Source organism: Engystomops pustulosus, chromosome 1 (genome assembly GCF_040894005.1).
Source record: "Engystomops pustulosus chromosome 1, aEngPut4.maternal, whole genome shotgun sequence".
NCBI classification, from domain to species: Eukaryota; Metazoa; Chordata; class Amphibia; order Anura; family Leptodactylidae; genus Engystomops; species Engystomops pustulosus.
In genome coordinates this window covers 296,487,595-296,631,773 of record NC_092411.1, presented here as the reverse complement: position 1 = coordinate 296,631,773, position 144,179 = coordinate 296,487,595, and the positions used below count along the sequence as shown (strand labels likewise).

At 49.4% G+C, this 144,179-nt stretch overlaps 1 protein-coding gene across 2 annotated transcripts; it reads left to right on the top strand.

Annotated features, from left to right (window-relative positions):
• Window positions 1–65,559: 65,559 nt before the first annotated feature.
• Window positions 65,560–115,370, top strand: LOC140083873 (uncharacterized). 2 transcript variants are annotated; one of them, XM_072126410.1, is made up of 10 exons: window positions 65,560–65,824; window positions 75,851–76,168; window positions 76,421–76,474; window positions 77,143–77,229; window positions 77,311–77,415; window positions 98,483–98,551; window positions 99,623–99,697; window positions 102,544–102,657; window positions 103,013–103,087; window positions 114,046–115,370. In XM_072126410.1, the coding sequence occupies exons 1-10, from the start codon at window positions 65,797–65,799 to the stop codon at window positions 114,141–114,143; spliced, it is 1,023 nt and encodes a 340-aa protein (XP_071982511.1). In that variant the 5' UTR covers window positions 65,560–65,796; the 3' UTR covers window positions 114,144–115,370. The 2 variants fall into 2 exon arrangements, with proteins under 2 accessions (XP_071982511.1, XP_071982510.1); XM_072126409.1 differs by having other exon boundaries at window positions 77,131–77,229; window positions 114,046–115,364.
• The last annotated feature ends 28,809 nt before the right edge of the window (window positions 115,371–144,179 follow it).

Sequence of the window (144,179 nt, the reverse complement as noted above, 5' to 3'; positions counted from 1 at the left end):
ATCGGGGCCTAGCCTTTTCTTGGGGCCTGGAGGTAGCTGGGTACGCTGATGTTGGTACGGGGACTGGATGGCTGTCCTACAGCCTGGGAGGTCTCCAGCAGGTGGTTTGTGCAAGAAATATAGAGGAAGAGGCTGATGTACTGGTTCTCCCTGGGGCAACCCCTGAGACTGTAAGATAGGTCCCTTGGAAATGCATGGGGAGCCCGTGGTGGTAGAGGGTCGTATCCAGGGATCAGACGGAGGCAACGTTGTGCAAATCAACTCACGGTTCTTTATTGAACAACAGGTAGCAGGCAACTTTCTTTATATTAATCTTGGATGACAACGGACATAAATGGCATATATATGTACATCACCAATTCCCGGCTTAATATGCTTAAGTCCACATTCAAAAGTCCACACTATGGAATCCTGGCTCCACTGAGACACCGAACACGACATCAAAATATATTATCCAGACATTTCAAAAATTATGAAAATGTACAGTAGACATATGGGAAATGTTATTCAGCAACTTATTTAGGTGGTAAATCTATCTGCCCGAAAATGTGATGATTTCGAATTTCAAAAAAGTGAAATCTTTTTTTTTGTAAATAAGCGCAAAACTAATCAGCCAACATTTACCACTAAAATGAAGTACAACATGTGGGGAAAAAACACTCTCAGAATCACTTTGATAAGTAACAGAGTTCAAAAGTTCTAACCATATAAAGCGACGCAGGTCAGAATCCAAAAAATGGGGCTGAGCCTTAACCTGCAAACAGGCTGCGTCCTTAAGGGGTTAAAAGGAGGCTGGTGCTTGGCATTATTGTTTCTCTTCTGTTAACCATGGTTATCTCTAAAGAAACACGTGCAGTCATCATTGCACTGCACAAAACAGGGAAGAGCATCGCAGCTAGAAAGATTGCACCTCCATCGCATCATCAAGGAATCCAAGGAGAGAGGCTCCAGTGTTACCAAAAAGGCTCCAGGAGCTCAAGAAGGACCAGCAAGCGCCAGGAGCGTCTCTTAAAAGTGTTTCAGCTTGGGGATGGGGCTCCCAGCATCGCAGAGCTCAGGAATGGCAGCAGCATGTGTGAGGCATCTGCACGCACTGTGACACTGCGGAGACTCCTGGAGCAAGGCCTGGTGTCCAGGAGGGCAGCACAGAAGCCGCTTCTCTCCAGAAACCATCAGGGACAGACGGATATTCTGCAGGAGGTGCAGGGAGTGGACGCTGAGGACTGGGGGATGACATTGTCTCTGATGAATCCCCTTTCCGATTGTTGGGAGAAGACAAGGTGAGCGATGCCCCAGTCCTGTCTCCTGCACCTGTAAAGCTCCTGCAGCCATTCATGTGTGGGGGGCGGATTCTCAGCCAAGGGAATCGCCCTAAAAACACCTCCATGGATAAAGAATGGGACCAGAATGGAGAATTGCAGAGGTCCTGAAGAAGAAGGAGAGGTCCTGCAGATACTGACTGGCTGCAGTAACTCCTCCCACCTGACAATAAAAGCTTCTGCTCCCCATAATATGATTGCACTTGTATTTCTGTATGTGATAAACATCTGACAGACCAGAGGGACACATCATGTGACAAGAGAAGATTTGTGTCATTCTCAGGACTTATGGCCAGGACTGTAGACCCGTCTTATTTTCGGACAAACAGGGATCTCACCCATTTATCCTCATCTCCAGGAAACAACTTGTCAGCAGCTCCAGAGTGACTTGATCCCTGACCTGGGAGCAGTGATGTCTGGAGCCCCCATCTCTCCAGGAGGAATGTGAAGGACCCTTGTATAAACACCAGAAGAGGATGAAAGAGGAGGAGTGTGAGGAGGGGCCGCTCTCCTCTCTGATTTAACCCCTTCACTGCCAGCAGTGGACCCGTATGTCCCTTTGATCATATATGATCATACCTTAGTGTTTGGTGTTAGTAGTAGCAGGGTGTGTGTTCTCACACTGCTGTGCTCTCTGCAGCCAGTGCTATGTATTGTCCCTGGAGAGATGTGTAATCAGACCTCACACTGCTGTGCTCTGTGCTCTCTGCAGCCAGTGTTATGTATTGTCCCTGGAGAGATGTGTAATCAGACCTCACACTGCTGTGCTCTGTGCGCTCTGCAGCCAGTGTTATGTATTGTCCCTGGAGAGATGTGTAATCAGACCTCACACTGCTGTGCTCTCTGCAGCCAGTGTTATGGATTGTCCCTGGAGAGATGTGTAATCAGACCTCACACTGCTGTGCTCTGTGCTCTCTGCAGCCAGTGTTATGTATTGTCCCTGGAGAGATGTGTAATCAGACCTCACACTGCTGTGCTCTGTGCGCTCTGCAGCCAGTGCTATGTATTTTCCCTCTAGAGACGTGTAATCAGACCTCACATTGCTGTGCTCTGTGCTCTCTGCAGCCAGTGTTATGTATTGTCTCTGGAGAGATGTGTAATCAGACCTCACACTGCTGTGCTCTGGGCTCTCTGCAGCCAGTGTTATGTATTGTCCCTGTAGAGATGTGTAATCAGACCTCACACTGCTGTGATCTGTGCTCTCTGCAGCCAGTGTTATGTATTGTCCCTGGAGAGATGTGTAATCAGACCTCACACTGCTGTGCTCTGTGCTCTCTGCAGCCAGTGTTATGTATTGTCCCTGGAGAGATGTGTAATCAGACCTCACACTGCTGTGCTCTGTGCTCTCTGCAGCCAGTGTTATGTATTGTCCCTGGAGAGATGTGTAATCAGACCTCACACTGCTGTGCTCTGTGCTCTCTGCAGCCAATGTTCTGTATTGTCCCTGGAGAGATGTGTAATCAGACCTCACACTGCTGTGCTCTGTGCTCTCTGCAGCCAGTGTTATGTATTATCCCTGGAGAGATATGTAATCAGACCTCACACTGCTGTGCTCTGTGTTCTCTGCAGCCAGTGTTATCTATTATCTCTGTAGAAATGTGTAATCAGACCTCACACTGCTGTGCTCTGTGCTCTCTGCAGCCAGTGTTATGTATTGTCCCTGGAGAGATGTGTAATCAGACCTCACACTGCTGTGCTCTGTGCTCTCTGCAGCCAGTGTTATGTATTGTCCCTGGAGAGATGTGCAATCAGACCTCACACTGCTGTGCTCCGTGCGCTCTGCAGCCAGTGCTATGTATTGTCCCTGGAGAGATGTGTAATCAGACCTCACACTGCTGTGTTCTGTGCTCTCTGCAGCCAGTGTTATGTATTGTCCCTGGAGAGATGTGTAATCAGACCTCACACTGCTGTGCTCTGTGCGCTCTGCAGCCAGTGCTATGTATTGTCCCTCTAGAGACGTGTAATCAGACCTCACACTGCTGTGCTCTGTGCTCTCTGCAGCCAGTGTTATGTATTGTCTCTGGAGAGATGTGTAATCAGACCTCACACTGCTGTGATCTGTGCTCTCTGCAGCCAGTGTTATGTATTGTCCCTGGAGAGATGTGTAATCAGACCTCACACTGCTGTGCTCTGTGCTCTCTGCAGCCAGTGTTATGTATTGTCCCTGGAGAGATGTGTAATCAGACCTCACACTGCTGTGCTCTATGCTCTCTGCAGCCAATGTTCTGTATTGTCCCTGGAGAGATGTGTAATCAGACCTCACACTGCTGTGCTCTGTGCTCTCTGCAGCCAGTGTTATGTATTATCCCTGGAGAGATATGTAATCAGACCTCACACTGCTGTGCTCTGTGTTCTCTGCAGCCAGTGTTATGTATTATCTCTGTAGAAATGTGTAATCAGACCTCACACTGCTGTGCTCTGTGCTCTCTGCAGCCAGTTTTATGTATTGTCCCTGGAGAGATGTGTAATCAGACCTCACACTGCTGTGCTCTGTGCTCTCTGAAGCCAGTGTTATGTATTGTCCCTGGAGAGATGTGTAATCAGACCTCACACTGCTGTGCTCTGTGCTCAAGAGCTTACAGTCTATGAGGATGAGGGGAGGACACAAGAGCTTACAGTCTATGAGGATGAGGGGTGACACAAGAGCTTACAGTCTATGAGGATGAGGGGAGGACACAAGAGCTTACAGTCTATGAGGATGATGGGAGGACACAAGAGCTTACAGTCTATGAGGATGAGGGGGTGACACAAGAGCTTACAGTCTATGAGGATGAGGGGGTGACACAAGAGCTTACAGTCTATGAGGATGAGGGGTGACACAAGAGCTTACAGTCTATGAGGATGAGGGGGGGCACAAGAGCTTACAGTCTATGAGGATGAGGGGGTGACACAAGAGCTTACAGTCTATGAGGATGAGGGAGTGACACAAGAGCTTACAGTCTATGAGGATGAGGGAGTGACACAAGAGCTTACAGTCTATGAGGATGAGGAGGTGACACAAGAGCTTACAGTCTATGAGGATGAGGGGTGACACAAGAGCTTACAGTCTATGAGGATGAGGGAGTGACACAAGAGCTTACAGTCTATGAGGATGAGGGAGTGACACAAGAGCTTACAGTCTATGAGGATGAGGAGGTGACACAAGAGCTTACAGTCTATGAGGATGAGGGGATGACACAAGAGCTTACAGTCTATGAGGATGAGGGAGTGACACAAGAGCTTACAGTCTATGAGGATGAGGAGGTGACACAAGAGCTTAGAGTCTATGAGGATGAGGGGGTGACACAAGAGCTTACAGTCTATGAGGATGAGGGGAGGACACAAGAGCTTACAGTCTATGAGGATGAGAGGGTGACACAAGAGCTTACAGTCTATGAGGATGAGGGGGTGACACAAGAGCTTACAGTCTATGAGGATGAGGGGGGACACAAGAGCTTACAGTCTATGAGGATGAGGGGGTGACACAAGAGCTTACAGTCTATGAGGATGAGGGGGTGACACAAGAGCTTACAGTCTATGAGGATGAGGAGGTGACACAAGAGCTTACAGTCTATGGGGATGGGGGGTGACACAAGAGCTTACAGTCTATGAGGATGGAGGTGACACAAGAGCTTACAGTCTATGAGGATGAGGGGGTGACACAAGAGCTTACAGTCTATGAGGATGAGGGGGTGACACAAGAGCTTACAGTCTATGAGGAGGGGGGGGGGTGACACAAGAGCTTACAGTCTATGAGGATGGAGGTGACACAAGAGCTTACAGTCTATGAGGATGAGAGGGACACAAGAGCTTACAGTCTATGAGGATGAGGGGGACACAAGAGCTTACAGTCTATGAGGATGAGGGGGTGACACAAGAGCTTACAGTCTATGAGGATGAGGGGATGACACAAGAGCTTACAGTCTATGAGGATGAGGGGTGACACAAGAGCTTACAGTCTATGAGGATGAGGGGGTGACACAAGAGCTTACAGTCTATGAGGATGAGGGGGTGACACAAGAGCTTACAGTCTATGAGGATGAGGAGGTAACACAAGAGCTTACAGTCTATGAGGATGAGGGGTGACACAAGAGCTTACAGTCTATGAGGATGAGGGAGTGACACAAGAGCTTACAGTCTATGAGGATGAGGGAGTGACACAAGAGCTTACAGTCTATGAGGATGAGGGAGGACCCAAGAGCTTACAGTCTATGAGGATGAGGGGGTGACACAAGAGCTTACAGTCTATGAGGATGAGGGGGGTGACACAAGAGCTTACAGTCTATGAGGATAAGGGGGTGACACAAGAGCTTACAGTCTTTTAGCAGAGAGCACAGCAGTGTGAGGACTATGAGGTGGATTCCTAGCAGGGGTCAGTCACTGCTAGATCTGTGTTATGGAGGTGACATCAGTCTGTGCCTCGTACAGTCAGGAAGTGCCGCTCCTCGCCCGGTGCAGCACATTATTCCCGCAGCGGGGCTGTGTACTGCTTCCTGTCAGGAAGTCCCGGCCCGGTGCCAGTTGTCCTGTTCTGGTCCTTGCTGCCCGTTCCCATCCAGTACGACCATTACACTTCTCTGGAACAATATAATTACCAGTCTCTCATCCAGAAAGGCTAAATTTATACACAGCGAGAAGAGACGGCCGGCCAGGGGCGCTGTGCCTCATGCTGTATATTATCCACATAATCTCATGTGTACACCGCCTGGAGTGACATTGTGGACTACTACTCCCAGCATATCCTATGAGATGATTGTGTAATTCCAGTGATGCCCCCTGACCCGCTGCACCAGCACCTCAGCTGTGTGTCAGTCCTGGAGGAGCCAGGACCCCTGCCATCCTAGCCCCCCACCCCCTGCCCATCACCCTTCTCTGTGTAACACAACCTCCTGTTTTATTGCCCAGCCTTATCTTAATTGAGTCTCACCAGATCTACTAATTATCTTATTGTGACATCCCTCAAATTTTGTGTTTTTCTCTCATTGCTTCATTTGTATCCTTGCCTGAAGAAGAGGCCTGTGTGCCCTGAAAGCTTGCGCCAAATATAATTTTTCTGGTCAGCCAATAAAGGTCTCATCCCTTAAGCACTTTTGTAGTTTTTACACAAAAGTATTTACATCAGATTTTTGATTTTTCCTGGCTAACACGGTACGTCAACAATTTTCTCAACATACTAGTCCTGGAGGAGTGCAGCTTCCCTCTGATGTCACTTGTGCGGTGACCTCAGGATAATTAGTGATAACAATCCCTACACGGACATTACACCAGGTCATCACTTTGTGCTTCACTCCCTCAACATCTCCAAGGGGTCGACAGGAGACCAGATCCAAAAGTTTAATGAACTTTAAAGGGGCTTCACATCTCAGGATATACCATCAATGTCTAATGGAAGGGGGTGTCCTATTCTCCCCATCCCACCACATAAGAGGGGCGGGAAATACTGCACTCCAGGCAGTGACCCCTGTAGCACAAAATAGCATCTAAATGTCCAAATTAAAACTTTTTCACCACTTTGTTTCCAATAAAAATCCCCCCGCAGATGCTACCCCCGGACATGCCGCTCCCTGGACATGCCGCCCCCCCCCCCCGCCATTCCTACCCCCCCAGACATGCTACCCCCCCCCCCAGACATGACACCCCCCGACATGGTGCCCCCTTGACATGCCGCCCCCCGCCATTCCTACCCCCCCAGACATGCTACCCCCCCCCCCCTCCCAGACATGGCACCCCCCGACATGGTGCCCCCTGGACATGCCACACCCTGGACATTCCCCACCCCGGACAAGCAGCCCCTCCTACATCCCCCCCTCCTCCCCAGATAAGGCACCCCATGGACATGCTACCCCCTGGACATGCCGCCGCCTGGACATGCCAAACAAAGGTTTTGACCTTTTTAAAGGTAACCACATAACTAAACGATATAAATGTGGTATCTCCGGAGTCCATCAGAATATGGCGCCACTGTGGGGTTTTACCAGCTCCCCCCATTAGGAATTCTTTTCCAGCTTCCCAGTACATGGAACAGAATATTACAAGCTGCCATTAACTGCCTCACACGTCGGTGTAAACTGAAAACTCAAAGAGATACGACTGGCTGAAGGGACAGAGTGAAAAACTGAAAAGCAAAACCTGGTTCTGAATGGGTTAATGTGGCGCCAGCTCAAAGTTTGCTACAAAGTATCAGTGAAGTTTGCTGTATGACTCCATGTATCCTCCTGTGACCCCGGCTCCTGTAGTCAGTGGTGATGAGGATGGGGCACCCTGGCACCCTGGAGCACCGGAGAGCGTGGGTGCTGGAGCCTGGGATTCCTGGCATCTCCTCTGAATATTTTTAAAACAAAATCAAGTTTTTGTGAGATTCTGAGACGCAGAGACGCAGAGATCATGTAATACTGACTACAGCAGTGCTGCCCCCTAGTGCTGGTGGGATGGAGTACAGCGATATCACATTCTGTGTGCAGTGCTGACATCTACTGGTCACTGGGAGGTATCACATCATGTGCAGTGCTGACATCTACTGGTCACTGGGAGGTATCACATCATGTGCAGTGCTGACATCTACTGGCCACTGGCAGGTATCACATCAAGTGCAGTGCTGCCATCTACTGGTCACTGGGAGGTATCACATCCTGTGTGCAGTGCTGACATCTACTGGTCACTATGAGGTATCACATCATGTGTGCAGTGCTGACATCTACTGGTCACTATGAGGTATCACATTCTGTGTGCAGTGCTGACATCTACTGGTCACTGGGAGGTATCACATCATGTGTGCAGTGCTGACATCTACTGGTCACTGGGAGGTATCACATCATGTGCAGTGCTGACATCTACTGGTCACTGGCAGGTATCACATCATGTGCAGTGCTGACATCTACTGGTCACTGGCAGGTATCACATCATGTGCAGTGCTGCCATCTACTGGTCACTGGGAGGTATCACATCCTGTGTGCAGTGCTGACATCTACTGGTCACTGGGAGGTATCACATCCTGTGTGCAGTGCTGACATCTACTGGTCACTGGGAGGTATCACATCATGTGCAGTGCTGCTATCTACTGGTCACTATGAGGTATCACATTCTGTGTGCAGTGCTGACATCTACTGGTCACTGGGAGGTATCACATCATGTGCAGTGCTGACATCTACTGGTCACTGGGAGGTATCACATCATGTGCAGTGCTGACATCTACTGGCCACTGGCAGGTATCACATCAAGTGCAGTGCTGCCATCTACTGGTCACTGGGAGGTATCACATCCTGTGTGCAGTGCTGACATCTACTGGTCACTATGAGGTATCACATTCTGTGTGCAGTGCTGACATCTACTGGTCACTGGGAGGTATCACATCATGTGTGCAGTGCTGACATCTACTGGTCACTGGGAGGTATCACATCATGTGCAGTGCTGACATCTACTGGTCACTGGCAGGTATCACATCATGTGCAGTGCTGACATCTACTGGTCACTGGCAGGTATCACATCATGTGCAGTGCTGCCATCTACTGGTCACTGGGAGGTATCACATCCTGTGTGCAGTGCTGACATCTACTGGTCACTGGGAGGTATCACATCCTGTGTGCAGTGCTGACATCTACTGGTCACTGGGAGGTATCACATCATGTGCAGTGCTGCTATCTACTGGTCACTATGAGGTATCACATTCTGTGTGCAGTGCTGACATCTACTGGTCACTGGGAGGTATCACATCATGTGTGCAGTGCTGACATCTACTGGTCACTGGGAGGTATCACATCATGTGCAGTGCTGACATCTACTGGTCACTGGCAGGTATCACATCATGTGCAGTGCTGACATCTGCTGGTCACTGGTAGGTATCACATCATGTGCAGTGCTGACATCTACTGGTCACTGGGAGGTATCACATCATGTGCAGTGCTGACATCTACTGGCCACTGGCAGGTATCACATCAAGTGCAGTGCTGCCATCTACTGGTCACTGGGAGGTATCACATCCTGTGTGCAGTGCTGACATCTACTGGTCACTATGAGGTATCACATTCTGTGTGCAGTGCTGACATCTACTGGTCACTGGGAGGTATCACATCATGTGTGCAGTGCTGACATCTACTGGTCACTGGGAGGTATCACATCATGTGCAGTGCTGACATCTACTGGTCACTGGCAGGTATCACATCATGTGCAGTGCTGACATCTACTGGTCACTGGCAGGTATCACATCATGTGCAGTGCTGCCATCTACTGGTCACTGGGAGGTATCACATCCTGTGTGCAGTGCGGACATCTACTGGTCACTGGGAGGTATCACATCCTGTGTGCAGTGCTGACATCTACTGGTCACTGGGAGGTATCACATCATGTGCAGTGCTGCCATCTACTGGTCACTATGAGGTATCACATTCTGTGTGCAGTGCTGACATCTACTGGTCACTGGGAGGTATCACATCATGTGTGCAGTGCTGACATCTACTGGTCACTGGGAGGTATCACATCATGTGCAGTGCTGACATCTACTGGTCACTGGCAGGTATCACATCATGTGCAGTGCTGACATCTACTGGCCACTGGCAGGTATCACATCAAGTGCAGTGCTGCCATCTACTGGTCACTGGGAGGTATCACATCCTGTGTGCAGTGCTGACATCTACTGGTCACTATGAGGTATCACATTCTGTGTGCAGTGCTGACATCTACTGGTCACTGGGAGGTATCACATCATGTGTGCAGTGCTGACATCTACTGGTCACTGGCAGGTATCACATCATGTGCAGTGCTGACATCTACTGGTCACTGGCAGGTATCACATCATGTGCAGTGCTGACATCTACTGGTCACTGGCAGGTATCACATCATGTGCAGTGCTGCCATCTACTGGTCACTGGGAGGTATCACATCCTGTGTGCAGTGCTGACATCTACTGGTCACTGGGAGGTATCACATCCTGTGTGCAGTGCTGACATCTACTGGTCACTGGGAGGTATCACATCATGTGCAGTGCTGCTATCTACTGGTCACTATGAGGTATCACATTCTGTGTGCAGTGCTGACATCTACTGGTCACTGGGAGGTATCACATCATGTGTGCAGTGCTGACATCTACTGGTCACTGGGAGGTATCACATCATGTGCAGTGCTGACATCTACTGGTCACTGGCAGGTATCACATCATGTGCAGTGCTGACATCTACTGGTCACTGGTAGGTATCACATCATGTGCAGTGCTGACATCTACTGGTCACTGGGAGGTATCACATCATGTGCAGTGCTGACATCTACTGGCCACTGGCAGGTATCACATCAAGTGCAGTGCTGCCATCTACTGGTCACTGGGAGGTATCACATCCTGTGTGCAGTGCTGACATCTACTGGTCACTATGAGGTATCACATTCTGTGTGCAGTGCTGACATCTACTGGTCACTGGGAGGTATCACATCATGTGTGCAGTGCTGACATCTACTGGTCACTGGGAGGTATCACATCATGTGCAGTGCTGACATCTACTGGTCACTGGCAGGTATCACATCATGTGCAGTGCTGACATCTACTGGTCACTGGCAGGTATCACATCATGTGCAGTGCTGCCATCTACTGGTCACTGGGAGGTATCACATCCTGTGTGCAGTGCGGACATCTACTGGTCACTGGGAGGTATCACATCCTGTGTGCAGTGCTGACATCTACTGGTCACTGGGAGGTATCACATCATGTGCAGTGCTGCCATCTACTGGTCACTATGAGGTATCACATTCTGTGTGCAGTGCTGACATCTACTGGTCACTGGGAGGTATCACATCATGTGTGCAGTGCTGACATCTACTGGTCACTGGGAGGTATCACATCATGTGCAGTGCTGACATCTACTGGTCACTGGCAGGTATCACATCATGTGCAGTGCTGACATCTACTGGTCACTATGAGGTATCACATCCTGTGTGCAGTGCTGACATCTACTGGTCACTGGGAGGTATCACATCATGTGCAGTGCTGCCATCTACTGGTCACTATGAGGTATCACATTCTGTGTGCAGTGCTGACATCTACTGGTCACTGGCAGGTATCACATCATGTGCAGTGCTGACATCTACTGGTCACTGGCAGGTATCACATCATGTGCAGTGCTGCCATCTACTGGTCACTGGGAGGTATCACATCCTGTGTGCAGTGCGGACATCTACTGGTCACTGGGAGGTATCACATCCTGTGTGCAGTGCTGACATCTACTGGTCACTGGGAGGTATCACATCATGTGCAGTGCTGCCATCTACTGGTCACTATGAGGTATCACATTCTGTGTGCAGTGCTGACATCTACTGGTCACTGGGAGGTATCACATCATGTGTGCAGTGCTGACATCTACTGGTCACTGGGAGGTATCACATCATGTGCAGTGCTGACATCTACTGGTCACTGGCAGGTATCACATCATGTGCAGTGCTGACATCTACTGGTCACTATGAGGTATCACATCCTGTGTGCAGTGCTGACATCTACTGGTCACTGGGAGGTATCACATCATGTGCAGTGCTGCCATCTACTGGTCACTATGAGGTATCACATTCTGTGTGCAGTGCTGACATCTACTGGTCACTGGGAGGTATCACATCATGTGTGCAGTGCTGCCATCTACTGGTCACTGGGAGGTATCACATCATGTGCAGTGCTGCCATCTACTGGTCACTATGAGGTATCACATTCTGTGTGCAGTGCTGACATCTACTGGTCACTGGGAGGTATCACATCCTGTGTGCAGTGCTGACATCTACTGGTCACTGGGAGGTATCACATCATGTGCAGTGCTGCCATCTACTGGTCACTATGAGGTATCACATTCTGTGTGCAGTGCTGACATCTACTGGTCACTGGGAGGTATCACATCATGTGTGCAGTGCTGCCATCTACTGGTCACTGGGAGGTATCACATCCTGTGTGCAGTGCTGACATCTACTGGTCACTGGGAGGTATCACATCCTGTGTACAGTGCTGACATCTACTGGTCACTGGCAGGTATCACATCATGTGTGCAGTGCTGACATCTACTGGTCACTGGGAGGTATCACATCATGTGCAGTGCTGACATCTACTGGTCACTGGCAGGTATCACATCATGTGCAGTGCTGACATCTACTGGTCACTGGGAGGTATCACATCATGTGCACTGCTGACATCTACTGGTCACTGGGAGGTATCACATCATGTGCAGTGCTGACATCTACTGGTCACTGGGAGGTATCACATCCTGTGTGCAGTGCTGACATCTACTGGTCACTGGGAGGTATCACATCATGTGCAGTGCTGCCATCTACTGGTCACTGGGAGGTATCACATCCTGTGTACAGTGCTGACATCTACTGGTCACTTGGAGGTATCACATCATGTGCAGTGCTGACATCTAATGGTCACTGGCAGGTATCACATCATGTGTGCAGTGCTGACATCTACTGGTCACTGGGAGGTATCACATCATGTGCAGTGCTGACATCTACTGGTCACTGGCAGGTATCACATCATGTGCAGTGCCGACATCTACTGGTCACTGGGAGGTATCACATCATGTGCAGTGCTGACATCTACTGGTCACTGGGAGGTATCACATCATGTGTGCAGTGCTGACATCTACTGGTCACTGGGAGGTATCACATCATGTGTGCAGTGCTGACATCTACTGGTCACTGGGAGGTATCACATCATGTGTGCAGTGCTGACATCTACTGGTCACTGGGAGGTATCACATCATGTGCAGTGCTGACATCTACTGGTCACTATGAGGTATCACATCCTGTGTGCAGTGGTGACATCTACTGGTCACTGGGAGGTATCACATCATGTGTGCAGTGGTGACATCTACTGGTCACTGGGAGGTATCACATCATGTGTGCAGTGGTGACATATACTGGTCACTGGGAGGTATCACATCATGTGTGCAGTGCTGACATCTACTGGACACTGGGAGGTATCACATCATGTGCAGTGCTGACATCTACTGGTCACTGGCAGGTATCACATCCTGTGTGCAGTGCTGACATCTACTGGTCACTGGGAGGTATCACATCATGTGCAGTGCTGACATCTACTGGTCACTGGGAGGTATCACATCATGTGTGCAGTGCTGACATCTACTGGTCACTGGGAGGTATCACATCATGTGCAGTGCTGACATCTACTGGTCACTGGCAGGTATCACATCATGTGCAGTGCTGACATCTACTGGTCACTGGCAGGTATCACATCATGTGCAGTGCTGCCATCTACTGGTCACTGGGAGGTATCACATCATGTGCAGTGCTGACATCTACTGGTCACTGGGAGGTATCACATCATGTGCAGCGCTGGGAGTAAGATATACAGGGGCAGACTGGGGTATCTTGGGCTGCACTGGAGGAAATTATAATTATAACTAATACTCTGGGTGCAGGTCTGTTATTCTGATAAAATGTTACTTGTCCATCATTCTGGATGTGCTTGATATCTAATACACTTATTTCAGGTCATGATTCTCATCTGCCAGCAGTTGTTCTGTGCTATAGTATCATTTTTTCTTATGTTCTGCCCTCTGTGTTTTCTTACTGTATGTTCTACCCTGATGGTTTTATTATTTATTCTATAAATGATATGTTATTTTCCATATAGTTGCATTCTGGTCTTATCCTCTCATTTCTTTGTAAGTCCTTTTACTATCTAAAAACTGTTCAAAACTGTAGATAAATGTGTTGGAACCAAGCTGAGTACATAAGTACAGTACTAGAGCCAAGCTGAGTACATAAGTACGGTACTAGAGCCAAGCTGAGTACATAAGTACGGTACTAGAGCCAAGCTGAGTACATAAGTACAGTACTAGAGCCAAGCTGAGTACATAAGTACAGTACTAGAGCCAAGCTGAGTACATAAGTACAGTACTAGAGCCAAGCTGAGTACATAAGTACAGTACTAGAGCTAAGCTGAGTACATAAGTACAGTACTAGAGCCAAGCTGAGTACATAAGTACAGTACTAGAGCCAAGCTGAGTACATATGTACAGTACTAGAGCTAAGCTGAGTACATAAGTACAGTACTAGAGCCAAGCTGAGTACATAAGTACAGTACTAGAGCCAAGCTGAGTACATAAGTACAGTACTAGAGCCAAGCTGAGTACATAAGTACAGTACTAGAGCCAAGCTGAGTACATAAGTACAGTACTAGAGCTAAGCTGAGTACATAAGTACAGTACTAGAGCCAAGCTGAGTACATAAGTACAGTACTAGAGCCAAGCTGAGTACATATGTACAGTACTAGAGCTAAGCTGAGTACATAAGTACAGTACTAGAGCCAAGCTGAGTACATAAGTACAGTACTAGAGCCAAGCTGAGTACATAAGTACAGTACTAGAGCCAAGCTGAGTACATAAGTACAGTACTAGAGCCAAGCTGAGTACATAAGTACAGTACTAGAGCCAAGCTGAGTACATAAGTACAGTACTAGAGCCAAGCTGAGTACATAAGTACAGTACTAGAGCCAAGCTGAGTACATAAGTACAGTACTAGAGCCAAGCTGAGTACATAAGTACAGTACTAGAGCCAAGCTGAGTACATAAGTACAGTACTAGAGCCAAGCTGAGTACATAAGTACAGTACTAGAGCCAAGCTGAGTACATAAGTACAGTACTAGAACCAAGCTGAGTACATAAAAACAGCACCAGAGTCAAGCTCAGTACAAGATACTGCACCATAACCAAGCTGAGTACATATATACAGCACTAGGACCAAAATCCATACATAAAGTCAGCTTCAAAACTGACCTCTTATATACATACAGCACTAGAACCAAGCTTCATATGTAGAGTATAGCACATAGTGTACATTAGCTGGGACTGGATGGCATGATGCATCAGTATACCTTCTAAAACCGGTGGGAGACCCTGTAATAATAATTATAATAATTCTTTAATAATAGAATAAATGTAACTTTTTGTATGATATAACCATGAAAATACACAAACCCCTTTTTTGCTCGGTGAAAAGTGGTCACAGCTTTATTTCTCGTACAACAATTGAGAACTCTTAAGGCAATGAATTGATCTCCGCCTCATCCGTCTCGGCTGCTGCACTCCCATCTGGCAAGTCGGCCAACCGAGCGATCTCCTCCTCATTTCCACTTTCCGCCAGCTGTGACTTAACAAACAAAAGAAACATAAATGAACAATTTAAACAAAGTCATTCACACAAGGGAGGGAGGGTGATCCCCTATGGAGTCGCAAACAGCAAAAGAGGGAGGGAAGGATTGAACGAGCGGCCTCATAACCACCCTGCGTGCAGAAAGCAGAGATAACATAGTGATGTAACAGAGAAGGAGGGGTAAGCGACCTCAACACCTAACCCCCCCTTCATTAAAGTGCTAGTAACCCCACTGCCTTATTTACTTTAAAACCCCAAAAAATCCCTTCCTTAAAGCAGTCAGGCGTACCCCCCCAAATCTTCTCTTTAGGAGAGGGAGACTGATTAGGGCGCAGCCGCAGCGTATCTTTAGGATGAGGGCTGCATAGCTACTCTGCCTATGACCTAGGTCGTATTTTGGGATGTTGCAGTGAGGCTCCTCCTCCTCTGTAGATGGTGAAGGTAGGTGAGGACACTTTATGATTTGCAATTTCAAACCTGCACTCGCTACATAGTAACATCAGCAGGAAACAGGCCGAGCGCTGGGTACAGGATCCTGGGGCAACTCAGTAAACGATAGGAACTGGAATTGTGCTCTAAGAACGTCTTGGGTATCAAAAAACTAGAAAGAATTATATAGAAGAAAGGTCTAAAGCGCATTATACACGGACAATGCACTTACATGCATCAGGAAGAAGAAGGGGAACTCCGGGGACCTGAGCGGGGAAGCGACACATGCAGGATATCAGGTGCACGATCTTAGTGACTCCCCGCACAGCGCATTATACACGGACAATGCACTTACATGCACCAGGAAGAAGAAGGTGAACTCCAGGGACCTGAGCGGGGAAGTGACACATGCAGGATATCGGGGGCAGGATCTTAGTGACTCCCCACACAGCGCATTATACACGGACAATGCACTTACATGCACCAGGAAGAAGAAGGTGAACTCCAGGGACCTGAGCGGGGAAGCGACCAATGCAGGATATCGGGCGCAGGATCTTAGTGACTCCCTGCACAGCACATTATACACGGACAATGCACTTACATGCATCAGGAAGATGAAGGTGAACTCCGGGGACCTGAGCGGGGAAGCGACACATGCAGGATATCAGGTGCAGGATCTTAGTGACTCCCCGCACAGCGCATTATACACGGACAATGCACTTACATGCATCAGGAAGATGAAGGTGAACTCCAGGGACCTGAGCGGGGAAGCGACACATGCAGGATATCGGGCGCAGGATCTTAGTGACTCCCCGCACAGCGCATTATACACGGACAATGCACTTACATGCACCAGGAAGAAGAAGGTGAACTCCAGGGACCTGAGCGGGGAAGCGACACATGCAGGATATCGGGTGCACGATCTTAGTGACTCCCCGCACAGCGCATTATACACGGACAATGCACTTACATGCACCAGGAAGAAGAAGGTGAACTCCAAGGACCTGAACGGGGAAGCGACACATGCAGGATATCGGGCGCACAATCTTAGTGACTCCCCGCAGAGCGCATTATACACGGACAATGCACTTACATGCACCAGGAAGAAGAAGGTGAACTCCTGGGACCTGAGCGAGGAAGCGACACATGCAGGATATCGGGCGCACAATCTTAGTGACTCCCCGCAGAGCGCATTATACACGGACAATGCACTTACATGCACCAGGAAGAAGAAGGTGAACTCCGGGGACCTGAGCGGGGAAGCGACACATGCAGGATATCGGGTGCAGGATCTTAGTGACTCCCCACACAGCGCATTATACACGGACAATGCACTTACATGCACCAGGAAGAAGAAGGTGAACTCCGGGGACCTGAGCGGGGAAGTGACACATGCAGGATATCAGGCGCAGGATCTTAGTGACTCCCCACACAGCGCATTATACACGGACAATGCACTTACATGCACCAGGAAGATGACGGTGAACTCCGGGGACCTGAGCGGGGAAGCGACACATGCAGGATATCGGGGGCAGGATCTTAGTGACTCCCCGCACAGCGCATTATACACGGACAATGCACTTACATGCACCAGGAAGAAGAAGATGAACTCCGGGGACCTGAGTGGGGAAGCGACACATGCAGGATATCGGGGGCAGGATCTTAGTGACTCCCCGCACAGCGCATTATACACGGACAATGCACTTACATGCATCAGGAAGATGAAGGTGAACTCCGGGGACCTGAGCGGGGAAGCGACACATGCAGGATATCGGGCGCAGGATCTTAGTGACTCCCCGCACAGCGCATTATACACGGACAATGCACTTACATGCACCGGGAAGAAGAAGGTGAACTCCGGGGACCTGAGCGGGGAAGCGACACATGCAGGATATCGGGCGCAGGATCTTAGTGACTCCCCGCACAGCGCATTATACACGGACAATACACTTACATGCATCAGGAAGATGAAGGTGAACTCCGGGGACCTGAGCGGGGAAGCGACACATGCAGGATATCGGGTGCAGGATCTTAGTGACTCCCCACACAGCGCATTATACACGGACAATGCACTTACATGCACCGGGAAGAAGAAGGTGAACTCCGGGGACCTGAGCGGGGAAGCGACACATGCAGGATATCGGGCGCAGGATCTTAGTGACTCCCTGCACAGTGCATTATACACAGACAATGCACTTACATGCACCAGGAAGAAGAAGGTGAACTCCGGGGACCTGAGCGGGGAAGCGACACATGCAGGATATCGGGAGCAGGATCTTAGTGACTCCCCGCACAGCACATTATACACGGACAATGCACTTACATGCACCAGGAAGAAGGTGAACTCCGGGGACCTGAGCGGGGAAGTGACACATGCAGGATATCGGGTGCAGGATCTTAGTGACTCCCCGCACAGCGCATTATACACAGACAATGCACTTACATGCACCAGGAAGAAGAAGGTGAACTCCAGGGACCTGAGTTGGGAAGCGACACATGCAGGATATCGGGTGCAGGATCTTAGTGACCCCCCGCACAGCTCATTATACACGGACAATGCACTTACATGCACCAGGAAGAAGAAGGTGAACTCCTGGGACCTGAGCGGGTAAGCGACACATGCAGGATATCGGGCGCAGGATCTTAGTGACTCCCTGCACAGCACATTATACACAGACAATGCACTTACATGCACCAGGAAGAAGAAGGTGAACTCCGGGGACCTGAGTGGGGAAGCGACACATGCAGAATATCGGGCGCACGATCTTAGTGACTCCCCGCACAGCGCATTATGCACGGACAATGCACTTACATGCACCAGGAAGAAGAAGGTGAACTCCGGGGACCTGAGCGGGGAAGCGACACATGCAGGATATCAGGAGCAGGATCTTAGTGACTCCTCGCACAGCGAATTATACACGGACAATGCACTTACATCCACCAGGAAGAAGAAGGTGAACTCCAGGGACCTGAGCGGGGAAGCGACACATGCAGGATATCAGGTGCAGGATCTTAGTGACTCCTCGCACAGCGAATTATACACGGACAATGCACTTACATCCACCAGGAAGAAGAAGGTGAACTCCGGGGACCTGAGCGGGGAAGCGACACATGCAGGATATCAGGTGCAGGATCTTAGTGACTCCTCGCACAGCGAATTATACACGGACAATGCACTTACATCCACCAGGAAGAAGAAGGTGAACTCCAGGGACCTGAGCGGGGAAGCGACACATGCAGGATATCAGGAGCAGGATCTTAGTGACTCCTCGCACAGCGCATTATACACGGACTGTTCTGTGAATTCCGGGGGACAGGTGTCACATAATGTTTCTCAAAAAAGTATTTATTTAATAAGCTGAAAGAAACATATAAAATACCCTGTAAAAACATACAGAAATATCTAAAAATGTATAATCCTAACGTCAATAAAAATATTCATTCATCGAGCAGTTCAAGCTTTTGCTTCCAATCATACAAAACAGAATAATATCCCAGTTGTAGAGGTAAGAAACGTTCCACTGTATCATGTCAGACGCTTCCTCTGTAATGTCACACATTGGGGATTGTTACATTTCCTGAGGGCGTCACCATTGTCTGGTTATTATAATACGGATGAAACACATTACAGAGAATCATCTGAGACTCTGATACATTTGTATCTTATAGTGACAGTGACATCTAGTGGCTATCACTGGTATCTCTGCTGCATCTCATCTATGATGGGAAAGGAGAGAAGCCTCGTGTTATAATAGTTACATGCAGAGTGTGAGCTGCTTCCTGTATGAGATCAGAGGTTTAATATATTGTAGTAAAATCCTGCCCTCTATGTCCTATAGTCACCAGTAACTATATCCTACATTATATAATAACCCACAGGTTGTAGATGATCCACTAGAAGACAAACTCATATTCTCACAAAAGGTTCATTTTAATTATTATGGATAAAAGTCGAGTTTTATAAAAGTCTGACAAAGGTTTCAGTGGGAACTTCCAGGGGGCTTTCTTGTAAGTAAATGGTCATTACTGACACATTATTGAATCCTTGTGTGAACAGCGGCCGGTCTGACCTCCCGTTACCTGTCTGCTCCACCATCCAGCAGAATACGGCTTCCATCTCACCCAGCAGCGTCTCTCAGGGTCTCTCAGTCATTGCCTTTATTGGGGCCATTTATCTGTGATTTATCACAAACAGGTCATGTCTGAGCAAAACCTATGACACTGAGACGTGCAGTGTCCTGCAGCCACCACTAGAGGGCGACATCTGCCTTCACTGCACATACAGAGTGTGCGAGAGCCGCATGAGCCAAAAAGATATTCAATGATGTTAAATACTTGTGTATATAAAATACATATAAATAAGTGTTTGCAATGATCCCCTTATTGAAATTAATACTTGGTCATTAAAAAAAATACTACTTACCTGTAGCCAATGTTCTCCCACACCACGCCGCTCACTTCTCCCGGCTCTTCTGTAAGAGGCGGCTCCGTGCAGAGACTCATGCAGCGTGACGTCATTACATGTCCCTGGATAGTACGGTGCGGCACAGACAGCCGGATAGGCACTCGCACCTGTCTTAAAGAAAAAGGTGTGATCGATTTACCTGGTGGCCGATTTGAAATAGGAAAATTTGCCGCCCCCCCAAGGGCTCTGCATTCTGCCGCCTGAAGCAAGATTTTCACCTTTCCTCCTGGCAGATGCTGCCCTGTCCCTTGGTATAAAGCACAGAGGAGTCCAGTGCTACCATACAGTGTATACTGGGGGTTTGCAGGTCTTGATCAGAAAGTAAATTTCCAGTCATTATAAAGTTGTGGCTGTGGAGCGGAGTCACCGAGCCGCCATCATTGCAGTGAGTTAGGAAACTTACCATAAGCTCTAGTTATATGCAGGACCTTATAAAGCAGCACTGAAGCACATGGGCGTAGAGGCCGCAGCACCGGAGACGGATTCCGGCCTCCTGAGAGGTTTCTTATTTTTCCATTTCTTTATTGTAACTATCTCTGTCCTCTCAAAGACTTGGATGCACTTCACAAGTTCCCCGCGACCGGCTCCATATTGATCCCTACAATAAGTCTCCCTGAGGTTCTGGGCTGAGAGCAATGCATCCTGGGACTGTGAGATGCTCCGCCTCCTTCAGGGGATTCCCAGCGTCACGGTCCTTGAGTGTCTGGTACAGGTGTCACTCAGCTCCAGTTTAATAACACCACAGAAATTCATTCTGTTCCCGTATCCGGACACTAAAACTTAAATTTTATTTTAGATTTCATCAACTTATATTTACGTAGTGAATTCACAAAAAACTAATTTTAAAAACACAAGGAATCCCCATGTGGTTGCCTCCATGTGGTTTTATGTAGAGAAATATCCGGGGAGAAGCCCTTCCAAATATTAGCTCCATACCTGTAATAACACAGAGGAGACAGCAGAGAGCAGCACTGGCTGTGCACAGGGTGACAGCTCACACACTGACAGCAAGCAGAGATAGGCCAAATACTGGAGAACTGAAACAAAAACTTTCCTTTATTCACAGAAATTATTTTTTGTTAACATAAAAAAATAGTAAAATGACACCTTTATGTTCTAATGAACAGAATTAGGAGCGTATTCACATTCTGCAGTCATCCAGAATATCCTGGCGCTTTACAGTGAGAAAAGTACCAAACATTTCCCAGTGCACTTCCAGTAAGGGTTAATAGCTTTACTTCTAGTGGTCTCGGGTAAAGCAGGGGTTAATGATACTTCCCTAGTATTTCCTGCTGACCCGCGTCGCTCCTGCTCTGGCTCTGGCACATAGCGACTATCAGATTATAGGGAGCTCATGGCGGGTATTATTTCTAAAGATGGTCACATACGGAGTATTACTTGTATATGGCGCAACACATAGGGTTAATGTTACTATATCAGGACACACAGAGGAGTATTGTTACTATATCAGGGCACACAGGGGAGTATTGTTACTATAACAAGGCACACGGGAGTATTGTTACTATATGGAGGCACACAGGGGAGTATTGTTACTATATGGAGGCACAGAGAGAAGTATTGTTACTATATGGAGGCACACAGAGGAGTATTGTTACTATATCGGGGCACACAGGGGAGTATTGTTACTATATGGGGGCACACAGGGGAGTATTGTTACTATATTGGGGCACACAGAGGAGTATTGTTACTATATGGAGGCACATAGAGGAGTATTGTTACTATAACAAGGCACACGGGACTATTGTTACTATATGGAGGCACACAGAGAAGTATTGTTACTATATGGAGGCACATAGAGGAGTATTGTTACTATAACAAGGCACACGGGACTATTGTTACTATATGGAGGCACACAGAGGAGTATTGTTACTATAACAAGGCACACGGGAGTATTGTTACTATATGGAGGCACACAGAGGAGTATTGTTACTATAACGAGTCACACAGGGGAGTATTGTTACTATAACAAGGCACACGGGAGTATTGTTACTATATGGGGGCACACATAGGAGTATTGTTACTATATCAGGGCACACAGAGGAGTATTGTTACTATATCGGGGCACACAGGGAAGTATTGTTACTATATGGAGGAACACAGGGGAGTATTGTTACTATATGGAGGCACAGAGAGAAGTATTGTTACTATATTGGGGCACACAGGGGAGTATTGTTACTATATGGAGGAACACAGGGGAGTATTGTTACTATATGGAGGCACAGAGAGAAGTATTGTTACTATATCGGGGCACACAGGGGAGTATTGTTACTATAACGAGTCACACAGGGGAGTATTGTTACTATATGAAGGGACATAGGGGAGTATTGTTACTATATGGAGGCACAGAGAGAAGTATTGTTACTATATTAGGGCAGACAGGGGAGTATTGTTACTATATCAGGACACACAGAGGAGTATTGTTCTATATCGGGGCACACAGAGGAGTGCTGTTACTATATCAGGACACACAGGGGAGTATTGTTACTATATTGGGGCACACAGAGGAGTAATGTTACTATATTGGGGCACACAGGGGAGTATTGTTACTATAACGAGTCACACAGGGGAGTATTGTTACTATATGGAGGGACATAGGGGAGTATTGTTACTATATCAGGACACACAGGGGAGTATTGTTATTATATCAGGACACACAGGGGAGTATTGTTACTATATCAGGGCACACAGAGGAGTATTGTTACTATATCGGGGCACACAGGGAAGTATTGTTACTATATGGAGGAACACAGGGGAGTATTGTTACTATATGGAGGCACAAAGAGAAGTATTGTTACTATATCGGGGCACACATAGGAGTATTGTTACTATATCAGGGCACACAGAGGAGTATTGTTACTATATCGGGGCACACAGGGAAGTATTGTTACTATATGGAGGAACACAGGGGAGTATTGTTACTATATGGAGGCACAGAGAGAAGTATTGTTACTATATCGGGGCACACATGGGAGTATTGTTACTATATGGAGGAACACAGGGGAGTATTGTTACTATATGGAGGCACAGAGAGAAGTATTGTTACTATATCGGGGCACACAGGGGAGTATTGTTACTATAACGAGTCACACAGGGGAGTATTGTTACTATATGGAGGGACACAGGGGAGTATTGTTACTATATGGAGGCACAGAGAGAAGTATTGTTACTATATTGGGGCAGACAGGGGAGTATTGTTACTATATCAGGACACACAGAGGAGTATTGTTCTATATCGGGGCACACAGAGGAGTACTGTTACTATATCAGGACACACAGGGGAGTATTGTTACTATATTGGGGCACACAGAGGAGTAATGTTACTATATTGGGGCACACAGAGGAGTGTTGTTCTATATCAGGACACACAGAGGAGTATTGTTACTATAACGAGTCACACAGGGGAGTATTGTTACTATATCAGGACACACAGGGGAGTATTGTTATTATATCAGGACACACAGAGGAGTATTGTTACTATATCAGGGCACACAGAGGAGTATTGTTACTATATCGGGGCACACAGGGAAGTATTGTTACTATATGGAGGAACACAGGGGAGTATTGTTACTATATGGAGGCACAGAGAGAAGTATTGTTACTATATCGGGGCACACAGGGGAGTATTGTTACTATAACGAGTCACACAGGGGAGTATTGTTACTATATGGAGGGACACAGGGGAGTATTGTTACTATATGGAGGCACAGAGAGAAGTATTGTTACTATATTGGGGCAGACAGGGGAGTATTGTTACTATATCAGGACACACAGAGGAGTATTGTTCTATATCGGGGCACACAGAGGAGTACTGTTACTATATCAGGACACACAGGGGAGTATTGTTACTATATTGGGGCACACAGAGGAGTAATGTTACTATATTGGGGCACACAGAGGAGTATTGTTCTATATCAGGACACACAGAGGAGTATTGTTACTATAACGAGTCACACAGGGGAGTATTGTTACTATATCGGGGCACATAGGGGAGCATTGTTATTACATTGGGGCACAAACGGGAGTATTGTTACTATATTGGGGCACACAGGGGAGTATTGTTTCTGTTTCAGGGCACAAAGATGAGTATTGTTACTATTTAGGGACACACAAGACCTCCTACAACATTGTACTATATCAGGGACAATAAAGGGAGTATTATTACTATGTGGGGTTACACGGGGTCAGTTCCACTGTTTGCTGCATTTCGGGGAGCACTGTTACTATGTGGGTCATGGAGGGGTTAGATATGAGTGGAGGGCATATCTCCCATCTATACATTGTGACTTCGTATAGTGGTTGGTATTAAATGTGATGGAAAAGTGAGGAGAAAATACATGTGATACTAGAAGAAGTCGCCACGTCATCCTGGGCTGGAAAGAGAAGAAAAGGGAAAGGAATGACTCCAATCAGTGATGGATCTGTATTCCCTGGATAGACACGCAGGGTATTCTATTATTATGAGGGACAGTGGGATGTGGACTACTATCCCAGGATACTCAGGGGCGAGGCAATAGAAGTGTCTGGGAAAAGGTACAGGTCAGAGGTCAGGGCAGACGTCTATCACTATCCGGTCAGGCTGGGTATATACATCATATAGAGCCCCCTGAGACCCTGGTTATAATAAACAGAGGAGCCCAGTGATTAAATACAACATGTACCCCCTTGTCTGTGCAGGGGATTTGGAGCTGCGTACAGAGGGATGTGGTAGACGGTTACTGGAAGCATCAGAAACATGTACGACCTTCTGCCTGTACTGAGAAGTGTGGCAGCAGCAGCATAGAGGATGCTATACAGCAGCACTGAGCAGTGTAGCTGTATAATACAAGGGCTTGTTCATACAGGTGTATCCATTACATGTCTCCGCACCTGTTTTCCACGTCATTTCACAAGCCATGTATCTGTTTTTTTCATAAATCCCTTCAGCAAACTGCATGCAGTAGGTTTTTGGGGGGTGAAATGTAGTTTTTAATAGCACAATTTTGGATTTCATATGCCCTATTAGTGATTGTTATTAACTGTGTTTGTGCAGTACATTTTGAAAAGAAAGCAAATCTGACATTGTTATCATGTGATTCCTGGTGCTGGCTCCTCACTATGGCGACCCCTGCAGCCGGTGTGTGACAGAGATGCAACTGCTCCAGGATGCAGCCATGTTATATCAGAAGATGTCAGGTACTTGTGTAGCTGATGTCTGTGTCTCTCACATGTGTATAGCAGAACATGTCAGGTACATGTGTAGCTGATGTCTGTGTCTCACACATGTGTATAGCATGACATGTCAGGTACTTGTGTAGCTGATGTCTGTGTCTCAAATGTGTATAGGAGAACATGTCAGGTACTTGTGTAGCTGATGTCTGTGTCTCTCACATGTGTATAGCAGAACATGTCAGGTACATGTGTAGCTGATGTCTGTGTCTCACACATGTGTATAGCATGACATGTCAGGTACTTGTGTAGCTGATGTCTGTGTCTCAAATGTGTATAGGAGAACATGTCAGGTACTTGTGTAGCTGATGTCTGTGTGTCACACATGTGTATAGCAGAACATGTCAGGTACTTGTGTAGCTGATGTCTTTGTCTCACACATGTGTATAGCATGACATGTCAGGTACTTGTGTAGCTGATGTCTGTGTCTCTCACATGTGTATAGCAGAATATGTCAGGTACTTGTGTAGCTGATGTCTGTCTCTCTCACATGTGTATAGGAGAACATGTCAGGTACTTGTGTAGCTGATGTCTGTGTCTATCACATGTGTACAGCAGAACATGTCAGGTACTTGTGTAGCTGATGTCTGTGTCTATCACATGTGTACAGCAGAACATGTCAGGTACTTGTGCAGCTGATGTCTGTGTCTCACACATGTGTATAGAAGAATATGTCAGGTACTTGTGTAGCTGATGTATATGTCTCACATGTGTACAGCAGAACATGTCAGGTACTTGTGTAGCTGATGTCTGTCTCTCTCACATGTGTATAGCAGAACATGTCAGGTACTTGTGTAGCTGATGTCTGTGTCTATCACATGTGTACAGCAGAACATGTCAGGTACTTGTGTAGCTGATGTCTGTGTCTATCACATGTGTACAGCAGAACATGTCAGGTACTTGTGTAGCTGATGTCTGTGTCTCTCACATGTGTATAGCAGAACATGTCAGGTACTTGTGTAGCTGATGTCTGTGTCTCACACATGTGTATAGCAGAACATGTCAGGTACTTGTGTAGCTGATGTCTCTGTCTCACACATGTGTATAGCAGAACATGTCAGATTCTTGTGTTGCTGATGTCTGTGTCTTTCACATGTGTATAGCAGAACATGTCAGGTACATGTGTAGCTGATGTCTGTGTCTTTTACATGTGTATAGCAGAACATGTCAGGTACTTGTGTAGCTGATGTCTGTGTCTCACACATGTGTATAGCAGAACATGTCAGGTACTTGTGTAGCTGATGTCTGTGTCTCACACATGTGTATAACAGAAGATGTCAGGTACTTGTGTAGCTGATGTCTGTGTCTCTCACATGTGTATAGCAGAACATGTCAGGTACTTGTTTAGCTAATGTCTATGTCTCTCACATGTGTATAGCAGAACATGTCAGGTACTTGTGTAGCTGATGTCTGGGTCTCTCACATGTATATAGCAGAACATGTCAGGTACTTGTGTAGCTGATGGCTGTGTCTCACACATGTGTATAGCAGAACATGTCAGGTGCTTGTGTAGCTGATGTCTGTGTCTCTCACATGTGTATAGCAGAACATGTCAGGTACTTGTGTAGCTGATGGCTGTGTCTCACACATGTGTATAGCAGAACATGTCAGGTGCTTGTGTAGCTGATGTCTGTGTCTCTCACATGTGTATAGCAGAACATGTCAGGTACTTGTGTAGAAGACGTCTGTGTCTCACACATGTGTATAGCAGAACATGTCAGGTACTTGTGTAGCTGATGCCTGTGTCTGTCACATGTGTATAGCAGAGCATGTCAGGTACTTGTGTAGCTGATGTCTGTGTCTCACTTGTGTATAGCAGAACATCCCAGGTACTTGTGTAGCTGATGTCTGTGTCTCACACATGTGTATATCAGAACATGTCAGGTATTTGTGTAGCTGATGTCTGTGTCTCTCACATGTGTATAGCAGAACATGTCAGGTACTTGTGTAGCTGATGTCTGTGTTTCTCACATGTGTATAGCAGAACATGTCAGATTCTTGTGTAGCTGATGTCTGTGTCTCACACATGTGTATAGCAGAACATGTCAGGTATTTGTATAGCTGATGTCTGTGTCTCTCACATGTGTATAGCAGAACATGTCAGGTACTTGTGTAGCTGATGTCTGTGTCTCTCACATGTGTATAGCAGAACATGTCAGATTCTTGTGTAGCTGATGTCTGTGTCTTTCACAAGTGTATAGGAAAACATGTCAGGTACTTGTGTAGCTGATGTCTGTGTCTGTCACATGTGTATAGCAGAACATGTCAGATATTTGTGTAGCTGATGTCTGTGTCTCTCACAATTGTATAGGAGAACATGTCAGCAGATAAAGCACAGACACCAGCAATGCTTTACTATACATTACACAGACATGAGCAGGGAATGGGGAGGGGTAACAGGGGTGACAGCACTGTCTCTCACATGTGTCCTGCCTATTTTGCCTAGTAAAGAAAAAATAAATTTACAACGCTTAATGTATGATTTGACTAGATAAAGGCTGGGATAGAATCCTTTAGGGCTACTCCTGAAAGTGTTTGTGACAGAGTTAGTTACAGAGACCTGATGACAGGTTTCCTTTAACTTTTAAAATGTTTTGTCAATGTAACTGTGTGAGGGCTTATTTTTTGCTAAGGGACCTGTTATTTACACATACGGGGTTCATAAAGCTTTTTTAAAGCAATTAACCTAATTTTTGTGTGATGGGTGATTAAAAATGGTACATTTTTGCATTTTTTTTCCTTTATTTTTATTTAAGTTTTTTTCTCATTTTCACAAAATTTGGTCACACGAAAATAAAGGAAGACAGGTTTACTTTTTATTCCATCCCTGAACATGTGACCTTCCACCTGAAGGTATGTGCTCACACCCAGTCTCCATAACAGCAGTCTCCTTAGGACCCAAGATTCTTGGCACAGACTTGCATCCTGTGACGTGTGCTGAGAGAAGGGAATTTCCAGGCTGCTTCCCGCACACATGGGAACTTCTGCAATGTTACATCTGTTTCTGAATAGGTAGGGGGGGGGGTAAGATTCACTTTCCATACCTGTGCACACCTTGTACTGCTCCCTGCCTTGTCTGGTAGAAAAAAAGTGAATGACATCAAGTTTGTGATAATGTATGAAGTTCATTATGACCCCTGATCCCTGCTGGTTATGATAGAAAGATGAAAGGTATGAAATTCATTATGACCCCTGACCACTGCTGGTTATGATAGGTGTCAGGTCACACAGGACATGGCAGCTCGTTATGTATGGGCGGTGTAGTCACAGAGAGGAAAGAGCGCCCATGCTGACCCCTGACCACTGCTGGCTATGATAGAAAGGTGTCAGGACACACAGGACATGGCAGCTCGCAGTGTATGGGGGGTGTAGTCACAGAGGGGTCAGAGCGCCCATGCTGACCCCTGACCACTGCTGGCTATGATAGAAAGGTGTCAGGACACAGGACATGGCAGCTCGCTGTGTATGGGGGTGTAGTCACAGAGGGATCAGAGCGCCCATGCTGACCCTTGACCACTACTGGCTATGATTGCAAGGTGTCAGGACCCAGGTCATGGCAGTTTGCTGTGTATGGGGGGTGTAGTCACAGAGATTTCAGAGCGCCCATGCTGACCCCTGACCACCGCTGGCTATGATAGAAAGGTGTCAGGACACACAGGACATGGCAGCTTGCTGTGTAAGGGGGTGCAGTCACAGAGAGGTCAGAACGCCCATGCTGACCCATGACCACTGCTGGTTATGATAGAAAGGTGTCAGGACACACAGGACATGGCAGCTCGCAATGTATGGGGGGTGTAGTCACAGAGGGGTCAGAGCGCCCATGCTGACCCCTGACCACTGCTGGCTATGATAGAAAGGTGTCAGGACACAGGACATGGCAGTTCGCTGTGTATGGGGGTGTAGTCACAGAGAGGTCAGAGCGCCCATGCTGACCCATGACCACTGCTGGCTATGATAGAAAGGTGTCAGGACACACAGGACATGGCAGCTCGCTGTGTATGGGGGTGTAGTCACAGAGGGGTCAGAGCGCCCATGCTGACCCCTGACCACTGCTGGCTATGATAGAAAGGTGTCAGGACACACAGGACATGGCAGCTCGCTGTGTATGGGCAGTGTAGTCACAGAGGGGTCAGAGCACCCATGTTGACCCCTGACCACTGCTGGCTAAGATAGAAAGGTGTCAGGACACTGGACATGGCAGCTCACTGTGTATGGGGGGTGTAGTCACAGAGGGGTCAGAGCGCCCATGCTGACCCCTGACCACTGCTGGCTATGATAGAAAGGTGTCAGGACACACAGGACATGGCAGCTCACTGTGTATGGGGGATGTAGTCACAGAGGGGTCAGAGCGCCCATGCTGACCCATGACCACTGCTGGTTATGATAGAAAGGTGTCAGGACACACAGGACATGGCAGCTCGCAGTGTATGGGGGGTGTAGTCACAGAGGGGTCAGAGCGCCCATGCTGACCCCTGACCACTGCTGGCTATGATAGAAAGGTGTCAGGACACAGGACATGGCAGCTCGCTGTGTATGGGGGATGTAGTCACAGAGGGGTCAGTGCGCCCATGCTGACCCCTGACCACTGCTGGCTATGATAGAAAGGTGTCAGGACACAGGAGATGGCAGCTCGCTGTGTATGGGGTTGTAGTCACAGAGAGGTCAGAGCGCCCATGCTGACCCCTGACCACTGCTGGCTATGATAGAAAGGTGTCAGGACACACAGGACATGGCAGCTCGCTGTGTATGGGCGGTGTAGTCACAGAGGGGCAGAGCACCCATGCTGATCCCTGACCACTGCTGGCTATGATAGAATGGTGTCAGGACACACAGGACATGGCAGCTCGCTGTGTATGGGGGGTGTAGTCACAGAGAGGTCAGAGCGCCCATGCTGACCCATGACCACTGCTGGCTATGATAGAAAGGTGTCAGGACACACAGGACATGGCAGCTCGCTGTGTAAGGGGTTGTAGTCACAGAGAGGTCAGAGCGCCCATGCTGACCCATGACCACTGCTGGCTATGATAGAAAGGTGTCAGGACACACAGGACATGGCAGCTCGCTGTGTATGGGCGGTGTAGTCACAGAGGGGTCAGGGGACCCATGCTGATCCCTGACCACTGCTGGCTATGATAGAAAGGTGTCAGGACACTGGACATGGCAGCTCGCTGTGTATGGGGGGGTGTAGTCACAGAGTGGTCAGACCGCCCATGCTGACCCCTGACCACTGCTGGCTATGATAGAAAGGTGTCAGGACACACAGGACATGGCAGCTCACTGTGTATGGGGGATGTAGTCACAGAGGGGTCAAAGCACCCATGCTGGCCCCTGACCACTGCTGGCTATGATAGATAGTTGTCAGGACACAGGACATGGCAGCTCCCTATGCATGGGGGGTGTAGTCATTGAGCGGTCAGAGCACCCATGCTGACCCCTGACAACTGATGGTTGTGATAGAAGGGTGTCAGGACACACAGGACATGGCAGCTCACTGTGTATGGGGGTGTTGTCACAGAAGGGTCAGAGCGCCCATGCTGACCCCTGACCACTGCTGGCTATGATAGAAAGGTGTCAGGACACACAGGACATGACAGCTTGCTGTGTATTGGAGTGTAGTCACAGAGAGGTCAGAGCGCCCATGTTGACCCCTGACCACTGCTGGCTAGGATAGATAGGTGTCAGGACACAGGACATGGCAGCTCGTTATGTATGGGCGGTGTAGTCACAGAGCGGTCAGAGCGCCCATGCTGACCCCTGACCACTGCTGGCTATGATAGAAAGGTGTCAGGACACACAGGACATGGCAGCTCGCTGTGTATGGGCGGTGTAGTCACAGAGGGGTCAGAGCACCCATGCTGACCCATGACCACTGCTGGTTATGATAGAAAGGTGTCAGGACACACAGGACATGGCAGCTCGCAGTCTATGGGGGGTGTAGTCACAGAGGGGTCAGAGCGCCCATGCTGACCCCTGACCACTGCTGGCTATGATAGAAAGGTGTCAGGACACAGGAGATGGCAGCTCGCTGTGTATGGGGTTGTAGTCACAGAGAGGTCAGAGCGCCCAAGCTGACCCATGACCACTGCTGGCTATGATAGAAAGGTGTCAGGACACACAGGACATGGCAGCTCGTTGTGTATGGGCAGTGTAGTCACAGAGGGGCAGAGCACCCATGCTGATCCCTGACCACTGCTGGCTATGATAGAAAGGTGTCAGGACACACAGGACATGGCAGCTCGCTGTGTATGGGGGGTGTAGTCACAGAGGGGTCAGAGCGCCCATGCTGACCCCTGACCACTGCTGGCTATGATAGAAAGGTGTCAGGACACACAGGACATGGCAGCTCGCTGTGTATGGGGGGTGTAGTCACAGAGAGGTCAGAGCGCCCATGCTGACCCATGACCACTGCTGGCTATGATAGAAAGGTGTCAGGACACACAGGACATGGCAGCTCGCTGTGTAAGGGGTTGTAGTCACAGAGAGGTCAGAGCGCCCATGCTGACCCATGACCACTGCTGGCTATGATAGAAAGGTGTCAGGACACACAGGACATGGCAGCTCGTTGTGTATGGGCGGTGTAGTCACAGAGGGGCAGAGCACCCATGCTGATCCCTGACCACTGCTGGCTATGATAGAAAGGTGTCAGGACACACAGGACATGGCAGCTCGCTGTGTATGGGGGGTGTAGTCACAGAGGGGTCAGAGCGCCCATGCTGACCCCTGACCACTGCTGGCTATGATAGAAAGGTGTCAGGACACACAGGACATGGCAGCTCGCTGTGTATGGGGGGTGTAGTCACAGAGAGGTCAGAGCGCCCATGCTGACCCATGACCACTGCTGGCTATGATAGAAAGGTGTCAGGACACACAGTACATGGCAGCTCGCTGTGTAAGGGGTTGTAGTCACAGAGAGGTCAGAGCGCCCATGCTGACCCATGACCACTGCTGGCTATGATAGAAAGGTGTCAGGACACACAGGACATGGCAGCTCGCTGTGTATGGGCGGTGTAGTCACAGAGGGGTCAGGGGACCCATGCTGATCCCTGACCACTGCTGGCTATGATAGAAAGGTGTCAGGACACTGGACATGGCAGCTCGCTGTGTATGGGGGGGGGTGTAGTCACAGAGTGGTCAGACCGCCCATGCTGACCCCTGACCACTGCTGGCTATGATAGATAGGTGTCAGGACACAGGACATGGCAGCTCCCTATGCATGGGGGGTGTAGTCATTGAGCGGTCAGAGCACCCATGCTGACCCCTGACAACTGATGGTTGTGATAGAAAGGTGTCAGGACACACAGGACATGGCAGCTCACTGTGTATGGGGGATGTAGTCATAGAGGGGTCAAAGCACCCATGCTGGCCCCTGACCACTGCTGGCTTTGATAGATAGGTGTCAGGACACAGGACATGGCAGCTCCCTATGCATGGGGGGTGTAGTCATTGAGCGGTCAGAGCACCCATGCTGACCCCTGACAACTGATGGTTGTGATAGAAAGGTGTCAGGACACACAGGACATGGCAGATCACTGTGTATGGGGGTGTTGTCACAGAAGGGTCAGAGCGCCCATGCTGACCCCTGACCACTGCTGGCTATGATAGAAAGGTGTCAGGACACACAGGACATGACAGCTTGCTGTGTATTGGAGTGTAGTCACAGAGAGGTCAGAGCGCCCATGTTGATCCCTGACCACTGCTGGCTATGATAGATAGGTGTCAGGACACAGGACATGGCAGCTCGTTATGTATGGGCGGTGTAGTCACAGAGAGGTCAGAGCGCCCATGCTGACCCATGACCACTGCTGGTTATGATAGAAAGGTGTCAGGACACACAGGACATGGCAGCTCGCAGTGTATGGGGGGTGTACTCACAAAGGGGTCAGAGCGCCCATGCTGACCCCTGACCACTGCTGGCTAAGATAGAAAGGTGTCAGGACACAGGACATGGCAGCTCGCTGTGTATGGGGGGTGTAGTCACAGAGGGGTCAGTGCGCCCATGCTGACCCCTGACCACTGCTGGCTATGATAGAAAGGTGTCAGGACACAGGACATGGCAGCTCGCTGTGTATGGGGTTGTAGTCACAGAGAGGTCAGAGCGCCCATGCTGACCCCTTACCACTGCTGGCTATGATAGAAAGGTGTCAGGACACACAGGACATGGCAGCTCACTGTGTATGGGGGATGTAGTCACAGAGGGGTCAGAGCACCCATGCTGGCCCCTGACCACTGCTGGCTATGATAGATAGGTGTCAGGACACTGGACATGGCAGCTCCCTATGTAGGGGGGTGTAGTCATCGAGCGGTCAGAGCTGACCCCTGACCACTGCTGGCTATGATAGAAAGGTGTCAGGACACACAGGACATGGCAGCTCGCAATGTATGGGGGGTGTAGTCACAGAGGGGTCAGAGCGCCCATGCTGACCCCTGACCACTGCTGGCTATGATAGAAAGGTGTCAGGACACAGGACATGGCAGCTTGGTGTGTATGGGGGGTGTAGTCACAGAGGGGTCAGTGCGCCCATGCTGACCCCTGACCACTGCTGGCTATGATAGAAAGGTGTCAGGACACACAGGACATGGCAGCTCACTGTGTATGGGGGGGTGTAGTCACAGAGGGGTCAGAGCACCCATGCTGACCCCTGACCACTGCTGGCTATGATAGAAAGGTGTCAGGACACAGGACATGGCAGCTCGCTGTGTATGGGGGGGTGCAGTCACAGAGAGGTCAGAACGCCCATGCTGACCCCTGACCACTGCTGGCTATGATAGAAAGGTGTCAGGACACACAGGACATGGCAGCTCGCTGTGTATGGGCGGTGTAGTCACAGAGGGGTCAGAGCACCCATGCTGGCCCCTGACCACTGCTGGCTATGATAGATAGGTGTCAGGACACTGGACATGGCAGCTCCCTATGTATGGGGGGTGTAGTCATCGAGCGGTCAGAGCACCCATGCTGACCCCTGACAACTGATGGTTGTGATAGAAAGGCGTCAGGACACAAAGGACATGGCAGCTTACTGTGTATGGGGGTGTAGTCACAGAGGGGTCAGAGCGCCCATGCTGACCCCTGACCACTGCTGGCTATGATAGAAAGGTGTCAGGACACACAGGACATGACAGCTTGCTGTGTATTGGAGTGTAGTCACAGAGAGGTCAAAGCGCCCATGTTGACCCCTGACCACTGCTGGCTATGATAGATAGGTGTCAGGACACAGGACATGGCAGCTCGTTATGTATGGGCGGTGTAGTCACAGAGAGGTCAGAGCGCCCATGCTGACCCATGACCACTGCTGGTTTTGATAGAAAGGTGTCAGGACACACAGGACATGGCAGCTCGCAGTGTATGGGGGGTGTACTCACAGAGGGGTCAGAGCGCCCATGCTGACCCCTGACCACTGCTGGCTATGATAGAAAGGTGTCAGGACACAGGACATGGCAGCTCGCTGTGTATGGGGGGTGTAGTCACAGAGGGGTCAGTGCGCCCATGCTGACCCCTGACCACTGCTGGCTATGATAGAAAGGTGTCAGGACACAGGACATGGCAGCTCGCTGTGTATGGGGTTGTAGTCACAGAGAGGTCAGAGCGCCCATGCGGACCCATGACCACTGCTGGCTATGATAGAAATGTGTCATGACACACAGGACATGGCAGCTCGCTGTGTATGGGCGGTGTAGTCACAGAGTGGTCAGAGCGCCCATGCTGACCCCTGACCACTGCTGGCTATGATAGAAAGGTGTCAGGACACACAGGACATGACAGCTCACTGTGTATGGGGGATGTAGTCACAGAGGGGTCAGAGCACCCATGCTGGCCCCTGACCACTGCTGGCTATGATAGATAGGTGTCAGGACACAGGACATGGCAGCTCCCTATGCATGGGGGGGTGTAGTCATTGAGCGGTCAGAGCACCCATGCTGACCCCTGACAACTGATGGTTGTGATAGAAAGGTGTCAGGACACAAAGGACATGGCAGCTCACTGTGTAAGGGGGTGTAGTCACAGAGGGGTCAGAGCGCCCATGCTGACCCCTGACCACTGCTGGCTAAGAAAGAAAGGTGTCAGGACACACAGGACATGACAGCTTGCTGTGTATTGGAGTGTAGTCACAGAGAGGTCAGAGCGCCCATGTTGACCCCTGACCACTGCTGGCTATGATAGATAGGTGTCAGGACACAGGACATGGCAGCTCGTTATGTATGGGCGGTGTAGTCACAGAGCGCTCAGAGCGCCCATGCTGACCCCTGACCACTGCTGGCTATAATAGAAAGGTATCAGGACACACAGGACATGGCAGCTCGCTGTGTATGGGCGGTGTAGTCACAGAGGGGTCAGAGCACGCATGCTGACCCCTGACCACTGCTGGCTATGATAGAAAGGTGTCAGGACAATGGACATGGCAGCTCGCTGTGTATGGGGGAGTGTAGTCACAGAGTGGTCAGAGCGCCCATGCTGACCCCTGACCACTGCTGGCTATGATAGAAAGGTGTCAGGACACACAGGACATGGCAGCTCACTGTGTATGGGGGATGTAGTCACAGAGGGGTCAGAGCACCCATGCTGGCCCCTGGCCACTGCTGGCTATGATAAATAGGTGTCAGGACACTGGACATGGCGGCTCCCTATGTATGAAGGGTGTAGTCATCGAGTGGTCAGAGCGCCCATGCAGACCCCTGACAACTGATGGTTGTGATAGAAAGGTGTCAGGACACACAGGACATGGCAGCTCGCTGTGTATGGGCGGTGTAGTCACAGAGGGGTCAGAGCACCCATGCTGACCCCTGACCACTGCTGGTTATGATAGAAAGGTGTCAGGACACACAGGACATGGCAGCTCGCAGTCTATGGGGGGTGTAGTCACAGAGGGGTCAGAGCGCCCATGCTGACCCCTGACCACTGCTGGCTATGATAGAAAGGTGTCAGGACACAGGACATGGCAGCTCGCTGTGTATGGGGGGTGTAGTCACAGAGGGGTCAGTGCGCCCATGCTGACCCCTGACCACTGCTGGCTATGATAGAAAGGTGTCAGGACACAGGACATGGCAGCTCGCTGTGTAAGGGGTTGTAGTCACAGAGAGGTCAGAGCACCCATGCTGACCCATGACCACTGCTGGCTATGATAGAAAGGTGTCAGGACACACAGGACATGGCAGCTCGCTGTGTATGGGCGGTGTAGTCACAGAGGGGTCAGAGCACCCATGCTGATCCCTGACCACTGCTGGCTATGATAGAAAGGTGTCAGGACACTGGACATGGCAGCTCGCTGTGTATGGGGGGTGTAGTCACAGAGTGGTCAGAGCACCCATGCTGACCCCTGACCACTGCTGGCTATGATAGAAAGGTGTCAGGACACACAGGACATGGCAGCTCACTGTGTATGTGGGATGTAGTCACAGAGGGGTCAAAGCACCCATGCTGACCCCTGACCACTGCTGGCTATGATAGAAAGGTGTCAGGACACAGGACATGGCAGCTCCCTATGTATGGGGGGTGTAGTCATCGAGCGGTCAGAGCACCCATGCTGACCCCTGATAACTGATGGTTGTGATAGAAAGGTGTCAGGACACAAAGGACATGGCAGCTCACTGTGTATGGGGGTGTAGTCACAGAGGGGTGAGAGCGCCCATGCTGACCCCTGACCACTGCTGGCTGTGATAGGTTTCAGGACACACAGGACATGACAGCTTGCTGTGTATTGGAGTGTAGTCACAGAGAGGCCAGAGCGCCCATGTTGACCCCTGACCACTGCTGGCTATGATAGATAGGTGTCAGGACACAGGATATGGCAGCTCGTTATGTATGGGCGGTGTAGTCACAGAGCGGTCAGAGCGCCCATGCTGACCTCTGATCACTGCTGGCTGTGATAGAAAGGTGTCAGGAAACACAGGACATGGCAGCTCGCTGTGTATGGGGGTGTAGTCACAGAGGGGTCAGAGCGCCCATGCTGACCCCTGACCACTGCTGGCTATGATAGAAAGGTGTCAGGACACAGGACATGGCAGCTCGCTGTGTATGGGGGGTGTAGTCACAGAGGGGTCAGAGCGCCCATGCTGACCCCTGACCACTGCTGGCTATGATAGAAAGGTGTCAGGACATACAGGACATGGCAGCTCGCTGTGTATGGGGGGTGTAGTCACAGAGGGGTCAGAGCGTCCATGCTGACCCCTGACCACTGCTGGCTATGATAGAAAGGTGTCAGGACATACAGGACATGGCAGCTCGCTGTGTATGGGGGGTGTAGTCACAGAGGGGTCAGAGCGCCCATGCTGACTCCTGACCACTGCTGGCTATGATAGAAAGGTGTCAGGACACACAGGACATGGCAGCTTGCTGTGTATGGGGGTGTAGTCACAGAGGGGTCAGAGCGTCCATGCTGACCCCTGACCACTGCTGGCTATGATAGAAAGGTGTCAGGACATACAGGACATGGCAGCTCGCTGTGTATGGGGGGTGTAGTCACAGAGGGGTCAGAGCGCCCATGCTGACCCCTGACCACTGCTGGCTATGATAGAAAGGTGTCAGGACACACAGGACATGGCAGCTCGCTGTGTATGGGGGTGTAGTCACAGAGGGGTCAGAGCGCCCATGCTGACCCCTGACCACTGCTGGCTATGATAGAAAGGTGTCAGGACACAGGACATGGCAGCTCGCTGTGTATGGGGGGTGTAGTCACAGAGGGGTCAGAGCGTCCATGCTGACCACTGACCACTGCTGGCTATGATAGAAAGGTGTCAGGACATACAGGACATGGCAGCTCGCTGTGTATGGGGGGTGTAGTCACAGAGGGGTCAGAGCGCCCATGCTGACCCCTGACCACTGCTGGCTATGATAGAAAGGTGTCAGGACATACAGGACATGGCAGCTCGCTGTGTATGGGGGATGTAGTCACAGAGGGGTCAGAGCGCCCATGCTGACCCCTGACCACTGCTGGCTATGATAGAAAGGTGTCAGGACACACAGGACATGACAGCTCGCTGTGTATGGGGGTGTAGTCACAGAGGGGTCAGAGCGCCCATGCTGACCCCTGACCGTTGCTGGTTATGACAGAAAGGTGTCAGGACACACAGGACATGGCAGCTTGCTGTGTATGGGGGATGTATTCACAGAGGGGTCAGAGCACCCATGCTGACCCCTGACCACTGCTGGCTATGATAGATAGGTGTCAGGACACAGGACATGGCAGCTCGCTGTGTATGGGGGGTGTAGTCACAGAGGGGTCAGAGCGCCCATGCTGACCCCTGACCACTGCTGGCTATGATAGAAAGGTGTCAGGACATACAGGACATGGCAGCTCGCTGTGTATGGGGGATGTAGTCACAGAGGGGTCAGAGCGCCCATGCTGACCCCTGACCACTGCTGGCTATGATAGAAAGGTGTCAGGACACACAGGACATGACAGCTCGCTGTGTATGGGGGTGTAGTCACAGAGGGGTCAGAGCGCCCATGCTGACCCCTGACCGTTGCTGGTTATGACAGAAAGGTGTCAGGACACACAGGACATGGCAGCTTGCTGTGTATGGGGGATGTATTCACAGAGGGGTCAGAGCACCCATGCTGACCCCTGACCACTGCTGGCTATGATAGATAGGTGTCAGGACACAGGACATGGCAGCTCGCTGTGTATGGGGGTTGTAGTCACAGAGGGGTCAGAGCACCCATGCTGACCCCTGACCACTGCTGGCTATGATAGAAAGGTGTCAGGACACACAGGACATGGCAGCTCGCAATGTATGGGGGGTGTAGTCACAGAGGGGTCAGAGCGCCCATGCTGACCCCTGACCACTGCTGGCTATGATAGAAAGGTGTCAGGACACAGGACATGGCAGCTCGCTGTGTATGGGGAGTGTAGTCACAGAGGGGTCAGTGCGCCCATGCTGACCCCTGACCACTGCTGGCTATGATAGAAAGGTGTCAGGACACAGGACATGGCAGCTCGCTGTGTATGGGGGTGTAGTCACAGAGAGGTCAGAGCGCCCATGCTGACCCCTGACCATTGCTGGCTATTATAGAAAGTTGTCAGGACACACAGGACATGGCAGCTCGCTGTGTATGGGCGGTGTAGTCACAGAGGGGTCAGAGCACCCATGCTGACCCCTGACCACTGCTGGCTATGATAGAAAGGTGTCAGGACACAGGACATGGCAGCTCGCTGTGTATGGGGGGTGTAGTCACAGAGGGGTCAGTGCGCCCATGCTGACCCCTGACCACTGCTGGCTATGATAGAAAGGTGTCAGGACACAGGACATGGCAGATCGCTGTGTATGGGGGTGTAGTCACAGAGAGGTCAGAGCGCCCATGCTGACCCCTGACCACTGCTGGCTATGATAGAAAGGTGTCAGGACACACAGGACATGACAGCTCGCTGTGTATGGGCGGTGTAGTCACAGAGGGGTCAGAGTACCCATGCTGACCCCTGACCACTGCTGGCTATGATAGAAAGGTGTCAGGACACTGGACATGGCAGCTCGCTGTGTATGGGGGGTGTAGTCACAGAGCGGTCAGAGCGCCCATGCTGACCCCTTACCACTGCTGGCTATGATAGAAAGGTGTCAGGACACACAGGACATGGCAGCTCACTGTGTATGGGGGATGTAGTCACAGAGGGGTCAGAGCACCCATGCTGGCCCCTGACCACTGCTGGCTATGATAGATAGGTGTCAGGACACTGGACATGGCAGCTCCCTATGTAGTGGGGTGTAGTCATCGAGCGGTCAGAGCTGACCCCTGACTACTGCTGGCTATGATAGAAAGGTGTCAGGACACACAGGACATGGCAGCTCGCAATGTATGGGGGGTGTAGTCACGGAGGGGTCAGAGCGCCCATGCTGATCCCTGACCACTGCTGGCTATGATAGAAAGGTGTCAGGACACAGGACATGGCAGCTTGGTGTGTATGGGGGGTGTAGTCACAGAGGGGTCAGTGCGCCCATGCTGACCCCTGACCACTGCTGGCTATGATAGAAAGGTGTCAGGACACACAGGACATGGCAGCTCGCTGTGTATGGGCGGTGTAGTCACAGAGGGGTCAGAGCACCCATGCTGACCCCTGACCACTGCTGGCTATGATAGATAGGTGTCAGGACACAGGACATGGCAGCTCGTTATGTATGGGCGGTGTAGTCACAGAGAGGTCAGAGCGCCCATGCTGACCCATGACCACTGCTGGTTATGATAGAAAGGTGTCAGGACACACAGGACATGGCAGCTCGCAGTGTATGGGGGGTGTACTCACAGAGGGGTCAGAGCGCCCATGCTGACCCCTGACCACTGCTGGCTATGATAGAAAGGTGTCAGGACACAGGACATGGCAGCTCGCTGTGTATGGGGGGTGTAGTCACAGAGGGGTCAGTGCGCCCATGCTGACCCCTGACCACTGCTGGCTATGATAGAAAGATGTCAGGACACAGGACATGGCAGCTCGCTGTGTATGGGGTTGTAGTCACAGAGAGGTCAGAGCGCCCATGCTGACCCATGACCACTGCTGGCTATGATAGAAATGTGTCAGGACACACAGGACATGACAGCTCGCTGTGTATGGGCGGTGTAGTCACAGAGGGGTCAGTGCGCCCATGCTGACCCCTGACCACTGCTGGCTATGATAGAAAGGTGTCAGGTCACAGGACATGGCAGCTCGCTGTGTATGGGGTTGTAGTCACAGAGAGGTCAGAGCGCCCATGCTGACCCATGGCCACTGCTGGCTATGATAGAAAGGTGTCAGGACACACAGGACATGGCAGCTCGCTGTGTATGGGCGGTGTAGTCACAGAGGGGTCAGAGCACCCATGCTGATCCCTGACCACTGCTGGCTATGATAGAAAGGTGTCAGGACACAGGACATGGCAGCTCGCTGTGTATGGGGGGTGTAGTCACAGAGGGGTCAGTGCGCCCATGCTGACCCCTGACCACTGCTGGCTATGATAGAAAGATGTCAGGACACAGGACATGGCAGCTCGCTGTGTATGGGGTTGTAGTCACAGAGAGGTCAGAGCGCCCATGCTGACCCATGACCACTGCTGGCTATGATAGAAATGTGTCAGGACACACAGGACATGACAGCTCGCTGTGTATGGGCGGTGTAGTCACAGAGTGGTCAGAGCGCCCATGCTGACCCCTGACCACTGCTGGCTATGATAGAAAGGTGTCAGGACACACAGGACATGACAGCTCACTGTGTATGGGGGATGTAGTCACAGAGGGGTCAGAGCGCCCATGCTGACCCCTGACCACTGCTGGCTATGATAGAAAGGTATCAGGACACACAGGACATGGCAGCTCACTGTGTATGGGCGGTGTAGTCACAGAGGGGTCAGAGCACGCATGCTGACCCCTGACCACTGCTGGCTATGATAGAAAGGTGTCAGGACAATGGACATGGCAGCTCGCTGTGTATGGGGGAGTGTAGTCACAGAGTGGTCAGAGCGCCCATGCTGACCCCTGACCACTGCTGGCTATGATAGAAAGGTGTCAGGACACACAGGACATGGCAGCTCACTGTGTATGGGGGATGTAGTCACAGAGGGGTCAGAGCACCCATGCTGGCCCCTGGCCACTGCTGGCTATGATAGATAGGTGTCAGGACACTGGACATGGCGGCTCCCTATGTATGGGGGGTGTAGTCATCGAGTGGTCAGAGCGCCCATGCAGACCCCTGACAACTGATGGTTGTGATAGAAAGGTGTCAGGACACACAGGACATGGCAGCTCACTGTGTATGGGGGGTGTAGTCACAGAGGGGTCAGAGGGCCCATGCTGACCGCTGACCACTGCTGGCTATGATAGAAAGGTGTCAGGACACAGGACATGGCAGCTCCGTGTGTATGGGGGGTGTAGTCACAGAGGGGTCAGTGCGCCCATGCTGACCCCTGACCACTGCTGGCTATGATAGAAAGGTGTCAGGTCACAGGACATGGCAGCTCGCTGTGTATGGGGTTGTAGTCACAGAGAGGTCAGAGCGCCCATGCTGACCCATGGCCACTGCTGGCTATGATAGAAAGGTGTCAGGACACACAGGACATGGCAGCTCGCTGTGTATGGGCGGTGTAGTCACAGAGGGGTCAGAGCACCCATGCTGATCCCTGACCACTGCTGGCTATGATAGAAATGTGTCAGGACACTGGACATAGCAGCTCGCTGTGTATGGGGTGGGTGTAGTCACAGAGTGGTCAGAGCGCCCATGCTGACCCCTTACCACTGCTGGCTATGATAGAAAGGTGTCAGGACACACAGGACATGGCAGCTCCCTATGCATGGGGGGGTGTAGTCATTGAGCGGTCAGAGCAACCATGCTGACCCCTGAAAAATGATGGTTGTGATAGAAAGGTGTCAGGACACAAAGGACATGGCAGCTCACTGTGTAAGGGGGTGTAGTCACAGAGGGGTCAGAGCGCCCATGCTGACCCCTGACCACTGCTGGCTAAGATAGAAAGGTGTCAGGACACACAGGACATGATAGCTTGCTGTGTATTGGAGTGTAGTCACAGAGAGGTCAGAGCGCCCATGTTGACCCCTGACCACTGCTGGCTATGATAGATAGGTGTCAGGACACAGGACATGGCAGCTCGTTATGTATGGGCGGTGTAGTCACAGAGCGGTCAGAGCGCCCATGCTGACCCCTGACCACTGCTGGCTATGATAGAAAGGTGTCAGGACACACAGGACATGGCAGCTCGCTTTGTATGGGCGGTGTAGTCACAGAGGGGTCAGAGCACCCATGCTGACCCCTGACCACTGCTGGCTATGATAGAAAGGTGTCAGGACAATGGACATGGCAGCTCGCTGTGTATGGGGGAGTGTAGTCACAGAGTGGTCAGAGCACCCATGCTGGCCCCTGACCACTGCTGGCTATGATAGATAGGTGTCAGGACACTGGACATGGCGGCTCCCTATGTATGGGGGGTGTAGTCATCGAGTGGTCAGAGCGCCCATGCGGACCCCTGACAACTGATGGTTGTGATAGAAAGGTGTCAGGACACACAGGACATGGCAGCTCACTGTGTATGGGGGGTGTAGTCACAGAGGGGTCAGAGCGCCCATGCTGACCCCTGACCACTGCTGGCTATGATAGAAAGGTGTCAGGACACAGGACATGGCAGCTCCGTGTGTATGGGGGGTGTAGTCACAGAGGGGTCAGTGCGCCCATGCTGACCCCTGACCACTGCTGGCTATGATAGAAAGGTGTCAGGACACACAGGACATGGCAGCTCGCTGTGTATGGGCGGTGTAGTTACAGAGGGGTCAGAGCACCCATGCTGATCCCTGACCACTGCTGGCTATGATAGAAAGGTGTCAGGACACTGGACATAGCAGCTCGCTGTGTATGGGGGGGGTGTAGTCACAGAGTGGTCAGAGCGCCCATGCTGACCCTTGACCACTGCTGGCTATGATAGAAAGGTGTCAGGACACACAGGACATGGCAGCTCACTGTGTATGGGGGATGTAGTCACAGAGGGGTCAGAGCACCCATGCTGGCCCTTGACCACTGCTGGCTATGATAGATAGGTGTCAGGACACAGGACAAAGCAGCTCCCTATGCATGGGGGGTGTAGTCATTGAGCGGTCAGAGCACCCATGCTGACCCCTGACAACTGATGGTTGTGATAGAAAGGTGTCAGGACACAAAGGACATGGCAGCTCACTGTGTATGGGGGTGTAGTCACAGAGGGGTCAGAGCGCCCATGCTGACCCCTGACCACTGCTGGCTATGATAGAAAGGTGTTAGGACACACAGGACATGGCAGCTTGCTGTGTATGGGGGGTGTAGTCACAGAGGGGTCAGAGCACCCATGCTGACCCCTGACCACTGCTGGCTATGATAGAAAGGTGTGAGGACACACAGGACATGGAAGCTCGCTGTGCATGGGGGGTGTAGTCACAGAGGGGTCAGAGCACCCATGCTGACCCCTGACCACTGCTGGCTATGATAGAAAGGTGTCAGGACACACAGGACATGACAGCTTGCTGTGTATTGGAGTGTAGTCACAGAGAGGTCAGAGCGCCCATGTTGACCCCTGACCACTGCTGGCTATGATAGATAGGTGTCAGGACACAGGACATGGCAGCTCGTTATGAATGGGCGGTGTAGTCACAGAGAGGTCAGAGCGCCCATGCTGACCCATGACCACTGCTGGTTATGATAGAAAGGTGTCAGGACACACAGGACATGGCAGCTTGCAGTCTATGGGGGGTGTAGTCACAGAGGGGTCAGAGCGCCCATGCTGACCCCTGACCACTGCTGGCTATGATAGAAAGGTGTCAGGACACAGGACATGGCAGCTCGCTGTGTATGGGGGGTGTAGTCAGAGAGGGGTCAGTGCGCCCATGCTGACCCCTGATCACTGCTGGCTATGATAGAAAGGTGTCAGGACACAGGACATGGCAGCTCGCTGTGTATGGGGTTGTAGTCACAGAGAGGTCAGAGCGCCCATGCTGACCCATGAACACTGCTGGCTATGATAGAAAGGTGTCAGGACACACAGGACATGGCAGCTCGCTGTGTATGGGCGGTGTAGTCACAGAGGGGTCAGAGCACCCATGCTGATCCCTGACCACTGCTGGCTATGATAGAAAGGTGTCAGGACACACAGGACATGGCAGCTCGCTGTGTATGGGGGGGTGTAGTCACAGAGTTGTCAGAGCGCCCATGCTGACCCCTGACCACTGCTGGCTATGATAGAAAGGTGTCAGGACACACAGGACATGGCAGCTCACTGTGTATGGGGGATGTAGTCACAGAGGGGTCAAAGTACCCATGCTAGCCCATGACCACTGCTGGCTATGATAGAAAGGTGTCAGGACACAGGACATGGCAGCTCCCTATGCATGGGGGGTGTAGTCTTTGAGCGGTCAGAGCACCCATGCTGACCCCTGACAACTGATGGTTGTGATAGAAAGGTGTCAGGACACAAAGGACATGGCAGCTCACTGTGTATGGGGGTGTAGTCACAGAGGGGTCAGAGCGCCCATGCTGACCCCTGACCACTGCTGGCTATGATAGAAAGGTGTCAGGACACACAGGACATGACAGCTTGCTGTGTATTGGAGTGTAGTCACAGAGAGGTCAGAGCGCCCATGTTGACCCCTGACCACTGCTGGCTATGATAGATAGGTGTCAGGACACAGGACATGGCAGCTCGTTATGTATGGGCGGTGTAGTCACAGAGCGGTCAGAGCGCCCATGCTGACCCATGACCACTGCTGGCTATGATAGAAAGGTGTCAGGTTACACAGGACATGGCAGCTCGCTGTGTATGGGCGGTGTAGTCACAGAGAGGTCAGAGCACCCATGCTGACCCCTGACCACTGCTGGCTATGATAGAAAGGTGTCAGGACACTGGATATGGCAGCTCGCTGTGTATGGGGGGGTGTAGTCACAGAGTGGTCAGAGCGCCCATGCTGACCCCTGACCACTGCTGGCTATGATAGATAGGTGTCAGGACACACAGGACATGGCAGCTCACTGTGTATGGGGGATGTAGTCACAGAGGGGTCAGAGCACCCATGCTGGCCCCTGACCACTGCTGGCTATGATAGATAGGTGTCAGGACACAGGACATTGCAGCTCCCTATGTATGGGGAGTGTAGTCATCGAGCGGTCAGAGCACCCATGCTGACCCCTGACAACTGATGGTTGTGATAGAAAGGTGTCAGGACACAAAGGACATGGCAGCTCACTGTGTATGGGGGTGTAGTCACAGAGGGGTCAGAGCGCCCATGCTGACCCCTGACCACTGCTGGCTATGATAGAAAGGTGTCAGGACACACAGGACATCACAGCCTGCTGTGTATTGGAGTGTAGTCATAGAGAGGTCAGAGCGCCCATGTTGACCCCTGACCACTGCTGGCTATGATAGATAGGTGTCAGGACACAGGACATGGCAGCTCGTTATGTATGGGCGGTGTAGTCACAGAGCGGTCAGAGCGCCCATGCTGACCTCTGACCACTGCTGGCTATGATAGAAAGGTGTCAGGACATACAGGACATGGCAGCTCGCTGTGTATGGGGGGTGTAGTCACAGAGGGGTCAGAGCGCCCATGCTGACCCCTGACCACTGCTGGCTATGATAGAAAGGTGTCAGGACACACAGGACATGGCAGCTCGCTGTGTATGGGGGTGTAGTCACAGAGGGGTCAGAGCGCCCATGCTGACCCCTGACCACTGCTGGCTATGATAGAAAGGTGTCAGGACACAGGACATGGCAGCTCGCTGTGTATGGGGGGTGTAGTCACAGAGGGGTGAGAGCGCCCATGCTGACCCCTGACCATTGCTGGTTATGATAGAAAGGTGTCAGGACACACAGGACATGACAGCTCGCTGTGTATGGGGGTGTAGTCACAGAGAGGTCAGAGCGCCCATGCTGACCCCTGACCACTGCTGGCTATGATAGAAAGGTGTCAGGACACACAGGACATGGCAGCTTGCTGTGTATGGGGGATGTATTCACAGAGGGGTCAGAGCACCCATGCTGACCCCTGACCACTGCTGGCTATGATAGATAGGTGTCAGGACACAGGACATGGCAGCTCGCTGTGTATGGGCGGTGTAGTCACAGAGGGGTCAGAGCACCCATGCTGATCCCTGACCACTGCTGGCTATGATAGAAAGGTGTCAGGACACACAGGACATGGCAGCTCGCTGTGTATGGGGGGGTGTAGTCACAGAGTTGTCAGAGCGCCCATGCTGACCCCTGACCACTGCTGGCTATGATAGAAAGGTGTCAGGACACACAGGACATGGCAGCTCACTGTGTATGGGGGATGTAGTCAAAGAGGGGTCAAAGTACCCATGCTAGCCCATGACCACTGCTGGCTATGATAGAAAGGTGTCAGGACACAGGACATGGCAGCTCCCTATGCATGGGGGGTGTAGTCTTTGAGCGGTCAGAGCACCCATGCTGACCCCTGACAACTGATGGTTGTGATAGAAAGGTGTCAGGACACAAAGGACATGGCAGCTCACTGTGTATGGGGGTGTAGTCACAGAGGGGTCAGAGCGCCCATGCTGACCCCTGACCACTGCTGGCTATGATAGAAAGGTGTCAGGACACACAGGACATGACAGCTTGCTGTGTATTGGAGTGTAGTCACAGAGAGGTCAGAGCGCCCATGTTGACCCCTGACCACTGCTGGCTATGATAGATAGGTGTCAGGACACAGGACATGGCAGCTCGTTATGTATGGGCGGTGTAGTCACAGAGCGGTCAGAGCGCCCATGCTGACCCATGACCACTGCTGGCTATGATAGAAAGGTGTCAGGACACACAGGACATGGCAGCTCGCTGTGTATGGGCGGTGTAGTCACAGAGAGGTCAGAGCACCCATGCTGACCCCTGACCACTGCTGGCTATGATAGAAAGGTGTCAGGACACTGGATATGGCAGCTCGCTGTGTATGGGGGGGTGTAGTCACAGAGTGGTCAGAGCGCCCATGCTGACCCCTGACCACTGCTGGCTATGATAGATAGGTGTCAGGACACACAGGACATGGCAGCTCACTGTGTATGGGGGATGTAGTCACAGAGGGGTCAGAGCACCCATGCTGGCCCCTGACCACTGCTGGCTATGATAGATAGGTGTCAGGACACAGGACATTGCAGCTCCCTATGTATGGGGAGTGTAGTCATCGAGCGGTCAGAGCACCCATGCTGACCCCTGACAACTGATGGTTGTGATAGAAAGGTGTCAGGACACAAAGGACATGGCAGCTCACTGTGTATGGGGGTGTAGTCACAGAGGGGTCAGAGCGCCCATGCTGACCCCTGACCACTGCTGGCTATGATAGAAAGGTGTCAGGACACACAGGACATCACAGCTTGCTGTGTATTGGAGTGTAGTCATAGAGAGGTCAGAGCGCCCATGTTGACCCCTGACCACTGCTGGCTATGATAGATAGGTGTCAGGACACAGGACATGGCAGCTCGTTATGTATGGGCGGTGTAGTCACAGAGCGGTCAGAGCGCCCATGCTGACCTCTGACCACTGCTGGCTATGATAGAAAGGTGTCAGGACATACAGGACATGGCAGCTCGCTGTGTATGGGGGGTGTAGTCACAGAGGGGTCAGAGCGCCCATGCTGACCCCTGACCACTGCTGGCTATGATAGAAAGGTGTCAGGACACACAGGACATGGCAGCTCGCTGTGTATGGGGGTGTAGTCACAGAGGGGTCAGAGCGCCCATGCTGACCCCTGACCACTGCTGGCTATGATAGAAAGGTGTCAGGACACAGGACATGGCAGCTCGCTGTGTATGGGGGGTGTAGTCACAGAGGGGTGAGAGCGCCCATGCTGACCCCTGACCATTGCTGGTTATGATAGAAAGGTGTCAGGACACACAGGACATGACAGCTCGCTGTGTATGGGGGTGTAGTCACAGAGAGGTCAGAGCGCCCATGCTGACCCCTGACCACTGCTGGCTATGATAGAAAGGTGTCAGGACACACAGGACATGGCAGCTTGCTGTGTATGGGGGATGTATTCACAGAGGGGTCAGAGCACCCATGCTGACCCCTGACCACTGCTGGCTATGATAGATAGGTGTCAGGACACAGGACATGGCAGCTCGCTGTGTATGGGGGGTGTAGTCACAGAGGGGTCAGAGCGCCCATGCTGACCCCTGACCACTGCTGGCTATGATAGAAAGGTGTCAGGACACACAGGACATGGCAGCTCGCAATGTATGGGGGGTGTAGTCACAGAGGGGTCAGAGCGCCCATGCTGACCCCTGACCACTGCTGGCTATGATAGAAAGTTGTCAGGACACACAGGACATGGCAGCTCACTGTGTATGGGGGATGTAGTCACAGAGGGGTCAGAGCACCCATGCTGGCCCCTGACCACTGCTGGCTATGATAGATAGGTGTCAGGACACTGGACATGGCAGCTCCCTATATATGGGGGGTGTAGTCATCGAGCGGTCAGAGCACCCATGCTGACCCCTGACAACTGATGGTTGTGATAGAAAGGTGTCAGGACACAAAGGACATGGAAGCTCACTATGTATGGGGGTGTAGTCACAGAGGGGTCAGAGCGCCCATGCTGACCCCTGACCACTGCTGGCTATGATAGAAAGGTGTCAGGACAAAAAGGACATGGCAGCTCACTGTGTATAGGGGTGTAGTCACAGAGGGGTCAGAGCACCCATGCTGACCCCTGACCACTGCTGGCTATGATAGATAGGGTTCAGGACACAGGACATGGCAGCTCGCTTTATATGGGGTTGTAGTCACAGAGAGGTCAGAGCGCCCATGCTGACCCATGACCACTGCTGGTTATGATAGAAAGGTGTCAGGACACACAGGACATGGCAGCTCGCAGTCTATGGGGGGTGTAGTCACAGAGGGGTCAGAGCGCCCATACTGACCCCTGACCACTGCTGGCTATGATAGAAAGGTGTCAGGACACAGGACATGGCAGCTCGCTGTGTATGGGGGGTGTAGTCAGAGAGGGGTCAGTGCGCCCATGCTGACCCCTGACCACTGCTGGCTATGATAGAAAGGTGTCAGGACACAGGACATGGCAGCTCGCTGTATATGGGGTTGTAGTCACAGAGAAGTCAGAGCGCCCATGCTGACCCATGACCACTGCTGGCTATGATAGAAAGGTGTCAGGACACACAGGACATGGCAGCTCGCTGTGTATGGGCGGTGTAGTCACAGAGGGGTCAGAGCACCCATGCTGATCCCTAACCACTGCTGGCTATGATAGAAAGGTGTCTGGACACTGGACATGGCAGCTCGCTGTGTATGGGGGGGTGTAGTCACAGAGTGGTCAGAGCGCACATGCTGACCCCTGACCACTGCTGGCTATGATAGAAAGGTGTCAGGACACACAGGACATGGCAGCTCACTGTGTATGGGGGATGTAGTCACAGAGGGGTCAAAGCACCCATGCTAGCCCATGACCACTGCTGGCTATGATAGAAAGGTGTCAGGACACAGGACATGGCAGCTCCCTATGCATGGGGGGTTTAGTCTTTGAGCGGTCAGAGCACCCATGCTGACCCCTGCAACTGATGGTTGTGATAGAAAGGTGTCAGGACACAAAGGACATGGCAGCTCACTGTGTATGGGGGGTGTAGTCACAGAGGGGTCAGAGCGCCCATGCTGACCCCTGACCACTGCTGGCTATGATAGAAAGGTGTCAGGACACACAGGACATGGCAGCTCCCTATGCATGGGGGGTTTAGTCTTTGAGCGGTCAGAGCACCCATGCTGACCCCTGACAACTGATGGTTGTGATAGAAAGGTGTCAGGACACAAAGGACATGGCAGCTCGCTGTGTATAGGGGGTTTAGTCACAGAGGGGTCAGAGCGCCCATGCTGACCCCTGACCACTGTTGGCTATGATAGAAAGGTGTCAGGACACACAGGACATGGCAGCTCGCAATGTATGGGGGGTGTAGTCACAGAGGGGTCAGAGCGCCCATGCTGACCCCTGACCACTGCTGGCTATGATAGAAAGTTGTCAGGACACACAGGACATGGCAGCTCACTGTGTATGGGGGATGTAGTCACAGAGGGGTCAGAGCACCCATGCTGGCCCCTGACCACTGCTGGCTATGATAGATAGGTGTCAGGACACTGGACATGGCAGCTCCCTATGTATGGGGGGTGTAGTCATCGAGCGGTCAGAGCACCCATGCTGACCCCTGACAACTGATGGTTGTGATAGAAAGGTGTCAGGACACAAAGGACATGGCAGCTCACTGTGTATGGGGGTGTAGTCACAGAGGGGTCAGAGCACCCATGCTGACCCCTGACCACTGCTGGCTATGATAGATAGGGTTCAGGACACAGGACATGGCAGCTCGCTGTGTATAGGGGGGTGTAGTCATAGAGGGGTCAGAGCGCCCATGCTGACCCCTGACCACTGCTGGCTATGATAGAAAGGTGTCAGGACACACAGGACATGGCAGCTCGCAATGTATGGGGGGTGTAGTCACAGAGGGGTCAGAGCGCCCATGCTGACCCCTGACCACTGCTGGCTATGATAGAAAGTTGTCAGGACACAAAGGACATGGCAGCTCACTGTGTATGGGGGATGTAGTCACAGAGGGGTCAGAGCACCCATGCTGACCCCTGACAACTGATGGTTGTGATAGAAAGGTGTCAGGACACAAAGGACATGGCAGCTCACTGTGTATGGGGGTGTAGTCACAGAGGGGTCAGAGCGCCCATGCTGACCCCTGACCACTGCTGCCTATGATAGAAAGGTGTCAGGACACACAGGACATGACAGCTTGCTGTGTATTGGAGTGTAGTCACAGAGAGGTCAGAGCGCCCATGTTGACCCCTGACCACTGCTGGCTATGATAGATAGGTGTCAGGACACAGGACATGGCAGCTCGTTATGTATGGGCGGTGTAGTCACAGAGAGGTCAGAGCGCCCATGCTGACCCATGACCACTGCTGGTTATGATAGAAAGGTGTAAGGACACACAGGACATGGCAGCTCGCAGTGTATGGGGGGTGTAGTCACAGAGGGGTCAGAGCGCCCATGCTGACCCCTGACCACTGCTGGCTAAGGTGTCAGGACACAGGACATGGCAGCTCGCTGTGTATGGGGGGTGTAGTAAGAGAGGGGTCAGTGCGCCCATGCTGACCCCTGACCACTGCTGGCTATGATAGAAAGGTGTCAGGACACAGGACATGGCAGCTCGCTGTGTATGGGGTTGTAGTCACAGAGAGGTCAGAGCGCCCATGCTGACCCATGACCACTGCTGGATATGATAGAAAGGTGTCAGGACACACAGGACATGGCAGCTCGCTGTGTATGGGCAGTGTAGTCACAGAGGGGTCAGAGCACCCATGCTGACCCCTGACCACTGCTGGCTATGATAGAAAGGTGTCAGGACACTGGACATGGCAGCTCGCTGTGTATGGGGGGGTGTAAACACAGAGGGGTCAGAGCACCCATGCTGACCCCTGACCACTGCTGGCTATGATAGAAAGGTGTCAGGACACACAGGACATGGCAGCTCACTGTGTATGGGGGTGTAGTCACAGAGGGGTCAGAGCGCCCATGCTGGCCCCTGACCACTGCTGGCTATGATAGATAGGTGTCAGGACACAGGACATGGCAGCTCCCTATGCATGGGGGGTGTAGTCATTGAGCGGTCAGAGCACCCATGCTGACCCCTGACAACTGATGGTTGTGATAGAAAGGTGTCAGGACACAAAGGACATGGCAGCTCACTGTGCATGGGGGTGTAGTCACAGAGGGGTCAGAGCGCCCATGCTGACCCTTGACCACTGCTGGCTATGATAGAAAGGTGTCAGGACACACAGGACATGACAGCTTGCTGTGTATTGGAGTGTAGTCACAGAGAGGTCAGAGCCCCCATGTTGACCCCTGACCACTGCTGGCTATGATAGATAGGTGTCAGGACACACAGGACATGGCAGCTCGTTATGTATGGGCGGTGTAGTCACAGAGCGGTCAGAGCGCCCATGCTGACCCCTGACCACTGCTGGCTATGATAGAAAGGTGTCAGGACACACAGGACATGGCAGCTCGCTGTTTATGGGCGGTGTAGTCACAGAGGGGTCAGGGCACCCATGCTGACCCCTGACCACTGCTGGCTATGATAGAAAGGTGTCAGGACACTGGACATGGCAGCTCGCTGTGTATGGGGGGGTGTAGTCACAGAGTGGTCAGAGCGCCCATGCTGACCCCTGACCACTGCTGGCTATGATAGAAAGGTGTCAGGACACACAGGACATGGCAGCTTACTGTGTATGGGGGATGTAGTCACAGAGGGGTCAGAGCACCCATGCTGGCCCCTGACCACTGCTGGCTATGATAGATAGGTGTCAGGACACAGGACATGGCAGCTCCCTATGCATGGGGGGTGTAGTCATTGAGCGGTCAGAGCACCCATGCTGACCCCTGACAACTGATGGTTGTGATAGAAAGGTGTCAGGACACAAAGGACATGGCAGCTCACTGTGTATGGGGGTGTAGTCACAGAGGGGTCAGAGCGCCCATGCTGACCCCTGACCACTGCTGGCTATGATAGAAAGGTGTCAGGACACACAGGACATGACAGCTTGCTGTGTATTGGAGTGTAGTCACAGAGAGGTCAGAGCGCCCATGTTGACCCCTGACCACTGCTGGCTATGATAGATAGGTGTCAGGACATAGAACATGGCAGCTCGTTATGTATGGGCGGTGTAGTCACAGAGGGGTCAGAGCACCCATGCTGACCCCTGACCGCTGCTGGCTATAATAGAAAGGTGTCAGGACACACAGGACATGGCAGCTCGCTGTGCATGGGGGTGTAGTCACAGAGGGGTCAGAGCGCCCATGCTGACCCCTGACCACTGCTGGCTATGATAGAAAGGTGTCAGGACACAGGACATGGCAGCTCGCTGTGTATGGGGGGTGTAGTCACAGAGGGGTCAGAGCACCTATGCTGACCCCTGACCACTGCTGGCTATGATAGAAAGGTGTCAGGACACACAGGACATGGCAGCTCGCTGTGTATGGGGGTGTAGTCACAGAGGGGTCAGAGCGCCCATGCTGATCCCTGACCACTGCTGGCTATGATAGAAAGGTGTCAGGACAAACAGGACATGGCAGCTCGCTGTATATTGGGGGTGTAGTCACAGAGGGGTCAGAGCGCCCATGCTGACCCCTGACCACTGCTGGCTATGATAGAAAGGTGTCAGGACACAGGACATGGCAGCTCGCTGTGTATGGGGGTGTAGTCACAGAGGGGTCAGAGCGCCCATGCTGACCCCTGACCACTGCTGGCTATGATAGAAAGGTGTCAGGACACAGGACATGGCAGCTCGCTGTGTATGGGGGGTGTAGTCACAGAGGGGTCAGAGCACCCATGCTGACCCCTGACCACTGCTGGCTATGATAGAAAGGTGTCAGGACACGCAGGACATGGCAGCTCGCTGTGTATGGGGGGTGTAGTCACAGAGGGGTCAGAGCACCCATGCCGACCCCTGACCACTGCTGGCTATGATAGAAAGGTGTCAGGACACAGGACATGGCAGCTCGCTGTGTATGGGAGATGTAGTCACAGAGGGGTCAGAGCGCCCATGCTGACCCCTAACCACTCCTGTCTATGATAGAAAGGTGTCAGGACACACAGGACATGGCAGCTCGCTGTGTATGGGGGGTGTAGTCACATAAGGGTCAAAGCACCCATGCTGACCCCTGACCACTGCTGGCTATGATAGAAAGGTGTCAGGACACACAGGACATGGCAGCTTGCTGAGTATGGGGGTGTAGTCACAGAGGGGTCAGAGCGCCCATGTTGACCCCTGACCACTGCTGGCTATGATAGAAAGGTGTCAGGACACACAGGACATGGCAGCTCGCTGTGTATGGGGGTGTAGTCACAGAGGGGTCAGAGCACCCATGCTGACCCCTGACCACTGCTGGCTATGATAGAAAGGTGTCAGGACACAGGACATGGCAGCTCGCTGTGTATGGGGGTGTAGTCACCGAGAGGTCAGTGCGCCCATGCTGACCCCTGACCACTGCTGGTTATGATAGAAAGGTGTCAGGACACAGGACATGGCAGCTCGCTGTATATGGGGGTGTAGTCACAGAGGGGTCAGAGCACCCATGCTGGCTATGATAGAGCCACTGCTGGCTATGATAGAAAGGTTTCAGGACACACAGGACATGGCAGCTCGCTGTGTATGGGGGGTGTAGTCACAGAGGGGTCAGAGCACCCATGCTGACCCCTGACCACTGCTGGCTATAATAGAAAGGTGTCAGGACACACAGGACATGGCAGCTCGCTGTGTATGGGTGTTAGTCACAGAGGGGTCAGAGCACCCATGCTGACCCCTGACCACTGCTGGCTATGATAGAAAGGTATCAGTACATACAGGACATGGCGGCTCGCTGTGTATGTGGGGTGTAGTCACAGAGGGGTCAGAGCACCCATGCTGACCACTGCTGGCTATGATAGAAAGGTGTCAGGACACAGGACATGGCAGCTCACTGTGTATGGGGGTGTAGTCATAGAGGGGTCAGAGCACCCATGCTGACCCCTGACCACTGCTGGCTATGATATAAAGGTGTCAGGACACACAGGACATGGCAGCTCGCTGTGTATGGGGGGTGTAGTCACAGAGGGGTCAGAGCGTCCATGCTGACCCCTGACCACTGCTGGCTATGATAGAAAGGTGTCAGGACACACAGGACATGGCAGCTCGCTGTGTATGGGGGGTGTAGTCACAGAGGGGTCAGAGCACCCATGCTGACCCCTGACCACTGCTGGCTATGATAGAAAGGTGTCAGGACACAGGACATGGCCGCTCGCTGTGTATGGGGGGTGTAGTCACAGAGGGGTCAGAGCACCCATGCTGACCCCTGACCACTGCTGGCTATGATAGAAAGGTGTCAGGACACAGGACATGGCAGCTCGCTGTGTATGGGGGGTGTAGTCACAAAGGGGTCAGAGTGCCCATGCTGACCCCTGACCACTGCTGGCTATGATAGAAAGGTGTCAGGACACACCGGACATGGCAGCTTGCTGTGTATGGGGGTTGTAGTCACAGAGGGGTCAGAGCGCCCATGCTGACCCCTGACCACTGCTGGCTATGATAGAAAGGTGTCAGGACACAGGACATGGCAGCTCACTGTGTATGGGGGTGTAGTCATAGAGGGGTCAGAGCACCCATGCTGACCCCTTACCACTGCTGGCTATGATATAAAGGTGTCAGGACACACAGGACATGGCAGCTCGCTGTGTATGGGGGGTGTAGTCACAGAGGGGTCAGAGCGTCCATGCTGACCCCTGACCACTGCTGGCTATGATAGAAAGGTGTCAGGACACATGGGACATGGCAGCTCCCTGTGTATGGGGGGTGTAGTCACAGAGGGGTCAGAGTGCCCATGCTGACCCCTGACCACTGCTGGCTATGATAGAAAGGTGTCAGGACACACCGGACATGGCAGCTTGCTGTGTTCGGGGGGTGTAGTCACAGAGGGGTCAGAGCGCCCATGCTGACCCCTGACCACTGCTGGCTATGATAGAAAGGTGTCACGACACAGGACATGGCAGCTCGCTGTGTAAGGGGGGTGTAGTCACAGAGGGGTCAGAGCACCCATGCTGACCCCTGACCACTGCTGGCTATGATAGAAAGGTGTCAGGACACGCAGGACATGGCAGCTCGCTGTGTATGGGGGGTGTAGTCACAGAGGGGTCAGAGCACCCATGCTGACCCCTGACCACTGCTAGCTATGATAGAAAGGTGTCAGGACACAGGACATGGCAGCTCGCTGTGTATGGGGGGTGTAGTCACAGAGGGGTCAGAGCGCCCATGCTGACCCCTAAGCACTCCTGTCTATGATAGAAAGGTGTCAGGACACACAGGACATGGCAGCTCGCTGTGTATGGGGGGTGTAGTCACAGAAGGGTCAGAGCACCCATGCTGACCCCTGACCACTGCTGGCTATGATAGAAAGGTGTCAGGACACACAGGGCATGGCAGCTCGCTGTGAATGGGGGTGTAGTCACAGAGAGGTCAGAGCACCCATGCTGACCCCTGACCACTGCTGGCTATGATAGAAAGGTGTCAGGACACACAGGGCATGGCAGCTCGCTGTGTATGGGGGTGTAGTCACAGAGAGGTCAGAGCACCCATGCTGACCCCTGACCACTGCTGGCTATGATAGAAAGGTGTCAGGACACAGGACATGGCAGCTCGCTGTGTATGGGGGTGTAGTCACAGAGAGGTCAGTGCGCCCATGCTGGCCCCTGACCACTGCTGGCTATGATAGAAAGGTGTCAGGACACAGGACATGGCAGCTCGCTGTGTATGGGGGGTGTAGTCACAGAGGGGTCAGAGCACCCATGCTTACCCCTGACCACTGCTGGCTATGATAGAAAGGTGTCAGGACACACAGGACATGGCAGCTCGCTCTGTATGGGGGTGTAGTCACAGAGAGGTCAGAGCGCCCATGCTGACCCCTGACCACTGCTGGCTATGATAGAAAGGTGTCAGGACACAGGACATGGCAGCTCACTGTGTACGGGGGTGTAGTCATAGAGGGGTCAGAGCACCCATGCTGACCCCTGACCACTGCTGGCTATGATAGAAAGGTGTCAGGACACACAGGACATGGCAGCTCGCTGTGTATGGGGGTGTAGTCACAGAGAGGTCAGAGCGCCCATGCTGACCCCTGACCACTGCTGGCTATGATAGAAAGGTGTCAGGACACAGGACATGGCAGCTCACTGTGTACGGGGGTGTAGTCACAGAGGGGTCAGAGCATCCATGCTGACCCCTGACCACTGCTGGCTATGATAGAAAGGTGTCAGGACACACAGGACATGGCAGCTCCCTGTGTATGGGGGGTGTAGTCACAGAGGGGTCAGAGTGCCCATGCTGACCCCTGACCACTGCTGGCTATGATAGAAAGGTGTCAGGACACACAGGACATGGCAGCTCGCTGTGTATGGGGGGTGTAGTCACAGAGGGGTCAGAGCGCCCATGCTGACCCCTGACCACTGCTGGCTATGATAGAAAGGTGTCAGGACACAGGAGATTATTTTTCTGCTTTAGGTTTCCTGTGCTACTTATTGCTTTTTTTTTTTTTTTGCAGTCAGATTGTATTTGTGTCAGCAGTCACTTTATCACATGACTCTGTGGATGGGGTTTTCCTGCATCATGGTTGGAGCCAAGCCGCTGTGTTCAGTCAACCCTCTGCTGTCTGGCCTCATTCAGTTATGTTTCTCATGCCGCTGCCCATCTTCCTTCTTTTGTGGTCCATCCAAGCAGGGTTATTTTTTTTAATTATTATTTATTATTTTTTTATTAATTTCTTTTATTATTTTTGAATACATTTTTTATTATTTATTATTTTTTAAATTTTTTTCTATCAATTCATCTCCATTATGTCTATTTTATATGTGTAGTTTTATAATTGTTAACACTGTGACCTTTTTTATTGCCATTATGTGCTGTTATTGATTTTATACCTGAGATCGGAAACTATCAGATACAGAATTCCTGTCATTAGAAATAGCAGCCAGTTTATCTTGAGCTTATGAACCGGATGACGCGCTCGGCACGAGAACAAAACACGTAGTTCTAATACTCGTTAGATTTTTTTATTTATTCCATTTATTTAAATTTACTTACAAGGGCTATCCTCACGTCCTATAGATGCACCTACCACCCGATCTACCTTTATAGGTAGATCCCTGGTGCTAGGTTTCCTTTAAACTAAAAATTAGAGAAAACACTACACAAGAGACGGATTACAACCACTAAAAACACCCCCAAAATGTACATATTTCATGAAGCAGACGACCCGATTTGTTGTTTTGATGAAGTTTGGACATAAACTTCTTCAACTTTTGCAACTTTGTTAATGTGCATTATGTATATGATGAGGTCTCTTCTTAAAGGGATATTCCTCCCACGAAGACAAGACTCTTACATGTACTCAGGATAACAACATATCACATTCTCTAATTCACTGTTATTAACACAATAGCAGCATCTCACAGATATAATTCCCACCTGTGTCTATCAGTCCAGCTGAACACAATTTCCGTTTCTCCTAGACACGACCCTGTAACTTCTCTTCGGGTCGGGTGGCGGCCATCTTGGATGAGATTGTGGAGCTGAGATTTCTGCCTCTCTCTGCCGTGTGGCTGTAGCCACGCCCCTTGCCCGGAGCTCAGAGACTCATCACATCCTGTCAGCACATGGTGAGCAGAGAGAGAGGCTGCAAACTACAGCTACGAGGAGATAAGTGATCCAGGGGAAGGGGGAGGCAGGCACAGATCTGTGAGATGTAGCAAAGCTCACAGTGTAACAGTGTAATGGTCTATCAGCCTCTGTGTAATCATCTCATGAATCTCTGATCTGTCTCATCTCTTTCTATGTGTCAATGTGTTAGTACAATGTCAGACGCCAGATGAAAGTGTATATACACCTGTACCCTGATAATGTAACCGCATTGTCACCCCACAGAACTAGATGGATAATACAGTAATGTATCTGCTGAGAGAGGCCCCACCCACACCCTGGGATTCTGCACTGAGCAGTCTAGGGAGTGATAGGAACGAAAACAGCAATAACAATGAGTAACATTGGGGTTAAAATGATCTTTATTGTGTTAACATCACTAGGGGATGGAGATGTGAGAATTTTCTTACATGGGAAAACTCCATTAATGTTCCATGATGATTTTGATAAGGTTTTTTTTTCTTTAATCTCACTTTATTAAAAGTAAAAGAGCCCCAGTAATAACATTACGTTACAGACATTCCATGTCCACAGCGCTACAAAACTCCGTTTTGCGGCGAATTGCCCTGGGTTTTTGGCGCATCAGATTGTGTCGCATCGGTGCCGGCTTGCACACAACAGAAATCGTGGACGTGGCTGTTTGACACTTACAAGCACCGGGAAAAAGAAAGTGAACTCGGGGCAGAAGCGACACATGCAGGAACTCGGGTGCACGACCTTATTGAATCGCAGCGGGCCCGTATCCTCATCGGACAACGCACCGCGGGATCGCGACAGGACCGGGTAAGTAAATCTGCCCCATAGTCCCCAAAAGAACATGCCCACAGTATTTACCCTGCACAACACCAGATAACAATTAATCCGTTTTTTTTTATTGGTCCCTTCAAGGCCCAGTTCTATATAAAGCCTGGTTCTGGTGCTGTATTTCTCTACTGAGCCTAATTCTGCTTGTACAGAGCCTGTTCTGTGTGGCGCATGCTTGGTTCTGATTCTAGATTTATGTTTTGCCCTCAGTTTTATGCTGTAGTTATATACTGATCTCTGTGCTGGTGCTGTATTGATATACTGAGCTTTGTTCTGGTGATGTATTTATAAACCAAGCCTACTTCTACTGTGGTATATATGTATATACTGCCCCACATTGATTAAAGTGTTTGCACCATATGTATTTATGAAGTGTCTGCGCCAGTTTTGTGTTGCGGCGGCACTGGGTCTGCTGGGCGACAAAATACTGCACATAAAGGGGCGTCTGGTGCTCAGTCGGACCGTGCGACACATTGATCACTGGGACTCAACAGAATTGTGTTGCATGCTCAATGTTAAAGGCACACCAAAAAAAAAAAAAAAAAAGGTCACTTAGCAGGCAGTGCAGGGGGCACCAGATTCATAAAGAATGTGCGCCAGAAATCCTGAATCTGGGGCCCCCTGCACACTACACAGGACACAGCACATAGTACACACTGCACATAGTACACACTACACAGGACACAGCACATAGTACACACACTGCACATAGTACACACTGCACATAGTACACACCGCACATAGTACACACCGCACATAGTACACACGGCACATAGTACACACGGCACATAGTACACACCGCACATAGTACACACTGCACATAGTACACAGGACACTGCACATTGTACACACTGCACATAGTACAAACTGCACATAGTACACACCGCACATAGTACACACTGCACATAGTACACAGGACACTGCACATAGTACACACTGCACATAGTACACACCGCACATAGTACACACTGCACATAGTACACACTGCACATAGTACACACCGCACATAGTACACGCTGCACATAGTACTCACCCTGCACATAGTACACACACTGCACATAGTACACACTGCACATAGTACACACTGCACATAGTACACCCTGCACATAGTACTCACCCTGCACATAGTACACACACTGCACATAGTACACACCGCACATAGTACACCCCTGCACATAGTACTCACCCTGCACATAGTACACCCCCTGCACATAGTACACAGGACACAGCACATAGTACACAGGACACTGCACATAGTACACACTGCACATAGTACACACCGCACATAGTACACACTGCACATAGTACACACTACACATAGTACACACGGCACATAGTACACACCGCACATAGTACACACCCTCCACATAGTAGACACCCTCCACATAGTACACACCGCACATAGTACATACCCTCCACATAGTACACACTGCACATAGTACACACCACACATAGTACACGCTACACCTAGTACACACTGCACATTGTACACACCACACATAGTACACGCTACACCTAGTACACACTGCACATAGTACACACTGCACATAGTACACACTACACATAGTACACACTACACATAGTACACACGGCACATAGTACACACCGCACATAGTACACACCCTCCACATAGTAGACACCCTCCACATAGTACACACCGCACATAGTACATACCCTCCACATAGTACACACTGCACATAGTACACACCACACATAGTACACGCTACACCTAGTACACACTGCACATTGTACACACCACACATAGTACACGCTACACCTAGTACACACTGCACATAGTACACACTCCACATAGTACACACTGCACATAGTACACACCCTGCACATAGTACACACTGCAAATAGTAAACACTGCACATAGTACACACCGCACATAGTACACACCCTCCACATAGTACACACTGCACATAGTACACACTGCACATAGTACACACTGCACCTAGTACACACTGCACATAGTACACACTGCACATACTACACACCACACATACTACTCACCACACATTGTACACACCACACCTAGTACACACTGCACATAGTACACACTGCACATAGTACACACTGCACATAGTACATAGTACACCCGCCACATAGTACACACTCTACATAGTATGCCCGCCACATAGTACACACCCTGCACATAGTACACACCCTGCACATAGTACACACTGCACATAGTACACACTGCACATAGTACACACCACACATAATACACACCACACATAATACACGCTACACCTAGTACACACTGCAACTAGTACACACCACACATAGTACACACTGCACATAGTACACCCGCCACATAGTACACACTCTACATAGTACGCCGGCCACATAGTACACACCCTGCACATAGTACACACTGCACATAGTACACACCCTGCACATAGTACACACTGCACATAGTACACACCCTGCACATAGTACATACTGCACATAGTACACACCCTGCACATAGTATACACTGCACATAGTACACACTACACATAGTACACACTGCACATAGTACATGCTGCACGTAGTACACCCTGCACATAGTAAACACTGCACATAGTACACAGGACACTGCACATAGTACACACTGCACATAGTACACAGGACACTACACATAGTACACAGGACACTGCACACTACGCATAATACACACTGCACATAGTGCACACTCCCTGCACATAGTACACACTGCACATAGTACACACTGCACATAGTACACAATGCACATAGTACACAATGCACATAGCACACACTGCACATAGTAAACACTGCACATAGTACACACTGCACGTAGTACACACTGCACATAGTACACCCCCTGCACATAGTACACACTGCACATAGTACACAATGCACATAGTACACACCCTGCACATAGTACACACCCTGCACATAGTACACACTGCACATAGTATACACTGCACATAGTACACACCCTGCACATAGTACACACTGCACATAGTACACACTGCACATAGTACACACTGCACATAGTACACACTGCACATAGTACACACCACACATAATACACGCTACACCTAGTACACACTGCACATAGTACACACTGCACATAATACACACTGCACATAGTATACACCCTGCACATAGTACACACTACACAGGGCACAACACATAGTACACACTGCACATAGTACACCCTGCACATAGTACACACTACACAGGACACAGCACATAGTACACACTGCACATAGTACACACTGCACATAGTACACACTGCACATAGTACATCCCCTGCACATAGTACACAGGACACATAGTACACAGGACACATAGTACACACCGCACATAGTACACACCGCACATAGTACACACACTGCACATAGTACACACTGCACATAGTACACACCCTGCACATAGTACATACTGCACATAGTACACACACTACAAATAGTACACACTGCACATAGTACACACTGCATATAATACACGCTGCACGTAGTACAGCCTGCACATAGTAAACACTGCACATAGTACACACACTGCACATAGTACACAGGACACTGCACATAGAACACACTGCACATAGTACACAGGACACTACACATAGTACACAGGACACTGCACACTACGCATAATACACACTGCACATAGTACACACTCCCTGCACATAGTACATCCTGCACATAGTACACACTGCACATAGTACACACTGCACATAGTACACAATGCACATAGTACACAATGCACATAGTACACACCCTGCACATAGTACACACCGCACATAGTACACACTACACATAGTACACACCCTGCACATAGTACACACCCTGCACATAGTACACACTGCACATAGTACACACCACACATAGTACACACCACACATAATACACGCTACACCTAGTACACACTGCACATAGTACACACCACACATAGTACACGCTACACCTAGTACACACTGCACATAGTACACACTGCACATAATACACACTGCACATAGTATACACCCAGCACATAGTACACACTACACAGGACACAGCACATAGTACACACTGCACATAGTACACCCTCCACATAGTACACACTACACAGGACACAGCACATAGTACACACTGCACATAGTACACCCCCTGCACATAGTACACACTGCACATAGTACACACTGCACATAGTACACACTACACATAGTACACACCCCTGCACATAGTACACACTGCACATAGTACACACTGCACATAGTACACCCCCTGCACATAGTACACACTGCACATAGTACACACTGCACATAGTATACACTACACATAGTACACCCCCTGCACATAGTACACCCCCTGCACATAGTACACAGGACACTGCACATAGTACACACTGCACATATTACACAGGACCCCTGCACATAGTACACCCCCTGCACATAGTACACCCCCTGCACATAGTACACCCTGCACATTGTACACACTGCACATAGTACACACTGCACACAGTACACCCCCTGCACATAGTACACAGGACACTGCACATAGTACACAGGACACTGCACATAGTACATCCCCTGCACATAGTACACACTGCACATAGTACACACCCTGCACATAGTCCACACACTGCACATAGTACACAGGACACTGCACATAGTACACACTGCACATAGTACACACCCTGCACATAGTACACACTGCACATAGTACACACTGCACATAGTACACACTGCACGTAGTACACCCTGCACATAGTACACACCCTGCACATAGTACACACTGCACATAGTACACACAGCACATAGTACACACTGCACATAGTACACACTGCACATAGTACACACTGCACATAGTACACACCCTGCACATAGTACACACTGCACAAAGTACACACTGCACATAATACACACTGCACATAGTACACAGGACTAATACTAATAACACTATAAGATACTAATACTGCTATACCTATGATCGGTAACGTAAGATACTACTGCCATATATAAAGTTATAATTCTGTTATAACACATTGGGGGTCATTTACAAAGGGCCCGATTCGCGGTTTCACAACGTGTTACCCGAATATTTCCGATTTGCGCCGATTTTCCCTGTATTGCCCTGGGATTTTGGCGCACGTGATCGGATTGTGGCGCATCGGCGCCGGCATGCACGCGACGGAAATGGGGGGGGGGCGTGGCCGAACGAAAACCCGACGGATTCGGAAAAACCGCCGCATTTACAACAATAAAAGTGTCGCTTGGGACGCACTTACCTTCACTTGGTCCGGCTCGATGAAGTTGAGTGCGTTCAGATGCTTTTCAGCGCAGCAGCGCCACCTGGTGGCAGTTAACACTGCCTTAGTGAATCCCGGCCGGACCCGAATCCACCACAGAGAACGCGTCGCTGGATCGCGAATGGACCAGGTAAGTAAATCTGCCCCATTGTATTGAGATTACATCATAGCACAAAGCCGAACATGGAAACATCTCAGATTTTCTGTCTGACCAATAACAACAGCGGGCTGAAGACACAGCCCTTTCCTGTCGCCCATCGTCACTCCTGCACAGTGTGTACAAACACTATCAAGCACATGACTGCCGGAAGGGAAGGAAACCGGCACATGAGACATTCACCACCACTTACCTGAGCACAGAGAAGGCACCTGCCACATAACCAGCCAAAGAAGACACCACCACTTACCTGAGCACAAAGAAGACACCACCACTTACCTGAGCACAAAGAAGGCACCACCCCACAGCTGACCAGAGAGAAGATGCTGCTGATACTGCTCTCAGTGATAGGTGAGTGCACCCTCAGTGTATGTGTCTATAGTGATAGGTGAGTGCACCCTCAGTGTATGTATCTATAGTGATAGGTGAGTGCACCCTCAGTGTATGTATCTATAGTGATAGGTGAGTGCACCCTCAGTGTATGTATCTATAGTGATAGGTGAGTGCACCCTCAGTGTATGTATCTATAGTGATAGGTGAGTGCACCCTCAGTGTATGTATCTATAGTGATAGGTGAGTGCACCCTCAGTGTATGTATCTATAGTGATAGGTGAGTGCACCCTCAGTGTATGTATCTATAGTGATAGGTGAGTGCACCCTCAGTGTATGTATCTATGGTGGAGCAGAGTATCTGTACATGTTGTGTGTTATCATTCCTCTTGGTTGTTCCTGTGACATAGGTCGTCACATGGGTCATTATTGGGGTTCCCTAGGTCTGTAGTAGCGACGGCCCTGCAGACGAATAAGCTCCGGGGCGGATTAATCCATAAACAAACATAATTGCTGGGGGCCCCGAACAAGTGACTTTACGACTTCAATATAGTTTTAAGCCATGGCAGAGCAGTGAGTGTGCCGGGAGGAGCAGTGTATTACAGGAGAGCTGCAGTACCATCCCCAGCCACTGCCATCACTGCTGCGCCTCACACCCTGTTCTCTCTGTGGCTGGGCATTGCTTCATGCTGGCTCTAGGTGGCAGTGAAGCTCTGCAGAGCATCGCTTCTACTGCTCTTTTCTTAGAAACATAGAAATAATTCCAATATGTTTAATCACAGGGGACGCTGCACTATAGATGGTGTCATCGAGAGCGACTACGCAGCAAAACTGCAGCTTGCAGGATCACCACACTGCCACCTGGGGGCCTCGCACTGCCACCTGGGGGCCTCGCACTGACACCTGGGGACCTCGCACTGCCACCTGGGGGCCTCGCACTGACACCTGGGGACCTCGCACTGACACCTGGGGGCCTCGCACTGCCACCTGGGGGCCTCGCACTGCCACCTGGGGGCCTCGCACTGCCACCTGGGGACCTCGCACTGACACCTGGGGGCCTCGCACTGACACCTGGGGGCCTCGCACTGACACCTGGGGGCCTCGCACTGACACCTGGGGGCCTCGCACTGACACCTGGGGGCCTCGCACTGACACCTGGGGACCTCGCACTGCCACCTGAGGGCCTCGCACTGCCACCTGGGGGCCTCGCACTGCCACCTGGGGACCTCGCACTGACACCTGGGGACCTTGCACTGACACCTGGGGGCCTCGCACTGCCACCTGGGGGCCTCGCACTGACACCTGGGGGCCTCGCACTGACACCTGGGGACCTCGCACTGACACCTGGGGGCCTCGCACTGACACCTGGGGGCCTCGCACTGACGCCTGGGGGCCTCGCACTGACGCCTGGGGACCTCGCACTGACGCCTGGGGGCCTCGCACTGCCGCCTGGGGGCCTCGCACTGCCGCCTGGGGACCTCGCACTGACGCCTGGGGGCCTCGCACTGACGCCTGGGGGCCTCGCACTGACGCCTGGGGGCCTCGCACTGACGCCTGGGGGCCTCGCACTGACGCCTGGGGGCCTCGCACTGCCGCCTGGGGACCTCGCACTGCCGCCTGGGGGCCTCGCACTGCCGCCTGGGGGCCTCGCACTGACGTCTGGGGGCCTCGCACTGACACCTGGGGACCTCGCACTGACACCTGGGGGCCTCGCACTGACACCTGGGGACCTCGCACTGACACCTGGGGGCCTCGCACTGCCGCCTGGGGGCCTCGCACTGCCGCCTGGGGGCCTCGCACTGACGTCTGGGGGCCTCGCACTGACACCTGGGGACCTCGCACTGACACCTGGGGGCCTCGCACTGACACCTGGGGGCCTCGCACTGCAGCCTGGGGGCCTCGCACTGACGCCTGGGGGCCTCGCACAATCCCTCCAAATACTGAGAAAAATCCAATAGTCAGTGCACATCCAGGGAGAAGGGAATGTCCACATTGTATATCCAGGCACAGTATACATCCAGGGGCAGTATATATCAGGTACAGTGTATCCAGACGCAGTATATATCCAGGGACAGTATATATCAGGTACAGTGTATCCAGACGCAGTATACATCCAGGGGCAGTATATATCAGGTACAGTGTATCCAGACGCAGTATATATCCAGGGACAGTATATATCCAGGCGCAGTATATATCCAGGCGCAGTATATATCCAGGGGCAGTATATATCAGGTACAGTGTATCCAGACGCAGTATATATCCAGGGACAGTATATATCCAGGGGCAGTATATATCCAGGGGCAGTATATATCAGGTACAGTGTATCCAGACGCAGTATATATCCAGGGACAGTATATATCCAGACGCAGTATATATCCAGGCGCAGTATATATCCAGGGGCAGTATATATCCAGGCGCAGTATATATCAGGTACAGTGTATCCAGGACACGACGGCGGCTGCACACGGGCACTTTCTTCTCCTTTTAGACTTTTGCACACGTCCTCCTCACACTTCCTGATTTCTAGAAACTTACAGCAAGCCCCGGGAGATGATGTCACCTGCTGCAAATCATTGACTGTCCTCATAGAGCACAATCCACAGCATATAATGTATGGTGTCTCTGGTATATAATGTATAGGTATGATGTACACTCACCGGCCACTTTATTAGGTACACCTGTCCAACTGCTCGTTAACACTTAATTTCTAATCATCCAATCACATGGCGGCAGTGCATTTAGGCATGTAGACATGGTCAGGACAATCTCCTGCAGTTCTCCCGAGCATCAGTATGGGGAAGAAAGGTGATTTGTGGCCTTTGAACGTGGCATGGTTGTTGGTGCCAGAAGGGCTGGTCTGAGTATTACAGAAACTGCTGATCTACTGGGATTTTCACGCACAACCATCTCTAGGGTTTACAGAGAATGGTCCGAAAAAGAAAAAACATCCAGTGAGCGGCAGTTCTGTGGGTGGAAATGCCTTGTTGATGCCAGAGGTCAGAGAAGAATGGGCAGACTGGTTCAGGCTGATAGAAAGGCAACAGTGACTCAAATCGCCACCCGTTACAACCAAGGTAGGCAGAAGAGCATCTCTGAACGCACAGTACGTCGAACTTTGAGGCAGATGGGCTACAGCAGCAGAAGACCACACCGGGTGCCTCTCCTTTTAGCTAATAACAGGAAACTGAGGCTACAATTTGCACAAGCTCATCGAAATTGGACAGTAGAAGATTGGAAAAACGTTGCCTGGTCTGATGAGTCTCGATTTCTGCTGCGACATTCGGATGGTAGGGTCAGAATTTGGCGTCAACAACATGAAAGCATGGATCCATCCTGCCTTGTATCAGCGGTTCAGGCTGGTGGTGGTGGTGTCATGGATCCATCCTGCCTTGTATCAGCGGGTCAGGCTGGTGGTGGTGGTGTCATGGATCCATCCTGCCTTGTATCAGCGGCTCAGGCTGGTGGTGGTGGTGTCATGGATCCATCCTGCCTTGTATCAGCGGGTCAGGCTGGTGGTGGTGGTGTCATGGATCCATCCTGCCTTGTATCAGCGGCTCAGGCTGGTGGTGGTGGTGTCATGGATCCATCCTGCCTTGTATCAGCGGGTCAGGCTGGTGCTGGTGGTGTCATGGATCCATCCTGCCTTGTATCAGCGGGTCAGGCTGGTGGTGGTGGTGTCATGGATCCATCCTGCCTTGTATCAGCGGGTCAGGCTGGTGGTGGTGGTGTCATGGATCCATCCTGCCTTGTATCAGCGGCTCAGGCTGGTGGTGCTGGTGTCATGGATCCATCCTGCCTTGTATCAGTGGGTCAGGCTGCTGGTGGTGGTGTCATGGATCCATCCTGCCTTGTATCAGCGGCTCAGGCTGGTGGTGGGGGTGTCATGGATCCATCCTGCCTTGTATCAGCGGGTCAGGCTGGTGGTGCTGGTGTCATGGATCCATCCTGCCTTGTATCAGCGGCTCAGGCTGGTGGTGGTGGTGTCATGGTGTCTTTGGGCCCCTTGGTACAACGCCACAGCCTACCTGAGTATTGTTGCTGACCATGTCCATCCCTTTATGAGCACAATGTACCCTGTAACATCTGATGGCTACTTTCAGCAGGATAATGCGCAATGTCATAAAGCTGGAAGCATCTCAGACTGGTTTCTTGAACATGACAATGAGGTCACTGGACACAAATGGCTCCACAGTCACCAGATCTCAATCCAATAGAGCATCTTTGGGATGTGGTGGAACGGGAGATTCGCATCATGGATGTGCAGCCGACAAATCTGCGGCAACTGTGATGCCATCATGTCAATATGGAGCAAAATCTCTGAGGAGCTTCCAGCACCTTGTTGTATCTATGCCACGAAGAATTGAGGCAGTTCTGAAGGCAAAAGGGGGTCCAATCCGTTACTAGCATGGTGTACCTAATAAAGTGGCCGGTGAGTGTATATTGCACAATATATATGAGGTAGATGGAGAAGACTCCAGGATAGCATCATACACTCATCCTAATGAAGTGGGGCAGAGTAACAAATCCACCAGGGATCTCTTCATCAGTCCTTTATTACGGTCATGGAGATTCGGATACATAAGCGTAGACTTATGAATGTTTCTAGAAGTTCAGTAGGCACAAACCCCTGACAGCCAAGATGAAATAATAGCTCTGCAACACCCCTGCCAATGCATGAGCAGGCTGGTAGTTGCGAATAGCGCCCTCTCCAGGTCAGGAGCTGTTAGAGGGAGTCATGAACCCTCTAGGAAGTTTCTAGATTTGCCATATTGTGTAATTGCAGCTGTAGCCTCTGCCTGGCAAGGCAACAGTTTATTGTGAAATGTATAATTGTCCAATGATGTTTCTGTAACACAAGGTGATTGGAGAGGTGCTACCACCTGACCAAGGTGATTATATAGTACACATAGCCTCAGTCAGTCAGGAGACAGAGTGAGCAGCACACCTTCAGTGCTGCCACAGCCTTTAACCCCAGGAACTTCTAGTGCCTCAGGCCTACTGCCTAGCACCCAGGGCAAGTCTGGAGGCTTAAGCCCAGAACTGCAGCTTCCACCACTTGGACTCAGTTTCATCTGAACCAGCCCAGCCTGACCCAACTATCAGGCTACGTGCACCTTCCCCTGCGGACCGTCTCTCCATGACTCTTCCAGCTTAAAGAATCTGCTGCTACCCGTTCTGGCCATTGTCTACTGCTGAATAAAGAACTGTAAATTGATGTGCAGAACATTGCCTCCGTCTGATCCCTGGATACGGCCGTCACCACCACGGCTTCCCCATCCATTACCCAAAGGACATACATTACAGACACTCAGGGGTTGCCCCAGGGAGAACCAGTACATCTGTCTCTCCCTCATCATTTCTTGCACACACCACCTGCTGGAGAGCTGCCAGGCTGTAGGACAGCCCTTTGGTCCTCATACTAAGCACCGTGACATCAGCGCCCCCTAGGCCGCAACCGCCAGCCACTCCGGTATTCTGTGCCCTGGCTGTCTCCAGGCCCCAAGAAAAGGCTAGGCCCCGGTGGGGGATGCTGCAGGTCCTTTGTGGTTACAAGACCCCTTATGGTGATTGATCAGCCTTGGCATTGGTCAGGAGGAAGCAGCAACTGATCCTCCGATAATCACATTTACACAGAAGATTGTGAGATTAACCCGACCTGACAGAAAGTCACACGTGCCCACAAAGCGAGAAGAAAAGTCAAGTGGCTTCATGATAAGAGCGATAAAGACATGCGTCAGTTGTGTGTCTGCACATAAATAAATGTGTAAACTGGTTGCACGTGTATTAACAAAGTGTTTGCGCCAGTATTTTGCTGAGGCTGCACTGTGTCTGACAATACAGAAAAAAATTGCACCCAGAGGGGCGTTCGGGTGATGATTTAGACTGTGCGCCACATTTATATAAATAGTCAGACAGAAATGTGGTGCGCCCATTAAACTGAGCGCACCTGACGCGTGCAGGGTGCAATAGATTAATGAATACTGTGCACTGGTCTTCAATAATCTGCTGGGGTTCATTTACTAAAGGTCACGGATCACACTTTTACACGGCTGTGACAGGTATTTAACAGGGATCTGCGCTGGGATTGCGGCACAGCTGCATTGCTTTCATGCGGCAGAAATTGCGGGACGTGCCAAAGGACGATCAGACTGATCACAGGATTTAATTTTCAAATTGTGTCGCAAGCTCAAGCACTTACATGCACCAGGAAGAAGAAGGTGAACTCCGGGGACCTGAGCGGGGAAGCGACATATGCAGGATATCGGGCGCACGATCTTAGTGACTCCCAGCACAGCGCATTATACACGGACAATGCACTTACATGCACCAGGAAGAAGAAGGTGAACTCCGGGGACCTGAGCGGGGAAGCGACACATGCAGGATATCAGGTGCACGATCTTAGTGACTCCCTGCACAGCGCATTATACACGGACAATGCACTTACATGTACCAGGAAGAAGAAGGTGAACTCCGGGGACCTGAGCGGGGAAGCGACACATGCAGGATATCGGGCGCAGGATCTTAGTGACTTCCCATGCAGTGCATTATACACGGAAAATGCACTTACATGCACCAGGAAGAAGAAGGTGAACACCGGGGACCTGATCGGGGAAGCAACACATGCAGGATATCGGGTGCACGATCTTAGTGACTTCCCATGCAGTGCATTATACACGGAAAATGCACTTACATGCACCAGGAAGAAGTAGGTGAACTCCGGGGACCTGAGCGGGGAAGTGAAACATGCAGGATATCGGGCGCAGGATCTCAGTGACTCCTCACACAGCGCATTATACACGGACAATGCTTTTACATGCACCAGAAAGAAGAAGGTGAACTCCGGGGACCTGAGTGGGGAAGTGACACATGCAGGATATCGGGCGCAGGATCTTAGTGACTCCCCGCACAGCGCATTATACACGGACAATGCACTTACATGTACCAGGAAGAAGAAGGTGAACTCCGGGGACCTGAGCGGGGAAGCGACACATGCAGGATATCGGGGCACGATCTTAGTGACTCCCCGCACAGCGCATTATACATGGACAATGCACTTACATGCACCAGGAAGAAGGAGGTGAACTCCAGGGACCTGAGCGGGGAAGCGACACATGCAGGATATCGGGGCACGATCTTAGTGACTCCCCGCACAGCGCATTATACATGGACAATGCACTTACATGCACCAGGAAGAAGGAGGTGAACTCCAGGGACCTGAGCAGGGAAGCGACACATGCAGGATATCGGGCGCATGATCTTAGTGACTCCCCGCACAGCGCATTATACACGGACAATGCACTTACATGCAGCAGGAAGATGAAGATGAACTCCGGGGACCTGAGCGGGGAAGCGACACATGCAGGATATCGGGTGCACGATCTTAGTGACTCCCCGCACAGCGCATTATACATGGACAATGCACTTACATGCACCAGGAAGAAGAAGGTGAACTCCGGGGACCTGAGCGGGGAAGCGACACATGCAGGATATCGGGTGCAGGATCTTAGTGACTCCCCGCACAGCGCATTATACACAGACAATGTACTTACATGTACCAGGAAGAAGAAGGTGAACTCCAGGGACCTGAGCGGGGAAGCGACACATGCAGGATATCGGGCGCAGGATCTTAGTGACTCCCCGCACAGCGCATTATACACGGACAATGCACTTACATACACCAGGAAGAAGAAGGTGAACTCCAGGGACCTGAGCAGGGAAGCGACACATGCAGGATATCTGGCGCAGGATCTTAGTGACTCCCCGCACAGCGCATTATACACGGACAATGCACTTACATGCACCAGGAAGAAGAAGGTGAACTCCGGGGACCTTAGCGGGGAAGCGACACATGCAGGATATCGGGCGCAGGATCTTAGTGACTCCCCGCACAGCGCATTATACACAGACAATGCACTTACATGCACCAGGAGGAAGAAGGTGAACTCCGGGGACCTGAGTGGGGAAGCGACACATGCAGGATATTAGTGACACAGCGCATTATACATGGACAATGCACTTACATGCACTGGGAGAAGAAGGTGAACTCCGGGGACCTGAGCGGGGAAGTGACACATGCAGGATATCGGGCGCAGGATCTTAGTGACCTCCTGCACTGCACATTATACACGGACAATGCACTTACATGGACCAGAAAGAAGAAGGTGAATCCCGGGACCTGAGCGGGGAAGCGATACATGCAGGATTTCGGGCGCAGGATCTTAGTGACCTCCTGCACTGCACATTATACATGGACAATGCACTTACATGGACCAGAAAGAAGAAGGTGAATCCCGGGACCTGAGCGGGGAAGCGACACATGCAGGATATCGGGTGCAGGATCTTAGTGACTCCCCGCACAGCGCATTATACACGGACAATGCACTTACATGCACCAGGAAGAAGAAGGTGAACTCCAGGGACCTGAGCAGGGAAGCGACACGTGCAGGATATCGGGTGCACGATCTTAGTGACTCCCCGCACAGCCCATTATGCACGGACAATGCACTTACATGCACCAGGAAGAAGAAGGTGAACTCCAGGGACTTGAGCGGGGAAGCGACACATGCAGGATATCGGGCGCAGGATCTTAGTGACTCCCCGCACAGCGCATTATACACGGACAATGCACTTACATACACCAGGAAGAAGAAGGTGAACTCCAGGGACCTGAGCAGGGAAGCGACACATGCAGGATATCGGGCGCAGGATCTTAGTGACTCCCCGCACAGCGCATTATACACGGACAATGCACTTACATGCACTGGGAGAAGAAGGCGAACTCCGGGGACCTGAGCGGGGAAGTGACACATGCAGGATATCGGGCGCAGGATCTTAGTGACTCCCCGCACTGCGCATTATACACGGACAATGCACTTACATGCACCAGGAAGAAGAAGGTGAATCCCGGGACCTGAGCGGGGAAGCGATACATGCAGGATATCGGGCGCAGGATCTTAGTGACCTCCTGCACTGCACATTATACATGGACAATGCACTTACATGGACCAGAAAGAAGAAGGTGAATCCCGGGACCTGAGCGGGGAAGCGATACATGCAGGATTTCGGGCGCAGGATCTTAGTGACTCCCCGCACAGCACATTATACACGGACAATGCACTTACATGCACCAGGAAGAAGAAGGTGAATCCCGGGACCTGAGCGGGGAAGCGATACATGCAGGATTTCGGGCGCAGGATCTTAGTGACTCCCCGCACAGCACATTATACACGGACAATGCACTTACATGCACCAGGAAGAAGAAGGTGAATCCCGGGACCTGAGCGGGGAAGCGATACATGCAGGATTTCGGGCGCAGGATCTTAGTGACTCCCCGCACAGCGCATTATACACGGACAATGCACATACATGCACCAGGAAGAAGAAGGTGAACTCTGGGGACCTGAGCGGGGAAGTGACACATGCAGGATATTGGGTGCAGGATCTTAGTGACTCCCCGCACAGCACATTATACACGGACAATGCACTTACATGCATCAGGAAGAAGGTGAACTCCGGGGACCTGAGCGGGGAAGTGACACATGCAGGATATCGGGCGCAGGATCTTAGTGACTCCCCGCACAGCGCATTATACACGGACAATGCACTTTCGGGGATCTACGTCAGGCAGGTAAGTAAATGTGCCCCAATGTGCCTTACTGCACGACTACAAATCTGGCCCAAGAACTACAATTCCGCAGCATGAGTAAAGAGAATCCAAAAAAATAAAGTTGTACACCAGATTAATGAAGACCGGGCACCCGTGCTGATGAACCTGGCGCCCCCTGTACACTCCACAGGACACTGCACATAGTACTGCACTAAGGTAACAATTGGAGGAGCACAGTGCTATGAAGGTTTCCAAAAACACATGCGAGGCAGCGCTCCTCATGAAAACAGGGCAGTTTTTATTCATCCAAAGTGAAAATGTGACGTTTCTGCTCCTCAATGGAGAGCTATTTCCAAGCAATAGGACAGACTGCGCTGGTTCTGATAATATGGGCCTGTGATTATATTGTTTCATCCTCTTGTGTCTTCTGCTTCCCTCAGGGGCTACTGCAGCTGAAGACCCCTTAGAAGTAAGGGGACACCTGGGCCAAGACCTTCAGCTTTCTGTGGTTGGTGCCTGTGAAGAATCCTCCTACCGCTTTGATGTCCATGCCGGCTCCAAGTGGATATTGGCCTACGATAAAGATTTCCTACAAGAAATGGGAGGTTACAAGGGCCGTCTGTCCTATGACAAGAAGAACTGCATCGTCACACTGAGGAGACTCCAAGAGAAGGACGGGACCTCATTCACCATCACCTTACAATATGTCAGACATCACAAGCTGACCGGACAGAAGATAAACTACGTGGTCATCAGTGGTGAGTCCAAGATGAGCAATACAAACAGATACACATAATAAATAGAAGCAATGGTTACTCTCGGCAAAGTCGTCTCCTTGGCTTCCTGGTGGACACTGTTGCCATAGATGTAACCACCTTGTATCAGGCTTTAATCTGCAATATTCTTCTTAAAATTTCAGATTTAAGCCAAATTCACCATTTCACCAAATTAGCTAAAAGTTTAATTCGACCTTAATGTATGTGAGCCTTCATTTTTTGTTATTTCTTCAGATCCTGTGATGTCTTCTCCACGTAGTACAACAGAGAAGGACCAGACGTCCACAGGTCAGTGTGTGCGGCACATAATGGACGGTCCATAGCGATGGTCATAGCCCTAGAGTCAGGGTAATAGTGATGGCGACAGTAGCGGGACACATTGTGGACTGGTGGCCTCAGGGACTGTTGTGATGGTCGGCAGCCCAGGATTGGAGGTAGACACATGATGTACCGTGGTGTTCTGTAATACACGACTTACGTACCAGGGATAAGACTGAATGGAGAGCACATGGAAGGTTCCTTAGAAGATAAGTGAATTCGGATGTCACTTCCTAACTATGTCCCTACGGTCTATCTTCTCTGTATGGGGGTTGTCACATAGGTACACGCCGTCACATTTGGAGCTTAACCCCTTATCCCATCTTCACGCAGCGCTCCAGAGCATTGGCTCCCCACTCACTGCACCCACTGGGTGCCACATAGGACTATGCTACGTTTCACTGTTACCGCCATTGCACTATAAGACTTTTACAACCTAATATGTAATAGACTCCCTGACGAAGGCCAAATGGATAATTTTGGTCTCTGTTGACATTCCTGTTGGCGGTGGGAATGAATCTTTATGGTGAAGTCCTGATCCCCCTCTCCCGGATGATGGGCTGTATGTGTAACTTCTATGTTAGGGACTGTGAATCCTTCCTTATTTTGGCCTCTGTCTGTTTCAGGGGTCCATCCAGACTCCGCTCTTCCGCTCGTGTCCTTCTGTCTGTCTCTGGATTGTCTTATTAATGCCCTGTGCACCCTCCTGATACTGGTGACAGCAGGTAAGTAGATATCATCCAGGAGCAGCGGCCAATACATTTTCTAATACAGAATATCACATTTACATATATTTATATTACCAGGACGCTGCTCCAAGCTGATAGTGGACGATGTGACCCGTGGCTGTAACATCAATGGTGGCATCACCGTGGTCTGCCAGATCATCAGCATCAGCACCATGATCTCCGGTAAGAAGATGTCACAGCTTATCCCTGTGTCCAAGATGTGTACCGCCTCATCTAGGCGGCGCACATAATAAATGGTAGCCAAAGGCAGTGATTGGTTAGAGCAGTGATAACATAAAGAAGCCCATTTAGGTGGGGTTGTAGAGAATCCAAGGTCCAGTTATACGCGGATGATATGCTGATATATCTAGATAACGGCGGGGAAGGTATAAAAGAAATTATGTCTTTAATAAAAAAACATGGTAAACTATCAGGTATCAGCATCAATTGGAGCAAATCTGCATGCCTCCCTCTGGACTCAATTGACCCCCTTGAGAAAATGATAGACCAAATGATAGACCAACTCCCTGTAGCCGAGAACATGAAGTATCTGGGGATAATGGTAAGTAAAAACGTAGATGATTATATTCCTCTTAATATTAACCCCCTGATTCATAAAATAAGGCAGAAAGTATCAGTATGGAGGAAAATGAACTTACCCATGGCAGCCAGATTAGTTTTATTTAAGATGATCATTCTACCACAAATCCTTTTTAAATTCCAAAACAGTCCAGTAGTTATACCAAATAAATATAGTAAAATAATGAATGCACTATTGAGGGAACTTTTATGGGATGGGAATAGAGCACGTATTGGTTTAGAAGAATTGTATCCACAAACAGATAAAGGAGGACTTGCGCTTCCGGATCTGTTATCTTATTTTATAGCAGCACAGTGGCAAAATTTATTAGATCACGATATACTTATGATAAAACACATACTAGCGGAAAATCACAAAATCTTGGGGGTTTATGATATATGGTCACTGCTAGAAACCGGGGTTTTTTTGAATAAAGAAGTTAAAGCACGGTATCCTATGCTCAGGCTATTACAATGGACATGGGAAAGGACTAAGGATAAGACGCACTATAAGGGTTATATGGACATAACACCCCTATGGGGTTTCACAAATAGAAATCTAAAACTAGAAGAGTATACTAAGTTTTGGATAGGGAAAGGGGTATGGACTCATAGCCAAATTCTGAAGCAAGGAATTTTAAAATCTTTTGAGGACCTGGCCGTAGAGCTCAACCTGCATACAAGAGATTGGTACTTTTACATGCAACTCAAAAGTGCATATAAAGAATTTAGAAAAAGAGAAAAATTCATTCTAGAAGACCACCCATTAAACTCCCTCATAAAGTATGAAGTAGCTAGAAAAGGTTTAATGTCGCGTGTATATAAACTGTTTGTGGTAAATCGAACTTTGCCTCCGGCTCATGAGAGATACATACGATGGAAGAAAGATATCCCTGAGTTATCTTTGGAAACATGGCTAGACGCCCTGACAATGGTCAAAGCTAGTACTAAAAACATGTCATATATAATCTCCCAGATATTCATATTGCACGGTGCTCATTATACGCCGAAACGGTTGAACCAATTTAAGAAAAACAAAGAGGAAAAATGCCCAAAATGCAATTTGTTCGATGCAGATCTGATACATATGCTTTGGCGATGTCCGAAGTTACATATATATTGGGCCAAAGTTATAAGTAGATTGCAAACGATATTTAAGTGTAATATTCCAAAAAATGAAAGCGTTTGTATCTTAGGATCAAAACTGGGAGTGGTAGGCACAGCGAGTGCGGTGATGTATGTAATAAAGGGCCTATTACTAGCAAGAAAAGTAATTCTATTCAAATGAAAAGCAAAGAAGCTCCGAGACTGCAAGAGTGGGAAGGTAGAATGGACCTATTACTATATGCAGAACAGATGGAGGGACTAGGAAAAGGCAAAGAGGCTGAAAAGATAAGGAAATTCTGGTTCGAAAGACCCAGCCCAGAATAAAACAAATAGGAACTATATTAACGTCATAAAAAGTGGCAAAATCTAGGGAGGAGAAATATTTCAATCATTATACCCAATGATTTCCAATTGTATACGGCTTCCTTTTTTTCTGCAAGCTGCTCATCGTCAACCACTAGGGGAGGGTTGGGGTGGGTATTTATAAGGGAAAAATGCTAAGTTATATATATTCGCAACTATAACTTATTCAAATGATGTACTTTTGTATTGGACTGTACTTTGTATGTTAAGATAATTTTTTGCATAATAAAAAAAAAAAACATGGACATAAAAAAAAAAACAAAAACATAAAGAAGCCACAGGCTGTGATTGGTTAGAGCGGTGATGACATAAAGTAGCCAAAGGCTGTGATTGGTTAAAGCGGTGATGACATAAAGAAGCCACAGGCTGTGATTGTTTAGAGTTTTGATGACATACAGTAGCCACAGGCTGTGATTGGTTAGAGCAGTGATGACATAAAGCAGCCGCAGGCAGTGATTGGTTAGAGCAGTGATAACATAAAGAAGACACAGGCTGTGATTGGTTAGAGCGGTGATGACATAAAGTAACCAAAGGCTGTGATTGGTTAGAGCGGTGATGACATAAAGTAGCCACAGGCTGTGATTGGTTAGAGCGGTGATGACATAAAGTAGACACAGGCTGTGATTGGTTGGAGCGGTGATGACATAAAGTAGCCACAGGCTGTGATTGGCTAGAGCGGTGATGACATAAAGTAGCCACAGGCTGTGATTGGTTAGAGCGGTGATGACATAAAGTAGCCACAGGCTGTGATTGGTTAGAGCGGTGATGACATAAAGTAGCCACAGGCTGTGATTGGTTAGAGTGATGATGATATAAAGTAGCCACAGGCTGTGATTGGTTAGAGCGGTGATGAAATAAAGTAGCCACAGGCTGTGATTGGTTAGAGCGGTGAAGACATAAAGAAGCCACAGGCTGCGATTGGTTAGAGCGGTGATGACATAAAGAAGCCACAGGCTGTGATTGGTTAGCGCGGTGATGACATAAAGTAGCCACAGGCTGTGATTGGTTAGAGCGGTGATGACATAAAGTAGCCACAGGCTGTGATTGGTTAGAGCAGTGATGACATAAAGTAGCCGCAGGCTGTGATTGGTTAGAGCGGTGATGACATAAAGTAGCCACCAGCTGTGATTGGTTAGAGCGGTGATGACATAAAGTAGCCACAGGCTGTGATTGGTTAGAGCGGTGATGACATAAGGTAGCCAGAGGCTGTGATTGGTTGGAGTGGTGATGACATAAAGTAGCCACAGGCTGTGATTGGTTAGAGCGGTGATAACATAAAGTAGCCACAGGCTGTGATTGGTTAGAGCGGTGATAACATAAAGTAGCCACAGGCTGTGATTGGTTAGAGCGGTGATGACATAAAGTAGCCACAGGCTGTGATTGGTTAGAGCGGTGATGACATAAAGAAGCCAGAGGCTGAGATTGGTTAGAGCAGTGATGACATAAAGTAGCCAGAGGTTGAGATTGGTTAGAGCGGTGATGACATAAAGAAGCTACAGGCTGTGATTGGTTAGAGCGGTGATGACATGAAGTAGCCACAGGCTGTGATTGGTTAGAGCGGTGATGACATAAAGTAGCCACTGGCTGTGATTGGTTAGAGCGGTGATGACATAAAGTAGCCACAGGCTGTGATTGGTTAGAGCGGTGATGACATAAAGTAGCCAGAGGCTGTGATTGGTTGGAGTGGTGATGACATAAAGTAGCAACAGGCTGTGATTGGTTAGAGCGGTGATGACATAAAGTAGCCACAGGCTGTGATTGGTTAGAGCGGTGATGACATAAAGTAGCCACAGGCTGTGATTGGTTAGAGCGGTGATGACATAAAGAAGCCACAGGCTGAGATTGGTTAGAGCGGTGATGACATAAAGTAGCCACAGGCTGTGATTGGTTAGAGCGGTGATGACATAAAGAAGCCACAGGCTGAGATTGGTTAGAGCGGTGATGACATAAAGTAGCCAGAGGCTGAGATTGGTTAGAGCGGTGATGACATAAAGAAGCTACAGGCTGTGATTGGTTAGAGCGGTGATGACATGAAGTAGCCACAGGCTGTGATTGGTTAGAGCGGTGATGACATAAAGTAGCCAGAGGCTGTGATTGGTTAGAGTGGTGATGACTTAAAGAAGCCACAGGCTGTGATTGGTTAGAGCGGTGATGACATAAAGTAACCACAGGCTGTGATTGGTTAGAGCAAAGATTACATAAAGTAGCCACAAGCTGTGATTGGTTAGAGCGGTGATGACACAAAGTAGCCACAGGCTGCGATGGGTTAGAGCGGTGATGACATAAAGAAGCCACAAGCTGTGATTGGTTAGAGCGGTGATGACATAAAGTAGCCACAGGCTGTGATTGGTTAGAGCAGTGATGACATAAAGTAGCCGCAGGCTGTGATTGGTTAGAGCGGTGATGACATAAAGTAGCCAGAGGCTGTGATTGGTTAGAGCGGTGATGACATACAGTAGCCACAGGCTGTGATTGGTTAGAGCGGTGATGACATAAAGTAGCCACAGGCTGTGATTGGTTGGGGCGGTGATTACATAAAGTAGCCACAGGCTGTGATTGGTTAGAGCGGTGATGACACAAAGTAGCCACAGGCTGTGATTGGTTAGAGCGGTGATGACATAAAGAAGCCAAAGGCAGTGATTGGTTAGCGCGGTGATGACATAAAGTAGCCACAGGCTGTGTTTGGTTAGAGCGGTGATGACATAAAGTAGCCGCAGGCTGTGATTGGTTAGAGCGGTGATGACATAAAGTAGCCGCAGGCTGTGATTGGTTAGAGCGATGATGACATAAAGTAGCCACAGGCTGTGATTGGTTAGAGCGGTGATGACATAAAGTAGCCGCAGGCTGTGATTGGTTAGAGCGGTGATGACATAAAGTAGCCAGAGGCTGTGATTGGTTGGAGTGGTGATGACATAAAGTAGCCACAGGCTGTGATTGGTTAGAGCGGTGATGACATAAAGAAGCCACAGGCTGTGATTGGTTAGAGCGGTGATGACATAAAGTAGCCACAGGCTGTGATTGGTTAGAGCGGTGATGATATAAAGTAGCCGCAGGCTGTGATTGGTTAGAGCGGTGATGACATAAAGTAGCCACAGGCTGTGATTGGTTAGAGCGGTGATGACATAAAGTAGCCACAGGCTGTGATTGGTTAGAGCGGTGATGACATAAAGTAGCCACAGGCTGTGATTGGTTGGAGTGGTGATGACATAAAGTAGCCACAGGCTGTGATTGGTTAGAGCAGTGATGACATAAAGTAGCCACAGGCTGAGATTGGTTAGAGCGGTGATGACATAAAGAAGCTACCGGCTGTGATTGGTTAGAGCGGTGATGAGATGAAGTAGCCACAGGCTGTGATTGGTTAGAGCGGTGATGACATAAAGTAGCCACAGGCTGTGATTGGTTAGGGCGGTGATGACATAAAGAAGCCAAAGGCTGTGATTGGTTAGCGCGGTGATGACATAAAGTAGCCACAGGCTGTGATTGGTTAGAGCGGTGATGACATAAAGTAGCCAGAGGCTGTGATTGGTTGGAGTGGTGATGACATAAAGTAGCCACAGGCTGTGATTGGTTAGAGCGATGATGACATAAAGTAGCCACAGGCTGTGATTGGTTAGAGCGGTGATGACATAAAGTAGCCAGAGGCTGTGATTGGTTGGAGTGGTGATGACATAAAGTAGCCACAGGCTGTGATTGGTTAGAGCGGTGATGACATAAAGTAGCCACAGGCTGTGATTGGTTAGAGCGGTGATGACATAAAGTAGCCACAGGCTGTGATTGGTTAGAGCGGTGAAGACATAAAGAAGCCACAGGCTGCGATTGGTTAGAGCGGTGATGACATAAAGAAGCCACAGGCTGTGATTGGTTAGAGCGGTGATGACATAAAGTAGCCACAGGCTGTGATTGGTTAGAGCAGTGATGACATAAAGTAGCCGCAGGCTGTGATTGGTTAGAGCGGTGATGACATAAAGTAGCCACAGGCTGTGATTGGTTAGAGCGGTGATGACATAAAGTAGCCACAGGCTGTGATTGGTTAGAGCGGTGATGACATAAAGTAGCCACAGGCTGTGATTGGTTAGAGCGGTGAAGACATAAAGAAGCCACAGGCTGCGATTGGTTAGAGCGGTGATGACATAAAGAAGCCACAGGCTGTGATTGGTTAGAGCGGTGATGACATAAAGTAGCCACAGGCTGTGATTGGTTAGAGCAGTAATGACATAAAGTAGCCGCAGGCTGTGATTGGTTAGAGCGGTGATGACATAAAGTAGCCACCGGCTGTGATTGGTTAGAGCGGTGATGACATAAAGTAGCCACAGGCTGTGATTGGTTAGAGCAGTGATGACATAAAGTAGCCGCAGGCTGTGATTGGTTAGAGCGGTGATGACATAAAGTAGCCACCGGCTGTGATTGGTTAGAGCGGTGATGACATAAAGTAGCCACAGGCTGTGATTGGTTAGAGCGGTGATGACATAAAGAAGCTACAGGCTGTGATTTGTTAGAGCGGTGATGACATGAAGTAGCCACAGGCTGTGATTGGTTAGAGCGGTGATGACATAAAGTAGCCACAGGCTGTGATTGGTTAGAGCGGTGATGACATAAAGTAGCCACAGGCTGTGATTGGTTAGAGCAGTGATGACATAAAGTAGCCGCAGGCTGTGATTGGTTAGAGCGGTGATGACATAAAGTAGCCACCGGCTGTGATTGGTTAGAGCGGTCATGACATAAAGTAGCCACAGGCTGTGATTGGTTAGAGCGGTGATGACATAAAGTAGCCACAGGCTGTGATTGGTTAGAGCGGTGAAGACATAAAGAAGCCAAAGGCTGCGATTGGTTAGAGCGGTGATGACATAAAGAAGCCACAGGCTGTGATTGGTTAGAGCGGTGATGACATAAAGTAGCCACAGGCTGTGATTGGTTAGAGCAGTGATGACATAAAGTAGCCGCAGGCTGGGATTGGTTAGAGCGGTGATGACATAAAGTAGCCACAGGCTGTGATTGGTTAGAGCGGTGATGACATAAAGTAGCCACAGGCTGTGATTGGTTAGAGCGGTGATGACATAAAGTAGCCACAGGCTGTGATTGGTTAGAGCGGTGAAGACATAAAGAAGCCACAGGCTGCGATTGGTTAGAGCGGTGATGACATAAAGAAGCCATAGGCTGTGATTGGTTAGAGCGGTGATGACATAAAGTAGCCACAGGCTGTGATTGGTTAGAGCAGTGATGACATAAAGTAGCCGCAGGCTGTGATTGGTTAGAGCGGTGATGACATAAAGTAGCCACCGGCTGTGATTGGTTAGAGCGGTGATGACATAAAGTAGCCACAGGCTGTGATTGGTTAGAGCGGTGATGACATAAAGTAGCCAGAGGCTGTGATTGGTTGGAGTGGTGATGACATAAAGTAGCCACAGGCTGTGATTGGTTAGAGCGGTGATGACATAAAGTAGCCACAGGCTGAGATTGGTTAGAGCGGTGATGACATAAAGAAGCTACAGGCTGTGATTTGTTAGAGCGGTGATGACATAAAGTAGCCAGAGGCTGTGATTGGTTAGAGCGGTGATGACATAAAGAAGCCACAGGCTGTGATTGGTTAGAGCGGTGATGACATAAAGTAGCCACAGGCTGTGATTGGTTTGAGCAGTGATGACATAAAGTAGCCAGAGGCTGTGATTGGTTGGAGTGGTGATGACATAAAGTAGCCACAGGCTGTGATTGGTTAGAGCGGTGATGACATAAAGTAGCCAAAGGCTGTGATTGGTTAAAGTGGTGATGACATAAAGAAGCCAAAGGCTGTGATTGGTTAGAGCGGTGATGACATAAAGTAGCCAGAGGCTGTGATTGGTTAGAGCGGTGATGACATAAAGTAGCCAAAGGCTGTGATTGGTTAAAGTGGTGATGACATAAAGAAGCCAAAGGCTGTGATTGGTTAGAGCGGTGATGACATAAAGTAGCCACAGGCTGTGATTGGTTAGAGCGGTGATGACATAAAGTAGCCACAGGCTGTGATTGGTTAGAGCGGTGATGACATAAAGAAGCCACAGGCTGAGATTGGTTAGAGCGGTGATGACATAAAGTAGCCACAGGCTGTGATTGGTTAGAGCAGTGATGACATAAAGTAGCCGCAGGCTGTGATTGGTTAGAGCGGTGATGACATAAAGTAGCCACAGGCTGTGATTGGTTAGAGCGGTGATGACATAAAGTAGCCACAGGCTGTGATTGGTTAGAGCGGTGATGACATAAAGTAGCCACAGGCTGTGATTGGTTAGAGCGGTGAAGACATAAAGAAGCCACAGGCTGCGATTGGTTAGAGCGGTGATGACATAAAGAAGCCATAGGCTGTGATTGGTTAGAGCGGTGATGACATAAAGTAGCCACAGGCTGTGATTGGTTAGAGCAGTGATGACATAAAGTAGCCGCAGGCTGTGATTGGTTAGAGCGGTGATGACATAAAGTAGCCACCGGCTGTGATTGGTTAGAGCGGTGATGACATAAAGTAGCCACAGGCTGTGATTGGTTAGAGCGGTGATGACATAAAGTAGCCAGAGGCTGTGATTGGTTGGAGTGGTGATGACATAAAGTAGCCACAGGCTGTGATTGGTTAGAGCGGTGATGACATAAAGTAGCCACAGGCTGAGATTGGTTAGAGCGGTGATGACATAAAGAAGCTACAGGCTGTGATTTGTTAGAGCGGTGATGACATGAAGTAGCCACAGGCTGTGATTGGTTAGAGCGGTGATGACATAAAGTAGCCAGAGGCTGTGATTGGTTAGAGCGGTGATGACATAAAGAAGCCACAGGCTGTGATTGGTTAGAGCGGTGATGACATAAAGTAGCCACAGGCTGTGATTGGTTTGAGCAGTGATGACATAAAGTAGCCAGAGGCTGTGATTGGTTGGAGTGGTGATGACATAAAGTAGCCACAGGCTGTGATTGGTTAGAGCGGTGATGACATAAAGTAGCCAAAGGCTGTGATTGGTTAAAGTGGTGATGACATAAAGAAGCCAAAGGCTGTGATTGGTTAGAGCGGTGATGACATAAAGTAGCCAAAGGCTGTGATTGGTTAGAGCGGTGATTACATAAAGTAGCCACAGGCTGTGATTGGTTAGAGCGGTGATGACAAAAAGTAGCCGCCACAGGCTGTGATTGGTTAGAGCAGTGATGACATAAAGTAGCCACAGGCTGTGATTGGTTAGAGCGGTGATGACATAAAGAAGCCAAAGGCTGTGATTGGTTAGCGCGGTGATGACATAAAGTAGCCACAGGCTGTGATTGTTTAGAGCGGTGATGACATAAAGTAGCCAGAGGCTGTGATTGGTTAGAGCGGTGATGACATAAAGTAGCCAAAGGCTGTGATTGGTTAAAGTGGTGATGACATAAAGAAGCCAAAGGCTGTGATTGGTTAGAGCGGTGATGACATAAAGTAGCCACAGGCTGTGATTGGTTAGAGCGGTGATGACATAAAGTAGCCGCAGGCTGTGATTGGTTAGAGCGGTGATGACATAAAGTAGCCACAGGCTGTGATTGGTTAGAGCGATGATGACATAAAGTAGCCACAGGCTGTGATTGGTTAGAGCGGTGATGACATAAAGTAGCCAGAGGCTGTGATTGGTTAGAGCGGTGATGACATAAAGTAGCCAGAGGCTGTGATTGGTTGGAGTGGTGATGACATAAAGTAGCCACAGGCTGTGATTGGTTAGAGCGGTGATGACATAAAGTAGCCACAGGCTGTGATTGGTTAGAGCGGTGATGACATAGAGTAGCCACAGGCTGTGATTGGTTAGAGCGGTGAAGACACAAAGAAGCCACAGGCTGCGATTGGTTAGAGCGGTGATGACATAAAGAAGCCACAGGCTGTGATTGGTTAGAGCGGTGATGACATAAAGTAGCCACAGGCTGTGATTGGTTAGAGCGGTGAAGACATAAAGAAGCCACAGGCTGCGATTGGTTAGAGCGGTGATGACATAAAGAAGCCACAGGCTGTGATTGGTTAGAGCGGTGATGACATAAAGTAGCCACAGGCTGTGATTGGTTAGAGCAGTGATGACATAAAGTAGCCGCAGGCTGTGATTGGTTAGAGCGGTGATGACATAAAGTAGCCACAGGCTGTGATTGGTTAGAGCGGTGATGACATAAAGTAGCCACAGGCTGTGATTGGTTAGAGCGGTGATGACATAAAGTAGCCACAGGCTGTGATTGGTTGGAGTGGTGATGACATAAAGTAGCCACAGGCTGTGATTGGTTAGAGCGGTGATAACATAAAGTAGCCACAGGCTGAGATTGGTTAGAGCGGTGATGACATAAAGTAGCTACAGGCTGTTATTTGTTAGAGCGGTGATGACATGAAGTAGCCACAGGCTGTGATTGGTTAGAGCGGTGATGACATAAAGTAGCCAGAGGCTGTGATTGGTTAGAGCGGTGATGACATAAAGTAGCCACAGGCTGTGATTGGTTAGAGCAGTGATGACATAAAGTAGCCGCAGGCTGTGATTGGTTAGAGCGGTGATGACATAAAGTAGCCACAGGCTGTGATTGGTTAGAGCGGTGATGACATAAAGTAGCCACAGGCTGTGATTGGTTAGAGCGGTGATGACATAAAGTAGCCACAGGCTGTGATTGGTTAGAGCGGTGATGACATAAAGTAGCCACAGGCTGTGATTGGTTGGAGTGGTGATGACATAAAGTAGCCACAGGCTGTGATTGGTTAGAGCGGTGATAACATAAAGTAGCCACAGGCTGAGATTGGTTAGAGCGGTGATGACATAAAGAAGCTACAGGCTGTTATTTGTTAGAGCGGTGATGACATGAAGTAGCCACAGGCTGTGATTGGTTAGAGCGGTGATGACATAAAGTAGCCAGAGGCTGTGATTGGTTAGAGCGGTGATGACATAAAGAAGCCACAGGCTGTGATTGGTTAGAGCGGTGATGACATAAAGTAGCCACAGGCTGTGATTGGTTAGAGCGGTGAAGACATAAAGAAGCCACAGGCTGCGATTGGTTAGAGCGGTGATGACATAAAGAAGCCACAGGCTGTGATTGGTTAGAGCGGTGATGACATAAAGTAGCCACAGGCTGTGATTGGTTAGAGCAGTGATGACATAAAGTAGCCGCAGGCTGTGATTGGTTAGAGCGGTGATGACATAAAGTAGCCACAGGCTGTGATTGGTTAGAGCGGTGATGACATAAAGAAGCCACAGGCTGTGATTGGTTAGAGCGGTGATGACATAAAGTAGCCACAGGCTGTGATTGGTTGGAGTGGTGATGACATAAAGTAGCCACAGGCTGTGATTGGTTAGAGCGGTGATAACATAAAGTAGCCACAGGCTGAGATTGGTTAGAGCGGTGATGACATAAAGAAGCTACAGGCTGTTATTTGTTAGAGCGGTGATGACATGAAGTAGCCACAGGCTTTGATTGGTTAGAGCGGTGATGACATAAAGTAGCCAGAGGCTGTGATTGGTTAGAGCGGTGATGACATAAAGAAGCCACAGGCTGTGATTGGTTAGAGCGGTGATGACATAAAGTAGCCACAGGCTGTGATTGGTTTGAGCAGTGATTACATAAAGTAGCCACAGGCTGTGATTGGTTAGAGCGGTGATGACATAAAGTAGCCAAAGGCTGTGATTGGTTAAAGCGGTGATGACATTAGGAAGTCAAAGGCTGTGATTGGTTAGAGCGGTGATGACATAAAGTAGCCAAAGGCTGTGATTGGTTAGAGCGGTGATGACATAAAGTAGCCAAAGGCTGTGATTGGTTAGAGCGGTGATGACATAAAGTAGCCGCCGCAGGCTGTGATTGGTTAGAGCGGTGAAGACATAAAGAAGCCACAGGTTGCGATTGGTTAGAGCGGTGATGACATAAAGAAGCCACAGGCTGTGATTGGTTAGAGCGGTGATGACATACAGTAGCCACAGGCTGTGATTGGTTAGAGCAGTGATGACATAAAGTAGCCGCAGGCTGTGATTGGTTAGAGCGGTGATGACATAAAGTAGCCACCGGCTGTGATTGGTTAGAGCGGTGATGACATAAAGTAGCCACAGGCTGTGATTGGTTAGAGCGGTGATGACATAAAGTAGCCAGAGGCTGTGATTGGTTGGAGTGGTGATGACATAAAGTAGCCACAGGCTGTGATTGGTTAGAGCGTTGATGACATAAAGTAGCCACAGATTGTGATTGGTTAGAGCGGTGATGAAATAAAGTAGCCAGAGGCTGTGATTGGTTGGAGTCGTGATGACATAAAGTAGCCACAGGCTGTGATTAGTTGGAGTGGTGATGACATAAAGTAGCCACAGGCTGTGATTGGTTAGAGCGGTGATTACATAAAGAAGCTACAGGCTGTGATTTGTTAGAGCGGTGATGACATGAAGTAGCCACAGGCTGTGATTGGTTAGAGCGGTGATGACATAAAGTAGCCACAGGCTGTGATTGGTTAGAGCGGTGATGACATAAAGAAGCCACAGGCTGTGATTGGTTAGAGCGGTGATGACATAAAGTAGCCGCCACAGGCTGTGATTGGTTAGAGCGGTGGTGACATAAAGTAGCCACAGGCTGTGATTGGTTGGAGTGGTGATGACATAAAGTAGCCACAGGCTGTGATTGGTTAGAGCGGTGATAACATAAAGTAGCCACAGGCTGTGATTGGTTAGAGTGGTGATGACATAAAGTAGCCGCAGGCTGTGATTGGTTAGAGCGGTGAAGACATAAAGAAGCCACAGGCTGCGATTGGTTAGAGCGGTGATGACATAAAGAAGCCACAGGCTGTGATTGGTTAGAGCGGTGATGACATACAGTAGCCACAGGCTGTGATTGGTTAGAGCAGTGATGACATAAAGTAGCCGCAGGCTGTGATTGGTTAGAGCGGTGATGACATAAAGTAGCCACCGGCTGTGATTGGTTAGAGCGGTGATGACATAAAGTAGCCACAGGCTGTGATTGGTTAGAGCGGTGATGACATAAAGTAGCCAGAGGCTGTGATTGGTTGGAGTGGTGATGACATAAAGTAGCCACAGGCTGTGATTGGTTAGAGCGTTGATGACATAAAGTAGCCACAGATTGTGATTGGTTAGAGAGGTGATGACATAAAGTAGCCAGAGGCTGCGATTGGTTGGAGTCATGATGACATAAAGTAGCCACAGGCTGTGATTGGTTGGAGTGGTGATGACATAAAGTAGCCACAGGCTGTGATTGGTTAGAGCGGTGATAACATAAAGTAGCCACAGGCTGAGATTGGTTAGAGCGGTGATGACATAAAGAAGCTACAGGCTGTGATTTGTTAGAGCGGTGATGACATGAAGTAGCCACAGGCTGTGATTGGTTAGAGCGGTGATGACATAAAGTAGCCAGAGGCTGTGATTGGTTAGAGCGGTGATGACATAAAGAAGCCACAGGCTGTGATTGGTTAGAGCGGTGATGACATAAAGTAGCCACAGGCTGTGATTGGTTTGAGCAGTGATTACATAAAGTAGCCACAGGCTGTGATTGGTTAGAGCGTTGATGACATAAAGTAGCCAAAGGCTGTGATTGGTTAAAGCGGTGATGACATAAAGAAGCCAAAGGCTGTGATTGGTTATTGCGGTGATGACATAAAGTAGCCAAAGGCTGTGATTGGTTAGAGCGGTGATGACATAAAGTAGCCACAGGCTGTGATTGGTTAGAGCGGTGATGACATAAAGTAGCCGCCACAGGCTGTGATTGGTTAGAGCGGTGATGACATAAAGTAGCCACAGGCTGTGATTGGTTGGAGTGGTGATGACATAAAGTAGCCACAGGCTGTGATTGGTTAGAGCGGTGATAACATAAAGTAGCCACAGGCTGTGATTGGTTAGAGTGGTGATGACATAAAGTAGCCGCAGGCTGTGATTGGTTAGAGCGGTGATGACATAAAGTAGCCACAGGCTGTGATTGGTTAGAGCGGTGATGACATAAAGAAGCCACAGGCTGTGATTGGTTAGAGCGGTGATGACATACAGTAGCCACAGGCTGTGATTGGTTAGAGCAGTGATGACATAAAGTAGCCGCAGGCTGTGATTGGTTAGAGCGGTGATGACATAAAGTAGCCACCGGCTGTGATTGGTTAGAGCGGTGATGACATAAAGTAGCCACAGGCTGTGATTGTTTGGAGTGGTGATGACATAAAGAAGCCACAGGCTGTGATTGGTTAGAGCGGTGATGACATACAGTAGCCACAGATTGTGATTGGATAGAGCGGTGATGACATAAAGTAGCCAGAGGCTGTGATTGGTTGGAGTCTTGATGACATAAAGTAGCCACAGGCTGTGATTGGTTAGAGCGTTGATGACATACAGTAGCCACAGGCTGTGATTGGTTAGAGCAGTGATGACATAAAGTAGCCGCAGGCTGTGATTGGTTAGGGCGGTGATGACATAAAGTAGCCACCGGCTGTGATTGGTTAGAGCGGTGATGACATAAAGTAGCCACAGGCTGTGATTGGTTAGAGCGTTGATGACATAAAGTAGCCACAGATTGTGATTGGATAGAGCGGTGATGACATAAAGTAGCCAGAGGCTGTGATTGGTTGGAGTGGTGATGACATAAAGTAGCCACAGGCTGTGATTGGTTAGAGCGTTGATGACATACAGTAGCCACAGGCTGTGATTGGTTAGAGCAGTGATGACATAAAGTAGCCGCAGGCTGTGATTGGTTAGGGCGGTGATGACATAAAGTAGCCACAGGCTGTGATTGGTTAGAGCGGTGATGACATAAAGAAGGCACAGGCTGAGATTGGTTAGAGCGGTGATGACATAAAGTAGCCAGAGGCTGAGATTGGTTGGAGTGGTGATGACATAAAGTAGCCACAGGCTGTGATTGGTTAGAGCGTTGATGACATAAAGTAGCCACAGGCTGTGATTGGTTTGAGCGGTGATAACATAAAGTAGCCACAGGCTGTGATTGGTTAGAGCGGTGATGACAGAAAGTAGCCACAGGCTGTGATTGGTTAGAGCGGTGATGACATAAAGAAGGCACAGGCTGAGATTGGTTAGAGCGGTGATGACATAAAGAAGCTACAGGCTGTGATTGGTTAGAGCGGTGATGACATGAAGTAGTCACAGGCTGTGATTGGTTTGAGCGGTGATGACATAAAGTAGCCAGAGGCTGTGATTGGTTAGAGCGGTGATGACTTAAAGAAGCCACAGGCTGTGATTGGTTAGAGAGGTGATGACATAAAGTAGCCACAGGCTGTGATTGGTTAGAGCAGTGATTACATAAAGTAGCCACAGGCTGTGATTGGTTAGAGCGGTGATGACATAAAGTAGCCGCAGGCTGCGATTGGTTAGAGCGGTGATGACATAAAGAAGCCACAGGCTGTGATTGGTTAGAGCGGTGATGACATAAAGTAGCCACAGGCTGTGATTGGTTAGAGCAGTGATGACATAAGGTAGCCGCAGGCTGTGATTGGTTAGAGCGGTGATTACATAAAGTAGCCAGAGGCTGTGATTGGTTAGAGCGGTGATGACATAAAGTAGCCACAGGCTGTGATTGGTTAGAGCAGTGATAACATAAAGAAGCCACAGGCTGTGATTGGTTAGAGCGGTGATGACATAAAGTAGCCAAAGGCTGTGATTGGTTAAAGCGGTGATGACATAAAGAAGCCAAAGGCTGTGATTGGTTAAAGCGGTGATGACATAAAGTAGCCAAAGGCTGTGATTGGTTAGAGCGGTGATGACATAAAGTAGCCACAGGCTGTGATTGGTTAGAGCGGTGATGACATAAAGTAGTTGCCACAGGCTGTGATTGGTTAGAGCTGTGATGACATAAAGTAGCCACAGGCTGTGATTGGTTGGAGTGGTGATGACATAAAGTAGCCACAGGCTGTGATTGGTTAGAGCGGTGATAACATAAAGTAGCCACAGGCTGTGATTGGTTAGAGCGGTGATGACATAAAGTAGCCACAGGCTGTGATTGGTTAGAGCGGTGAAGACATAAAGATGCCACAGGCTGCGATTGGTTAGAGCGGTGATGACATAAAGAAGCCACAGGCTGTGATTGGTTAGAGCGGTGATGACATACAGTAGCCACAGGCTGTGATTGGTTAGAGCAGTGATGACATAAAGTAGCCGCAGGCTGTGATTGGTTAGAGCGGTGATGACATAAAGTAGCCACCGGCTGTGATTGGTTAGAGCGGTGATGACATAAAGTAGCCACAGGCTGTGATTGGTTAGAGCGGTGATGACATAAAGTAGCCAGAGGCTGTGATTGGTTGGAGTGGTGATGACATAAAGTAGCCACAGTCTGTGATTGGTTAGAGCGTTGATGACATAAAGTAGCCTCAGATTGTGATTGGTTAGAGCGGTGATGACATAAAGTAGCCAGAGGCTGTGATTAGTTGGAGTCGTGATGACATAAAGTAGCCATAGGCTGTGATTGGTTAGAGCGTTGATGACAAACAGTAGCCACAGGCTGTGATTGGTTAGAGCAGTGATGACATAAAGTAGTCACAGGCTGTGATTGGTTAGGGCGGTGATGACATAAAGTAGCCACCGGCTGTGATTGGTTAGAGCGGTGATGACATAAAGTAGCCACAGGCTGTGATTGGTTAGAGCGGTGATGACATAAAGTAGCCAGAGGCTGTGATTGGTTGGAGTGGTGATGACATAAAGTAGCCACAGGCTGTGATTGGTTAGAGCGTTGATGACATAAAGTAGCCACAGGCTGTGATTGGTTAGAGCGGTGATGACAGAAAGTAGCCACAGGCTGTGATTGGTTAGAGCGGTGATGACATAAAGAAGGCACAGGCTGAGATTGGTTAGAGCGGTGATGACATAAAGTAGCCAGAGGCTGAGATTGGTTAGAGCGGTGATGACATAAAGAAGCTACAGGCTGTGATTGGTTAGAGCGGTGATGACATGAAGTAGCCACAGGCTGTGATTGGTTAGAGCGGTGATGACATAAAGTAGCCAGAGGCTGTGATTGGTTAGAGCGGTGATGACTTAAAGAAGCCACAGGCTGTGATTGGTTAGAGAGGTGATGATATAAAGTAGCCACAGGCTGTGATTGGTTAGAGCAGTGATTACATAAAGTAGCCACAGGCTGTGATTGGTTAGAGCGGTGATGACATAAAGTAGCCACAGGCTGCGATTGGTTAGAGCGGTGATGACATAAAGAAGCCACAGGCTGTGATTGGTTAGAGCGGTGATGACATAAAGTAGCCACAGGCTGTGATTGGTTAGAGCAGTGATGACATAAAGTAGCCGCAGGCTGCGATTGGTTAGAGCAGTGATGACATAAAGAAGCCACAGGATGTGATTGGTTAGAGCAGTGATGACATAAAGTAGCCACAGGCTGTGATTGGTTAGAGCAGTGATGACATAAAGTAGCCACAGGCTGTGATTGGTTGGCGCGGTGATTACATAAAGTAGCCACAGGCTGTGATTGGTTAGAGCGGTGATGACATAAAGTAGCCACAGGCTGTGATTGGTTAGAGCGGTGATGACATAAAGAAGCCAAAGGCTGTGATTGGTTAGAGCGGTGATGACATAAAGTAGCCACAGGCTGTGATTGGTTAGAGCGGTGATGACATAAAGTAGCCACAGGCTGTGATTGGTTAGAGCGGTGATGACATAAAGAAGCCAAAGGCTGTGATTGGTTAGAGCGGTGATGACATAAAGTAGCCACAGGCTGCGATTGGTTAGAGCGGTGATGACATAAAGTAGCCACAGGCTGTGATTGGTTAGAGCAGTGATGACATAAAGTAGCCACAGGCTGTGATTGGTTAGAGCGGTGATGACATAAAGTAGCCAGAGGCTGTGATTGATTAGAGCGGTGATGACATAAAGTAGCCACAGGCTGTGATTGGTTAGAGCGGTGATGACATAAAGTAGCCACAGGCTGTGATTGGTTAGAGCGGTGATAACATAAAGTAGTCACAGGCTGTGATTGGTTAGAGCGGTGATGACATAAAGTAGCCACAGGCTGCGATTGGTTAGAGCGGTGATGACATAAAGTAGCCACAGGCTGTGATTGGTTAGAGCAGTGATGACATAAAGTAGCCACAGGCTGTGATTGGTTAGGGCGGTGATTACATAAAGTAGCCAGAGGCTGTGATTGGTTAGAGCGGTGATGACATAAAGTAGCCACAGGCTGTGATTGGTTAGAGCGGTGATGACATAAAGAAGCCAAAGGCTGTGATTGGTTAGCGCGGTGATGACATAAAGTAGCCACAGGCTGTGATTGGTTAGAGCGGTGATGACATAAAGTAGCCGCAGGCTGTGATTGGTTAGAGCGGTGATGACATAAAGTAGCCACAGGCTGTGATTGGTTAGAGCGATGATGACATAAAGTAGCCACAGGCTGTGATTGGTTAGAGCGGTGATGACATAAAGTAGCCGCAGGCTGTGATTGGTTTAGAGCGGTGATGACATAAAGTAGCCAGAGGCTGTGATTGGTTGGAGTGGTGATGACATAAAGTAGCCACAGGCTGTGATTGGTTAGAGCAGTGATGGCATAAAGTAGCCACAGGCTGTGATTGGTTAGAACGGTGATAACATAAAGTAGCCACAGGCTGTGGTTGGTTAGAGCGGTGATGACATAAAGTAGCCACAGGCTGTGATTGGTTAGAGTGATGATGACATAAAGTAGCCACAGGCTGTGATTGGTTAGAGTGATGATGATGACAGTATGACTAAAAGCTACTGGGGGCATCACTGTGAATACTGGGGGCATCATTGTGACTACTGGGGACAGGCACTGTGACTATTGGCTGCTGGGGGCTGCTGATGTGACTATTGGCTATACCTTGGATGGCTGTACATTGTGTACTGTGTGGGGGAGATGTGGCCATTGGCTTCTGGCTTCACTGTGACTAGATTAACTACTGAGAGGGGGCACCATTTCTAAATTGGTTACTGTGAGGGGAATTTCAGTATATTGGTTGCTGTGGGGATAAATTAGTAATTTCTAGGTAAACAACAGAACAGTATTAAGTTTGTGATAAGAAGATAGAGGAGATGATGATTATGTGAGGTATCTAAAATCTAACTCTGCAGAGAGGAGGTGTGGCTGGAAGAAGCTGAAATGGCAGCCAGGTAGAAGAAGAATATGGAGTCTCCTCCAATGAGACCTCATCGAATTTACAATAATTTCTGGCATTACACATCAGCTCACAATTCTACACTCAATAATTAATATTTTGTACACTTTTGGTTCCATGTTTTTGTACCTAGCTCAGTTTTGGTGTTTTTATGTAAGGAGCTGGCTTCTGAAGCCGCATTCATTTACTGAACAAGGTTCCGGTGCTGTAAATATGTACAAACTTGGTTTTAGTGCTGTATTTACTGTACGCATTGGGCTTGGTTCTGGTGCTACATATTTATATAGCTTGGTTCTGGTGCTGTATTTATGGTATGCTCTCGGTTCTGGTGCTGTATTTATGGTATGTCTTGGTTCTGGTGCTGTATTTATGGTATGATCTTGGTTCTGGTGCTGTATTTATGGTATGTCTTGGTTCTTGTGCTGTATTTATGGTATGCTCTCAGTTCTGGTGCTGTATTTATGGTATGATCTTGGTTCTGGTGCTGTGTTTATTGTATGATCTTGGTTCTGGTGCTGTATTTATGGTATGTCTTGGTTCTGGTGCTGTATTTATGGTATGCTCTCAGTACTGGTGCTGTATTTATGGTATGATCTTGGTTCTGGTGCTGTATTTATGGTATGTCTTGGTTCTGGTGCTGTATTTATAGTATGCTCTCAGTTCTGGTGCTGTATTTATGGTATGCTCTAAGTACTGGTGCTGTATTTATGGTATGATCTTGGTTCTAGTGCTGTATTTATGGTATGATCTTGGTTCTGGTGCTGTATTTATGGTATGATCTTGGTTCTAGTGCTGTATTTATGGTATGATCTTGGTTCTGGTGCTGTATTTATGGTATGATCTTGGTTCTGGTGCTGTATTTATGGTATGATCTTGGTTCTGGTGCTGTATTTATGGTATGATCTTGATTCTGGTGCTGTATTTATGGTATGATCTTGGTTCTGGTGCTGTATTTATGGTATGATCTTGATTCTGGTGCTGTATTTATGGTATGATCTTGGTTCTGGTGCTGTATTTATGGTATGATCTTGATTCTGGTGCTGTATTTATGGTATGATCTTGGTTCTGGTGCTGTATTTATGGTATGATCTTGGTTCAGGTGCTCCATTGTAAATTAGAATAGGTGATTAGAGTAGTTGCCATTTTTTCTCTCTTCCAGTTGAGAACCTGTTATTAAAAATATGAATGGAATAAAGTTACAGGATCCAACTCATGATATTGGATTTCTATAACGTGCGGTGTCATGGAGACCCAAATACTCTCTCAATAGACTTCTCACATCCATAGATAAAAGTCCGAGGGGCTGAGAGTTGACACGGGAAAGGTGAATCCAGGTGATGGCCCTTGTGGTATTGTCTCTGGCCTAGCGATGGAGGAGGCCGCCTGGTCAGGATGGATCAATTTGATGAACTATAATAAGTATAATAACTGCCGTAACATAATATATTTAATAATTTTCTGTGCTGCATAATAAATAATAACCCGGTGGCCGGAACAACGTCATTGATCTTCTGGGGCAGAGCTGTAGATAACAATAAGTATAATATTCTGCTTGTGATCTCAGTTCCCACATCGCTCGGGTATTTCTGGTTTTCGGTGCTGCGTCTGAATGGATGGTCCAGTGGTGGGATGTGGGAGTGGCCTCCTTGGACTACAGGACAACAAATGAAGGGACACCCTGTGCTCCCAGGAGGCCATTCTTTGGCCAAAGCAAATCCAGTGATCCATCCCGAAACATCTCCTTTTCCCATGCTGCTTTCTTACTTACATCTAATATTAAATGTATTATTGTTATTGACAGCGGCACTGGTAATCTTGCTTTATAATATGTTGCTGCTTTTAATAAATTTAATGTAACCCTTTGCTGTAGTGACAACTATACTCTGCATGTAGAACATTCTCCATGCTGCTGCTTCTAGTAAGTGTCCTATCTGACCCTGGTGCTAGATTTACGGTTATACTGCTCAGTAATGTCCACCATGCTGCTGCTGCCTCTTCGAAATGGTTAAAATACTGTTATATAATATCCTCTGTGCTGCTGCTTATTAGGTGAGTTACAAAGAGAGATATAAGCAGAATCTTCTCCATGATACCACAAGTAGATAGAAATGTTCTGTGCTGGAAAGTTGTTATTTTTGTGAGTACTCTTCTTTCTTTCTGCAGGAGAGCCCAGCGGATGGCTGCTCATAGTGATTCCCCTCATTCTCTTGGCTGACACGCTGAGAAGCTGTGGTGAGTTCTCCATGTTATGGTAACAATGTACAGGGTAGGCTCACACGTAGCAGGAGGCTGTGTCCCTAATGATGGGTTTTCAGCCGGTTCTTACAGCCGGGGAGCAGAGGTGGTGACAGTGATGAGATATAAAACACAACAGATTTTTTTAATAAAAAGTTCTCCAACCGGATGACGCTTCCTGGTTTAACCCTTTGATGGCGCTATGCCAAGTCAAAAATGTCAAAGCGACTTAACAAGACCAGGAGAGGTTGGGTCCATTGACCAGATGGGAGTCCTGGGACCCTACTAAGACGGATTGATGCTTGGCCCCTTGGACACCAGAGACGTAGGTGGGAGGCAGCAGAAGTCCTACACCTGAACTGATTTGCCTATTCCCTGAGGTATCTTCTCTTACTGCTACATTTACAGCTATACTGCTCAGTAATGTCCTCCATACTGCTGCTCTCTCTGGCTCCAGGTAATGTGAGCACTGACACTTCTAGCCAACAATTATTGTTACTACCTCATACCCTGAACCCTCACCCCAGGGTTTTTCTGATAACTCAGGCCATCAATTGTGGGCAATGCAAGATGGTGGTGGTCCTTTGATTTACCATACACGCACGACCCAAACTTCATACTTTCCCGAAGGGCAGTGGATGAGTTCAGCCCGTACTGAAGAAGGTGCAGCCAAGGACGTCTGAGAAATCGGTCACAAGGTTAAATCACATGACCTCCACCATCTTGCTACAGTGTCTTGCTACAAGGCCAAGACCTTGTCTCCCATCCTACAGACAGCTGAGGTCTATTCACCTGGGGGCTACCTATATGGGTTACTGGGACACAGAAAATGGTTCAAAGGCCTCCCTATAAAAGTTTAGGAAAAGCAAAAGCATTTCCATACAAAATCCTACAAGATGTCACTTAAGTAACAAATTCACTCTGTCCAACCTCTCCCTCCCAAAAATGTATATTTATATACATCAACAATGCTTATATCTTATAGCCAATACACCCCTAATCACAGCCCCGTGGTCTTTTTGGATCATTTTCACTAATTCATGTTTTGTTTGATTTAATATTTTGCAGGATATCTGCCCCGATGTGTCCAGAATGTTCTTCAGAGAGGCCTCGGCCCAGACAGTTCTGTGCGCAGGCAGTGTAGTAAGTGATATTGTTATAGACCATTACAGGTTATCAGACCTGGATGGGGGGTGCTGGTCTCCTGTACTCTCTTCTGTATGCTCTTCTGTACGCTCTTTGGTAGGGACTTCTGTACGGTCTTCTGTAGAATCTTCTACATGTTCTTCTGTAGGGTCTTCTGTAGGGTCTTCTGTAGAGTCTTCTACATGCTCTTCTGTCTAGTCTTCTGTAGGGTCTTCTGTAGGGTCTTCTGTAGGGTCTTCTGTAGAGTCTTCTACATGCTCTTCTGTCTAATCTTCTGTAGGGTCTTCTGTAGGGTCTTCTGTAGAGTCTTCTACATCCTCTTCTGTCTAGTCTTCTGTAGGGTCTTCTGTAGGGTCTTCTGTAGAGTCTTCTGTAGGGTCTTCTGTAGGGTCTTCTGTAGAGTCTTCTACATACTCTTCTGTCTAGTCTTCTGTAGGGTCTTCTGTAGGGTCTTCTGTAGAGTCTTCTACATGCTCTTCTGTCTAATCTTCTGTAGGGTCTTCTGTAGGGTCTTCTGTAGAGTCTTCTACATCCTCTTCTGTCTAGTCTTCTGTAGGGTCTTCTGTAGAGTCTTCTACATCCTCTTCTGTCTAGTCTTCTGTAGGGTCTTCTGTAGAGTCTTCTACATACTCTTCTGTCTAGTCTTCTGTATAGTTTCTACACCCTCTTCTGTCTAGTCTTCTGTAGGGTCTTCTGTAGAGTCTTTTACATACTCTTCTGTCTAGTCTTCTGTAGGGTCTTCTGTATAGTCTTCTACATGCTCTTCTGTCTAGTCTTCTGTATAGTCTTCTACATACTCTTCTGTCTAGTCTTCTGTAGGGTCTTCTGTAGAGTCTTCTGCAGAGTCTTCTACATGCTCTTCTGTCTAGTCTCCTGTAGGGTCTTCTGTAGAGTCTTCTACATGCTATTCTGTCTAGTCTTCTGTAGGGTCTTCTGTAGAGTCTTATGTAGGCTCTTCTGTAGAGTCTTCTGTAGAGTCTTCTACATGCTCTTCTGTATAGTCTTCTGTATAGTCTTCTACATGCTCTTCTGTCTAGTCTTCAGTAGGGTCTTCTGTAGAGTCTTCTACATGCTCTTCTGTCTAGTCTCCTGTAGGGTCTTCTGTACGGTCTTCTGTAGAGTCTTCTGTAGAGTCTTCTACATGCTCTTCTGTATAGTCTTCTGTATAGTCTTCTACATGCTCTTCTGTCTAGTCTTCTGTATAGTCTTCTGTAGAGTCTTCTACATGCTCTTCTGTCTAGTCTCCTGTAGGGTCTTCTGTAGGGTCTTCTGTAGAGTCTTCTGTAGAGTCTTCTACATGCTCTTCTGTCTAGTCTTCTGTATAGTCTTCTACATGTTCTTCTGTCTAGTCTTCTGTAGGGTCTTCTGTAGAGTCTTCTACATGCTCTTCTATCTAGCCTTCTGTCGGGTCTTCTGCGGAGTCTTCTACATGCTCTTCTGTCTAGTCTTCTGTAGGGTCTTCTGTATAGTCTTCTACATGCTCTTCTGTCTAGTCTTCTGTATAGTCTTCTACATGCTCTTCTGTCTAGTCTTCTGTAGGGTCTTCTGTAGAGTCTTCTACATACTCTTCTGTCTAGTCTTCTGTAGGGTCTTCTGTAGGGTCTTCTGTAGAGTCTTCTGTAGAGTCTTCTACATGCTCTTCTGTCTAGTCTTCTGTATAGTCTTCTACATGTTCTTCTGTCTAGTCTTCTGTAGGGTCTTCTGTAGAGTCTTCTACATGCTCTTCTGTCTAGCCTTCTGTAGGGTCTTCTGTAGGGTCTTCTGCAGAGTCTTCTACATGCTCTTCTGTCTAGCCTTCTGTCGGGTCTTCTGCGGAGTCTTCTACATGCTCTTCTGTCTAGTCTTCTGTAGGGTCTTCTGTATAGTCTTCTACATGCTCTTCTGTCTAGTCTTCTGTATAGTCTTCTACATGCTCTTCTGTCTAGTCTTCTGTAGGGTCTTCTGTAGAGTCTTCTACATACTCTTCTGTCTAGTCTTCTGTAGGGTCTTCTGTAGAGTCTTCTGCAGAGTCTTCTACATGCTATTCTGTCTAGTCTTCTGTATGGTCTTCTGTAGAGTCTTCTGCAGAGTCTTCTACATGCTATTCTGTCTAGTCTTTTGTAGGGTCTACTGTAGAGTCTTCTACATCCTCTTCTGTCTAATCTTCTGTAGGGTCTTCTGTAGAGTCTTCTGTAGAGACCTCTGTAGAGTCTTCTACATGCTATTCTGTAGGGTCTTCTGTAGAGTATTCTGTAGAGTCTTCTACATGCTAATCTGTCTAGTCTTCTGTAGGGTCTTCTGTAGAGTCTTCTACATGCTCTTCTGTAGGGTCTTCTGTAGAGTCTTCTGTAGAGTCTTCTACATGCTCTTCTGTCTAGTCTTCTGTATGGTCTTCTGTAGAGTCTTCTGCAGAGTCTTCTACATGCTCTTCTGTCTAGTCTTCTGCAGTGTCTTCAGTATCATCTTCCGCTTGGTCTCTTGTAAGGTCTTCTGCAGATTCTACTGTAGGGTCTTTGGTAGGGTCTTCTGTATGCTCTTCTCTCTGGTCTCCTGGATTGTCTTCTGTAGGATCTTCTGTCTGGTCTTCTGTGTTGTCTTCTGTATGGTCTTCTGTAGGATCTTCTGTACAGTCTCCTGTATGCACTTTTGTCTGGTCTTCTGTAGGGTCCTCTGTCAGATTTTCTGTTGGGTGTTTTGTTTGGTCTTCCATATGGTCTCCTGTAGGGTCTCCTGTAGGATCTCCCGTAGGGTCTTCTGTAGGTTCTTCTGTATCGTCTCCTGTAGGGTCTTCCGAGGGTTCTCTGTATGGATTTGTTTTGTAAGATATTATTGGGAATTCTTAATGTTTTTTCCCTTATTTCTAGGTGAGGATGAGATTTCTGTATGTCAGAAGGTGGTTCTGTACATTTGGATCGCTGTTACTCTGCTCCTCCAGGTCTTGTTCACAATCTGTATCTGCATCTTCTATTCTCAGATCAGTGAGTGTCTTCACCCAAAACCCTATCGTACACAGTAATATGGGGGTCTCGGGATCCACCAAACAGTACATGTGACACTGCTGCCAGTGTCATAGCGCCACCTACATCACAGAGTGAAACACACCGCAACCTCCAGCCGCACCTGAGTATTCAGACATATTCTCCTCCTGAGGTGACGGGAGTAATCCTGGAGGCTCCGAGCACAAGATATATAAGTGCGGAGCTTGGACCTGGTCTGGGGGTCTCCTGCTCCTCTGCTGCAGATATCAGGGACTGACATGGGGAGGGAGGGGTGTTGAAGGTCTATGAAGCGTCTTAAAATCCCACAATTTATCCTGAAAATACTGTTTTTCAGACTCCCCCCACATCGGTTACATCGTCCTCTCTGTCTCCCTTTCCATTGGGATGAAACTTCTAGTCTTCATCTGCTGTAAGTAAAAAATATGACAACATGTGAGTGAGATCATACATCATAGAGGTCCCTGCAGTAACATCATAGAGGTCCCTGCACCAACATCATAGAGGTCCCTGCACTAACATCATAGAGGTCCCTGCACCAACATCATAGAGGTCCCTGCACCAACATCATAGAGGTCCCTGCACTAACATCATAGAGGTCCCTGCACCAACATCATAGAGGTCCCTGCACCAACATCATAGAGGTCCCTGCACTGACATCATAGAGGTCCCTGCACTAACATCATAGAGGTCCCTGCACTAACATCATAGAGGTCCCTGCACTAATATCATAGAGGTCCCTGCACTAATATCATAGAGGTCCCTGCACTAACATCATAGAGGTCCCTGCACTTACATCATAGAGGTCCCTGCACTTACATCATAGAGGTCCCTGCACTAACATCATAGAGGTCCCTGCACTAACATCATAGAGGTCCCTGCACTGACATCATAGAGGTCCCTGCACCAACATCATAGAGGTCCCTGCACCAACATCATAGAGGTCCCTGCACCAACATCATGGAGGTCCCTGCACCAACATCATACAGGTCCCTGCACCAACATCATAGAGGTCCCTGCAGTAACATCATAGAGGTCCCTGCACTAACATCATAGAGGTCCCTGCACCAACATCATAGAGGTCCCTGCAGTAACATCATAGAGGTCCCTGCACTAACATCATAGAGGTCCCTGCACTAACATCATAGAGGTCCCTGCACTAACATCATAGAGGTCCCTGCACTAACATCATAGAGGTCCCTGCACTAACATCATAGAGGTCCATGCACTAACATCATAGAGGTCCCTGCACTTACATCATAGAGGTCCCTGCACTAACAACATAGAGGTCCCTGCACTAATATCATAGAGGTCCCTGCACTAACATAATAGAGGTCCCTGCACTAACATCATAGAGGTCCCTACACTAACATCATAGAGGTCCCTGCAGTAACATCATAGAGGTCCCTGCACTAACATCATAGAGGTCCCTGCACTAACATCATAGAGGTCCCTACACTAACATCATAGAGGTCCCTGCAGTAACATCATAGAGGTCCCTGCACTTACATCATAGAGGTCCCTGCACTAACATCATAGAGGTCCCTGCACTAATATCATAGAGGTCCCTGCACTAACATCATAGAGGTCCCTGCACTAACATCATAGAGGTCCCTACACTAACATCATAGAGGTCCCTGCAGTAACATCATAGAGGTCCCTGCACTAACATCATAGAGGTCCCTGCACTAACATCATAGAGGTCCCTGCACTAACATCATAGAGGTCCCTGCACTAACATCATAGAGGTCCCTGCACTAACATCATAGAGGTGCCTGCACTAACATCATAGAGGTCCCTGCACTAACATCATAGAGGTCCCTGCACTTACATCATAGAGGTCCCTGCACTAACATCATAGAGGTCCCTGCACTAACATCATAGAGGTCCCTACACTAACATCATAGAGGTCCCTGCAGTAACATCATAGAGGTCCCTGCACTAACATCATAGAGGTCCCTGCACTAACATCATAGAGGTCCCTACACTAACATCATAGAGGTCCCTGCAGTAACATCATAGAGGTCCCTGCACTTACATCATAGAGGTCCCTGCACTAACATCATAGAGGTCCCTGCACTAATATCATAGAGGTCCCTGCACTAACATCATAGAGGTCCCTGCACTAACATCATAGAGGTCCCTACACTAACATCATAGAGGTCCCTGCAGTAACATCATAGAGGTCCCTGCACTAACATCATAGAGGTCCCTGCACTAACATCATAGAGGTCCCTGCACTAACATCATAGAGGTCCCTGCACTAACATCATAGAGGTCCCTGCACTAACATCATAGAGGTCCATGCACTAACATCATAGAGGTCCCTGCACTTACATCATAGAGGTCCCTGCACTTACATCATAGAGGTCCCTGCACTAACATCATAGAGTTCCCTGCACTTACATCATAGAGGTCCCTGCACCAATATCATAGAGGTCCCTGCACCAATATCATAGAGGTCCCTGCACTAACATCATAGAGGTCCCTGCACTTACATCATAGAGGTCCCTGCACTAACATCATAGAGGTCCCTGCACTAACATCATAGAGTTCCCTGCAATAACATCATAGAGGTCCCTGCACTTACATCATAGAGGTCCCTGCAGTAACATCATAGAGGTCCCTGCACCAATATCATAGAGGTCCCTGCACCAATATCATAGAGGTCCCTGCACTAACATCATAGGGGTCCTTGCACTAACATCATAGAGGTCCCTGCACTTACATCATAGAGGTCCCTGCACTAACATCATAGAGGTCCCTGCACTAACATCATAGAGGTCCCTGCAATAACATCATAGAGGTCCCTGCACTAACATCATAGAGGTCCCTGCACTAACATCATAGAGGTCCCTGCACTTACATCATAGAGGTCCCTGCACTAACATCATAGAGGTCCCTGCACTAACATCATAGAGGTCCCTGCAGTAACATCATAGAGGTCCCTGCACTAACATCATAGAGGTCCCTGCACTAACATCATAGAGGTCCCTGCACTAACATCATAGAGGTCCCTGCACTAACATCATAGAGGTCCCTGCACTAATATCATAGAGGTCCCTGCACTAATATCATAGAGGTCCCTGCACTAATATCATAGAGGTCCCTGCACTAACATCATAGAGGTCCCTGCACTAACATCATAGAGGTCCCTGCACTGACATCATAGAGGTCCCTGCACTTACATCATAGAGGTCCCTGCAGTAACATCATAGAGGTCCCTGCACTTACATCATAGAGGTCCCTGTACTAACATCATAGAGGTCCTTGCACATAACATCATAGAGGTCCCTGCACTAACATCATAGAGGTGCCTGCACTAACATCATAGAGGTGCCTGCACTAACATCATAGAGGTCCCTGCACTAACATCATAGAGGTCCCTGCACTGACATCATAGAGGTCCCTGCACTAACATCATAGAGGTTCCTGCACTAACATCATAGAGGTCCCTGCACTTACATCATAGAGGTCCCTGCATTAACATCATAGAGGTCCCTGCAGTAACATCATAGAGGTCCCTGCAGTAACATCATAGAGGTCCCTGCACTAACATCATAGAGGTCCCTGCACTAACATCATAGAGGTCCCTGCACTAACATCATAGAGGTCCCTGCACTAATATCATAGAGGTTCCTGCACTTACATCATAGAGGTCCCTGCACTAACATCATAGAGGTCCCTGCACTAACATCATAGAGGTCCCTGCACTAATATCATAGAGGTCCCTGCACTAACATCATAGAGGTCCCTGCACTAACATCATAGAGGTCCCTGCACTAACATCATAGGGGTCCCTGCACTAATATCATAGAGGTCCCTGCACTAACATCATAGAGGTCCCTGCAGTAACATCATAGAGGTCCCTGCACTAACATCATAGAGGTCCCAGCACTAACATCATAGAGGTCCCTGCACTAATATCATAGAGGTTACTGCACTCACATCATAGAGGTCCCTGCACTAACATCATAGAGGTCCCTGCACTAACATCATAGAGGTCCCTGCACTAACATCATAGAGGTCCCTGCACTAACATCATAGAGGTCCCTGCACTAACATCATAGAGGTCCCTGCACTAACATCATAGAGGTCCCTGCACTAATATCATAGAGGTTCCTGCACTTACATCATAGAGGTCCCTACACTAACATCATAGAGGTCCCTGCACTAACATCATAGAGGTCCCTGCAGTAACATCATAGAGAGGTCCCTGCACCAATATCATAGAGGTCCCTGCACTAACATCATAGAGAGGTCCCTGCACTAACATCATAGAGGTCCCTGCACTTACATCATAGAGAGGTCCCTGCACTAACATCATAGAGGTCCCTGCACTTACATCATAGAGGTCCCTGCACTAATATCATAGAGGTCCCTGCACTAACATCATAGAGAGGTCCCTGCACTAACATCATAGAGGTCTCTGCACTAACATCATAGAGGTCCCTGCACTAACATCATAGAGGTCCCTGCACTTACATCATAGAGGTCCCTGCACTAACATCATAGAGGTCCCTGCAGTAACATCATAGAGGTCCTTGCACTAACATCATAGAGGTCCCTGCACTAATATCATAGAGGTCCCTGCACTAACATCATAGAGGTCCCTGCACTAACATCATAGAGGTCCCTGCACTAACATCATAGAGGTCCCTGCACTGACATCATAGAGGTCCCTGCACTAACATCATAGAGGTCCCTGCACTAACATCATAGAGGTCCCTGCACTGACATCATAGAGGTCCCTGCACTAACATCATAGAGGTCCCTGCACTAACATCATAGAGGTCCCTGCACTAACATCATAGAGGTCCCTGCACTAACATCATAGAGGTTCTGGCACTAACATCATAGAAGTCCCTGCACTAACATCATAGAGGTCCCTGCACTAACATCATAGAGGTCCCTGCACTTACATCATAGAGGTCCTTGCACTAACATCATAGGGGTCCCTGCACTAACATCATAGAGGTCCTTGCACTAACATCATAGAGGTCCCTGCACTAATATCATAGAGGTCCCTGCACTAATATCATAGAGGTCCCTGCACTAATATCATAGAGGTCCCTGCACTAACATCATAGAGGTCCTTGCACTAACATCATAGAGGTCCCTGCAGTAGCATCATAGAGGTCCCTGCACTAACATCATAGAGGTCCCTGCACTTACATCATAGAGGTCCCTGCACTAACATCATAGAGGTCCCTACACTAACATCATAGAGGTCCCTGCACTTACATCATAGAGGTCCTTGCACTAACATCATAGAGGTCCTTGCACTAACATCATAGAGGTCCCTGCACTAACATCATAGAGGTCCCTGCACTAACATCATAGAGGTCCCTGCACTAACATCATAGAGGTCCCTGCACTAAAATCATAGAGGTCCCTGCACTTACATCATAGTGGTCCCTGCACTAACATCATAGAGGTCCCTGCAGTAGCATCATAGAGGTCCCTGCACTAACATCATAGAGGTCCCTGCACTTACATCATAGAGGTCCCTGCACTAACATCATAGAGGTCCCTACACTAACATCATAGAGGTCCCTGCACTTACATCATAGAGGTCCTTGCACTAACATCATAGAGGTCCTTGCACTAACATCATAGAGGTCCCTGCACTAACATCATAGAGGTCCCTGCACTAACATCATAGAGGTCCCTGCACTAACATCATAGAGGTCCCTGCACTAAAATCATAGAGGTCCCTGCACTTACATCATAGTGGTCCCTGCACTAACATCATAGAGGTCCCTGCAGTAACATCATAGAGGTCCCTGCACTAACATCATAGAGGTCCTTGCACTAACATCATAGAGGTCCCTGCAGTAGCATCATAGAGGTCCCTGCACTAACATCATAGAGGTCCCTGCACTTACATCATAGAGGTCCCTGCACTAACATCATAGAGGTCCCTACACTAACATCATAGAGGTCCCTGCACTTACATCATAGAGGTCCCTGCACTAACATCATAGAGGTCCCTGCACAAACATCATAGAGGTCCCTGCACAAACATCATAGAGGTCCCTGCACTAACATCATAGAGGTCCCTGCACTAACATCATAGAGGTCCTTGCACTAACATCATAGAGGTCCCTGCACTAACATCATAGAGGTCCCTGCACTAACATCATAGAGGTCCCTGCAGTAACATCATAGAGGTCCCTGCACTAACATCATAGAGGTCCCTGCACTAACATCATAGAGGTCCCTGCACTTACATCATAGAGGTCCCTGCACTAAAATCATAGAGGTCCCTGCACTTACATCATAGTGGTCCCTGCACTAACATCATAGAGGTCCCTGCACCAACATCATAGAGGTCCCTGCACTAACATCATAGAGGTCCCTGCACTAACATCATAGAGGTCCTTCCACTAACATCATAGAGGTCCCTGCAGTAACATCATAGAGGTCCCTGCACTAACATCATAGAGGTCCCTGCACTTACATCATAGAGGTCCCTGCACTAACATCATAGAGGTCCCTGCACTTACATCATAGAGGTCCCTGCACTAACATCATAGAGGTCCCTGCACTAACATCATAGAGGTCCCTGCACTAACATCATAGAGGTCCCTGCACTTACATCATAGAGGTCCCTGCACTAACATCATAGAGGTCCTTGCACTAACATCATAGGGGTCCCTGCACTAACATCATAGAGGTCCTTGCACTAACATCATAGAGGTCCCTGCACTAATATCATAGAGGTCCCTGCAGTAACATCATAGAGGTCCCTGCAGTAACATCATAGAGGTCCCTGCACTAACATCATAGAGGTCCCTGCACTAACATCATAGAGGTCCCTGCACTAATATCATAGAGGTTCCTGCACTTACATCATAGAGGTCCCTGCACTAACATCATAGAGGTCCCTGCAGTAACATCATAGAGAGGTCCCTGCACTAACATCATAGAGGTCCCTGCACCAATATCATAGAGGTCCCTGCACTAACATCATAGAGGTCCCTGCACTAACATCATAGAGGTCCCTGCACTAACATCATAGAGGTCCTGGCACTAACATCATAGAGGTCCCTGCACTAACATCATAGAGGTCCCTGCACTAACATCATAGAGGTCCCTGCACTTACATCATAGAGGTCCTTGCACTAACATCATAGGGGTCCCTGCACTAACATCATAGAGGTCCTTGCACTAACATCATAGAGGTCCCTGCACTAATATCATAGAGGTCCCTGCACTAATATCATAGAGGTCCCTGCACTAATATCATAGAGGTCCCTGCACTAACATCATAGAGGTCCCTGCACTAACATCATAGAGGTCCCTGCACAAACATCATAGAGGTCCCTGCACTTACATCATAGAGGTCCCTGCACTAACATCATAGAGGTCCCTGCACTAACATCATAGAGGTCCTTGCACTAACATCATAGAGGTCCCTGCACTAACATCATAGAGGTCCCTGCACTAACATCATAGAGGTCCCTGCACTAACATCATAGAGGTCCCTGCACTAAAATCATAGAGGTCCCTGCACTTACATCATAGTGGTCCCTGCACTAACATCATAGAGGTCCCTGCAGTAACATCATAGAGGTCCCTGCACTTACATCATAGAGGTCCCTGCACTTACATCATAGAGGTCCCTGCACTAACATCATAGAGGTCCCTGCACTAACATCATAGAGGTCCCTGCACTAACATCATAGAGGTCCTTGCACTAACATCATAGAGGTCCCTGCAGTAGCATCATAGAGGTCCCTGCACTAACATCATAGAGGTCCCTGCACTTACATCATAGAGGTCCCTGCACTAACATCATAGAGGTCCCTACACTAACATCATAGAGGTCCCTGCACTTACATCATAGAGGTCCCTGCACTAACATCATAGAGGTCCCTGCACTAACATCATAGAGGTCCCTGCACAAACATCATAGAGGTCCCTGCACAAACATCATAGAGGTCCCTGCACTAACATCATAGAGGTCCCTGCACTAACATCATAGAGGTCCTTGCACTAACATCATAGAGGTCCCTGCACTAACATCATAGAGGTCCCTGCACTAACATCATAGAGGTCCCTGCACTAACATCATAGAGGTCCCTGCACTAACATCATAGAGGTCCCTGCACTAACATCATAGAGGTCCCTGCACTTACATCATAGAGGTCCCTGCACTAAAATCATAGAGGTCCCTGCACTTACATCATAGTGGTCCCTGCACTAACATCATAGAGGTCCCTGCACCAACATCATAGAGGTCCCTGCACTAACATCATAGAGGTCCCTGCACTAACATCATAGAGGTCCTTCCACTAACATCATAGAGGTCCCTGCAGTAACATCATAGAGGTCCCTGCACTAACATCATAGAGGTCCCTGCACTTACATCATAGAGGTCCCTGCACTAACATCATAGAGGTCCCTGCACTTACATCATAGAGGTCCCTGCACTAACATCATAGAGGTCCCTGCACTAACATCATAGAGGTCCCTGCACTAACATCATAGAGGTCCCTGCACTAACATCATAGAGGTCCCTGCACTTACATCATAGAGGTCCCTGCACTAACATCATAGAGGTCCTTGCACTAACATCATAGGGGTCCCTGCACTAACATCATAGAGGTCCTTGCACTAACATCATAGAGGTCCCTGCACTAATATCATAGAGGTCCCTGCAGTAACATCATAGAGGTCCCTGCAGTAACATCATAGAGGTCCCTGCACTAACATCATAGAGGTCCCTGCACTAACATCATAGAGGTCCCTGCACTAATATCATAGAGGTTCCTGCACTTACATCATAGAGGTCCCTGCACTAACATCATAGAGGTCCCTGCAGTAACATCATAGAGAGGTCCCTGCACTAACATCATAGAGGTCCCTGCACCAATATCATAGAGGTCCCTGCACTAACATCATAGAGGTCCCTGCACCAATATCATAGAGGTCCCTGCACTAATATCATAGAGGTCCCTGCACTAACATCATAGAGGTCCCTGCACTAACATCATAGAGGTCCCTGCACTAACATCATAGAGGTCCCTGCACTAACATCATAGAGGTCCCTGCAGTAACATCATAGAGGTCCTTGCACTAACATCATAGAGGTCCCTGCACTAATATCATAGAGGTCCCTGCACTAACATCATAGAGGTCCCTGCACTAACATCATAGAGGTCCCTGCACTAACATCATAGAGGTCCCTGCACTGACATCATAGAGGTCCCTGCACTAACATAATAGAGGTCCCTGCACTAACATCATAGAGGTCCCTGCACTAACATCATAGAGGTCCCTGCACTAACATCATAGAGGTCCCTGCACTGACATCATAGAGGTCCCTGCACTAACATCATAGAGGTCCCTGCACTAACATCATAGAGGTCCCTGCACTAACATCATAGAGGTCCCTGCACTAACATCATAGAGGTCCTTGCACTAACATCATAGAGGTCCCTGCACTAACATCATAGAGGTCCTTGCACTAACATCATAGAGGTCCCTGCACTAACATCATAGAGGTCCCTGCACTAACATCATAGAGGTCCCTGCACTTACATCATAGAGGTCCCTGCACTAACATCATAGAGGTCCCTGCACTAACATCATAGAGGTCCCTGCACTTACATCATAGAGGTCCTTGCACTAACATCATAGGGGTCCCTGCACTAACATCATAGAGGTCCTTGCACTAACATCATAGGGGTCCCTGCACTAACATCATAGAGGTCCCTGCACTAACATCATAGAGGTCCCTGCACAAACATCATAGAGGTCCCTGCAGTAACATCATAGAGGTCCCTGCACTAACATCATAGAGGTCCCTGCAGTAACATCATAGAGGTCCCTGCACTAACATCATAGAGGTCCTTGCACTAACATTATAGAGGTCCCTGCACTTACATCATAGAGGTCCCTGCACTAACATCATAGAGGTCCCTGCACTAATATCATAGAGGTCCCTGCACTTACATCATAGAGGTCCCTGCACTAACATCATAGAGGTCCTTGCACTAACATCATAGAGGTCCCTGCACTAACATCATAGAGGTCCCTGCACTAACATCATAGAGGTCCTAGCACTAACATCATAGAGGTCCCTGCAGTAACATCATAGAGGTCCCTGCACTAACATCATAGAGGTCCCTGCACTAACATCATAGAGGTCCCTGCACTAACATCATAGAGGTCCCTGCACTTACATCATAGAGGTCCATGCACTAACATCATAGAGGTCCCTGCACTTACATCATAGAGAGGTCCCTGCACTAACATCATAGAGGTCCCTGCACTTACATCATAGAGGTCCCTGCACTTACATCATAGAGGTCCCTGCACTTACATCATAGAGGTCCCTGCACTAACATCATAGAGGTCCCTGCACTAACATCATAGAGGTCCCTGCACTAACATCATAGAGGTCCCTGCACTTACATCATAGAGAGGTCCCTGCACTAACATCATAGAGGTCCCTGCACTTACATCATAGAGGTCCCTGCACTTACATCATAGAGGTCCCTGCACTTACATCATAGAGGTCCCTGCACTAACATCATAGAGGTCCCTGCACTAATATCATAGAGGTCCCTGCACTTACATCATAGAGGTCCCTGCACTAACATCATAGAGGTCCTTGCACTAACATCATAGAGGTCCCTGCACTAACATCATAGAGGTCCCTGCACTAACATCATAGAGGTCCTAGCACTAACATCATAGAGGTCCCTGCAGTAACATCATAGAGGTCCCTGCACTAACATCATAGAGGTCCCTGCACTAACATCATAGAGGTCCCTGCACTAACATCATAGAGGTCCCTGCACTAACACCATAGAGGTCCCTGCAGTAACATCATAGAGGTCCATGCACTAACATCATAGAGGTCCCTGCACTTACATCATAGAGGTCCCTGCACTAACATCATAGAGGTCCCTGCACTAACATCATAGAGGTCCCTGCACTAACATCATAGAGGTCCCTGCACTAACATCATAGAGGTCCCTGCACTAACACCATAGAGGTCCCTGCAGTAACATCATAGAGGTCCTTGCACTAACATCATAGAGGTCCCTGCACTTACATCATAGAGGTCCCTGCACTTACATCATAGAGGTCCCTGCACTTACATCATAGAGGTCCCTGCACTAACATCATAGAGGTCCCTGCACTAACATCATAGAGGTCCCTGCACTAACATCATAGAGGTCCCTGCACTGACATCATAGAGGTCCCTGCACTAATATCATAGAGGTCCCTGCAATAACATCATAGAGGTCCCTGCACTCTTCCCATGACATACCAGCACCAGTGCACCCTGGGAGCCCCCTGTGGTCCTTGTCTTGGCCTCGGCTTATTGTTTGGTTTCTCTCGTGTTTCCAGGTCACATTTATTATACGATTTATTCATCAGTCACCGGGGGGGAGGAGACGACACTGGAGGACACTGGAGACGCCACCAAGGCCACGCACCCGGCATGAGGGCCACCAGGACCTGAGGTGTGACACCAGAACCACTGACTGCCCGGCAATGGTGGACAATGGACATACTGGGACCATAATGCTCATAATAGAGGGGAGGGGCACATACTAATGTACAGTGACAATCCTGGAGCCTGTCAGCAGGTGTCACCATGTAGACTGCAGCCGGTTTTGTAGCTACTCCAAGATTACTGGGACATGTCCTCACACTGCTGTGATCTGTGCTCTTTGCAGCTAGTGTTAGGTATTGTCCCTGGAAAGATGTGTAATGATACTGCAACACCCTCGCCGATGCAAGGCAGAGGAGTGGTTGCGAATACGTCCCACCATGTAGCTTGCAGCCTGTGTAGGGTCTAGTCAGCCCCACAGCATGTCACTACATCACACCACATAGTCCTTATAGGACACAGGGAAACATTGCAGTGGTAGATCCTGCCTGGTAAGGCAGGAGTTAAGTGTGTTATGTGATGTCATATGTGTTAGCCAATCACATGTATTACACTCTATCTCTGTGAGCTGAGAGGTAATTGGAGGAGCAGCCACCACCTGACCAGTGGGAGTAATAAAACCCCTGGCCAGGAATGTTCTAGAGAACACTCTTAGAGTTCCAGTCAGACCAGAGAGTCTGAAAGCCAGTCTAGTCAGTCAGACCAGGGAGTCTGAACAAGTTAGACAGAGAGAGAGAGAGGAAAGGGGTATCATCCTACCTTCAAGGGTGATACCTGAAGCAATCCAGGATAAAGCTGAAGCATCCTACTAGGACACAGCTACCTCCCAGCCTGCCATCTGCATCCAGGCTGGCGCTCTACATCCTGTGGCTCCCTCCAAATACCTCTCCAGCATCCCACCAGTCTGCTGATGTTCCTGTCGGTTCCAATAAAGAACTGTAAGTTGTTTTTGTTCAACCTCTGCCTCCGTCTGGTCCCTGCTACTACGGCTGTCACCATCACGGCACCCTGTCCACCACACAGAGACTCATACTCTAAACACCAAAGGGTTGCCCCAGGGAGATCCGCTATAGCAGCCTCTCCCTCATCATTTCTTGCCAACACCACCCTGCTGGAGATCTGCCAGGCTGTAGGACAGCCCTCTGGTTCCCCGTACCAAGCACCGTGACACAAGCGTGCTTAGGCCGCAACCGCCAGCCACTCAGGTACTGCGGGCCCGGCTGACTCCAGGCCCCGAGAAAAGGCTAGGCCCCGGTGGGGGATGTTGCAAGTGGCGTCACGAACAGGATATATACTTCTGTGCCTTATTCTGGCACTAAAGACTGTACTTTATTAAGAAACGATTGTACTGCCTAACCCTGCTGCCATTCGGGTATAGGCCCAAGTGACTTTGTGTGTTTCACATTGAACTGTATTACTGCTGCCACGTGCTGTCGAGCTTCGCTCCAGCACTCAAGAGGTTAAACCCTGCAAAGAACTTTGTCAGCTCTGCTACATCCGGCGCTGCTGCGCCTGAAGCATTTTACCTCAGAGGCGTGTGGCGCAGCAAGTATTTCCAGCCCGCCAAATCCTCACTGGCGGGAACTCCAGAGTCGTCACTAGGCTCCGCCCCCTGCGCGAGTGGCGCGAAGTACCGTGGAGGAGGAGCTGGAGCGTGTGCGGCCGGCAACGAAGAGGGTTAATCGGCCATCTTGGATTTCGCCGCAGGCCGCGCCTGAAGCCTGCCAGCAGCGTGCGCCTCATCCGGAGTTCCGGCGCACGTGTCCTGCGACTGGAGGAGAACACCGCTGAGCATCACCGTGCCCCTGCTGCCTGCCGGACATCGGGAATGGAGTCCTTCGTGCACTGCGGCTGATCCTGAGTGAGTACCGCTGGGGAAGTTAAAGGGGGGTAGAGATTGTTTCCGATGCTAGGTTATTGGCTCACCTCTCAGGGAATAGTGACTGTGTCTTAAAGTGCCCACGTCCCATTCTAGCCATCGCCCATAGCAACGGATATTGTGTGCCCTGCAGACTTCCCTCAGCTAGACCAGTCATGTCCCCCCAGGACGAAGATACGGGGCTGGAGCAGGTCCCGTCCCCTGGTCCCTCCTCAGGGTACCGGAGCATGTTAAGTCCTCCAGAGAGTCCCTTCAGCCCTGCTACAGCCAGTGTCCCTGGGACTCCCACCGTTATGCCTCTGACTATGCCATACTATCCGGGGGCCCCCTGGTTACCCCACTACGAGGGAGAATCACACACTCTCCCTGAATTCAGAGACAAGTTGCTAGCCACCTTCGCCCTGTACCCGTTCACAGAGGAACAGAAAGTGGGCATCCTAACCGGGCAGTTGAAAGGACCCGCTCTCCGGGAAGTCAAGTCTTGGCCCCGAGAACAGTGTCAGAATGTGGTCCAAATTCTTGATAGGCTGCGCAACACCTTTGACAAGTGTGACTGTCTCCGCCATGAGGAGGAAACCTCCAGAGAACTCTGTACGGTCAGCTACCCCTCGTGACTCCCTGGCCAAACGGCGCCCAAGAGAAGCGAAGTCGTTAAGCACCTGGAGTCAGAAGGAACCCCGCCAGCGGTGCAGCTACTGCCGTAAATACGGGCATGAAGAGGATGTATGTCGTCAGTTAAACGACAAACCCTTGGAGCTAAGGGACGACCCCCAAGGGAAGAACCTCTAAGTCCCCGAGATGCCAACTGGATGCCCAGGTTCGTGGGGACTCGCCCCATGGTTCATGTAACCATCAACAGAGTTACCCTACCTGCCTTAATTGATACCGGCTCTCAAGTGACCACCCTCCGGAGTGCTACCTTCGAGAAATGCCGAGGAGGAGCATCCTTAGTCCAGCCTCCCAGGGCTTATTTGAACATTATTGCTACAAACGGAAAACCCGTACCCATCCGCGGCTACTGGGAGCCCACACTAACCATTGGAGACACTGAGTTAACCAGACAGGGCGTAGTGGTGACACGAGTGCCCGAGAACGGTAACTTCCCACTGGTACTGGGTACCAATGTCCTCCGCAACTGCTACCCTGAAGTGCTGAAGGCTCTCCACGACACTCTGCCAACAGTGCCCAACGGTTCCCGAAAGGTAATTCAGGAGACTATGCAGGTTCTAGCGGCGCAACAGAAGTTTGCTGGCCCTAATGGTGAAATCTGCAGAGCCCGGATCAAGGATCCCCAACCTGTCCGCCTTCAACCTGGGACTGAGACGTTAGTATGGTGTCGAGCCTGCATGGGCGTCCAAGGTCAAGACTACCAGGCGATAGTAGAACCTCTACCAGCTGATGAATACCTGCCCATTCTAGCCGCCAGGAGCCTAGTCACTGTATCCCGAGGACAAGTACCCATTCGGCTACTAAATGTGGGGGACTCCCCAGTGGATCTGAGAAAGTACCAAGCCGTAGCCACTCTCTTCAGCGTGAATCCTGAAGACTTGGTGGAAACCTCTCTGTCTGCCTCCCAACAGTTGGAACTGAAGCAAAGTGCTGAAGGTGAGCCTGCCGAGCAATCCTGGTGGCTTGAGCTCAATATTGGAGACGACGATTTTACTCCTGCAGACCAAGTACAAGGTGTCCTGGATGTCGTTATGAAGCACCACCAGGCCTTCAGCAAACACCCACTGGATTTTGGGCAGACTACCCTGATCCAACATACCATCCCTACTGGCTCTCATCCTCCTATCAAGGAACGATACCGGCCCATACCTCCAGCCCGCTACCAAGAGGTGAAAAAGCTGGTACAAGAGATGAAGACAGCCAACGTTATCCGGGAGAGTCACAGCCCATGGGCTGCCCCGCTGGTCCTTGTGAAAAAGAAGGATGGAACCCTTCGATTCTGTGTTGACTATAGGAAGATCAACAATATCACCCACAAGGATGCCTATCCTCTGCCTCGAATCGAGGAATCCCTCGCAGCCCTAGGGTCAGCTGCCTACTTCTCTACCCTGGACCTGACCAGTGGCTACTGGCAAGTGGCCATGGCGCCGGAAGACAGAGAGAAGACGGCTTTCACCACCCCAATGGGCCTGTTCGAGTTCAACAACATGCCGTTCGGGCTATGCAACGCCCCAGGCACATTTCAACGGCTGATGGAGAGATGTTTGGGTCATCGCAACTTCGAGACCGTCCTGCTATATTTGGACGACATCATCATCTACTCCAAGACTTATGAAGACCACCTCCACCATCTGGCTGAAGTCTTCCAAATCCTGACCCAACATGGGTTGAAGATCAAGCCATCCAAGTGCCACCTGCTACAACCTAGCGTCAAGTACCTGGGACATGTGGTGAGCGCTCATGGAATTGAGCCAGATCCAGAGAAGATTGCAGCTGTCCACGACTGGCCTACCCCATCAACCATACGGGACATCAAAAGCTTCCTGGGATTTGCCAGTTATTACAGGCGTTTCATCCCGAAGTTTGCCCAGCTGGCGGCTCCCCTGCAAGAACTTCTAAGGGGCCTGCCAAAAGAGAGCCAACGTTCCCGAGTATCCATTGAGTGGACAGCCGAACGAGAAGCTGCCTTCCAGATGCTCAAGCAACGGTTGACTGAGCCTCCAGTGCTGGGATATCCAGACTACAGTCTGCCTTTCACCCTATACACTGATGCCAGCAAGCAAGTCCTAGGGGCTATACTATCCCAGCTCCAAAACGGAACTGAAAGGGTCATAGCCTACGCCAGCCGTTCCCTCTGAGAACCGGAGCAAAACGACCAGAACTACAGTTCCTTCAAGTTGGAGTTTCTGGCGTTAGTCTGGGCTGTGACCGAAAAGTTCAAGGACTACCTGGCTGCATCCTTCTTCACTGTCTTCACAGACAATAATCCCTTGGCGCATCTGAACACCGCTCGTCTTGGAGCACTGGAACAACGGTGGGCCTCCAGACTTGCCAACTTCAACTTTACCATCAAGTACCGGGCTGGTAAGACCAATGACAACGCCGACGCTCTGTCCCGTCTCCCTGACAAGTGGGAGGGACCCTCCACGGATGCTCAGTGGGAAGATGTCGAGATGCCAGCGTTCTATGCCCGGTTTGTGCGTCAAGATGCCCAGAGAGTTTACTCCTTACCGTCAGAGGCAGCGCCAGCTACTCCCCAAGAAGAGTCAGAGCCCCCTGCGGAAAAGGACCTCTGGATAAGTCTTCAGGCGGATAGCCGCACCATAGGAGAAGTAATGGACTATCTCTCTAGTGGGCGAGTGCCTGAAAGAATCCGCCGCAGAAGAGCTTATGGAGAACTGTCTCAATTGTGGCGCCACAGAAAGACTCTGAACATGCATCAGGGTCTGCTAAAGAGAAGAACTCTGGACCCTATCACTTATGACCGGCTGTACCAGATTGTGATTCCCAGGAGGGACGCCAAGATAGTACTGGATATGTACCATGACCAGTCCGGACACTTTGGCGCTCAGAAGACGGAAGCCACCCTCCGAAAGTGCTTCTACTGGGTCAACATGAAGCCCGACATCGAAGTCTGGTGTCGAGAATGCCCAGCCTGCGCCATCGCTCGAGGAGAGCGACACAATCAAAGGGCCCCTCTACATCCCATTGTGAGCCAACGGCCCTTAGAGATCCTGGCATTGGATCATGTGAAGTTGGAGCCCAGCAGATCCGGTCACACTTATGCTCTCACGATCATCGACCACTATACCAAATTTGTGGTTGCAGTACCTGTCAGAGACCTAACTGCAAGGACCACCGCAGCGGCCCTGTGGAAGAGCTTCATCCTCCCCTATGGCTGTCCGGACCAGATCCTTACGGACCAAGGAACAGCATTTGAGTCCCAAGTCTTCCAGGAGCTGTGCACTCTATATGGCTGCAAAAAGCTGAGGACCACAGCCTATCATCCCCAAGGCAACGGGCTTTGCGAAAAGATGAATCAGACTCTAATCAACATGCTGAGGACTCTGACCCCTGCAAAAAGGGCTGACTGGCCAAAACTGTTGCCCGAATTAGTGTACCTGTATAACAATACCACTCATTGCTCCACAGGATACACCCCGTATTATCTGATGTTCGGGAGGCACGGCCATCTCCCTGCGGATATGACCTGGGACATGGAGTCCCCTGATTCCCAGTCTTTACTCCCCCAGACTGACTGGGTTCACGAACACCAGAGGCGCCTGGCGGATGCCAGAGAAGTTGTGGATCTGCGGTTGGAAGAGGCCCGGGAGAAACAAAAAAGGGACTTTGATCGTAATGCCTGTGCTGAGCCTTTTGCCCCAGGAGATCGAGTGTGGCTGCGCAACAACCATCCTACCAGTAAGCTAGATGGGCGCTGGGAGCGTGAGCCATACCTAGTTAGGGACAGTCTCTCCCCTGAAGTCTACGAGATTTCAAGAGGAGACCGTCCACCACTCCGGGTACATAGGAACCGGCTGAAGAGATGTCTTCGTCCTTTTGCCCCTATGTCCACACCTCTCACCTCGACCCCCAACTTACAGACCTCCTTGTGTTCACCTACCCCCAGTTTCTTAGAACTTGTGACTGTGCCTGAACTCTGTTTTGTTGTTTCCACTCCAGTAAGAGGTACCCCAGAGAGACCATCATCCCCACCGCAGTCTCCAATACTGCTGCCTGTGGAGGATGATCCGGCTCCAGAGTCTGCAACCCCTGAAGCATCAGAGGCAGCTGAGACTCCGACTCCAGTGCCTGACTCAGAGGAGGACGATGAGGAGGTTGTTATCTTCTCCCAGCCGGAACTTCGGAGGTCTCAAAGGGAGACAAAAGGTAAAGCTCCTGCGTACCTGCAGGAGTATCAACTGGTGTCACACAGAAGGAGGAGGCAGGTACGCTTTTCTGACACCGAAGTACTTACCACCGAAGAAGATACTGAGTAACCCCTGATGGGCTGAAAGTGCCCGCTAACCCTATAGAGCCAGAGACTTTCCTGGGACTCTCACCCTTATTTATTTCAGTCAAGAGACATTCCTTGAACTGCCCATTGTAATGTGCTATGATAGCACCCCTTCCTCTGCCACAGCAGAGACTCCTACAAAGGACTCGGTCCCTCTACGCAAAGAGGAGACCCTTTGCATCTTTCTTGCACTTTTCCCCACCTCAAGGGCTGTACCCAGAAGATGGACTTTGATCTTAGAGACCTTCTGTGAGACTTTTGCCAACCTCAAGGAAAAGTTGTTGCTTTATTTATTTTTATATTGCACTAACCTTTGATAGGCTTTTCAGCTTGTAGTGTGGCTGTGTCGGACCGTCTCTATGTAGTATAATGTTTAATTGTGTCACATATGCCAATGTAATGCATATACACACTATATATTTGTCGCTAGGGAGAAGTGTTTATATAACAAATATACAGGCCCTGGTGCAAGGAGTGGATTACAGTACATGACACCATACCTTTCCTACTGTACAGTTCGGATTAATGGCGTTAGCGACCAACTGTCATCCTTAGCATTTACATATCCGTGTCTTAGTCCGACACCAACCCAGGTGCCTGTCTCCAGGACCATGGGCGGTTTGTCCCTACAGATCATGTAGCCTGCACTTCACAGAAGTGCCCCTATCTACCTCTGCGCCCCAAACCATCCGTAGTCGAGCCGAGGGCGGCTCTTTCAATTGCCCCGGGGGTATGCAACACCCTCGCCGATGCAAGGCAGAGGAGTGGTTGCGAATACGTCCCACCATGTAGCTTGCAGCCTGTGTAGGGTCTAGTCAGCCCCACAGCATGTCACTACATCACACCACATAGTCCTTATAGGACACAGGGGAACATTGCAGTGGTAGATCCTGCCTGGTAAGGCAGGAGTTAAGTGTGTTATGTGATGTCATATGTGTTAGCCAATCACATGTATTACACTCTATCTCTGTGAGCTGAGATGTAATTGGAGGAGCAGCCACCACCTGACCAGTGGGAGTAATAAAACCCCTGGCCAGGAATGTTCTAGAGAACACTCTTAGAGTTCCAGTCAGACCAGAGAGTCTGAAAGCCAGTCTAGTCAGTCAGACCAGGGAGTCTGAACAAGTTAGACAGAGAGAGAGAGAGGAAAGGGGTATCATCCTACCTTCAAGGGTGATACCTGAAGCAATCCAGGATAAAGCTGAAGCATCCTTCCAGGACACAGCTACCTCCCAGCCTGCCATCTGCATCCAGGCTGGCGCTCTACATCCTGTGGCTCCCTCCAAATACCTCTCCAGCATCCCACCAGTCTGTTAAAGGCACGTTGCTGATGTTCCTGTCGGTTCCAATAAAGAACTGTAAGTTGTTTTTGTTCAACCTCTGCCTCCGTCTGGTCCCTGCTACTACGGCTGTCACCATCACGGCACCCTGTCCACCACACAGAGACTCATACTCTAAACACCAAAGGGTTGCCCCAGGGAGATCCGCTCCCTCATTTCTTGCCAACACCACCTGCTGGAGACCTGCCAGGCTGTAGGACAGCCCTCCGGTTCCCCATACCAAGCACCGTGACACAAGCGTGCTTAGGCCGCAACCGCCAGCCACTCAGGTACTGCGGGCCCCGGCTGACTCCAGGCCCCGAGAAAAGGCTAGGCCCCGGTGGGGGATGTTGCAATACCTTTATTGTATTGTTGGTAGCAGCAGAACTGTGCATTCCCGGGTTGCACTGGGTGTGTGTCCTCTCACTGCTGTGCTCTCTGGAAATAACAACCCTTTCACTCTACTGTGATAAAAATCTGAGGCTACTTGATGAATATCACTGCAGTCATGCAGAGGAGAGAGGAGGGGCTGTGGAGCAGCTCAATGCAAGGAGAACAGAGCACAGCAGTGTGAGTAGACTCTACAAAATCAGAATATAAGTCCATATATCACAGTCCTGCAGCTACTAAAAACTTATTCAAAGGTTTAATTGCACATCTCTCCCGGGACAATGTATAACACTGACTGTGGAGAGCACAGAGCGCAGCAGTGTGAGGACAGGACCACAGTGCAATCCTGGAATATGAATCCATATATCACAGTCCTGCTGCTACTGATGACTACACATCTCTCCAGGGACAATACATATAGGGGGTGCGGAGACTATTCAGACCTCTTTAAACTTTTCGCTCAGTTTCTTTGCAGCCAATTGGTAAGATCCAAAAAGTTCTTTTTTTGCTCATTAATGTGCCCTCTTCCCCCCAGTAATGTGCCCTCTGCCCCCCCAGTAATTTGCCCTCTGCAACCCAGTAATGTGCCCTCTGCCCCCCCAGTAATGTGCCCTCTGCCCCCACCCCCAGTAATTTGCCCTCTGCACCCCCAGTTAGGAGCCATCTAGCCTCTAGGTTCCCCAGTAATGTGAACTCTGCCCCCCAGTAATGTGCCCTCTGCCCCCCAGTTAGGAGCCATCTAGCCTCTAGGTCCCCCAGTAATGTGCAGTCTTCCCCCCCAGTTAGGAGCCCTCTGCCCCCCATTAATGTGCCTTCTGTCCCCCCAGTATTATGCCCTCTGCCCCCATAGTAATGTGCCCTCTGCCCCCCCCCCAGTTAGGAGCCCTCTGCCCTCCTCCCAGTTAGGAGCCCTCTGCCCCCCAGTAATGTGCCTTTTGTCCCCCTCCAGTAATGTGCCCCCATAGTAATGTGACCTCTGCCCCCAGTAATGTGCACTCCACCCCCATAGTAATGTACATTCTGCCCTCCAAGTAATGTGCCCTCTACCCCCCCCAGTAATGTGCCCTCTACCCCCCCCCCCAGTAATGTGCCCTCTGCCCTCCTAGTAATGTGCACTCTGTCCCCCCCCCCACAGTAATATGCAATCTGCCCCCCACTGCCCTCTCCACCGCTTAGAATTATCACCAAAAAGAAATTGTTATTCCTCATAGTCCGGATCCTTCATGTGTTTTGCACACTCTATGCGGCTTTTATATGTTTTGTATTGAGGAGAAGCTTCCAGACTCTGCCATAAAGCCCCTACTGCTGGAAGCTGCAGTGATAGGTGACTCCCATCCCCCTGCTGCATCTCTGGGGCTCTGGGGTACTTCTTTGCATCTCACCAAGGCTCTTCTCCAAAGATTTCTTAGTTTGGCTGGACAGCCAGGTGAAGGAAGAGTTGTGGTCGTCCGAAACTTCTTCCATGTACGGGTTATGGAGGCCACTGTGCTCTTAGGAACCTTGAGTGCTGCAGAAATTATTTTGTAACCTTGTCCAGATCTGTCCCTTGCCACAATCCTGTCTCTGAGTTCCTTGGGCAGTTCCTTAGACCTCATGATTCTCATGTGCTGTGACATGCACTGTGAGCTGTAAGGTCTTATATAGACAGTTGTGCACCTTTCATAATGAAGGAGTAGAACCATCTCAAGGAGGATCAGAAGGAAATGTACAGCATGTGGGTTACATATGAGTGTCACAACCATTTGGCTGTAATGAAACAGACAGTGTAAAATTTAAAGGGGTCAAATACTTTCCGTACCCGCAGTAGCACCGGCTGCAGTCTGTGGTTACACCTCCTGGTGCATTACTTTTTGCCGCAGACACGAATGGCGTCAGATGGTGAAAATTCTGATTTAATAAACGTTTACAGAAATTTACCTAATATCTTAGTGACACTTTAGAGGGAGGGGCCTCCAGGATCGGTGAGGGTCACAGCACGGGGGGGGGGGGGGGGGGGGTTGGGGGAATGGGGAACAAGAGGCTTATTCCAGCCCCTTAAAGGGAAGTGTTACAATTCTGTGAACTGTACATAGTTTTACTCTGTTGTAAATAGAAAAAACTGTAAAAACTTTCAATATTTAAAGTAATTCTATAATATAAAATATATTTATATAAAACACTGAAATTAATTGTATAACATTACTCTTTATGTATAATACGGGAAGATGCGTCATATTTAATGAAAACCATATTTAACTAATACATTGCTTGTCCTGAGCGATAGTGAGGGGGAGGAGCTTTTTGTCATGCTCCGCCCCTCCAGCTTTGCACTGAATATTTTGCCTTTTTTACATATATTTATGGATTTTCTGTATATTTTAAGTGTGTTTTTATCAGAAAATTTTATATTTTATATTAAATGTAAATAAAATTATTTAAAATGCTCAATTCCATTTTATTTAATTGTCTATCTGCTTTCATATGGGAGGGTTTATTCCACTTATTAGTTTGTTACAAAGCAGCTGCAGACCTTCATGATCAGAGGAGAGAGCAGCTGCAGACCTATATGATCTGAGTAAAGAGTAGCTGCAGACCTCCATGATCAGAGGAGAGAGCAGCTGGAGACCTATATGATCTGAGTAGAGAGTAGCTGCAGACCTCCATGATCGGAGGAGAGAGCAGCTGGAGACCTATATGATCTGAGTAGAGAGTAGCTGCAGACCTCCATGATCGGAGGAGAGATCAGGTGCAGACCTATATGATCTGAGTAGAGAGTAGCTGCAGACCTCCATGATCGGAGGAGAGATCAGGTGCAGACCTCTATGATCTGAGTAGAGAGTAGCTACAGACCTTTATGATCAGAGTAGAGAGCAGCTGCAGACCTCTATTATCAGAGTAGAGAGTAGCTGCAGACTTTTATGATCAGAGTAGAGAGCGGCTGCAGGCCTCTATGATCAGAGTAGAGAGCAGCTACAGATTTTCATGACTGGAGTAGAGAGCAGCTGCAGACCTCCATGATCGGAGGAGAGAAAAGCTGCAAACCTTCATTAATTGCTAAAGAGTGAAGCTGCAGACCTCCACGATAGCGAGTGTGATCGGAGTAGAGAGCAGCTGACAACCAAGATGATTGGAGTAGAGAGAAGCTTCAGACCTTCATTAATGGAGTAGAGAGTAGCTGCAGACCTCAATGATAGGGGGAGAGAAAATCTGCAGACCTCCATGATCGCAGGAAAGAGAAGCTGCAGACCTCAGTGATCGAGGTAGAGAGTAGCTGTAGACCTCCATGATCGGGTAGAGAGAAGTTACAGACCTCCATGATGTGGTAGAGAGCAACTGCAGACCTCTATGATCTGAGTAGAGAGAAGTTGGATACCTCTAAGATCAGAATAGAGAGCAGCTGCAGACCTATATGACTGTAGAAGAGAGCAGCTGCAGACCTCCATGATCAGAGCAGAGAGCAGCTGCAGACCTCCATGATCAGAGTAGAGAGCAGCTGCAGACCTCCATGATCAGAGTAGAGAGAAGCTGAAGACCTATATGATCAGAGTAGAGAGAAGCTGCAGACCTCTATGATCAGAGTAGAGAGCAGCTGCAGATTTTCATGACTGGAGTAGAGAGCAGCTGCAGACCTCCATGATCGGAGGAGAAAAAAGCTGCAGATATTCATTAATTGCTAAAGAGTGAAGCTGAAGACCTCCACGATCGCGAGTGTGATCGGAGTAGAGAGCAGCTGATAACCAACATGATCAGAGTAGAGAGCAGCTTAAGACCTCCATGATCAGAGTAGAGAGCAGATGCATACCTCAATGATAGGGGGAGAGAAAATCTGCAGACCTCCAGGATCGCAGGAAAGAGCAGCGGCATACCTCCATGATGGGGGAGAGAGAAGTTACAGACCTCCATGACATGGTAGAGAGCAGCTGCAAACCTCCATGATCTGAGAAGAGAGAAGTTGGATACCTCCATGATCAGAGTAGAGAGCAGCTGCAGACCTCTATGATAGGTGTATTGAGAAGCTGCAGACCTCCATGATCAGAGAAGAGAGCAGCTGCAGACCTCCATGATCAGAGTAGAGAGCAGCTGCAGACCTCCAGCTGCATACCACCACTAGGGGGAGATCACTACATACAGATCATACACCACCACTAGGGGGAGATCACTACATACAGATCATACACCACCACTAGGGGGAGCTCACCACATACAGATCATACACCACCACTAGGGGGAGCTCACCACATACAGATCATACACCACCACTAGGGGGAGCTCACCACATACAGATCATACACCACCACTAGGGGGAGATCACTACATACAGATCATACACCACCACTAGGGGGAGCTCACCACATACAGATCATACACCACCACTAGGGGGAGCTCACCACATACAGATCATACACCACCACTAGGGGGAGCTCACCACATACAGATCATACACCACCACTAGGGGGAGCTCACTACATACAGATTATACACCACCACTAGGGGGAGATCACTACATACACATTATACACCACCACTAGGGGGAGATCACTACATACAGATTATACACCACCACTAGGGGTAGATCACTACATACAGATTATACACCACCACTAGGGGGAGATCACCACATACAGATCATACACCACCACTAGGGGGAGCTCACCACATACAGATCATACACCACCACTAGGGGGAGCTCACCACATACAGATCATACACCACCACTAGGGGGAGCTCACCACATACAGATCATACACCACCACTAGGGGGAGCTCACTACATACAGATTATACACCACCAGTAGGGGGAGATCACTACATACAGATTATACACCACCACTAGGGGAAGCTCACCACATACAGATCATACACCACCACTAGGGGGAGATCACTACATACAGATTATACACCACCACTAGGGGGAGATCACTACATACAGATTATACACCACCACTAGGAGGAGCTCACTACATACAGATTATACACCACCACTAGGGGGAGATCACTACATACAGATTATACACCACCACTAGGGGGAGATCACTACATACAGATTATACACCACCACTAGGAGGAGATCACTACATACAGATTATACACCACCACTAGGGGGAGATCACTACATACAGATCATACACCACCACTAGGAGGAGATCACTACATACAGATTATACATCACCACTAGGAGGAGATCACTACATACAGATCATACACCACCACTAGGGGGAGATCACTACATACAGATTATAGACCATCACTAGGAGGAGATCACTACATACAGATTATACACCACCACTAGGGGGAGATCACTACATACAGATCATACACCACCACTAGGGGGAGATCACTACATACAGATTATAGACCATCACTAGGAGGAGATCACTACATACAGATTATACACCACCACTAGGGGGAGATCACTACATACAGATTATACACCACCACTAGGGGGAGCTCACTACATACAGATTATACACCACCACTAGGGGGAGATCACTACATACAGATTATAGACCATCACTAGGAGGAGATCACTACATACAGATTATACACCACCACTAGGGGGAGATCACTACATACAGATTATACACCACCACTAGGGGGAGATCACTACATACAGATTATAGACCATCACTAGGAGGAGATCACTACATACAGATTATACACCACCACTAGGGGGAGATCACTACATACAGATTATACACCACCACTAGGGGGAGATCACTACATACAGATTATACACCACCACTAGGGGGAGCTCACTACATACAGATTATACACCACCACTAGGGGGAGATCACTACATACAGATTATACACCACCACTAGGGGGAGCTCACTACATACAGATTATACACCACCACTAGGAGGAGATCACTACATACAGATTATACACCACCACTAGGGGGAGATCACTACATACACATTATACACCACCACTAGGAGGAGCTCACTACATACAGATTATACACCACCACTAGGGGGAGATCACTACATACACATTATCCACCACCACTAGGAGGAGCTCACTACATACAGATTATACACCACCACTAGGGGGAGCTCACTACATACAGGTTATACACCACCACTAGGAGGAGCTCACTACATACAGATTATACACCACCACTAGGGGGAGCTCACTACATACAGATTATACACCACCACTAGGAGGAGCTCACTACATACAGATTATACACCACCACTAGGGGGAGCTCACTACATACACATTATACACCACCACTAGGGGGAGATCACTACATACAGATTATACACCACCACTAGGAGGAGATCACTACATACACATTATACACCACCATTAGGGGGAGATCACTACATACAGATTATACACCACCACTAGGGGGAGCTCACTACATACACATTATACACCACCACTAGGGGGAGATCACTACATACAGATTATACACCACCACTAGGAGGAGATCACTACATACACATTATACACCACCACTAGGGGGAGATCACTACATACAGATTATACACCACCACTAGGGGGAGATCACTACATACAGATTATACACCACCACTAGGGGGAGATCACTACATACAGATTATATACCACCACTAGGAGGAGCTCACTACATACAGATTATACACCACCACTAGGGGTAGATCACTACATACAGATTATACACCACCACTAGGGGGAGATCACTACATTCAGATTATACACCACCACTAGGGGGAGCTCACTACATACACATTATACACCATCACAAGGGGGAGATCACTACATGCAGATTTTACACCACCACTAGGGGGAGATCACTACATACAGATTATACACCACCACTAGGGGGAGATCACTACATACAGATTATACACCACCACTAGGGGGAGCTCACTACATACAGATTATACACCACCACTAGGGGGAGATCACTACATACAGATTATACACCACCACTAGGGGGGAGCTCACTACATACAGATTATACACCACCACTAGGGGGAGCTCACTACATACACATTATACACCACCACTAGGAGGAGCTCACTACATACAGATTATACACCACCACTAGGGGGAGATCACTACATACAGATTATACACCACCACTAGGGGGAGCTCACTACATACACATTATACACCACCACTAGGGGGAGATCACTACATACAGATTATACACCACCACTAGGAGGAGATCACTACATACACATTATACACCACCACTAGGGGGAGATCACTACATACACATTATACACCACCACTAGGGGGAGATCACTACATACAGATTATACACCACCACTAGGAGAAGATCACTACATACAGATTATACACCACCACTAGGGGGAGATCACTACATATAGATTATACACCACCACTAGGGGGAGCTCACTACATACAGATTATACACCACCACTAGGGGGAGATCACTACATACAGATTATACACCACCACTAGGAGATCACTACATACAGATTATACACCACCACTAGGGGGAGATCACTACATACAGATTATACACCACCACTAGGGGGAGATCACTACATACAGATTATACACCACCACTAGGGGGAGCTCACTACATACAGATTATACAGCCTAGGAGACTAATTACTAATTACTCTATCAATAGAGTTGATAAGAAACACCTGGAGTGTTGCGGGTGAACCTAAACTCCCTTCTGTCTGAGTTGATCTACAGAACAGCGCCTCTGCCCCTCTAACAGTAATGTTTCGGATTATTCCTCCATGCAGCGTCTCACACCCACAGCGTATCTGTGACTAAGCGGCCATAGTTATGTGGATCCCTTTATGGCTGCGTCTCACATCCGGCAGGAAGGAAGTTACGACACGACACGACCGAACCCACCACTTATCTGCTGTGTCGTGGATGGTGCTGCGGGAGGACACGGCTGGGCCCACCACTAATCTGCTGTGTCCTGGCCGGTGCTGGAGGAGGACACGGCCGGACCCACCACTAATCTGCTGTGTCCTGGCCGGTGCTGGAGGAGGACACGGCTGGACCCACCACTAATCTGCTGTGTCCTGGCCGGTGCTGGAGGAGGACACGGCTGGACCCACCACTAATCTGCTGTGTCCTGGCCGGTGCTGGAGGAGGACATGGCCGGACCCACCACTAATCTGCTGTGTCCTGGCCGGTGCTGGGGGAGGACACTGTGGACCCACCACTATACTGCTGTGTCGTGGATGGTGCTGCGGGAGGACACGGCTGGGCCCACCACTAATCTGCTGTGTCCTGGCCGCTGCCGGGGGAAGATACTGCCGGACCCACCACTAATCTGCTGTGTCCCAGCCGGTGCTGGAGGAAGACACGGCCGGACCCACCACTAATCTGCTGTGTCCTGGCCGGTGCTGGAGGAGGACGCGGCTGGACCCACCACTAATCTGCTGTGTCCTTGCCGGTGCTGGAGGAGGACATGGCCGGACCCACCACTAATCTGCTGTGTCCTGGCCGGTGCTGGGGGAGGACACGGCGGACCCACCACTATACTGCTGTGTCGTGGATGGTGCTGCGGGAGGACACGGCTGGGCCCACCACTAATCTGCTGTGTCCTGGCCGCTGCCGGGGGAAGATACTGCCGGACCCACCACTAATCTACTGTGTCCTGGCCGGTGCTGGGTGAGGACACGACCGGACCCACCACTAATCTGCTATGTCCCAGCCGGTGCTGGAGGAGGACACGGCCGGACCCACCACTAATCTGCTGTGTCCTGGCCGGTGCTGGAGGAGGACATGGCGGATCCACCACTAATCTGCTGTGTCCTGGCCGGTGCTGGAGGAGGACATGGCGGATCCACCACTAATCTGCTGTGTCCTGGCCGCTGCCGGGGGAAGATACTGCCGGACCCACCACTAATCTGCTGTGTCCTGGCCGGTGCTGGAGGAGGACACGGCTGGACCCACCACTAATCTGCTGTGTCCTTGCCGGTGCTGGAGGAGGACATGGCCGGACCCACCACTAATCTGCTGTGTCCTGGCCGGTGCTGGGGGAGGACACGGCGGACCCACCACTATACTGCTGTGTCGTGGATGGTGCTGCGGGAGGACACGGCTGGGCCCACCACTAATCTGCTGTGTCCTGGCCGCTGCCGGGGGAAGATACTGCCGGACCCACCACTAATCTACTGTGTCCTGGCCGGTGCTGGGTGAGGACACGACCGGACCCACCACTAATCTGCTATGTCCCAGCCGGTGCTGGAGGAGGACACGGCCGGACCCACCACTAATCTGCTGTGTCCTGGCCGGTGCTGGAGGAGGACATGGCGGATCCACCACTAATCTGCTGTGTCCTGGCCGGTGCTGGAGGAGGACATGGCCGGACCCACCACTAATCTGCTGTGTCCTGGCCGGTACTGGAGGAGGACATGGCGGATCCACCACTAATCTGCTGTGTCCTGGCCGGTACTGGAGGAGGACATGGCGGATCCACCACTAATCTGCTGTGTCCTGGCCGCTGCCGGGGGAAGATACTTGTTGTTATTTTTTTTCTTGATGTTTTTGAGGGTTTTGTGGATCTTTATAAAATTGAAATTATACGACTATTTCTGCTGTTTTGATGCCATTTTTTGAATCAAAGACACAAAAAAATACTTAGGGAAGTAAGACGACGCGAGAAGACGTTTGGGGCTTTTCCTTTTTCCTCTTGCTGTGTTTTATATTTTCAGTTTGTGATGATGTTATTACATGGATTGTCTCCCAGGGGGCGCTGCAGGCTAAAGCTGTAATGAGTCAGATAAGGATCTGTTCATACAAGCGTTGGAGAAATTGTCAGAGTTTCATTGGTCACAAAAAAGCTGATGATTTTTCATCAGACTTCAATCAGTTTTTGTCAAATTTTCAACTGCAATAAATCAGAAATCCTGGCCTGTAGGTTACGCATAAAACGGATAAGCTCTAGCATAAAACTCAAGTATCGCATGTTATTTTAAAGCAAACCTGTCAGTAGCAGTGTGATTTTTTGCTGGTGACGGGTTTGAATAGCCTCTGTTATGCTCATTTTAAAAATGCCTTTGTCAGCGTTGTGAGTCATTTCAGTACTTTATAATAGTTTTATTCACATTACCTGACTCCCTGCCAGCAGCGTGTGCTGAGTCCTAGGGTTGGGGCAGCTGCAGTCTGTGTGTTCCTGCGTCTCCACATAATCCCTTTCACTCCCCTCATCAATGCACATGACAGAACGTGGGGAGGGGGGAAGGAGCTGGATGAGTGTGGAGGAGAGGAGACGGACACCGGCCCCACCCCCAGGCCTCACCACATGCTGTTATTCTGAAATAAAGTTTTAAAAAGTACTGAGATAATTCAGAATGCTGACATATTAAAATCAGCACAGAAAAGATCTAGAATCTGTCTCCAATGACATTAAAAAATAAAAATGATATTCCTGATGACATGTTCCCTTATAACTGTAATAATACAGAAGAAATACAGTTATTACAGCATAGCCTCGGGGCGGGTGTATGGAGGGGCTCACAGGCAGAGCCCATTCTATTCAGGGCAGGTGTCTGCTGCATATTACAGCAAACACCATGCGTTAACACATGTGAACACTGCTGGCACCAATCGGGGGTGTTAACCCTTCACATGCTCATGTCGCTCTACCTTGGCTGTGATCATCGCTCCCCATCACATCATTGTGATCCATCCAATTCTGAAGATCCAAAACTCTAAACAGTCTCTCTCAAAGTTTTTGATTTATGCTTTTGAACTTGCACTTGTTTCTCTTTTAGCTCTGCTAGGTTTTATATGATATTACTAATCCATCCTGGCTACACATCCTGGTTACTCTAGAGGAGACCTTGTGAGGGCACAGGGGAACCTATAAGCTTACCTTGTGAGGGCACAGGGGAACCTGTCAGCTTACCTTGTGAGGGCACAGGGGAACCTGTCAGCTTACCTTGTGAGGGCACAGGGGAACCTATAAGCTTACCTTGTGAGGGCACCGGGGAACCTATAAGCTTACCTTGTGAGGGCACAGGGGAACCTGTCAGCTTACCTTGTGAGGGCACAGGGGAACCTGTCAGCTTACCTTGTGAGGGCACAGGGGAACCTGTCAGCTTACCTTGTGAGGGCACAGGGGAACCTGTCAGCTTACCTTGTGAGGGCATAGGGGAACCGGTTAGCTTAAAAGGACATATATTGGAAAGGGAGATGCCACAATATCTACAGTCTAGGAAAACCCCATTAAACAGACTGCAGTCCTGGGGAAGTTGTAAATGACAAGTATGAGACACTCAGTGGAGACATCAGGTCAATCACATGTTTTAACGTTGAAAAACAAATAAATGGGAACAAGACCGACACCAACAGATGTCACCCAAACGTTGTATCAATCAGTTACAGGTTTTATTGTCCTCTTATTACATTGAATAGTTTCTTCGTCCTCTTGTAATCGCTGGTCCCAGATTCTGGGTCTGATTTTTCTGCACTGGAGGCTTCTCCTTATGGACCTCAGTGTATTTGTCTCTCCAAGGTCATTTTGAAGTAGATTTATAGACCCCCCCCCCCCCCCTGTATACTGTCCCTGCTTTACGCCCTAGATTTTACATAGGTGGTAACGGACCTGGAGCCCCTCAGTTTCATATGCATATAGTTATTAAGAACGGATGTTGCCAGAGGGGGCGCACTCCTGTATGTCAGTGCTTGGTTTACAATCCTTCATTCTGGTGGTAGATTCATGAGTTGTGTCCCCTCTGTCTATGAGGATGAGGGGTGACACCAGAGCTTACAGTCTATGAGGATGAGGGGGGACACCAGAGCTTACAGTCTATGAGGATGAGGGGGACACAAGAGCTTACAGTCTATGAGGATGAGGGGGTGACACAAGAGCTTACAGTCTATGAGGATGAGGGGGTGACACAAGAGCTTACAGTCTATGAGGATGAGGGGGAGACACAACAGCTTATAGTCTATGAGGATGAGGGGAGACACAAGAGCTTACAGTGTATGAGGATGAGGGGGTGACACAAGAGCTTACAGTCTAAGAGGATGAGGGGGGCACAAGAGCTTACAGTCTATGAGGATGAGGGGGTGACACAAGAGCTTACAGTCTATGAGGATGAGGGGGTGACACAAGAGCTTACAGTCTATGAGGATGAGAGGGAACACAAGAGCTTACAGTCTATGAGGATGAGGGGGACACAAGAGCTTACAGTCTATGAGGATGAGGGGGGACACAAGAGCTTACAGTCTATGAGGATGAGGGGGTGACACAAGAGCTTACAGTCTATGAGGATGAGGGGGAGACACAACAGCTTACAGTCTATGAGGATGAGGGGGAGACACAACAGCTTACAGTGTATGAGGATGAGGGGGTGACACAAGAGCTTACAGTCTATGAGGATGAGGGGGACACAAGAGCTTACAGTCTATGAGGATGAGGGGGTGACACAAGAGCTTACAGTCTATGAGGATGAGGGGGTGACACAAGAGCTTACAGTCTATGAGGATGAGAGGGAACACAAGAGCTTACAGTCTATGAGGATGAGGGGGACACAAGAGCTTACAGTCTATGAGGATGAGGGGGTGACACAAGAGCTTACAGTCTATGAGGAGGAGGGGGGACACAAGAGCTTACAGTCTATGAGGATGAGGAGGTGACACAAGAGCTTACAGTCTATGTGGATGAGAGGGAACACAAGAGCTTACAGTCTATGAGGATGAGAGGGTGACACAAGAGCTTACAGTCTATGAGGATGAGGGGGGACACAAGAGCTTACAGTCTATGAGGATGAGGGGTGACACAAGAGCTTACAGTCTATGAGGATGAGGGGGGACACAAGAGCTTACAGTCTATGAGGATGAGGGAGGACACAAGAGCTTACAGTCTATGAGGATGAGGGGGGACACAAGAGCTTACAGTCTATGAGGATGAGGAGGTGACACAAGAGCTTACAGTCTATGAGGATGAGGAGGTGACACAAGAGCTTACAGTCTATGAGGATGAGGGGGGACACAAGAGCTTACAGTCTATGAGGATGAGGGAGGACACAAGAGCTTACAGTCTATGAGGATGAGGGGGGACACAAGAGCTTACAGTCTATGAGGATGAGGAGGTGACACAAGAGCTTACAGTCTATGAGGATGAGAGGGGACACAAGAGCTTACAGTCTATGAGGATGAGGAGGAGACACAAGAGCTTACAGTCTATGAGGATGAGGGGACGACACAAGAGCTTACAGTCTATGAGGATGAGGGGGTGACACAAGAGCTTACAGTCTATGAGGATGAGGGGTTACACAAGAGCTTACAGTCTATGAGGATGAAGGGTGACACAAGAGCTTACAGTCTATGAGGATGAGGGAGGACACAAGAGCTTACAGTCTATGAGGAGGAGGGGGGGCACAAGAGCTTACAGTCTATGAGGAGGGGGGGGGCACAAGAGCTTACAGTCTATGAGGATGAGGGGGTGACACAAGAGCTTACAGTCTATGAGGATGAGGAGGTGACACAAGAGCTTACAGTCTATGAGGATGAGGAGGTGACACAAGAGCTTACAGTCTATGAGGATGAGGAGGTGACACAAGAGCTTACAGTCTATGAGGATGAGGGGGGACACAAGAGCTTACAGTCTATGAGGATGAGGAGGAGACACAAGAGCTTACAGTCTATGAGGATGAGGGGACGACACAAGAGCTTACAGTCTATGAGGATGAGGGGGTGATACAAGAGCTTACAGTCTATGAGGATGAGGAGGAGACACAAGAGCTTACAGTCTATGAGGATGAGGGGGTGACACAAGAGCTTACAGTCTATGAGGATGAGGGGGTGACACAAGAGCTTACAGTCTATGAGGATGAGGGGGTGACACAAGAGCTTAAAGTCTGTGAGGATGAGGAGGGACACAAGATCTTACAGTCTATGAGGATGAGGGGTGACACAAGAGCTTACAGTCTAAGAGGAGGGGGGGCACAAGAGCTTACAGTCTATGAGGATGAGGGGGTGACACAAGAGCTTACAGTCTATGAGGATGAGGGGGTGACACAAGAGCTTACAGTCTATGAGGATGATGGGTGACACAAGAGCTTACAGTCTATGAGGATGAGAGGGTGACACAAGAGCTTACAGTCTATGAGGATGAGGAGGTGACACAAGAGCTTACAGTCTATGAGGATGAGGGGGTGACACAAGAGCTTACAGTCTATGAGGATGAGGGGGGCACAAGAGCTTACAGTCTATGAGGATGAGGGGGTGACACAAGAGCTTACAGTCTATGAGGATGAGGGGGACACAAGAGCTTACAGTCTATGAGGATGAGGGGGTGACACAAGAGCTTACAGTCTATGAGGATGAGGGGGTGACACAAGAGCTTACAGTCTATGAGGATGAGAGGGAACACAAGAGCTTACAGTCTATGAGGATGAGGGGGACACAAGAGCTTACAGTCTATGAGGATGAGGGGGTGACACAAGAGCTTACAGTCTATGAGGAGGAGGGGGGACACAAGAGCTTACAGTCTATGAGGATGAGGAGGTGACACAAGAGCTTACAGTCTATGTGGATGAGAGGGAACACAAGAGCTTACAGTCTATGAGGATGAGAGGGTGACACAAGAGCTTACAGTCTATGAGGATGAGGGGGGACACAAGAGCTTACAGTCTATGAGGATGAGGGGTGACACAAGAGCTTACAGTCTATGAGGATGAGGGGGGACACAAGAGCTTACAGTCTATGAGGATGAGGGAGGACACAAGAGCTTACAGTCTATGAGGATGAGGGGGGACACAAGAGCTTACAGTCTATGAGGATGAGGAGGTGACACAAGAGCTTACAGTCTATGAGGATGAGGGAGGTGACACAAGAGCTTACAGTCTATGAGGATGAGGGGGGACACAAGAGCTTACAGTCTATGAGGATGAGGGAGGACACAAGAGCTTACAGTCTATGAGGATGAGGGGGGACACAAGAGCTTACAGTCTATGAGGATGAGGAGGTGACACAAGAGCTTACAGTCTATGAGGATGAGGAGGTGACTCAAGAGCTTACAGTCTATGAGGATGAGGGGGGACACAAGAGCTTACAGTCTATGAGGATGAGGAGGAGACACAAGAGCTTACAGTCTATGAGGATGAGGGGACGACACAAGAGCTTACAGTCTATGAGGATGAGGGGGTGACACAAGAGCTTACAGTCTATGAGGATGAGGGGTTACACAAGAGCTTACAGTCTATGAGGATGAAGGGTGACACAAGAGCTTACAGTCTATGAGGATGAGGGAGGACACAAGAGCTTACAGTCTATGAGGATGAGGGGGGGCACAAGAGCTTACAGTCTATGAGGAGGGGGGGGGGCACAAGAGCTTACAGTCTATGAGGATGAGGGGGTGACACAAGAGCTTACAGTCTATGAGGATGAGGAGGTGACACAAGAGCTTACAGTCTATGAGGATGAGGAGGTGACACAAGAGCTTACAGTCTATGAGGATGAGGGGGGACACAAGAGCTTACAGTCTATGAGGATGAGGAGGAGACACAAGAGCTTACAGTCTATGAGGATGAGGGGACGACACAAGAGCTTACAGTCTATGAGGATGAGGGGGTGACACAAGAGCTTACAGTCTATGAGGATGAGGAGGAGACACAAGAGCTTACAGTCTATGAGGATGAGGGGGTGACACAAGAGCTTACAGTCTATGAGGATGAGGGGGTGACACAAGAGCTTACAGTCTATGAGGATGAGGGGGTGACACAAGAGCTTACAGTCTGTGAGGATGAGGAGGGACACAAGAGCTTACAGTCTATGAGGATGAGGGGTGACACAAGAGCTTACAGTCTATGAGGAGGTGGGGCACAAGAGCTTACAGTCTATGAGGATGAGGGGGTGACACAAGAGCTTACAGTCTATGAGGATGATGGGTGACACAAGAGCTTACAGTCTATGAGGATGAGGGGGTGACACAAGAGCTTAAAGTCTATGAGGATGAGGGGGTGACACAAGAGCTTGCAATCTTTGAGGATGAGGGGTGACACAAGAGCTTACAGTCTATGACAGTGATGGCGAACCTTTTAGAGACCGAGTGCCCAGACTACGACCAAAATCCACTTATTAACTGTGCAGTGCCAACATGGCACTTTAAGCAGTAACTTATTGCTACCTGTTCTTCCACATCTTTCAATTGTATCGGCCCCTGAGGCCACCAATACAGTTGAAAGAAAGAGGGTCTCTCTGTAGAGTAAGAATGTTGGCTCCAGCTGGATGACCTCCAAAGATCAAGCGGTTCTGTCAACACCACCTCTCTATTCCCAGTTCCAAACAGCAAATGAAGTGTCGCTTTAAAATAGTGCCTAGAGCAGCATCTCATAAGTTGCCCGAGACTGCAGCAAGATTTGGTGGATTTGGTCCTTTTTGGTGAACTCTGTCCTGTAGTGATGGCCCGAGTGCCCACAGAAAGGGCTCTGAGTGCCACCTCTGGCACCCGTGCCATAGGTTCGCCACCACTGGTCTATGAGGATGAGGGGGTGACACAAGAGCTTACAGTCTATGGGGATCAGGGGGTGACACAAGAGCTTACAGTCTATGAGGATGAGAGGGTGACACAAGAGCTTACAGTCTATGAGGATGAGGGCGACACAAGAGCTTACAGTCTATGAGGATGAGGGGGTGGCACAAGAGCTTACAGTCTATGAGGATGAGGGCGACACAAGAGCTTACAGTCTATGAGGATGAGAGGGTGACACAAGAGCTTACAGTCTATGAGGATGAGGGCGACACAAGAGCTTACAGTCTATGAGGATGAGGGGGTGGCACAAGAGCTTACAGTCTATGAGGATGAGGGCGACACAAGAGCTTACAGTCTATGAGGATGAGAGGGTGACACAAGAGCTTACAGTCTATGAGGATGAGGGCGACACAAGAGCTTACAGTCTATGAGGATGAGGGGGTGGCACAAGAGCTTACAGTCTATGAGGATGAGAGATGACACAAGAGGGAATGGGATCTGTCCACACCCGGCAAAGTCCTAGAATAAAGAGCTGGAAGGCGAAACATCAATTTCATATAAAACATTAAGGCTGGCGGCACACGTGGCGTTGTGAACCCATTTATGGTCCGTTTTTAAGCAGTCCGTTTAAAAAACGCATGAGTTTTTGAGCAGTTTTACCAATTATCTTAATTAAAACAGGTCAAAAATTGATGCGTTTTCAAAAACCGCTGCTTAAAAACGGCCCATAAATGGGTTCAAAACGCCACGTGTGCCGTCGGCCTAAAGGGGGTTGTAAAACATGGCCACTTTCTTACGAGAACATCTTGACGCTTGAGCATGGATTGTGCCGGTTTTGCCGCTCAGATGTATGGGAATGTTTGGGGCTTGTAATACCACACACCACCATTGGGCCAGAGTGGAGCTGTTGCAGACCCCAGAAAACCTCTTTAATAAACAGCAAAATGTGAGAGCAGCGACCTCCATGAGTAATGTGTGACAACGCTCGGGTCTCCTCCGGCTGATGGGACAGAATGTAGACAATGTCCTGTGTCACATTATTATGTTCTGCTTTACTTGGGTTTACAATGATCCGAATTCCTGGTGACTTTTTAACTCGTCATCTGACGCAGAGAAGAATCAGCAGAAGCCCCAGGCGTGAGGTTTCATCATCCGCCGGTCCTGTGACTCAGGAATGTGCTGCAGAGTTCTCCACTGTCACTGGACTTACTGACCTGGGACTCGGTGGCTCGGTGAACTTCAGGGCATTCCCGTGGGCCTCGGGCAACTTCAGCGCAGCAGCGCCACCTGGTGGACGTCGGAGGAACTACCTTAGTGAATCCCGGTCGGACCCAAATCCACCGCAGAGAACGCGCCACTGGATCGTGAATGGACCGGGTAAGTAAATCTGCCCCAGTGTGTCATATTATATGAACAAGACACATAACATCATGAGCAATTATAGCAATAAGAGGCTGTACCCAGAGAGTCGGCCATTGCTGGCCCCATATCCGCACATACCCGCACTGCCGAGCTTATACGACCCCAGTCACATCTCACTTACTTAGGGTGGTGGCACACGTGGCGTTTTTAGCCCGTTTGCGTTTTTTATGATCTGAAAACGCAGAACTAAAAACGCCACGTGTGCCACCACCCTCAGGGGTCTGATACTTCCCTCCGGTTCTCTTATAATCAGTTCCTTTAGTAACAACATTCACACATCACTCTACGGATAAAAGGCTCCCAGATATCAGATGGGGCATCAAAGCCACCTCATGGCCTCCTCTCCTATCCTAAATCCTCTAAGCAAAACCTGAAATTGGGGATGTGGACTGGAGATCACCTGAGAAAGGGAAGGGGAGGAGGTCACCGATCTCCTGCCAGGTGGTTTTATTCTCTTCTCCATCCCCCCCTTTCCTCTACTCCCTCTCGCCTTGGTCAGCGTCATCTCGTGAACCTTTCCATGGAGGCCCCAGACATCGTTCTCACCGGATAAGATCCCATCTATTTACCTCCTGTGGCCACCATTGATAATTCCACGTGTCATCTCTGCTGGAGGTTCATCCACTACATGTATTATATCACGTACAGAGGGATGAGGGGAGGACACGTCTATACACTATGCTATAGGAAGGACTTATCTTCTGGGGAGCGGGGGAGCTGCTGTGTCTCGCTGGAGGAAATCGCTGACATTGATGTTGGATACAATTTGCAGTCACAGTTCCCGTCCACCATTGCACACGACACTTCTGGGATGGGGGGGTCTTTGGCAAATTCCCTCATTCTGCTGATTCCTGGGGGTCTTGGTGGTTGGACCCTCATTGATCAAATGTTTATGCTTTGTTCTTACTCTCAATTACTGGAAATCCACATGTAAAAGTGTGAACATTTTTTATATTGTTTAAATATTTTCAATATTTTTATGATTTTTATATTTTTTATATTTGTATACATTTTTGTACAGTTAGTCGAAGAGCAGACAACAACATTATATAAAAACTATATAACGAGACATCCAATGAGTATGAATAATCTTATTGCACACCATCCTGGTGTAACAGTGACCACTGCTGCTATGATCCCCGGTTAATTAAAGTCTGAGACCATATTAATAGTATTCCTGCATCACATAGGCACGGACCTAGCAGACGTCTACTAAAGTGCCCTGATGACAGGGGGTAGCGAGGGTTACAGACCACAGATAGGTAGATAGTGAGGAGGGGAGAATATAGATAATATGTCCCTTGTCTTACTACTCGCGCTCTCCATTCTTTTGCTGTTATATATGTGTTAAAAGGGCGTTTATATGTACTGTATGTGTGAGTCGTGTATATGAGTCGTGTGTATGAGTCGCGTGTATGTGTCGCGTGTATGTGTCGCGTGTATGTGTCGCGTGTATGTGTCGCGTGTATGTGTCGCGTGTATGTGTCGCGTGTATGTGTCGCGTGTATGTGTCGCGTGTATGTGTCGCGTGTATGTGTCGCGTGTATGTGTCGCGTGTATGTGTCGTGTGTATGTGTCGTGTGTATGTGTCGTGTGTATGTGTCGTGTGTATGTGTCGTGTGTATGAGTCGTGTGTATGAGTCGTGTGTATGAGTCGTGTGTATGTGTCGTGTGTATGTGTCGTGTGTATGTGTCGTGTGTATGTGTCGTGTGTATGTGTCGTGTGCAGTGGCGTTGCTAGGGTCACAAAAGATCTGGGGCATGGGCCCCAATGCATACGTACCAAATTCTCAGTTGAGTCCCCTTTTGTACACCCCCCCCCCCTATATGCTTCCACCTGAAAAAAACTGCACTTACAGAAAACACAGTAGAAATGCTACCTATTATATCCAGAGCAGTAGTTGTTCTTCATGTTCTCCATTAAGCCGCCATCATTTCTCTTTATGCAGCCATGCGCTGTGCCTATGGAGATTACCACATCTTATGTTCTACACTTTTCTGTCGTCCCTAAATTTTTGTCCCCTAACAGTGTTATCATTCTTCTACCCCTAAAACTCTATAATGTAATACAGCCGCACACAAAGTCCTAAAAATACTAGTAATGCCCCCCTAGTGTAACACATTATGAAATCCACCTTTCTAAGCCGCACATTTTACAATTAAGCCACAATTATGGCCCCACTCTGTATGCCACCACACCCCTATCTTGTGGCCCTTACACTTACTAAAGCCCCCACATTGTGCCACCCACCTAATAATGATCCCTAAATGTGGCCTGACATGTAACAATGCCACCTACACTCAGTAATAGAACCCCACACAGTAAGTGCCCCACATACTCACTCATAACCCCCTATACACTTTGTAATAACCTCACTAGTAGCCCCCCACACTTAGCAATAGCCCTTCTATGTTAACAAATAGCCCCCACATCCAGTAACAGCCCCCTCACTATTACCCCCCCCCCACACACTAATAGCCAAACAGCCACTTATAACTCCACTACTAAAAGCTCCCATATTTAGTAATACTCCCCACACTTAGTAGTAGCCCTTCACTTGCTAATAACCCCCTACACTCAAAAATAGCCTCCATACACACTAATAGCCCCACATTCAGTAACATAGCTCTCCACTTTCTAATAGCCCCCCTACACTCACTTATAGGCCCCACATTTAGTGATAGTCCCCTTACACTAACTAAAAGACCCCACATATCCCCCTCACACTAATAGCCACAAACACACAGTAATATTATTAGTAATATTATAACCTCCCACTACTCAGGGATAGCCTCTACATAAAGTAATGACCCCAAAACTCCATATGCACACTGTATTATTAAAAAAGAAGAGTTACACTTACCCCTCTTCACTCCTGATTTCCTCTTCCCCTCCACCTGCAGGACGGGATGCTGTGACGTCACTACACAGCTCCTCCTGCTCCAGGCTGCTAGAGGGCGCTGCTTGAAGCAGGAGACGCGATGTCATCGCCTCCTGCAGCTCTCACTACAGCACAGAACTGCTTTATGTGCTCTGTAGTGGAGCAGGGTGCTGACGGCACCCTGCTCCACTACAGTAATCATCTCTATAAGCATCCAGAGGATGCAAATAGAGATGAAAGTAGAGGGAGCCAGATGACAACATTCGGGGCACCAGTCAAAAGATCCGGGACTCGTGCCCCGGATCTTTTGACCTAACAACGCCCCTGGTCGTGTGTATGTGTCGTGTGTATGTGTCGTGTGTATGAGTCGTGTGTATGAGTCGTGTGTATGTGTCGTGTGTATGAGTCGTGTGTATGTGTCGTGTGTATGAGTCGTGTGTATGAGTCGTGTGTATGAGTCGTGTGTATGTGTCGTGTGTATGTGTCGTGTGTATGTGTCGTGTGTATGAGTCGTGTGTATGTGTCGTGTGTATGTGTCGTGTGTATGAGTCGTGTGTATGTGTCGTGTGTATGTGTCGTGTGTATGTGTCGTGTGTATGAGTCGTGTGTATGAGTCGTGTGTATGTGTCGTGTGTATGTGTCGTTTGTATGTGTCGTGTGTATGAGTCGTGTGTATGTGTCGTGTGTATGAGTCGTGTGTATGAGTCGTGTGTATGTGTCGTGTGTATGAGTCGTGTGTATGAGTCGTGTGTATGTGTCGTGTGTATGAGTCGTGTGTATGTGTCGTGTGTATGAGTCGTGTGTATGAGTCGTGTGTATGTGTCTTGTCTATGAG

What these genes read in the sequence shown, in the direction of transcription:
- LOC140083873 (XM_072126409.1), top strand. Translation starts at nt 65,797, where the DNA reads ATGCTGCTGATACTGCTCTCAGTGATAG. An exon ending in CCTGATACTGGTGACAGCAG is followed by an intron (nt 77,230 to 77,310) that starts GTAAGTAGATAT and finishes TTATATTACCAG; the next exon opens with GACGCTGCTCCAAGCTGATA. An exon ending in TGACACGCTGAGAAGCTGTG is followed by an intron (nt 98,552 to 99,622) that starts GTGAGTTCTCCA and finishes AATATTTTGCAG; the next exon opens with GATATCTGCCCCGATGTGTC.